The following is a 144,179-nucleotide window of genomic DNA, read 5'->3' as shown; positions in this document are numbered from 1 at the left end:
GCCACCGCCGTTTCATAATCCCTCGAACTGTTGTGGTTCTGTATTTCCACAGAAGTCGAAAATGTTTCACAGTAAGTGAAGGTCGGAGGTGGTGCACCACCAATTATCTTCCTGTGTGAAACACCTACTGAGAAAGAAACATGTTTCAAGTCTAACGGACTTAAAAATAAAGATAAGGATGTTTTATACATTTTTATGCTGCCTTTCTTTTCTGTCAAGTAATTTGCCCAATTATTATTTTACCCTTTACAACCAGCTTCCATTTATCATGTAAATTGTGTAAATAAATGCTAATTATAAAAGTCTAAAGGTTGATAAAATAAACTGCCTAAACTACTGCAATGTTCCTGAGATTAGTCAAAAATGAGCTACATGTGCTGCTTTCACTTTTAAAAGGTCATCCAAGAGGACTGAACATTCACTACATATGGTGACAAACTTTCAAAGTTGATGTGACTGTGTGTCTTCATCACTGTAAATATTTCCAAACTGACTTAATATTCTCACGAGTGAGGGAAAAGTGTAGTAGCTTTCATTTTGTCAAGCTTTTTCATCCAGCAGACAGGCAGTGAGCAGCAACATATGGGGAAGAGGTAGAACGGCGCTGGCCTCTCTGACACATCCAATGGGAATACATTTTTACAGCAGGAATGTTATTAGACAGCTTTAATAGTTTGTGGAGAGAAACACATTGATACTAGGATCATGATTATGACCAGGCTAGCAATTAGCTTGAGGATCAAGTAATACAGATTAGTCCTAAATAGTCCTAAAGTCTGTCACCTGAGGAACACTTCCAGGATTAAAGGATAATGTCCGTGTGAGATCTTGAGAAACTTGAGTTCAAACGTCCTTACACCGACTCCCTGTAGCTCAGAGAACAGACTTTAAAATGATTCTCTTACTTACTAAATCACTGAACAGCTTAGCACCAAATACATTAAAGTTGTGTTGTCTTAACCTTCCAGACACTCAAAGTCTTCTGGCTCTGGTCTGCTCTGCGTCTCAAGAATCAAGACCAAACATTGAGAAGCATGATTCGGTTTTTATGTTCTACTAGTCTGGAAGAAACTTCCAGAAAACGGCAAAACCGCCAAAACACCAAGTTCTTTTTCATCAAGGCTAAAGACCCATTTGTTTAGACTTGCCTTTAATTGATAACTAGAACGTTGTTAGTTTGTCAACTTTTCATTACGTCACTTTATTTTGCCACTGCAATGTGATATATGTTGTCTATTTTATTGTGTTATGTCTTTATCATGTAAAATACTTCGAGTTGCCTTGTTTCGATACAAATAAACTTGATGAACAAGAGTTATCAGTGATAAGCCGTTAAGTGCATGTAATGTTTCTACAGAACAAGTTGTCAAATATTTCCCCCTTGGGGGAGAAAACAGATGAAGCCGAACAATTTCAACCCTGTACAAGCCATCAGTTTGATCAAGTCCTCTCAATCCGTTTCACTTAAGGAGAATAAACTCGTCTTTGTTGTTAAGATCGCCTCCGTTTTTGGCGATAAATGCGGCGAGACCTTCGCGGAAACTGTGAGATTAAAGGGCCTCGCAGGGGCGGCGTGGCTTTCTCCGCTGATGGGAGGGCGTTGAGGAAATAAAAAAAAACGAGGGTAAGATCTCCCTCATCCCTCTTTCAGTCACCAAGCCAGAGAGCCGCTCAGCCGCACCGCGTCAAAGAGAAAGAGTGAAAAAGGATGGGAATTAGAACGAGGAATGATTTAAGGGAGCGAGGCAGCGCTGTGCCCACGGAGGCCTTGTGCCTACCGAGCGTGCCCAATGAGCGGCGGGGACTGAGGCGTGTTGGATCTATAAGCAAAGTATTTATCCTGCCAGAGACCCTGAGAGATTAGCCTCAGCAAAGTTGATTTATATCGACACACGGCCATCCTTTACCTTATGCTACAGATATCCTCTCTCTCTCTACTCCTTCGCTCCCTGCGGATTGTGTCTGTCAGTGGGCCCTGATGCCCAGTTAGCCTCCAGCTATATTTGATCATAGTAACTACTGACTCTGTCACCTCCATTTCTTTTCTGTTCAGATACATTATATACAACGCTGCTGCCGGGACGCGGACGTATAGAAGGGTGGGGGGAAGCGGGGAATCGTACGGTGATGGATTAAAACGGGCCGGATGAATGCGGCATCCTCGGCGTCTGACGAGTCGGTCGTGAGTTTATTCTGCAGTTTGGACAGACTGTCTCTCCGTATAAACAAGGCGGTATGGAACACACCGCAGCGATCGGATTAATCAGATTTTAACCGCGGTTACATAAACCTCAGAAGGCCTACGGTTACATAACGCGTTCTTAGATGTACAGATAAAGGCAGAGGACTTTGTTTGATGTTGGATTTTGAAGAACGATGTTTTTTATTATTGTTATTGTCGGATATGTCTTCGTGTGCTTTCCGTGTTGTACAATGTAGAAACCTTGCAAAAGTATTCGCACCCCCTGAGCTTTTCCAGATTTTGCCTTGTTTACAACCAGCTCATGCACTGCAAAAAAACACAAAAACTTAGCAAATGTTTGCCTAGTTTCAAGTGGAAATATACACTTGAAACAAGGCAAAACTAACTTACAAATAACTTTTCAGCAAGGCAGAAGAGCTCGTTTTGAGTCAATAATTTCTTAAATTTGATTTTAAAAAGTAGCTACTATAGTTCTGCTGGCAAACTATATCACTTATAACATTTTAAAAATGTCTTGGATGAGCATGTAGTGGGCAGTTGCTTGGATTTTGTCATCGACTTTCATGAAAACTGTTAAAAACCGCAACTATCATTACGTTATGCAAGTCTATCACATAAAATTGTTGTAAAATATATTAAAATCTGTGCTTCTCTTTTGATAAAATGCAGAAAAGTTAATGGAGTATGCATATGAATGCTTTTACAAAACACTGGCTGACTGTTATATGAGATTATGGTCTCAGTATAGCACCAATCTCTGCAAATCAGCTTTCTTTTCAAATGTTGACCCCTCGTATTTTTACAAAAGTGACATTTTCATGTTAGTTACAGTTCGACTTCTGTCTAGACATAAGTTTACATAACCTTGGATACTTTCTCTCCAGGCCAGAGAAGAAAAAAGTTGCAGCGATAGAACTTATTATGAAATGACTAGAAAGGAAACAGAGCTATGCATTGTATTAACGATCACTTGTCTGAGACACGCATGTCTGTAGATCATGAACTTCTGTTTCAGAGACTAGCTGGAATAAGCTGCAGTGAATTCAGAAGTGGTTCAGAAATCCGCCACCTGAACTCTGGGAGTGGAGAAAACTTCTCACAGACACTGGAGAGATTCTCCAAGTAAACAATTTCAGGCCACATGTTTTCTGGTTTTATGGAGCTAAGTGACAGGGAGCAAACCTAGCAGATGGATATTTATAGCGACCCCCCACAAATATTTGCACATCTGGTAAAGATGTGTACAAAATCTTTAGAATAAATTGTTGCTATGGAGACTTGGTGACCTCCATGATGCCAATCCTAGCTGCAGTTCTCCGTCAGTGAGCTTTGGATATACATGCATATTTTTGCCATTCTCGCTGTATGTGAAGAGAGAAGAAACTAGAGTGGCACAGTTTAAAGTGTTTTCAACTCCTAGATTATTCTCAGTTACGGCAAGTCTGTTCTTTTTTTTGTAGTAATAGTTTTCTGATGTATGTAAATAAACATTTATCTTCCAAGAATGATGTGCTCTCTTGTCATTCCCATCTTGAGAGCAACCAAATAAATTCAACATGAAGCAACAAGACAAATACCACATTAAAAAGTATGTGCATCTCTTAAATTAGTACAGTTTAAAGGGGAATTTAAATGATTAAAAGCTATAAAGGGATTTGAACATTTGAAATCTGAAACTTTCATGATGGAAATCGATTTACTTTTCAATCTTTCTTCTTGATTGTTTTGTTTTCTTCTCATGTTGCTTCTCTGTTATCTGTTAGCATTTCTTATACTAAAGCTATGAGGAGTGGAAATGGTTTATTCGTAACGAACACATAAGGGTTGGCACGTATACGTTGAATGGCCTCAACTTACACCTTTTTGATTTGTGCAACACTTGTGAATTATTTTTATCTGACTTTATTTGAATTAATTTATTTGATTTGCAGTTGGAATGTTGATTGACAACTTGTGGCTATTTGAGTGTTTTAGATTGAATAAAATGCAACTATAACAATGGATGGAGTCATACATTGTCTAACAAAGAATCTACTGTATCCGACATAAAATAATGTCAAAGATGTCAAGACAAAAACTTAAGATATTGCCACTGTCATCGCATACTACATTATACATTTTATTGTAAATCATCAAATACATCAGTTGCTTTGACTTAAAAAACATTCAGATTTTTCAATCTATTCAACGCAGCCACTTCCGTGTTGCAGCTAAAGCTCTGAATCCACTGAACAAGCACAGCCAGTGCAAGAAGTAAAGCTTCCCCTTCAGCTGATTTACAACCCATTGTCAAGTTTAATGTTATTAACAATGCATTATAGTTGGATTTGGACTAACAGCGAGTGGGATGTGGCCAATCATGTGAGCCTCTATTTGCCCTCACTTGAAGACCCCCACCCTCTCATTGTGGCTGTAATTGGCTGAGCTCAGACAAATACCCTGTGACAGCTTAAAGCAGCAGACAAGTTGGCACATTATGCTAATTATGAGGAGTCATTACATGTTTAAGGAAAATGGCTGGTGGGCTCAGAAGGAGGAAGGAGGACGTCGTCAGAAGCCGTATCAACACATGCTCTGCCCATTAGATGTCCGGTCTGATGATCCCCTCCTTCCCTCGCCTGCCTCTTTAGCTGCATTCAGTTGTCGCCGGCAGCCGAAAGCCCGAAGCTGTCTGCTCTGACCCAGCCTGGAAAACAGGACCTGGCAGCAGCAAACGGTCATGTGACAAAAATACTGACAACCGACACTCTGCACATTGAAACAGGATGTTTTCCGCCGCTATATTATGAGGTTTTCCAGAAATTCAGGGTAAAAGTAAAGAGGTCTCGTCATGTTGGTAGCTAAATGTGGGAAGAATTTTCTCACATCACACGGTCTGGTTTCTGTAAAAATTTACAAAAATGGGTGGTATGTACATAATAAACATTCAATTAATTAATCTCATGGTGAACTGAAGTGAGCTTGATCATTTCCAGTTGGACAACAATGGTTGAAGAATATTGAAAATGTTCAGTGTTTCTCAAAAATCTTGCTGTAATGTTGTGCCACTCAAGAATCCAAAACCTCGTATTGTCACGTCTTTTTGACCTGAATGTTTCGTTACATCTGATTATGGAAAGAAAAGTTTTGACTGGGATTTGAATCAAAAATGCTGTTCTACCTTTTGGATGCCTGTAGGTTGTAGCAACATTGACATGAACTACATCAAAATTCAAATGAAGTTCATGTTTAACAGATGCAGTAATAGATACACACACACACACACACACACACACACACACACATAATATGGGCTCAGCTGTTGTTCAGCTTTCTATGCTATAAAGTTTTAGAATGTGCATAAAGTGAATGGATTCACAACCAATAAAAAAAAGTGTTTAAAAACTTCAGTTTGTGTCTCCAAAACTTGTTTGGATGTGAGGTGCAATCACAGGAGAAAACTCTCAGTTTTGCAAAATCTCTGAGTTATCGTGGACAGGTCTATGTATCCTGTGACAGTGTGAAGGTGTTTTCTGCCCACACAGCCACGCATGCACTCTGGAAATTTTGAAACCACCATAAACAATGAACTAAAGGCATTACACAGTGAATTAATCTGATTGCGAAATGTCTAAATTGGAGTGGAGATGCCTTTTCTTCCATTCCCGTGACACTGAGGGAAATGAGACGGTATCTGAAGTCCCCCTAACCCCCCACAGAGACAACAGGTAAAGTGGGTAATGAGCAACAGACATAGTATTCACACAGACCGCCTCTCATGTTCCCACACAGGCAAAGAGCATTCATCTCTCACTAATCTAACCACAGGGATCCCTCACAGTTATGGCCCCAAATAGCAGGAGCTGTCAATACGGACAAGGTTACTGAACTCGGGGTCATAACAAGCTAGACCCCTACCACCCACCACAACATGCACACTCTGCATCCAAATAAATACAAACAGCACGTTGGCAGCAGAGCGCCCGGCGCGGACCATATATATAATGAATGTGATTTTTTAAAATACTTGAAAAGTTTAGATCGATGTGAATGTTTTATTCTGGGCACGGCAAAAGCATGAATCCTCCCCTAAACTTTTTCACGCTTTGTCGCGTATAAACTCAAAATGTAATGTAATTTATTGGGACTTTATGTGTTAGACCAACAAGAAGAGGTAAATAAGTGGGGCTGGACAATATGGATGAAAAACATATCGTGATATAAGCGTTTCGTATCAGTCGATAGATGATTATTGATTTGATGTTTTCCAACCTATCGACATCCATTGATCTAAGCACACCCTCAGCTTTGGTTGTGCTTTCAGGATCATTTTCCTGACTAAAAGGCTTGAAACTCCCTGCTTCGTCTCTAATCACGTAAAGCCTCTAACAGGTTTCCCTTCAAGGTACTCCAGTGTTTACCTGCATCCATCTTATCACCCAAAACGTTCTTCCCTGTCTCTGCTAAAGACAACAATCTTTCTTTTCCACAATCTTTCTCGGTAGAGATGCTCTTATCAGGTCATGTCCGATGCCAGTTTTTCGCAAGGTTTCAGTCAAACTGCAAACAGGACTTGTTGAGTCTCTCTTTTAACAATGGCATTGTTGTCAAGTGTCTATAAAGACCAGATTTGTATGACTGATAGATGCTCTGTCAGTAGATGGGAGCTCCTCCAGAGTCATCCGGGCTTCTTGGATGCATTTTTGTGTAATGCTCTCGTTGTCCAAGCAGTAGGTTTAGATGGACAGCCACGGCTTCTTGGTTTTATTGTTGTTGGGTTGATGGTTTTCACTTCGCTCCATGAGATGTTCATTGCTTAGAAATATAATTTTAAGCCCAACCATGTGATGGCTGCATGGTGCTGCCTCGCAAGTAAGAAGGTCCAGGGTTTCAATCCTGGCCTGGATGGTAGATGAAGTTCACATTCTCTCCCTTGGCATGTGTGACTTCTGTCTGGTTAACAGAGGTGGACAGATTGATCCAAGATATCAATAATATCGATACCATATCGGCATCAATCTCAGATTGACACTAGTATGGTGAGAATGATACTTTAGTTTCAGATTCTCTCTAAACGTTTTATACTATTTTTGGATGATGTAGTTTCCTAATTCTACCTCAGAAAAGATTTTGTTTTATGAAGGAAAAGACGTACATAAATCTATTTGTTTTTTTTCTATTGTTTCTGTGTATGACATCAATATATTATCAAAGTATTTTGCAGACAAACATTGTCCAAATTCTGTCCAAGGTTTTTACAAAAAAAAAAGAAAGAAAGCAAAAGCCACAAAAACTCCTAAAAATTAAGACGTTTGATGATTTACCAAACTTGAATAAAAAGGTTGATTGCACTGTATTTTATGAAAGGGTATCAAAATGCATGTCATTTTTCATAGGTAAAAAGTATATAATTTTCCTTCCACTTCAGAACTTTGCACTTCTTGTTTTCTCACTTAAAATCCCATGAAAATACAAAAAAGTTCTTTTCCCATCGTATTGTGACTAAATGTGGCAACTTCCAAGCTGCTGCTTCCCAGAGTCTGATACTAATTGAATTTCATCATTCACACTCCAAACTCTGCAGCAGTACAAGTGCTTAATCACTCATTTTTCATAGAAACAAAACTGTTTGGGTGGAATTACCATGGGAATTTCACTGATGAACTCGGTAAGCTCATCTTAAGCAAAAATCGGAATGTACACAGAAAGTGCTTATCAATGTTTTTTCACTCCATAATTGAGATTAAATTAGAGAATAATAAAAAAAAAGCAATAAGAAGAAGAATCATCAAGCCGATAATAGGATTATTGTTGTTTGTTGTGTGTTTGCTATGGATGGCGGATTAAAAAGAAAAACCAGGGTTAAACGCAGGGAAGATTAGCACAGCCTGCGTAGTTATCGCCCTACCGTTTCATAAAATTAGCAAACGCAACACACTGAGAGCTCATTTACATGAGGAGATAACGCTGGCATTGTTGTACGAGTGTTGCCGCTAATTAGAGGTTGTGCGAATACTGTTATGATGAATTAAACCCTTCATCATTAACACTGAGAAAAAAACTCACAAATGATTGGACGGAGGGGGGGATAGCTGAAACGGGGAGCTTGAAAGAGTATTTACAGGGTGTCAACTTGACTGACACTCCCCCGCTAGGAAAAAAAAAAGAAAGGAGTCTTGGGAGGGGCGGCTTTCCTTTTTTAAACATTATCAAAGTCAGTAAAGCCCCAGATTGAAATATTATGGGTTTTAATAAGACTTGTGGGGGTGTGACCTGCCTCGGTGCAATGGGTTGAGAGTGTGTATGTGTGTGTGTCTGCCTTGTGGATTTGGTTGGTATCCGGGTGGAATTACTCATTTGTGCCTCTGTGAGTGATGTGTATGTGCCTTCCTGCTCCGTACTGTATGTGTGTTTGCATTTATCTAAAGTGGTTAATTAAATAGCAGAGTGGAATTGTCATTTAGTTTTAATTACATGCCATAAATGAGGAGAGCAGCCAACTTGCTCGCCTTCTCTCTGTGAACCGGTCCTTCAAAAACATCAGTGAATAAAGCCTAACACACTACTCAGTTCGAAGTTACGCAATCTAACGAAGAGGAGTGGAGAGCAGCGGCAGCGGCGGCGGCGGGTGGGGGTAAAAGAAAAGGGAGATGGTGCTAATTAAAGTCAGCTCTCTGTCAGTTCTGGTGGATAAACACTTCAAGAAGCTTTGCAGATAGATGAGAGATGCCTTTGTGTCAGGGAAATCTCTTACGTGGAAATGTGTTCTGGAAAGGGTGACAATCCCCAGGGAAGACGACGTCTGATAAGGACCTCATCTTAATTTTTTTTTTTTTTTAAAGCCTAAACAGGCCTCATTAAGGACCAATGTCCTATAGATCTGCCCTTCATTTTGTTTCGCATTACACAGAGTGAAATAACAAAACAATGACTGGAAAAAGTAGAATGTAATCACTTGCTTATTGAGGTGGGGATTATTTAAAATGTATTTATATTTGAAGATTTATCATGAAGTAAAAGTTTAGCGCATATTTTTGTGGAGGCTTTTATTTTGTACTTGTTAAAATGCTGGAGGTTTCCAATCCTACTTAACGTACTGTGCCTCACCAAAGTATTCACATAACTTGAACCTTTTTACTTTGGGTTATGGTACAACCACAAACATCAATCCACTTTCTTTTTGAATTTTAAAGCAACATAATGTAATTCTGAATTGGGTGGTACAGTTTTAAAATTTGTATATATAAAAAAATAACATCTGAAAATGTGAAATACATTTGTATTCATTCCCCTTAAGTAGGATTACACAAAATAGATCCTGCAAAGTGGGAGGAGACATAAATATACTCATTACTGTGATGCCCCAAAATAAAACCAACTAATCACTTATCAGAAGTTAAGTGATTAGTTAATAGAATCCACCTGTTTGTTATTTAATCTTTAGTGAATAAATCACATTGTAAAGAACATAGCAGCCTGGAAGAAAGTTATGGACAAGTGGAAAGAGTCTGCCACAACTGCAAACTGACCACACCGAGGAGGGGCAAAGAGATTGTTATGAGAAGCAGCTAGCTCTGGATGAGCTCCAGAGATTCACAGCTCAAGTGGAAGAAAATTCTTCATTTTGCACGTTAATTCTCAACATAAAACACGGTGGTGGCTCATCCCATACGGCTGGTGCAGGGAAAGCATTCAAAGTTAATGGGGAGGTGAATATAAAGCAAGTGTAAAAGAAAATGTTAGATGGGAAGGACTTGACACAGCCTTAAACATCCAGCCAGAGAAACTGTGAAATGATTTAGAACAAAACTTTACAGCCTGGTTAAAGTACAGACCTAAATCCAGGTGAAAATCTGACAAGATTGAAATGAATGTTCACAATCCACAGTGCACAGCAGTTAATTCTCCAAATCCGGTGCCTTTTTCTCAAAGATTTTCATTTAATGCAAACAAATTTTTTTGAGAAAATCAAGAAATGTAAATATCCATGTGTGTTGGTAATGTAACATGCAAATATATTTTAAAAATCATGTTTCGAAAAATTTTATGGGTTGTTGAAGTGTAGAGATCAGCCAAATGAGCATCTCCCCACTGACCAATGTTCATTTTTCAATGAATATCAAACAAATAAAAATAGCCAATAACTGCAAGTTGTTTGTACCATTATAAACATTTTAGGTCTACTTTAACCTAAATAAAAGAAATGTGAGAAAAATACAAGAATTATATATAAAATAGCACTTCTTAATCCTGTCCCTCAAGTTTTGTTCAACCCCATAATAGCATACTAATTCCTCCTTTTTATAAATAATGATTCAGTCCAATTTCCTCTGCACCCTAGAAGTGACATCACTGAAGTCTTTTCCTGCTCATACTGTAAAGAGATTTAAGTGTTACGAAAGTTTCTTACCTATGTTTGGTTATGTTTTTTACCCAAATATCATCATTGTCAAGCTCAACCTTTCAACCCTGTTACGCACATAAATTATATTTATTGTTGTTTGGGAAAAAGTAAAGAATGGTCTTTGAAACACATATTAATTTCTTGTTTTCATCATATCATAATGTTGCTCCATACCCTAGCTGATGTGAACTTATGGCAACTTTTAGCGAAAATCTTCAACTGTAACAAAACCAGTGTTTTTGTTACGGGGTTGAACATTGGACTGTTGTTAAGCTAGCCAGAGTGTTCAGCCCCGTTACAGTCTGGTCAACTTTTACAATGGGTTCAACCACGATACATTGTTGTAATTTTTTTTATAATAACAGCAAATATTAGACTAATAATTGTTAGACTGTTTGCAAAGTATAAAGATAAGAAAAGCCTGATTTCATTTTTATTTTTAAGTGTATTTTCATGATTTATGAAAAGCACTTTTACATCACACTGCCATATTCTACTTATCAGTCTAATTATTATGATTCAGAAACAAATAAAATATACTTACAATTAGTTATTTTAATCAAGGGACAGGTGATCTCAAAGGAACTGGAATAATTAGTTTAATTATGTTATGCAGTTATACTCTGAGAGGAATGAAATAGTCCCGTTACGGGGTTGAATTTGAAGCGACCTCAGCAGCATAGAAATTCGTATTAATGTTTGGTATTTCATGCATAAGGTGGGGAGACATATTTACTTAGAGGTTCAAAGAGTCCTTCAGTAGATGCAGTGTTCAAAAACACAATTTTTTTTGTGGTATATTTTTAAGTAACCATAGACCCCAAAAGGCACCGAATTCAGAGAATCACCCAGTTTCAGTCTTTATATGAGAAAAGCTTGTTGTGACCCACCCTGAAGTGCAGGGAGATAAATATGTTTGAAGTTATGAAATCTTTTGCAAAGTACTATTGAGTGTGAAGATTATAAGAATAGTTATGTCAGCGTTTAAATGTAGTGTAACANTTTTGATAAAATGCAGAAAAGTTAATGGAGTATGCATATGAATGCTTTTACAAAACACTGGCTGACTGTTATATGAGATTATGGTCTCAGTATAGCACCAATCTCTGCAAATCAGCTTTCTTTTCAAATGTTGACCCCTCGTATTTTTACAAAAGTGACATTTTCATGTTAGTTACAGTTCGACTTCTGTCTAGACATAAGTTTACATAACCTTGGATACTTTCTCTCCAGGCCAGAGAAGAAAAAAGTTGCAGCGATAGAACTTATTATGAAATGACTAGAAAGGAAACAGAGCTATGCATTGTATTAACGATCACTTGTCTGAGACACGCATGTCTGTAGATCATGAACTTCTGTTTCAGAGACTAGCTGGAATAAGCTGCAGTGAATTCAGAAGTGGTTCAGAAATCCGCCACCTGAACTCTGGGAGTGGAGAAAACTTCTCACAGACACTGGAGAGATTCTCCAAGTAAACAATTTCAGGCCACATGTTTTCTGGTTTTATGGAGCTAAGTGACAGGGAGCAAACCTAGCAGATGGATATTTATAGCGACCCCCCACAAATATTTGCACATCTGGTAAAGATGTGTACAAAATCTTTAGAATAAATTGTTGCTATGGAGACTTGGTGACCTCCATGATGCCAATCCTAGCTGCAGTTCTCCGTCAGTGAGCTTTGGATATACATGCATATTTTTGCCATTCTCGCTGTATGTGAAGAGAGAAGAAACTAGAGTGGCACAGTTTAAAGTGTTTTCAACTCCTAGATTATTCTCAGTTACGGCAAGTCTGTTCTTTTTTTTGTAGTAATAGTTTTCTGATGTATGTAAATAAACATTTATCTTCCAAGAATGATGTGCTCTCTTGTCATTCCCATCTTGAGAGCAACCAAATAAATTCAACATGAAGCAACAAGACAAATACCACATTAAAAAGTATGTGCATCTCTTAAATTAGTACAGTTTAAAGGGGAATTTAAATGATTAAAAGCTATAAAGGGATTTGAACATTTGAAATCTGAAACTTTCATGATGGAAATCGATTTACTTTTCAATCTTTCTTCTTGATTGTTTTGTTTTCTTCTCATGTTGCTTCTCTGTTATCTGTTAGCATTTCTTATACTAAAGCTATGAGGAGTGGAAATGGTTTATTCGTAACGAACACATAAGGGTTGGCACGTATACGTTGAATGGCCTCAACTTACACCTTTTTGATTTGTGCAACACTTGTGAATTATTTTTATCTGACTTTATTTGAATTAATTTATTTGATTTGCAGTTGGAATGTTGATTGACAACTTGTGGCTATTTGAGTGTTTTAGATTGAATAAAATGCAACTATAACAATGGATGGAGTCATACATTGTCTAACAAAGAATCTACTGTATCCGACATAAAATAATGTCAAAGATGTCAAGACAAAAACTTAAGATATTGCCACTGTCATCGCATACTACATTATACATTTTATTGTAAATCATCAAATACATCAGTTGCTTTGACTTAAAAAACATTCAGATTTTTCAATCTATTCAACGCAGCCACTTCCGTGTTGCAGCTAAAGCTCTGAATCCACTGAACAAGCACAGCCAGTGCAAGAAGTAAAGCTTCCCCTTCAGCTGATTTACAACCCATTGTCAAGTTTAATGTTATTAACAATGCATTATAGTTGGATTTGGACTAACAGCGAGTGGGATGTGGCCAATCATGTGAGCCTCTATTTGCCCTCACTTGAAGACCCCCACCCTCTCATTGTGGCTGTAATTGGCTGAGCTCAGACAAATACCCTGTGACAGCTTAAAGCAGCAGACAAGTTGGCACATTATGCTAATTATGAGGAGTCATTACATGTTTAAGGAAAATGGCTGGTGGGCTCAGAAGGAGGAAGGAGGACGTCGTCAGAAGCCGTATCAACACATGCTCTGCCCATTAGATGTCCGGTCTGATGATCCCCTCCTTCCCTCGCCTGCCTCTTTAGCTGCATTCAGTTGTCGCCGGCAGCCGAAAGCCCGAAGCTGTCTGCTCTGACCCAGCCTGGAAAACAGGACCTGGCAGCAGCAAACGGTCATGTGACAAAAATACTGACAACCGACACTCTGCACATTGAAACAGGATGTTTTCCGCCGCTATATTATGAGGTTTTCCAGAAATTCAGGGTAAAAGTAAAGAGGTCTCGTCATGTTGGTAGCTAAATGTGGGAAGAATTTTCTCACATCACACGGTCTGGTTTCTGTAAAAATTTACAAAAATGGGTGGTATGTACATAATAAACATTCAATTAATTAATCTCATGGTGAACTGAAGTGAGCTTGATCATTTCCAGTTGGACAACAATGGTTGAAGAATATTGAAAATGTTCAGTGTTTCTCAAAAATCTTGCTGTAATGTTGTGCCACTCAAGAATCCAAAACCTCGTATTGTCACGTCTTTTTGACCTGAATGTTTCGTTACATCTGATTATGGAAAGAAAAGTTTTGACTGGGATTTGAATCAAAAATGCTGTTCTACCTTTTGGATGCCTGTAGGTTGTAGCAACATTGACATGAACTACATCAAAATTCAAATGAAGTTCATGTTTAACAGATGCAGTAATAGATACACACACACACACACACACACACACACACACACATAATATGGGCTCAGCTGTTGTTCAGCTTTCTATGCTATAAAGTTTTAGAATGTGCATAAAGTGAATGGATTCACAACCAATAAAAAAAAGTGTTTAAAAACTTCAGTTTGTGTCTCCAAAACTTGTTTGGATGTGAGGTGCAATCACAGGAGAAAACTCTCAGTTTTGCAAAATCTCTGAGTTATCGTGGACAGGTCTATGTATCCTGTGACAGTGTGAAGGTGTTTTCTGCCCACACAGCCACGCATGCACTCTGGAAATTTTGAAACCACCATAAACAATGAACTAAAGGCATTACACAGTGAATTAATCTGATTGCGAAATGTCTAAATTGGAGTGGAGATGCCTTTTCTTCCATTCCCGTGACACTGAGGGAAATGAGACGGTATCTGAAGTCCCCCTAACCCCCCACAGAGACAACAGGTAAAGTGGGTAATGAGCAACAGACATAGTATTCACACAGACCGCCTCTCATGTTCCCACACAGGCAAAGAGCATTCATCTCTCACTAATCTAACCACAGGGATCCCTCACAGTTATGGCCCCAAATAGCAGGAGCTGTCAATACGGACAAGGTTACTGAACTCGGGGTCATAACAAGCTAGACCCCTACCACCCACCACAACATGCACACTCTGCATCCAAATAAATACAAACAGCACGTTGGCAGCAGAGCGCCCGGCGCGGACCATATATATAATGAATGTGATTTTTTAAAATACTTGAAAAGTTTAGATCGATGTGAATGTTTTATTCTGGGCACGGCAAAAGCATGAATCCTCCCCTAAACTTTTTCACGCTTTGTCGCGTATAAACTCAAAATGTAATGTAATTTATTGGGACTTTATGTGTTAGACCAACAAGAAGAGGTAAATAAGTGGGGCTGGACAATATGGATGAAAAACATATCGTGATATAAGCGTTTCGTATCAGTCGATAGATGATTATTGATTTGATGTTTTCCAACCTATCGACATCCATTGATCTAAGCACACCCTCAGCTTTGGTTGTGCTTTCAGGATCATTTTCCTGACTAAAAGGCTTGAAACTCCCTGCTTCGTCTCTAATCACGTAAAGCCTCTAACAGGTTTCCCTTCAAGGTACTCCAGTGTTTACCTGCATCCATCTTATCACCCAAAACGTTCTTCCCTGTCTCTGCTAAAGACAACAATCTTTCTTTTCCACAATCTTTCTCGGTAGAGATGCTCTTATCAGGTCATGTCCGATGCCAGTTTTTCGCAAGGTTTCAGTCAAACTGCAAACAGGACTTGTTGAGTCTCTCTTTTAACAATGGCATTGTTGTCAAGTGTCTATAAAGACCAGATTTGTATGACTGATAGATGCTCTGTCAGTAGATGGGAGCTCCTCCAGAGTCATCCGGGCTTCTTGGATGCATTTTTGTGTAATGCTCTCGTTGTCCAAGCAGTAGGTTTAGATGGACAGCCACGGCTTCTTGGTTTTATTGTTGTTGGGTTGATGGTTTTCACTTCGCTCCATGAGATGTTCATTGCTTAGAAATATAATTTTAAGCCCAACCATGTGATGGCTGCATGGTGCTGCCTCGCAAGTAAGAAGGTCCAGGGTTTCAATCCTGGCCTGGATGGTAGATGAAGTTCACATTCTCTCCCTTGGCATGTGTGACTTCTGTCTGGTTAACAGAGGTGGACAGATTGATCCAAGATATCAATAATATCGATACCATATCGGCATCAATCTCAGATTGACACTAGTATGGTGAGAATGATACTTTAGTTTCAGATTCTCTCTAAACGTTTTATACTATTTTTGGATGATGTAGTTTCCTAATTCTACCTCAGAAAAGATTTTGTTTTATGAAGGAAAAGACGTACATAAATCTATTTGTTTTTTTTCTATTGTTTCTGTGTATGACATCAATATATTATCAAAGTATTTTGCAGACAAACATTGTCCAAATTCTGTCCAAGGTTTTTACAAAAAAAAAAGAAAGAAAGCAAAAGCCACAAAAACTCCTAAAAATTAAGACGTTTGATGATTTACCAAACTTGAATAAAAAGGTTGATTGCACTGTATTTTATGAAAGGGTATCAAAATGCATGTCATTTTTCATAGGTAAAAAGTATATAATTTTCCTTCCACTTCAGAACTTTGCACTTCTTGTTTTCTCACTTAAAATCCCATGAAAATACAAAAAAGTTCTTTTCCCATCGTATTGTGACTAAATGTGGCAACTTCCAAGCTGCTGCTTCCCAGAGTCTGATACTAATTGAATTTCATCATTCACACTCCAAACTCTGCAGCAGTACAAGTGCTTAATCACTCATTTTTCATAGAAACAAAACTGTTTGGGTGGAATTACCATGGGAATTTCACTGATGAACTCGGTAAGCTCATCTTAAGCAAAAATCGGAATGTACACAGAAAGTGCTTATCAATGTTTTTTCACTCCATAATTGAGATTAAATTAGAGAATAATAAAAAAAAAGCAATAAGAAGAAGAATCATCAAGCCGATAATAGGATTATTGTTGTTTGTTGTGTGTTTGCTATGGATGGCGGATTAAAAAGAAAAACCAGGGTTAAACGCAGGGAAGATTAGCACAGCCTGCGTAGTTATCGCCCTACCGTTTCATAAAATTAGCAAACGCAACACACTGAGAGCTCATTTACATGAGGAGATAACGCTGGCATTGTTGTACGAGTGTTGCCGCTAATTAGAGGTTGTGCGAATACTGTTATGATGAATTAAACCCTTCATCATTAACACTGAGAAAAAAACTCACAAATGATTGGACGGAGGGGGGGATAGCTGAAACGGGGAGCTTGAAAGAGTATTTACAGGGTGTCAACTTGACTGACACTCCCCCGCTAGGAAAAAAAAAAGAAAGGAGTCTTGGGAGGGGCGGCTTTCCTTTTTTAAACATTATCAAAGTCAGTAAAGCCCCAGATTGAAATATTATGGGTTTTAATAAGACTTGTGGGGGTGTGACCTGCCTCGGTGCAATGGGTTGAGAGTGTGTATGTGTGTGTGTCTGCCTTGTGGATTTGGTTGGTATCCGGGTGGAATTACTCATTTGTGCCTCTGTGAGTGATGTGTATGTGCCTTCCTGCTCCGTACTGTATGTGTGTTTGCATTTATCTAAAGTGGTTAATTAAATAGCAGAGTGGAATTGTCATTTAGTTTTAATTACATGCCATAAATGAGGAGAGCAGCCAACTTGCTCGCCTTCTCTCTGTGAACCGGTCCTTCAAAAACATCAGTGAATAAAGCCTAACACACTACTCAGTTCGAAGTTACGCAATCTAACGAAGAGGAGTGGAGAGCAGCGGCAGCGGCGGCGGCGGGTGGGGGTAAAAGAAAAGGGAGATGGTGCTAATTAAAGTCAGCTCTCTGTCAGTTCTGGTGGATAAACACTTCAAGAAGCTTTGCAGATAGATGAGAGATGCCTTTGTGTCAGGGAAATCTCTTACGTGGAAATGTGTTCTGGAAAGGGTGACAATCCCCAGGGAAGACGACGTCTGATAAGGACCTCATCTTAATTTTTTTTTTTTTTTAAAGCCTAAACAGGCCTCATTAAGGACCAATGTCCTATAGATCTGCCCTTCATTTTGTTTCGCATTACACAGAGTGAAATAACAAAACAATGACTGGAAAAAGTAGAATGTAATCACTTGCTTATTGAGGTGGGGATTATTTAAAATGTATTTATATTTGAAGATTTATCATGAAGTAAAAGTTTAGCGCATATTTTTGTGGAGGCTTTTATTTTGTACTTGTTAAAATGCTGGAGGTTTCCAATCCTACTTAACGTACTGTGCCTCACCAAAGTATTCACATAACTTGAACCTTTTTACTTTGGGTTATGGTACAACCACAAACATCAATCCACTTTCTTTTTGAATTTTAAAGCAACATAATGTAATTCTGAATTGGGTGGTACAGTTTTAAAATTTGTATATATAAAAAAATAACATCTGAAAATGTGAAATACATTTGTATTCATTCCCCTTAAGTAGGATTACACAAAATAGATCCTGCAAAGTGGGAGGAGACATAAATATACTCATTACTGTGATGCCCCAAAATAAAACCAACTAATCACTTATCAGAAGTTAAGTGATTAGTTAATAGAATCCACCTGTTTGTTATTTAATCTTTAGTGAATAAATCACATTGTAAAGAACATAGCAGCCTGGAAGAAAGTTATGGACAAGTGGAAAGAGTCTGCCACAACTGCAAACTGACCACACCGAGGAGGGGCAAAGAGATTGTTATGAGAAGCAGCTAGCTCTGGATGAGCTCCAGAGATTCACAGCTCAAGTGGAAGAAAATTCTTCATTTTGCACGTTAATTCTCAACATAAAACACGGTGGTGGCTCATCCCATACGGCTGGTGCAGGGAAAGCATTCAAAGTTAATGGGGAGGTGAATATAAAGCAAGTGTAAAAGAAAATGTTAGATGGGAAGGACTTGACACAGCCTTAAACATCCAGCCAGAGAAACTGTGAAATGATTTAGAACAAAACTTTACAGCCCGGTTAAAGTACAGACCTAAATCCAGGTGAAAATCTGACAAGATTGAAATGAATGTTCACAATCCACAGTGCACAGCAGTTGGGTGATTCTCCAAATCCGGTGCCTTTTTCTCAAAGATTTTCATTTAATGCAAACAAAATTTTTTGAGAAAATCAAGAAATGTAAATATCCATGTGTGTTGGTAATGTAACATGCAAATATATTTTAAAAATCATGTTTCGAAAAATGTTATGGGTTGTTGAAGTGTAGAGGTCAGCCAAATGAGCATCTCCCCACTGACCAATGTTCATTTTTCAATGAATATAAAACAAATCAAAATAGCCAATAACTGCAAGTTGTTTGTACCATTATAAACATTTTAGGTCTACTTTAACCTAAATAAAAGAAATGTGAGAAAAATACAAGAATTATATATAAAATAGCACTTCTTAATCCTGTCCCTCAAGTTTTGTTCAACTCCGTAATAGCATACTAATTCCTCCTTTTTATAAATAATGATTCAGTCCAATTTCCTCTGCACCCTAGAAGTGACATCACTGAAGTCTTTTCCTGCTCATACTGTAAAGAGATTTAAGTGTTACGAAAGTTTCTTACCTATGTTTGGTTATGTTTTTTACCCAAATATCATCATTGTCAAGCTCAACCTTTCAACCCTGTTACGCACATAAATTATATTTATTGTTGTTTGGGAAAAAAGTAAAGAATGGTCTTTGAAACACATATTAATTTCTTGTTTTCATCATATCATAATGTTGCTTATGGCAACTTTTAGCAAAAATCTTCAACCGTAACGGGGTTGAACGTTGGACTGTTGTTAAGCTAGCCAGAGTGTTCAGCCCCGTTACAGTCTGGTCAACTTTTACAATGGGTTCAACCACGATACATTGTTGTAATTTTTTTTATAATAACAGCAAATATTAGACTAATAATTGTTAGACTGTTTGCAAAGTATAAAGATAAGAAAAGCCTGATTTCATTTTTATTTTTAAGTGTATTTTCATGATTTATGAAAAGCACTTTTACATCACACTGCCATATTCTACTTATCAGTCTAATTATTATGATTCAGAAACAAATAAAATATACTTACAATTAGTTATTTTAATCAAGGGACAGGTGATCTCAAAGGAACTGGAATAATTAGTTTAATTATGTTATGCAGTTATACTCTGAGAGGAATGAAATAGTCCCGTTACGGGGTTGAATTTGAAGCGACCTCAGCAGCATAGAAATTCGTATTAATGTTTGGTATTTCATGCATAAGGTGGGGAGACATATTTACTTAGAGGTTCAAAGAGTCCTTCAGTAGATGCAGTGTTCAAAAACACAATTTTTTTTGTGGTATATTTTTAAGTAACCATAGACCCCAAAAGGCACCGAATTCAGAGAATCACCCAGTTTCAGTCTTTATATGAGAAAAGCTTGTTGTGACCCACCCTGAAGTGCAGGGAGATAAATATGTTTGAAGTTATGAAATCTTTTGCAAAGTACTATTGAGTGTGAAGATTATAAGAATAGTTATGTCAGCATTTAAATGTAGTGTAACAGATAAAAAGAAAATTCACAAAATTCAAAATAAAATAAAAAAATTAAAACATGTGAAGAAAATGCATCCATACCTGAACTACTGCTTCCAGAGAGGCTGGTTCCTGTCTCCAGCACCCAAATGTGGAAGAAGTGTGGTTCAACCTGGTCAGATTATGCAAAAAAACAAAACAAACAAACAAAAAAATAAATAAACTGGTGAACAGAAATGTCATCAACTGGACAAAAGATACTCTAATGTGTGACATATTTATTAAACTTGGCAGCAGAGCTCAATAGAATTTGCACTCTTGACATAAACCTGCAAGTGTGCCACTGATTTAACGGCATGGACGTCAGAGATACTCCTCAGAAAAGAAAAACTATTGAAAACAATGAAAATTAAAATACACAAAATCATGTTGCTTTTATAAAGGAACTAGCAAGCTGTCTAAATTAAGGGCTCTTAAATTAATTTCAAAAAGTGATCTTACACAGGTCTTACATTTTTTCGTTGCAGGACAAGTTAATCTTTTTTTTTTTATGGAACCGTTCTGTCAGGCAAAAGTCACATACATATCTTCAGTGTGTTCTGTGACACACTGCTAACATATCCTTGCTAGCTACCACACTAGCCAGCTAGCTACCACGCGATAGCTAGCTTGCTAGCTTTTTGAAGAGCTATCGTCATGGGTAAGTGCATTGTTATCACCAGTTGGCTGGATGAAGTTTTTGCATTCCTTTGGGTGCCATGATTGTGCTGAGGTGGAGTTGGACCCAAATGCAGATGAACTAGAGGTAGGGTTGCCGCCCGTCCCCTAAAATACGAATCGTCCCGTATTTGGCTGTTAAATGTTGCGTCCCGTATTGAACCGATACGGGACGCGATTCGTTCCGTATTTCTATAAATGTCCAATAGACACGCCTATCACACACATATCAACATTAAGTGCAACAATAATAACCAAAATAAAACACTGTTGGCGGGAGCTAAAGAACCCGAGAACGCTACGGACCGACGCTGTTGTCACGGTTGCCTAGAAACGGACACTACGCAGCCGCGGTAAGGCGCTATCAACCCGGGTCTTTTTAAAATGTCCTTGACCCGATACTCCACCGTCCTTAGAAGCAAAACATCTCGTAAAGATACATACGTGAGTGGGAATAATGTTTGTGAGGATGAATAAAGACAATTTTAAAAATGTGTCCGTTGTGGCGTAGTGTGATAGACAGGATGGATCAGGAGAGGAAATGTAGACACATTAGAGCCTAAAGAACCAGAAATCAGCATCTCTTCATCCCTCAATCATCTCCTGAGGCTGATATGGTAGAACATTTTATTATCAAGGTTTTTTTTATTGTGCTTTTAATTGGCTATATTGGTTTGATTATTTGCTTATTAATAATATCAGCCAAAATAATACTAATGGTCATTTAAAGAACAAATCATACAAATAGACATCAATATTTCCTACTTTAAAAGATTTGTTAATGCTTTCTGTATGCTTTATTTTTAAATGCTGATATATTTTATGAATTCAGTGTTCAGTGGTCACTTAATTATTATTAATGTACCAGACGCAGACCTGCAGCCCAGGAGCGGTTCTAGATGGGGGCCAATGGAAAGAAATTATACTAAATAAATGCCTTATGTTAATACTCAGCGATGGATTTTTTTTTAACTTTCACAATTTTACCTTAACAATGAATTAAATATTCTAGTGCTGCACTTTTAGCTGCTGCATAGAGATAGGATCACACTTTCCATCTGCCAGGGATCTTCAACCTGGATCTCTGGAGACAGATGTGGCTCTTTGACTCATTTAATATATCAAATGATTAAATATTGCTCTGATTTTTTGTTTGTTTTGTTTGTTTGTTTGTTTCAAAAAACACTAACTAAAATACCAGAATGTTCACATAACTTTTATACTTTTGTCTGTCTGAGGATATATTTTGAATATTAAATCAGGTGTTATGATCAATTACTCAGTACTTGAGTAGTTTACCAAATACCTTTTACACTTGCTTAATTAAGCATGTTTAAGGTATACTACTCTGATTGGAGTACAATTTTGGGGTACTCTGACCGACCTCTATGCATGAACGATTGCTCTATGGATCACTTTTTAAAAACAAAAAACACCGCCATAAAATATTGTCTATCACTGCAGCGGACGTCCCACCCCATGAGAGTAGGGCGACGCGCCGTGGGGAGCGTCCCTTATTTTTATTTCTGAAAGGTGGCAACCCTAACCAGAAGTATTGAGTAGATGATGAAATTTTAATGAAAAATGGTAAAATAAGAACTTACAGCCAGGAGAACACAAACACGCAGGAACACAAGGCGCGAGACATGGAGGAACATAACTGGGTATCATGAGAAACCAGCCAGGAGAGGTGAAGTACTCAGAGCGTGAGTGCTGGAACAAAAGACTGGGGCTGATTAGCTAACAGGTTACAGGTGTGAGGGCAGAGGCTGAGGAGAGAGAGAGAGCAAAATAAATTGGACAGGGGGGAAGGAGAGTACAAACAGGGGAATTAGGAAATTGAATCTAATTGTAGCAAAGACTAACTAAAGGATAGAACTAAAATAAAAAACAAACAAGGCTGATCTTAGAACTAAGAACCCAGAAAAACACAAACTCAGAACAACCCACGATCCTGATATTAGGTCATAAACTTTACTCATAATAGTCTTAAAAAGGATATTAAAATTGAGTTGGTGAATCCCACAGAAACCCTGAACTAGTGACTTACGTCCGTGTTCTGTGCTGTTCTGACTCCTACCCCCTAAATGAACAACATCCTTTAATGTTACCAGACATTTCTTAAACGTCACAAATATCCCTTCACATGTCAACTTAGGTTAATGACAACGTAACCTCTTTCACATTTCCAGGCCCAGTTTGTCTGCACTGGTCTGCTGACGTTATCGTGTTAGTTCCCGGTCAGCAGACGCAGCCACTGCCGCACTTGTTGTACATGTTGCTGGTGAATCGAAATGAGAAGCGGCTGCGGTTCTGAGGGGGCCTCCATGCCTGCGGGCAAAGCTGACCCCACTGTCCTCTTCCGACTGTCTGTGATGCGGCGCAGATCTTGGCTTCGGGCTACAAACATGCCAGGGTGGAATGGATGGATGTGGAAAGAGGGAGGGGAGGCGGAAAAGCTACAAGGGGGCAAGGGCTTAATTTGCCCGTTTTGTCACCAACTTTAAAAAGGGAGATGCTCCAAAGTGGAGCATTATCCGCTGTGCTTAATCCCACTCTGTCATGGCCAACGAGGGGCTAAACGGGGAAAAGGGAGGCAACACGTTGGGGTCGCTGGGAAGGTTTTCCCTGAGGTGTTGGGAATATGTTGACTGGTTTGCTTTGCTGTTTGCATTCTGCACTCAGTAAAAAAAGCAGATCATCCACTCTTCAGTAAAAATGTTGTCTTTTCACATCAGCTTACTCCTTGTTTGTGGGAGGTTAACACCTACCTCCACCAATCAGAAGCCACGAGGCAGGGTTCTCCCTAGATAGGTCCTAGTCATTCTTAGTCATTGGAACTTATTTTATTTGTCATTATCCTCTAATTAAATAGAATTTCTTCAATAGTCCATCAAGTTAAAATAACATTTGTATAATCATGCTGTAACGTTTTAATGTTTCTTGAATATCTGGAAGTTTTAGCCATTTTTAGGGTCTAATTTTACTTGCCATGACTTGATTACTTCTGCCAACTCCCAAAAGATTTACACCACCGCTGTCTGAACTTGATTGCCACATGGCCCAAAATTGTCAAGTTGAAAGTCCTTACAAGTCTTAAAATTGATATACTTTTAAAAATAAAAAAAAAGTTTGAATTATTTTATTGGATTTTATATATATAGATATATATATATATATTTACAGTTAAGACAAAAAATCTTCACACACTTAACATGTTTAGCTTTAAACCGGTCAGTTAAATAAATGATGGTATTTCTAATAGGAGTTGAGACAGGAATCTCTGAAAAAACTAATAAAATACTGTTAAAAATGTATCAATTTTGAAAAAAAAAAAAAAGTTTACATTTGACTGAAATGGCTTGTGGAAAATTAGATGTTATTAATACCTTAATCTCCATAATCAGTGTAAAGATCTTTGACAGAAGAATGACTGACCAACCTTTTACTCGTTTTCACTGATATTTTGATCTTTGTTGAACTCTGAAGTCTTTGGTATTGAAAAAGTAAAAATGAATTTTCATTCATGGCAGCCATATTAGATTTTGAGGATGTGGTTAGTGAGAAATTCTGACATCTGGGGGCTTGTCCGGTCAAAATGTTCAATATGGAACTTGTAAAGTCCATTATTATGTCAGTTTCCTATCCTTCTGACTTCTATCAACTGTGAACATTATTCTGGGTTTTTTTATGTAAATATATAACTATAACACTCATATCCATGTGGCAGTGAGAGAGAATCTAAAGGTATTTTGGTGAAGGGCTGCGCTCTCTTTCTTTCTTTTTGGTGAGTGTGTGTTTTGGAAATTCAGCACATTTCTCTTTGAGTGACAGCCAGCAGTATTTTTCAAGGCTTTCCTTCCTCGTGAAGCCCGGGCAACAAACTGCACATCACAAGCCGGCCAAGATGGCATCCATCTCACAGCCCTGCCACTGATCTCGCAGCTATCGGCTGCCAATCAGACTCATCATGTAGCTGCCTTCTGCTTCCTGACAGCAACCGGGTCCAAAAAAGTTAACTCTTACTCCGCCAGTCTGGACACACACACACAAAAAAAGTGCTTCTCTTTCTCTTTGGTCAGATTTTATTTGCGGGAAGCAAGATTGAACCGCAGCAAGCGATCACTCTCCAGGACGCTTCTCAGCCTCCTCACTGTCACCAGGACAGCCATGCAGCTGTTTTTCTTTCCCTCTCTTGTCTCTCCTCTTAGCAGCCAGGCCGGGCTTATCATCTCACTTTGCATACACAACGCCGCGCTAAATGATTTGTGCGAATATGCAGGAGTGAACATTTCCAACTTAATTGGGAATATTGAATAGCAGATAATTAGATATTTGATGTGACACGTGGCGTCTAATGGGCTTGATGCAGTGGTCTCATGTTGTTCCCATAGAGAGAGGGATTTCTGATGTGTTGTCAGGCCCCGGTGTAAAAATAACTGAAGTGACAGAAATGACTTGGTTGTCAGTGTTGTCGAGGCTGGTGCGGATTTTCACAGCCATGGGTCCCCTCCCCGCCGCCCCGTGCACGCGCGTGACGAGTGCGTGTCCGCAGCAGCCTGTGCGCCCGCGTGCGCTTGTATACACGCGTGTTATTTGTGCACCGCAATGTTGTGGGTGACAGTGCTGATCGCTGTGTGATGACAGCCTATCATTGTCGCTGTGCAAGAGTGAGAGTGGCAGGGGGGCCTTTTTGGCATGTGTTTTCTCCACGCCTTCATCTGTGTCTATGGCACTCTGAGCTTGGCTTAACAAAGGAGAGGGTGGGGAGGTGAGGTGGAGAAGGGTGTGGGTGGGCGAAGGTGAGGAGGGTGGTGTGGTGGTGTGCTGGCTGTCAGAGGCTGGGTGGGGCTATAGCCGTGGAGAAAATGTGATGGCAGCGCAGTCACATGGTCTCGCCTCCATATAGGCATCGGGAACAGGAAGCAGAATGCAGATTCAGTGGAAACTTACCGGTGTAAGTAATCAGTGTGGGTATTACTGAAAAATAAATCTGGGGCTTTTAATGACACTTGAGCCGCTCTTTTTTTTCTCAGTCTGGAATAGAATTTAGATCGGGCCTAAAAAAAAAAAAAAAACTCAATCCAGGCTGATCCGATAATCATTGTTCATGAGCCTGATCCGACCTGACTGACGGACTTTAGTTATGGGCTGAATTACCTCCTTAAAGTGCAATTAAGTCCTACAAACACCTGGCTATGAGTCAAAGATGCGTCTAGACATTGCAAGATGGTCGTTCCTAGGGGCTGGAGTGGGAGGCCCCTAATTGGACCAAGTCAGGTTTGTTTTCTTTAGCACATTCCAGCAACAAGGACATTCAAAATGCTTTACAGCATAAAAACAAAACATAGTAACCAATTGTGAAACAAGCAATAAACGTGACGTTTTGTCCAATGCCATCATCGAAATCGTCAAGCAAATGTATATCACATATATCAGTGTTCCAGATATTATGAGTCACAGGCGACACTAAACAGGTGAGGTTTGTAGCCTTGATTTAAAGGAGCTCAGTGTTTCAGCATCTTTGCAATTTCCTGGTAGTTTGTTCCATTGATAAGTTGTAAAAAAAAAAAAAAAGAAAGGAAAATAATAATAATCCAGAAGCTTTTTGTAGACATCAACAAGCTCCTGGCATGTTTCTGGCTGGATATTTAACCACTCTTATAAAAAATGGTTGAGTCAATTGAAATTGCTGGTTGGTTTTCAGGTACAGGGCTGACCTTTCAGATTTTTGTGTAAAATTCCACAGGGGTAAGATTGTGGAAGTTGCAGAAGTTTAATGCTAACCTGCGTTATCCAATGGAAAAATTAGCTTCAGTGAGTACATCATGATCATCTCAGCATTCTTTATTATTTCATTTGCTCTGTGCAATGCATGACTACCAATGGTAGCTAAACAGTCCCTTGCCATGATGCTACCACCACTATGCTTGACAGTTGGTACAGTCCTGAACCAGTTTTGATCTGTGTCTGGGATCATTGTTCTGTTGGGACTTTGTCCAGTTTTCAACAACATGACTCAAAATGTAAATATTTAAACCTATGTGGATAAAAAAAAAATGTAAGAAGCTGAGACCTGAGAAAACAATTCTTGCAAAAAAAATCTTATGTTTTTATAATAATTTTATCTTGAAGAAAGAAAAAAACATTATGGCATTATGACACTTAAGCCTGTGATGAGTTTGCAATTACACAATTAGCCATAATCATGCAACAGTAAGCTGCATTCCTGTAGGTTTGGTTAATTTTAGATCTAATCTTTTCAGTCTCTCTGGTTGTTCATTTGTGTTCAGCACAGCAATAAAAAAAAAAAAGGAAAAAATAAACCCTTCAAACCTCTCATTGTCAACAAGTGCCGTGAAGCAGCAGTCATTTCTCTCTCTCGTCAGGAATTAGATATGGGGAAGGCCTTTTATATATAAAAAAAATAAAAAATACTTGCCTTGAGCCATTTTTCACAAAACGTTTTAAGGAAACGTATCACATGATTTTGTGTCAGAGAAAAGCTCTGTAGGGCTGCTCTGGAAGCACTGTCAAAAAGCTCCTTTCTTCTTAGTGTTATTACTGTGCTCAGAACATATGGAGAAAATAAACCAAAGCAGCATTCATTCTCCTAAACCAACCACTGCAGGAGCAAGAAAAAAAAAAAAAACTCCCAGTGAGATTGACTTTGGGATACTTTGCAACCGGTCCAATTCATTGCACATACAGTGCATGCAATGGGAACAATGAGAAGGGTAAAATTATCTTGGTGAAGTGACAAGGAAGTGACAGGCTGTCCATTAACTCAACACCCAACTGCAGCTTCCTACCTTAGTACTGCTATGGTGGTCATTAACTGGGGTGACTGCCAATCTGTATTCTCCACACCAAAGCTTTCACTCATCCCTTCTTCAGGAGAAGCAATGGGGAATTTTAGGTGTAAATCATAAACACAAACTGCATTCTAAGATTAGATGGCCCGAATGCAATTTTTTTATACATATATATTTATATTTATATAGAGGGAATAAAAATGTGTTGTCTGATTTTATGTTTGCTTCTTTTTTCATCAGTACGTATTATTGTCTCTTGATTTGTTCCACATTTTGCCAAGTTACATTTAGACAGTAGAGTATTAAATAATTTCAAAGAATTTATTAAAATACAACAATATTATTAATATTAGTATTATTATTTGTTTACCAAATAAATGCTTGAAAACAGAGGTACATATTTGTGATTTATGTAGCGTTGGTGTTTTTATGGTTTGGGTATTTTGTATGTTTCTCTCAGCTATGCACATCTACACAAGCTGAGACTTCCTTTTTTTTTTGTCCATTCATCTTTACGAAACGGCCTCAAGCTCAGTCAGATTGGATGCAGAGCGTGAAGGAATATCAGTTTATCAACCTGATTTAAATCCAAACTTTGACTAGGTCATTTATAATTTGTAGAAATTTTAAGTTCTGTGATGTTTTTTTTTTAAACCTAACAAAACTTTAACCGTCTCCTCAACTTTCTCTCTGAGAAGTTGTTAGCAAAAAAGAGAGAAAAAAACTGATTTATTTTTTGTTTCTTTGTGTAGAAATGTCACATGATATCTAAATGTAAAATGATGAAGTTTGCAGTCGTCACATGATGATCGAAGGTTTTACTGCAAAGGACTGTATGAATGTGGACGAAATGTATTCTAATACCTGGTTCACTATTTCATTCAGCCTGAACGCCCCACCGAATCTGTATACGGAGCCAAAAAGAATACATTTGCTTTTTTTATATTCTCTCTTTTATTCCGTTGACATGTAAAAACATGTAAAAACTTGAATGAATAATGGTAATAAGGATCACAAGGGAGCAGTAATTGAGGTGGGTGTGGGCCATGTGGGAACACAGCCTCCATTAGAAAAAGAGAAGAAGAAAAACAACCCATGGTTGAACATTAATGACAGAGGATGAATGTACAATAGATACCCTCTAAATTCCAAATCCTGCGGCAGCAGTCGTTTAATGGCGTTCCCACGAACAGCCGTCTGACTTTTAAAGAACACTAAACTCCTTCAGTAAATAATTTCTTTGTTGGACCCCCAGAAATATAAAATCCCCTCACTAAAGTGGGAATTATTTATGTGGCCTCACATCTGATCTCAGAGGGATATTAGGGAAGACATTTTGATTAGTTGCGGAGAGGGGGTGAATTAAGGCCCGGAAAAGATCAGATGGTGTTTGTTTGCAGTTGTGCAAGTTTCTGTGTTAACTTCTTGGTTTTTGTCTATTTTGGTGTTCAATGTTTATGGAGTCATCACAAGAAAACAGCCGTCCCTTTATCAACTGGAGAGCAAACTGGAACAATAGTTAAGATAGAGTTTGCAGCGTCAACATGAGTTTCCTCAAAGGGAATTTTTTTGAATTTAAGTGCAATTCAAGCTGGTAAGTGTGTAAAAAAAAAAAAAGAAGCTTTTATTGCTGGAGCCTATTATCACACTTTTTCTTTATTTTTTTTGGTCACATTCAACTTTTAATAAATTACTCTTTTTTTTAGTTAGAAAGGGAGAAGAAATTTTTCTTTACAAAATCTCAGCCAAAACAGTTAGAGGCACGGCTCAACAATTAAAGGAAACTAAAAGCATTGGGCAAATCATTTTTATGTTATTATCTTTTAGAAGTTGACCAGCCAGTCTGGGAACTTTTAATTAGCATTTGTACTTGTTTGTTTTCCTGAATTTTAGATCTGGACCAAGTGCTTCCTTTCTTCACGCTTCAAAAAAGTGAAGGTGAGAAAACAATGATATTCAACTAAGGCAACAGAAAATGTCCGTTTTGCTAAATATTTCATGTTAGTGAAGATGAAATCAATATTCTATAAACCAAATGAGATGCAAACATCTGCACAGAAAAATCTCCTTACATCTAAAGTCTGAAGCAAAGAGTTTAAAGAGCAACTTTTTCTGCAATCAATCCTCCACGGTGGTTTTCACCATTAAGTAAAGTGGGGGATCTGTGGTGCTGTGGGCCAGGTCCTCTTTCAAAAGCTTTGGGGAAACTATTAGAGAGCATAAAATAATGAAATCTGAAGATCTCCCACAGAAAACTGTAGAGTATATTTCAGTTTCACATAAGCTGGTTTTATAACTTTTTACATTTTCTTTTAGGGCTGCAAATAAATGTGGATGTGACGACATATTGGACTAGTAAAACGTCTTTTAATAAAGGTATAAGAAGCATGATCCTGTCATAAAATAAACATCACTATATATCCTCATATGTTGGCAAAGCATCTCTCTCCTGTACATCAGTTTCTGTAAATGCTGATTTGACAGCCTGTCTCCACATTTCCACTCTCAGAACCTAACAGCCACATCCCCCGTTTGCAGTAAAGGAGAAATACAATCCCTCCCTTTTAAATTATTTATTTCTGTTGTCTAAGGCCTAAATGAAATGTCTGTGTCAGCTCTGTCGCAGCAGCCTGGTTAAAACTACCAGACTGGTTGGTGGATTCGAGGTACCGGTTCTGACCTTTCTCACCCTGCACTGGACCCTCCGTCCACAAACAAAACCCATGAAGACGGGAGACGAGAGGCTGGAAAATTGTATATATTTTTAAAATTTTATTTTCAGGAAACAAAGTTTTTTTTAATTTTTTTTTACTTGTTTTGTTTTGTTGGTTTTGGTGATTATTTTCAATCCAATCTACACCGATTAGGATCATTAGAATACAGATAAAATGAATCTCTGTTTGTGTGCTGTTTACAAATGGAATTAAATCCAAAGATTATTAATAATGATGATGTAGAGGCCCACTTCGCCTCTACATCATTATGATAATGTACCACATGTCTGTGAATTACCGCTTTATAAGTAGATGAACTGAATTCACACTCAGGCAGCTGGAATCAAACCTACAACCTTCCAAGTTGCATCATTATTATTCTGTCACTTGATTAACTAATGACTATTAAACATTAATGATGTCACATTCAAACGCTTCTCGCCTTTTCAGAATAGATGAACTGATAAAATATGTGCAAGTTTTTTTGTTGTTGTTGTTTTTGCTTTTCTGTCACACAATAACAATTATTTCCCAGAAATTTCCAGTGAAAACTTTCTAAAAACCCGTCAAATGTTGTGAACATGTTCAGAAAAGAAGCCCGTCGGGGTGGAAACCCGCCCAGTCTGGCAACACCGTCCACGAGTGTCTTCAAACCGCTAAAAGATCCAAAATACTCCTGTTTTTTGTGACCGGAATAATTTGGTTTACTCTTATCAAAATGTACTCAAGTGAAGTCTGGATTTTATTTATTTATTTATTTATTTTTGGATGCCCATTTCCATGTACGGTGGGGTAATTTTGAAATCTCTTTCCCAATTGGTTGAATCCGAAACCCAACAGATTTACTCACAATTTTTTCATTTTTCATGTTTACACATCCGTCCTTGCATTCTTTACTCAAGTGAAATCTGAGGTTCACAGCAACAGAGCAGCAGACTGAAACTCATATTTTCCATCAGACACCAGCACCAACATGGTAATATAACCGGACAGGTGACCTACGGCGGGGGGGGGGCATGGGGGGCTCCGGGCCCCCCCCCCCGCCTGCCGCACAATGAGGACTTGTCCAGGAAAAAAGAAGGAGAAAAATAAAAGGCCTCGAGGGCCTGTACTGTACATCACAGTCACGTCTAATCTGGTTACCATGGCAACAACAGGGATTAGGAAGTGTGATAAGGGAGGGGCCTTCTAAAAGACTAGTCATATGCATAATTCATGTAAACGAACCTCAGTGGGGACGGTGGATGAAGATGGGGGTGCGGGGGGTGTTTGAGGAGAAGTTGATGAGAACATTCAGAGGACACACACCTCACTACTGTTCACCAGTCACCATGAGGTTTACTCGCAAGTTAGTTAAACACGCTCATCTTCTAATTAGATAGTTCAGGATCTCACAGAGAGCTTTGGTTTCTTTCCCCCGTTGGCGTCTCACACCTGGCGAAGTCCATCTGGGCGGAAAGCTCCCAACAGTTCCTGATGTCGCAGGACGGCAAACTCAGCCTTTTACGTCTTTTGTCTTTCATTTCATGTTTGTCTGTTTAACATCCTTGAAGGGAATCATCTCGCCGCATCTCGGTCGTGTGCCGCTGTAGGAGAACTGTGCATCTGCTGTCATTGGTGGCCTTGCTAACTAGCTTTAGCATTGATAGCAGGTGTGTCTCACCTGTTGGGCCGCGGGCCGACACACGCACCCCTTTTTATCCGATTACATGACTACAGTTACAGTCAGGTGTGTTACCCATGTGTTACCCACATCCTCCCCCTGGCTCTCTACTACGCTGCACCTGGGTTCCCACCACAGGGCCTGCTATCAATGCTAAAGCTAGTTAGCATTGCCACCGATGAGAGCAGATACACAGTTTTCCTACAGTGGTAAGTTGTTTCTCTGCCGTGAGCACATTCAGGAATGTGTACATGGGGTTGATTGACATCGCTAAGATCATCCTTCTGGCTCTGATTGGCTGTTTTGAACCGGCAGCGGTACATTTCTGCAGGCGGTAACAGTCTGCAGAAAGTGAAGGACCCTGATTGGTTTTTCCACATATTATCTGTCTCACACTGTCGCCACAAAGTGACGGTTTAAACAAATATGTAAAAAATAAAACTTAAAATAAAATAAACCATATTTTTGTTAAAGTTTCAAACTGCAGCTTTAGCTTGATGAGCTGTAGCATCGGTGGCGCCCAGGAAACACTCGCGTCCAACAGAACGGCGCAGGGTCAGCTCAACTGTATTAGTCATTTTCACTCATGAACAGATGTCTTAAGGGGCGAGATTATTGCTGCGATTTCAAGATGGCTCAATGTGCATGTCAGCAAAGCGTGAAGTGATGCGGGGGGGAGAAGGGAGGGGGGTCTGCGTGTTTATGTGATAGAGAGATAGAGACAGTCTGGCTGTCTGCATTAGTGAATTTGAATGCACTTGTTTATGTATATGTTGCTTCTCAGTGGACATGACAAACGTGTCGCCCCTTCAGTGTGTGCTACACCAAGATGCTACTTCAACCCCCCCCACCACCACCACCATCCTAACCCCTCCGTCGTCCCTTGAAAACAACACACCTCTTCGCCCTCGCTCTCCTGCCCTGATACCCCGCACCCCTCCAACACTCCCAACCCCACCTGCATAATAACCGCCCCTTCTGTCTTCCCCTGCCAGAGAGCGCCCATGTCCAAACCAAACACAACAGATCAACAACTCGACATGCAGATCGTGTCACGGGATAAATTATGCGCGGCGTGTCAGCTTCATACGTGGGCTCTCGGGTGGCTGTCCGTGACATGTGTCAGGGTGCCCCTGCATCTCCGCCGCGCGACGCTAATGACGGGATGCCGGGTTAGCCCTCCACCCCAGCTTTTTTGCATGCCCCTACAACCCCAACCCCTCTCTCAGCCCCCTACTACCTCCCCCGCCCCCACAACCCGTCATCCGCAGTAAGACAGTGTGTCACCTCCAAGAAGGGCAGAAGATTGGAATGAAAAAAAAGAAGAAGAAGAAAAAAAATGCTGGTTTAAAAAAAAAAATGTAAAGAGGGACAACAGTGTTTTTGGTTCTTTATGTGTGAATCTGGGATGGATGGCCATTGAGGGCCTTTTTGGGAATTTTGAAAATAAGAGATTTTGACTTTCTACTTTGTCATGTCAATCATTATTTTTGCTTTCTAAACTTAATTTCCCTTAAAATTATTATATATTTTTTTAAAGTTATTTTTATTTTTTATTTTTCTTCTTTCCTTTAAACTAACCAGCGACATGCAACAGCAACAAAACAATTCTAGTCACGAGCATGAATGTATATTTTGGGGATTTTCTGTCATCAACTGACATAAAGTATCAGGTAATGGTGCTTTGTCATGTCAAGCATTATTTGCACATTCAAAACTTAATTTCGCTTTAAATGAAGTTTAACTTCTGTATTATTATTATTATTATTATTATTATTATTATTATTATTAAACAAATCATAAACGTATGTATATTTGAGGATCTTATGTTATATATTAACACAAAGTATTAGGTAATGGTTCAGTGGAAGAAAAAATTTATAATAAAAATCCCTAACATCCATCAACCTGTTGTAAACATTTACAGATTATATATATATAGTTACTATAAGCTCAGCTATACTGGATGGAAAGTTTCTATGATCATCGGTTTTCAAGCATTGCCACTGATTCTTTATTGATCGGATCACGATCCAACCTCCCATCAACCCTGATCAGCATGACGTGACGATGCCCCCATGTTTCACACATAGTGATATGCCTTTTATAAATGGCCCAAAAGTTTCACTTTTGCCGTCTTCCGACCAGAACTCCTTTTTCCATGTGTTGTGGGACCCAAATGAATCTGCAAAGAAGGCAAAGAACATGTAGATGCCACATTTTTTTTAAACCACGGATCGATTTTGTTTCTACCTTACAGCGGTGTGCTGCTTTCTGTTAGCCTATCACATAAAATCCCAATGAAATAAGCTGAAATTCGTTGCTGTATCGTGATGAGATGATGTTCAAGACATATCGATACGTTCTCATGTTACTTTAGCAAGTTTAAGCAAGACCTTTCTTTTTTCTTTTTTTTTTTTTTAGATTTTTCCGGTATTCCTCACCTTCCTGTGTCCTCTTCCTACCCAAGACAGAGCATTTTTTATTTATGCCCTCTTTTTTTTTTTTTTTTTTGTGGTAGTCTTTGTATGCAAATCCTGTCTGACTTGTCTGAATTATGTGTGTCTGTCCGGGAGCTTTGGTGATTTGGAGTGACTGAGGATTGCACACACGGTGATTGCATCCACTGGGCCCACTCTGAGCCTTGAATAAGTAATTGAGATGTCAGGATGTGTTCTCATATTCTCACAACAAAACTGTACGAAAACATGCACCGTTGAAGGTCATTTGAATAATTCCTTAATGGAAGGCAGGCCTTGTTTTTTTCCCCCCCCCCCTCTTTTTTTTTCGGGATGCATGAAAAAGCAAATGTCAATGATCAAAATCGAGCAGCATCATATCTCACGGAGGCAGCACTGATTCCTGGAGCACTTCTTCCTCCATCCCTCTCTCTTTTTCTCTCTCTCCTTCTCTCTCATTCTCTCTGAAAAGATAGATAAGGGATAAGTGTCTTTGTACATATCAAACGCAGCACAAGCCACTATTTCTCAAGGGTCTTTTTGAAACACAAATTGGTTTTGAGACATTTTCTGCGTTGACCTCTTTGATTCGAAATAGGAAATGACAGGAACATGGTAGTTGTTCTCTTACACAAAAGAAAAAAAAAATCCCTGAGAGGTCAATGATTAAATCATGCAGACACACATACATCTACAGACAGCATTTGGGGTTGGGGGGGAAATATATCATTAATCTTTCATGTGTGGATTATTATTGTGGCTATAGGCATGTCCCCAGGTGAGCAGACAAATAGAGATGGATTTAGCTGCAATACAGGAAAGATCTGCGAAGAAGATCATATACAGGAAGTCGGCACAAGAAAACTACAAGTAAATATAACATAATGTCAAGACTTCATAGATAGATAGATAGATAGATAGATAGATAGATAGATATCTCCTCAAATGTTAAAATGAAGCATAACATAGCATACTGCAGTGATATTAGTGCCATATATATATTCATTTATTGACATTTTGATTTTGATTAATGGAGTTTAGCAAAAATACAGAATAGTAAACCCTTCAATGTAGTAAAAGCAATAATTAGGAAATTACTACGCTTGGAAACATAACATTTACAAGTGTTTTTATGTCATATTTACATGTACATGTAAGAATTAAATCGAGAACAGTTTTCAATAACTCATCAGGCAGGATATTTTTACCGTGTTGCTCTTTGTAAAGCGATAACCAGAATAACCGGCTGATATCGGACATTTAATCTCCTCCGTTAGCCAACCTGCAGTCTGCTGCCTTACAGACGTGCCGGTAATAGCTCGCCATTTGTAGTTTTAATGATATGAATGGTTAGTGACACTGTTTCAGTCACTACAACATTTTTTTTTCAACCATAAATATTTCCAAACGCTCAAATTTGTCTTTCTTGTAAGAGAATGTGTGTCTTGTTTCAGCAAGCTGACAGGCAGGATGCAGCAGCAGGCTAGAGGATTTTAAAGTTTTTAAAGGGTCTGAAGTTTGGAAGTGTTTCAAGTAAAGAGATGGTAAATAGGGATTTGGACACTTAACAAAGTTTCTTTTGGACTGTGTCATTTCACACCATTAGTGTTAATGATGACCCAGAAAAAACATTTAAGATCTCCAAATATTTTGATACTTATCAAGCCAAACGCTTCACCTCTAAATGTTTGAAGGAACATTAAGACTAGCATCTTTTCTCATATCTGATACCAAGCTCTGTATCTCTGAGTCTCAATGTGTTGATTTTATGCAGCTGATGTTATTGTTCTGCTAGTTTAAACTGTGGGGAAAAAAGTTTATAAAATCTCAATTAAAACGTTAAAAGCAGAATTCAGCTAATAAATTGAATTAATTTTATTCTACTGACTTTATAGAACTTCATTATTTGGACTTCAAATCCAATAAGTGCTTCTTTTTATGTTTTCATCCTGCTGACCGTTTTGTACTTTAATACCTTAAGTCCTTTTTTTCTTTTACACTTTTGTTGCCTTAACTAAATGGCAAACATGGCTGTTATAAAATGCGCTAAAATTGCTTTTGATTTTTTTTAAATTTGGTATTAAATTAACTATTTGTTAATAGATGAATAAAATAGGCTTTTCTATTTTCATTGGGGAAAAAAACAACCCTCAACTGTCACTTAAAATTTAATGAGGCAGCTTTTCATTTTATTTGACTAATATTTTACATTTATATTTAAGTAAAATTTGCTGTACTTTTACTTGCGCACATCACTTTTGTTGTCTGAAGAGCCGTAGAGACTTTATTACTTTCTCTTATATCTTATTAAAGGCATTTTGAGCCTATTCATTTTTCACTTAACGCGCTCTTTGCAAACACTTTCTTGGAGTGTTTCTCTTTAAGAAACAAACATTTACACGCCAACAAACAGGTTTGGACAATCCCCTCATCCTCCTTCCCCAAAAAAGAAAGAATAATGACAGGGCAAGGACAGAATGGATAGGTATCCTATCTTGTTTTGTAAAACCACATCCCTCATCCGCCAGGATGGAAGAAACATTTCATTCCCCTATGCTTTGTCCGGACTTGTGATGGATGAAGGGCCTGGCGACACACACCTGCAGATCGCACCCGGCACCACATCATAACTAAAGCCTCGGCAGACTGAGATGATCTCCTACATCCGTTAGCCTGCCGCTGTCAAACACCAACCCTCTCTAAAGACAACTCTGTCACATCAGCCGTCCCACAGCAAGATGAACCCACCTTGATGAAAGACTGCTGCGTGTCTATCAAAAAGAGAGAGAAAAAGTGAGAGAGAGAGGCAGAGAGGGGGGCGGGGGGAAGTACAAATACACCATGGTTGACACCAGCTGGGGTGCTGCTGTCTGAGGATCACAGTGTGCTGCCTGGAACAATGTGGCATGGCTCTGATGAATAGGAAGAATATGTTTAATAAAATAAAAGTGTTCTTGTGGAAGTAAAAAAGTGCACTGGGAGCCACGGATCTCACTCTAATCAAAGCTACGCTATGAGCAACATAAAGCTAACGACGAATTCCACCGCAGATCCCAGACAGACGTTACTTTATTTTGACAGTGTAAAACCGGAGTAATAACAGAATGAACAGCAGATCGGGACGCCCACAATTGTGTTTTTGTCGTCGCGTCGCCTCAAAATTACACAGCAGTTCTGTGGAGCCGTGAGGAGAAGCGCACAGACTCAAATTTGAAAGACTTTCCTTGCTGGAATTGAACATTGAACATATAAATAAAGAAGATTTTTTTATATATATATTATGAACAAATAACTGCTGAGTCATTCGTTTCATCCAAATTCCGTGTTTACTCTGTGGGACCAGAAGTAAGCTAGCTTTAGCCAAAGGGTTAAGAGAAGAGACCGAAAGGAACCTCGTTATTTTTCCTTAAGAAAGTTCTGCCTGCATCCAGTTAGTAAACTCATCCCTCTTATCAGACGTTTTCCCTTCATGGTTTAAAAAGCTAACAATCTGGACACACTTTTGCTATATGCGTATGATACTTTTGCTAACACAATTTAATTACTACAACCCAATCTGACAGATTTTTTTGAAAAGGCTAAAAAAAAAAAAGTCTGCCAATAGTGCCACTGCTCTCACATGTATCCACCACTGCTCCAGAATCAATTAAATTAAATACAGGAATAATGACCTGATGATAACATTACTTATCACTACACTATGCTATGCAGATTGTTTACTCACCTCAAGATGCTGGATACTTGAAAGTGGAACTGAATTGCTGTCAGATTAATGTGGTTGGCAATTATCAGATCATAATATCACTCAAACACAGTCGTCTTGTGCTTTAATACGAAGAAATATAATTTTTTTTTTAATAAAACAGCAGTTTTTGGAGTGCTATAAACTTACTTAAGATTTAAAATAAAAAACAGACTGAAAAAGTCCAAACATGGCTGCTGATACCTTCTGAAAGGCAATCTCCACAATGAGGCATTTTATCAGGAGCGAAACAGATTCCTACGACTTTGGTTTCTGATCCGGAATAAAGGCTCGGTTTGTGTTGACTCTCTGTCAGACGCTGTTTGTTTAGTCTGAGGTTCTCTGGGATGGGTATTAAGCCATACGTCGAAGCTGCACCGCAAACTTCCAAGCGTCACAGACACGAATGTGAGCTTTCGTCTTTCTGCTTGACAACGATTTCCAGGCCGTTATCACATAGCTACAAGCCATGAACAACAACCAAAAACACACACACCCCATAACTAAAGACCTTCTAGGGAAAGGTACAGGTGTGTTTCTCCCCCCTAAGCACTCATCCCTTTTTGAGGTAATACCACACCTTTAAAGAGGGACCTCAGAGAGGAGATCAAACATCACAAGATAAATACGCCCTCTCATTTTTATTTTTTAGCCCTACTCCTCTGTGAGCCCCAGTTGTAAGGTGACACCTCTCCATCACAGCCTCCAACAGATTAACACCTGTTCTCGGCGTAATGAAGTGAATCAGAGTGCACGAATTAACATCCAAGCCCCAACATAACCCGGCTTCTTCCTTCGACAGAAGCAACTTATGGAGGCTGTGGCCCCCACCACCATCCCAGGTGATTTTTGCTATTCCGTTTGTGCCCTCTGCCTCCACCTCCCGCCCCTGTCTGCTGTACATAATGGTCCCAGCCCAGGGAGGAAGCAGGCATTTACTTATACAAAACCTAGAGGAAATCCCTACCAATCCTCAGGGCTCACGTTCACCGGCGCCCAAAACACAAAGGCTATGCAAATCTGCCCAGCCTGCGTTTATCTACCCTCGGTTTCCGCTTGCACCACGGGAACCAGCATTGTGCCTTGCGTGGCGATTATCGCATGTAATTTACATAGAATACGCGCAGGAAACAGCGCGCTGATCTTTAACAATGCAGGGGGAGGAAGAAAGAAAAAAAAAAGGGGGGGGAGCCTCTATCGGCTCAGGAGCTATCTGACGGCGCAGCAAAATTACAGGTTTTAGCTGTGGGGTATTAAATCTACAAGGTGTCTGCTGTTCAGGGTACACTACCCCCCTCTCTTGCCCCCAAAATGTTGCTTGTTTATCTGCCTTGTTTGTTTTATAACCCGAGTCGGGCGGCCCCTCCGTTCCAGGGAAGGCTGCGTCTTCAGCCGGGCTAATCTGCCCCTCTGCCTGTGTTTCCTTTGTCACCGAAGCCGTGTATCAACACAGCGAGGTGCCGCCAGATTTGAGGAGGTGTTTGGTGCCGCACAAAGACTCTCATGCTAATATGCGTGAGTGCGCGCGCGCGTGCGACTGACATGAGACCGTATTGTGATCGCGAGGAATGGCAGTCATAACACTGCAGCATGGCTTCCTCCGTACAAAGGCCGGCACTGTACGTTCTCTGTCAGGAACTTGAGACATGAGGGCGAGATGAGAGATCAAATTCCTGATGTGGACGCTTCACCTGCAGGGCCGCCGGAGGAACAGGGAAGACTGGCTGCCTGTGCCGCACTCTGGCCGGGGGAGCAAATAGAGGTCACCGTGCATACCTTCAGCTTCAAACAGCAGCTGAATGTTAAAGGCCCTGGTGTGGATTTAATCCCTTCAGCATTTTTTTTTAATAATAATATTGTGTGTGTGTGTGTGTGTTTGGTGGGGAAACATAATAAAGCTCATAACCAAACAAAAAGACTGAATGTAAAACAGATTCCAGATTTCGCTTTCTGCAGACGTTTCTTTATGTTTGCATAGTTTCTCTCCCAATGAGGTGGAATGGATTGATCTTAATCTGGGAATTCTGAGGAAATTTTCAAAGGAGCTTTCTTCCCCCCATAACTCAGATATTTGTCTCGGATTATTGATGATGCAAAATGCGGTATGAAATTGCACAGAGACAAAGCTCTTGGCACCCAAGGTAGCGACGTGGACCAAGGTTTAAATTAAATGTCGCTTGTTACGGTTGTGTAATTGGACACTGAAAATGTTTTCAGTGAGTGGCTTTTGTCGGTTGGACTTGTTGACCTTGAGCAGCTTTTGTTGTTGTTGGTTTGTTTGTTTGTTTTAAGGACTATTACACATAAAAGATGGTTCCTTGATAGAGATAGCAGTTTTGAATCCAACTGAAAATGTAGGCGGTACAAAATCATCCCAGTTTATGCATTTACATCTGTATTCAGCTTTATCTGATTTTCCTTAAACTTTTAATGCATTTAATGAATAAAAACTAAATAAAATCCAATCATAAACCAGATCCAAGCAAGGGGGAATTGTCAGGTTGTGGTCACTCACACATTAAGTTGTAAGTTTTCAGCTCTTTTGACACAAACTTGTGGTGTTTCTTAAAAGCTGCTTGGCATTTAACTTGAAGTGTTTGCAGAAGCAGACAAATGTGTTATTTACCTAAAAAGCCTCTCATAAACATATAGATATGGTAAAATTGACACATATGTTGTTATTCAGACACATATTAACCTCAGTCCAGAACACCTTAAGAGAAGAAGTGAAATTCTGGAGAGATTATGCAAAGATCCTTCTGTATGTACGCTTTTACATTGTGACATTTTGCATAATCACTACTTGCAAAAGAAGCAATTGTTCAAACACTGATTTAGCTAAAAACATGTCCCTCCCCCCCCATTAGATAAATGCATTTATTGGATGAACCAAGCTGGATTTTTCTTCTTTTTTATTTCTAATGAGACTATGCTAAAAAAAAAGAAAAAAGAACACTTTAATGTCCTTAACAGGGGTGCTAATGACTCCGTCTGTATTTGTTGAGATCTTCTTTAATAATAACATCCTTATTGGTAAGTCTGTCGTAGGCAGACACCCCATCTGATCCTATTCTAAGAAGAAATGCAAAAGTACACAGCTTTCATTAATACAACACTGATTCATTCAGAATGGCCCTCTGAAAGTCAGTCACAAGCCTAGCATGGGTTTCAGGGAGTACAATAGGCCCCCTTACAGGCTTATCATCCTCGTCACTTTTATCATCATAATCATTGGCGGTATGATGCAGCTCCGTCATCAGTTAGAAGTATGACACTAACGACTTCCCTCTCTTCTTTATTTATTTATTTTTATTCTTGCCAAAAAAAAGAAAAGAAAAAAAAAATCTGGCTAAAAGTTAAAAGTGGCAGAAAACGGGAGGGGGTCCATTTTAAACGGCACCTCTGCAATGCCCGTGTTTAGAATAACCAAGAAAAGAAATCCGGTTACACTGGGTTAGCATTTGACATGGATGTGAATGCTTTAATTTGCCCGAGAGCAAATATCTACAAAGCTGAGATTTATTTCAACACCGCTACCAAAAGAACACACAACCACAAATATCTGACTGTTAACAACTGCTTTGGGGTTTATTTTACAACTGAGAAAGAAAAGGAAACAAACTAACCGGTGCTAAAAAGTTTGTTTTCTTTTTTTTTTTTTCCTTTTTCTTTTTTACAATATTGTCAATAAAACATTGAAATGTATAGTCATTGTGCATCGCTTATTTATTTTTCCACACCATTTCATGCATCAAATTGGATGCAAGTATAATTAAAATCATTTCTGTAAACCGAGCCAAAGTAGCTTAATTTGTATTTTTCTTTAAAAAATGACATTTTGTAGCTCTACAGCATATATTTATGTACACCATCTGTTTTTATGCTATTTTTTTAATCATTTTTCTATATAAAATGACAATATAAAAGTTAGAGAATGCACACACCTTAAGATACAAAGAAAGTGGAGCCTTTTTAAATGGTATAAGATATGTCTCATGGAGCACTGACATTTCACTGGTGGTCATTTACATGTAACGGACTGTTCTCTTTACAGCTGAAGAAAGCGACACAATTTAGAAAGAGAAACTCGTAACAAACCATACAACTGGAAAATTGCTATAAAGTGATGCTTCACAGCAAGGAAAGTTTCTTTTTTTTTTCAAGAGCAAACTTGCATACCGATGGCTGTTCACTTTCACCGATTGACTTGTAACCAAGAAGCAGCATTTTAATTTTCCAAATGATCTTTTTTTTTTTCTTTAAATACACCAACAGATTTATGAGCAGGCTATTCAATATTAAAAAAAAGTGGAGAAAAAAAAGAATAATAATAACAAGGGAGAGGAGTTGGGAAGGTGGGAATGATAATCCTCGGATCTTTCCAAATCAAATTTTAAGAAATGCGAGATATTTGAAAACATGTCCTCTTCACAAATTGAACTGTCTAAGGTGCTACTGTACTTCAGTCTTTCAGGGTACATCCTCCTTTCATTCTTTTGGCGTACACATTTAATTGTTCCTCTTCTTGATATCAAGTTTTACATAGTCCTGACTTCCACCAATTTTATGCCACTTTCGCCATCGAAGCAGTAGTTATATTTTTGCCATGAACAGATTCAAATCTCATGTTTAACCTTGTTTCACTAAAATACATGCACAGGTCAGACAAATAGCATATAAATATTTTACAAAATAAGTGTAAAAAAGCTTGGCAAAACAAAACAAAACAAATAAAACAACATTGAAAGAAATGGTCCAGTCAGGCAGTCGTCAACTAAAAATAGTAAGACTGATTTTTTTTTTTTCGTTTTTTTTTTTTTTTTTTTTTTCTTCTGGCGGCTCAGTTCGGCCCAGTGCAGTAACTGTGAACAATGTCATTTTAGTGCAATGAAATTCTAGTCAGTTCCACAGCTGTCAGTCTTTTCCCTCAGCAGCTCACGGATTTGCTTGATTAAACTTTTTCCATTTTGTCGAGCTTCTCCAGTTTCTCCAGAGCAGTGACAAACACCAGGTGGTCCTCTGGAGACTTGCCATGGGTCTTGCTGAGGTGCAGTTTGACTGCGTGTTTGCTGACGAATGTCCGATTGCAAAGTCTGCACTGGTACACAGAGCCCGTGTCGTCCTCCGGTGTGGTCAAGGCTGACAGTGGGCTGCCGAATGTCATTTTGTCTGTGATCACCTTTGAGGCAGCCTGCTGCTCCCGTAGGTGCTCCGCTGACAGTTTGGACAGGTCCTTCAGGCTAAAGCCCAGGTGAGATTCCAGGTGGCTGATGTAGGAGGAGGGAGTCCTGAACTGAGAGGCACAGTCACCACAGAGGAACACGGGCTGGCATGAGTCCATGTTCTTGAGAAACTTGGTGCCCCCAGTCCGTCTCAGCTGATACTTCACGTTTGCCAGCCAGTGAGATATGGTGGTCATCGAGAGCCCTGTGAATTTGCAGATGTGGACCCTTTCCTGAGGGCCCAGGTCGGTCATTGCATAACGGCCCTCTGGGGTCTCCCTCAGGCTAGAGGCGAACTGTGCTTGCAAGATGAGAAGATGCTGAGGATTCCAATTGGACTGCCTCCCTTTCCTCTTCTGTACCGGTGAGAGGTCCTCCAGGGCATCCTCGAATGCACTGCCATCGGCATCAGACTTCTCTGAGATGGAGGAGGGAGTTGACGATTTGGGCGTCAGTCGTCCTGTGAGGTTCTTCACCATATCCGAAATGTCCATTAGAGCATTCTCTCTCAGAGGAGAGGAGACAGATTCAGGGAGGGAGATAAGAGGCTTGTTGCCGTTTACGCTATTGTTGGTCAACAACACGCTGTTGCTGTTGGTATTGGTACTGCTATTAGTGGTGGCCTTATTTTTGCTCAGGTCTATGGGCTGGTCGTTACTTTCATACAGCTGAAAGTGGTTAACGGGCTCAGTCGCCTTGCTTTGAGGAGTTGGGGTAAAAGCTGGTTTGTCCATCATGCTGTTACTGATTTTGTAAAGCATGGACAACGGATCCGCTGCTGGACTCACAGGTTTAGAAGCCTTTCCCAGGTGCGTGTTCATGATTGACTGGAGTGCACTCAGAGGGTTGATAAAAGGACTTTCAGGTGAGTGGTCCGTGATGATGCCAAGACTGTTCCCATTTGTTACTGGAGACTGGGATGCCTCTGAGCCATTTTTTGAAGTGTTGCTGTGGCCGTCCAACAGACTCTCTTTGGGCTCCTTCTTACAAATAAGCTCAGAGTCTACACTACCTGGGCTGATACTTCTCAGGCCGGACAGTTTACCTACAGAAAGGTCGTTTGGGGACGGTAATTGCTCTCTCTGCTCTCTCAGTGCAGGAGAGGGCGATTTCACTAATGACGGTGGCCTACAACGCTCTAGACTGACCAGCTTTTCCTCTTTTTCTTTCTTCACTGTGGCAGTTTTTCCTGTCACTTTCTCAACAAGCTCCTCCATGGCAGTGACGTTGCTCCTGAGGAGAGTCGGGGAGGAAGGGCTACGAGGGGAGTGGATGACGGAGTTGGAGTCACTCACAAGACTTCGTAGCCCACTATTAAACATTGGCTGCATCTGAACGCTCTGGACGGTTGGGGGAAGAACAGTAGCTGAACTTTTAATTGCACCTTGCAGCTGGTAGGCAGCATGAATGCTAGGATAGCCACCCCAGGTGGGAGTGCCCGTCTGGGCCTTGCTGATGGCACTGGATACAGTGTTTTCGAGAGACTTTAGTATATCTAAACCCTCTTTAGGCGTTTCCTCCAGATCTTCTTCTCTAAGGTATTTATAAGATGTAGTATCAGTTTCTGATTTCTCACTTGCGTCATCTTTCTCCTCCTTGATTTTTTTCTCAATAGGCTCACATCCTTCAAGTTTTTCATCCTCTAACACCTCCCTTTTATCCTCGGAGCCAGAGGAGAGGGCAGGGGATACTGGTTGGGATTTTACAGTACTGGGAACAGGGAGTCTGGTGGTGGTTGGTGGTAGTGGGATTGACTGAATCTTCTCTTCCACCACTGGATCAAAGACCAACTGTTTGCCCTTCTTAGATGCAGAGTTTGTAACCTTCAAAAAGTGACCTGTAACCATCATGTGGGCAGTCAGCTGTTGCAGTGTGTCATGTGAACTCCCACACTCCATGCATTTAAGGATCTGCGCTTTGCGAGCCTCAAACTGCCACGTGTAGCTGGCACCATTTTGGTAGCCATAGCGGTTGTTCGGCGTCACATAGGGGTTAGCGGTAGCTTTCGAATCTTTGCCCATATCCCCAAGAGACACAGAGCCACCGCCACCACTACCAGCATGGATGGAGTCTGGGGAGCATGGAGAGACTATAACATCTTGAATAGCACGTTTTTTAGCTGAAGTTGGCACCAGCTTAGTAGCCAGGGCTGGCACGGGTTCTTTGAGAGGCACTTTCTGGTAATGCTTGGTCTTGATCATGTGTACGCTGAGATCTTGTAGGGACTCAAACGAGTGGCCGCAGTACATACACTTCAGTACTTTCTGAGCATCCTCCTTCCCCTCCATTTCCATCAAGGATCGCTTACGTGGTTTGGACCAGCGCTTGCCCTGGTCCTCCTCTTTGTCCTTGTTGTCATCGCGATAGTGGCCCGTCTCATTCATGTGAACTGTCAATCCCACTAGTGTGTCATAAGCGGCGCTGCAGTCTTTGCAGCGAAACTTGCTTGCACCAGTAAAAACAGAGCCGTAGAGCTTGTTGTTCTGCCGGTAGAGCTGCACTGTGCTGAAGAGACTAGGCTCAGGTAAAAGGTGGTATGGGGTCTGCTGAAGAGTTTTGGCGAGCGCTGCCTGGTGCCAGTCATAGGCTACACCACTTCCGTTGCTGGCTCCACCGGCACTGCTTCCACTGCTGCTTGTCGCGCTGTGGCTGCTTGCGGAGCTAGTTGTCATACCATTGGTGTTGGCACTCGCGTTGCCTGTGTGGTTGACAGTGTTGGTGGAGCTTCTACCGTTGTGGTGACTGTTGGCCATGTTCACCACACTGCTCTTGTTTGTGGTTGTAGTCGGTGAGACAGAGACAGCAGAGACAGGCTCTGGAGTCGTGTGGGCAGTGTTGACACTGCCGGCTGCAGCAGGCTTTGATTTCATGATGTCCATTGTGATGCTAGACCAAGAGGCATCTGAGATGAGGTTTGCATAGACGGCTTTCATCTGTGCCAGGCTGTCCTGGAAAGACAGGCCGTTGTTGGGACGGTAGGGCGGAGCAGAGCCTTCCCTCTCCTGACCATCCCTGGAAGAGGTGCTCTTGATATCTGCAAGTCTGTCGCTAGCGTCACTGAGTGGAGACCCATATCCGGCATCCGGGTTAGTACCATTGCTAAGTGGAGAGTCTCTGTAGCTAGGTGGCTGGCCTCCATCCGCATCCTCCTCTTCGTCATTGCACAGGAACTCCGTGTCCTGTCCGTCTAAAGAGAGGCCATCATCCTGCAGGTGCTCTTCCTCGTCATGACTGGTTGCCTTAAGCTCATCCTCGGGCATGTATGCTGTAATGCAGAAAAGAGAAAGAGGGGGAAAAAAAAGAGGTCAGCTCGGTGAAATTAAAAATTAACGCCACACTAACAGGACCACTGACAAAATAACAAGGAATGAATAGTCAATGATGGAAATGCAGGCTTTTATTCTCTTCCAGAGTGTCTGTGTGTGTGTGTGTGTGTGTGTGACTGTATGCATGCGTGAGCTTGTGTGTATTTTACACACATGTGGCTCTGAGAGGCAGTGGTGAAAAAAGCCTCCAAGGGAAAAATAAATCGCTGAGCTTCTGACAGTTGTCCTTTTCCTTCTCGGCTATCTATTCTTCCACACGTGTCTCATGTTCCCCAGGAAATCACTGGCTGTTTGGCCTTGTTAGCCCAGCTGCATGCTCGCATGCTCAACTCCTCTTCCCCCCTCTCTTTCTCTCTTCTCCAATGTTTTTACTTCATTTTATTCATCAGGCTTCATAAAGTCCACGTCTTCACACACTTAAGTTCCATCAGAAACTCGTACCTGAAATTAGTAAAATTCTACTTTGGAGATAGTCTAGCTTTTTGTAATTCACAAATTTTGAGTTGATTTTCATAGATGTATGAAGAAATGAGTTAGAAAATGTTCCACTTTATCTTCCCTGACCCGAAGCTCGTTGTTTTTATTGACCTATAAATGCACTACACTGTCCAGAGACAGGATGCACAGTCTCTGGTGTGGAGACTCGCACTTTTACTTTTTACCGAAAACAGTAGAAGTTAAATGTGTATGAAACCATTTGAAAGACAGCTATTTCTAATTCATACACTCATTCACAATTCATCTTGATTTAAACAGGGGTTGAGACATCACTAGATAACATAATGGCTACATGCATTGCACCAAAGTTGTTCTGTTTTATTATTTTGAGTTTTCAGCTTTCAACTAACATGTTACTGTCCTGTAACATGCTTGCAGCCCTTTGGTTAAACACCCCTTAACCGCTGTCCAGTGTCTTGTTGACTTACATGCAAGTGTTTTGAGGGTGACAGTTAAAGGCTCTAAATTCATGAAGGAATACAGCTAATTATGCTAGCTCCCCAATATATTATGCAATTTAGTGATAGAGAATGTTTCGTTTTGTAATTTCATTGCAAATTTTCTCTGACACACAAATGGTTAGCCTACCCTTTACCACAACCAGACCTGGAATTAGCTAAAATCTGTATCCGCAGGTTAACGTTTTACAAAAAAACTGGTGAAGGAAAACAAGTTTGGATTTGTAAATCTAAGCTTGAACACTGAAGTCAAACTCCTTGTTTGCACACACAATCTTGGTCTCTAAAGCTAATCCTGAATGCAGAATACCTGCATGTCGTCAAGCTTTGCGGTTGTAAAGTGAATGAACAACCTTCCTCTGGGTGGAAGCTGTTACTATGGGAAAGAGACTCAAAACTAGTTATTTTTAGAACGAGCGAGGAGTTTAAAAATGAAGTGAGACGAAGCACAAAAAAGTAAGAATGAACGTTCTGACATCTTACTCAGCAGATGACAAGAAGGCTAAGAGCAAAACAACAAACTTGTCCTGTTTTATCCTTTTAAGTCTTCAAAATGTCTTAAGAGTCGAATGAGTCTCCTACATCTGAGTTAAGGTAGGATACACATCTCTGACTAAGAGTCGTGAATACTAATCAGGCAAACCGTAGATGTTAAAAGATAGCTCAAAATGTAAATTCCGTAACCGGAAATCGGCCACAAAACCCGTCCCTGGAAAAGACGTGTGCATCCACATGCTTGTGGTAGTTAGCTAAGCATCTGTAAGCTACAGAGCAAGAAAGCGAGCGAGTAAGGAAGGGATAAGTGAATGAAAAGATGTGGGGAAGAAAGGAAAAGTAAGCAGGAGAAGGTGGTGGAGGGAAGGGCTGTAGAAGGGAGAAAAAAAAACATAGGGAGAGGAGTAAGTGAGTGAAGCAGGGAGACAGGAAAGACAGCCCCCTAGCTTCTTCCTTTATCTCCTTCCTGCATGGTGAGATGTGCGTCCTAGATGCCAGTATCAGTCTCTCCTGATGAAACAGATGTGCTGTCAACTTCAAACGGCACGCTAACCTGTCACATCATAATCTAAGTGGACATAATACCTGATATATATACACTGGCACCATTTACTGCTGCCTGAGAGGAGATGGGTGGAGGAAGGGGTGGGGGAAGGTGAGCAGCTGCACCATCAACTGTGACTGCATGATGATGATGATGCGCATGTGTGTGTGTGTGTGTGTGTGTGTGTGTATGTGTGCGCGCGTGCACGCCTTTGTAAATGGGAGTTTGTCCGCACGTTTACCTTCCCGTGCATATCTGTGTATGCACTTTTTACACTTCATACGTTTGCTTGTAGAGCGCGAACCCAGCAGCCACCAGCCATAATGTTGCCTATAAGTCTGAGTTCGCCGGGTACCCACTGATACATCCCTCCCCCAAATGAGCAACATACTCCCCTAACGCCTGACAAGATTTCTGTGAAATGAGAGCACTACAGGAGAACCTGGCTGCGCTTCAATCCAACTGACAGACTGAGACCGAGACAGTTTCTAAAACTCCTGAAAATCCCTAACACAGCAGATTAGCATTATGTGCTGTTCTCCCTACAACACATCTGCAGAGCGTCTTCTGTTCCAGCACCTCTCCTCTCCCATAACATGTTGCCAGAGAAGCGGGCTATCAATACGCATCAGCCATTTAAAACAAAAAAAAAAACAAAGAAAAAAAACAAAACACAAACGCATCCTGGAGAATGGCTGTCCGCTCTTCACCAGCTCGGCGGCACAGTGCAAACATGCGATAGGAATTACCTACGTGAGCAACTCATGTCTGCTGTAGCCAAAAAGAAATAATTTAAAAAAAAGAGAAGCTAAACCCCAATATTTGGCAGTGTTTAACACACACAGAGAGCAGGTTGAGAGGCGGCGGATCAGAAATATCCCTGGGTGAGTGACAAAAAAACCCAGAATGCGCCAGGGAGGGGCTTGCAGCGATGAGCAGGTCACCAGGGAACCCTTTGACGATCCCTGTCAATCAATTCCTGTCCTGCCATGTTGTCATGGAAACAACAAAGAGAGGAGATATCAAAAGCATGCAGACAAAAGACTGGCAGCAACCGACATCTGTAAGAATCACAGGCAGCAAAGTGGGCGGCTTTGCACGCCACCAGCGAGCGATATTAGTGATGAAATGTGGTTAGCGTGAGCCTGATCGCTTAATCTGCATCTGTTCGGACGGGACGATGAAACACGGCACGTGATGAAGAGAGAATATCAAAAGCTGCACATCAGCTCAATCACCGCAACTTGGAAGATGCATGCTTCTGACTGGCGAGCAGATTAGGCTTCTCACTTCCTCCACCTCCCATGCCCTCTTGTTTGGTTCTGGGCGCACATAGGCACAGCGAGCATCGGCAGCGACGAGGACGGGGCTCAAGGAAGGGGCACGGGGCTGGCAGGGGCCGTCCCTGGTGGTTTGGTTTGCAGAGTGGGTGATGCCTGTGAGCAGGGCCATCTGCACAAGCGCCAAAGCGCCTGTCACTTTTGCTCGGGGACACGCCGCCGTCAAGTAGACAGGCGGCAGTGCGGCCAGGACGGCACGGCGTAATCGCTGTCAGAAGCGGCAGCGATCAAGGCCGCCACCAGCCAAGCCAGATCAGAACCATCACACTCCCAGAAAATACATAAACATGTTACCACCCCTCTCTCACTGATCTATTACTAATGCTGTATTGACAAAGAGGAACACAATAAGACACAAAATTATTTTGTAGCCGAGTTTCTTGCACAGGTGCTCACAGCCCTTGGTGTTTTTTCACGTCACGGGAAAAGACGTCTACCTCAGGGGCCTCCAACCCTGGTCCTCAAGATCTGCTGCACTGCAGATTTTAGATGCAACCCTGCTCCAACACAGCTGAATCAGTTAATAGCTTGTTAGAAAGTCTTTGCCAAACTTGCTGGTATGCTGACAAGGTAATTCAATCGTTTGATTCAGCTGCGTCTAAACCTTGCAGAACAGTAGATCTCGAGGACCAATGTTGGAGACCTGCGGTCTACATCCAAAACAAAGGTCATTACCCTAAACAGACTAAACGTTCCTATGTACTTCATTCAAAGGTGAGCAGTGGATGAAGGGTAATGTGGTTTTGGCATGTTTGTTTTTGCACACAGCTTTCATACAATGGCACAGACCACCTAGGAGACACCCTGCCCTCCACCTTGCTTCAGTATAAGTCACGCCACCAACCCACCAGATTTTCCATTCCCTCCCTATGTCCTCTGTTCAGACAACCTTCTCTGAGCACAACGATGATGAAATTTCAATCCTGGGTTTTTTTAGCCATTTGACTAGTTATTTAGTGAAAAAGAGAAATCGCACAAATGGCTCACTGTGTCAAACAAACATTCATCAAGATTACTCATGTCTGGTCTGGATACAAAAACCGGATAGTGGAAGTTGACTAGTTCAAGAGAAATATAAACTTTGCTGACCGTGCGCATTTCTAGAAAAAACCACACAAAATAGCAAACTTCTGACCAATCACACAACACTTAGCACGTAGGTCTGTGGAAATAGTTTGACTCAGGCCTGATGTCGAATAAAGTGACAATTTTCATCACTTGAAAATTGATGAATTTTCCATTTCGACACTTCAGATGAAGTGTGTGGGAGCTTTAACAACATGGTGGAGGCTGCATGGTGCGGTGACGACACTTTTCTTCAGCAGGGACAGTGAAGCTGATCAGAGTTGATGGGCAGATTGAAGCAGGTAAATAGAAGGCAATTCTAGCAGACAGAACAACCCTAAACATCCAGCTGGAGCTGCAAAGGAACGGTTCATAGCAGAGAAAACTCCTGTGTTACTGTGACCCAGTCAAATACCAGTTGAGAATCTGTGGGTGGGGGAAAAAAAAAACTGAAAACGGATGTTGCAAACATACAACATCTTCCTTCCACTTCACAATTACGCTCTACTTTGTGTTGGTCTATTACATAAAATCTGAATAAAACACAAAGCTTTTTGAAAAATGTCATATGCTGAATATGCTATAGAGATGTCTTAAAATAGCCTACCGCACAATAACACTGACTTGCACTTGCAAAGGTTTCTATGTCTCCAGCTACAAAGAATAACACAGATACGCCCATTACCTTGGATAAGAACTTTTAAAAGAATCCATGTATGTGTTTGCACCCTGTCCTTATTATTATATAAATGAAAGTGTTCCAGAAGGACTACTTCAGTGGAGGTGTATAATTGTAAAGTGCAATGTTGTTTTTACAAATAGAAACAAGCTTCTTACTGCTATTCAGACATTTGCAGCATTGCCACACGTTCTCAGCTGGATACAATCATGCTCCATTCCACTGTAGCTTTGGCTGTATCTTTCGGTTTGTTGTTTTACTAGAAGGGGAACCTCCACCCCAGTCTCAAGTCTTCTGCTTTACAGCTTTTTTTCCCCCAGAACTGCCTTGTCTTTATCTTCGTTCGTCTTCCTAGCAACTCTGACCAGGTTCCCTGTCTCTGCAGAAGAAAAGCATCCCAATCCGAGATGCTGCCACCACCATGTTGCCCCGTTGGCAGGATGATAGTTTTCCACCAAAAACGATAGCGGCAAAGAAACATTCTTTTTCCATACTGGAATTTAACCATCAGATTTTTAATGGCTGAAAAGTCTGAAAAAAAAAAAACTCTTTTCTTCTACTCTGCAATAACAGGCAACTTTATCAACATGCAGGTTTGTGGTTGTGAGACGAAACATGGAAAGGTTCAATGAGCACCAACGTCTTCGCCGGTTTGTTTTTGACGACGCTGAACGGCCTAGAATCCCAACCGACGCTGAACCTCGCACTGGAACACGATCCAGTTCGGGTCATGTCTGCAACACTCCTACTCGCGCGCCGTAACTCATCGGATGTCTTGATTTTTGTAAACACTCCGAATGAAACAGAACCAGCAGACACGTCAGCCTCTTGGCAAGAAACATATCACTCCTTTTCAAAACTTTGCTATTCTCCCCATCCTCTTTGGCTTTATTTTTTTCTCTGTTGCCTTCTCCCTTTTCTTTGCTGAGAGTCTGCTGGTTGTTAAATCAATATAACTCTCTGTCAGGCCCGAGGAGCTTCACCATTTGGCCGCTGTCAAAGCCAAACAAACCAGATAAGAAAGGCAGAAAGGCGATGAGACGGGAGAGGGAGGGAGAGATAGGGGATGAAACGATTCGGCTTCCCCCCACTCCTCCACCGCCGGGGCCCCGTTTCCCCGACGTTCCCCCCGCCCCCCTCCTTCTATTTATTTACACACATTTCTTTATTTATTTGATGTGGGTTCGGGAAGAGGGGGCAATCACTGCAGTCATTTGCGGCACTAATGTCCAATCACGCACCCCTTCACTCATGTGATTTAGGCAGTGCAGGAGTGGGTCCGTGGCAGGGGATAGTGGGGTAGGTGGTGGGTACAGGTTGGGGAGGGCCGGGGCCGTTTAGGCCGGGCCCCTAATAGGAAACTGGCAGTCTTATTCCTTCCCCAGATTCTGTTTGTCACCCCGCTCTCCATTACGTGCCTCTCAGCCCTGATGGCTTCGGACAGGAGCTGATCAAAAAGCCATTGCTTGACCTACACGCCGTGGCAGAACGCGGCCCGCGCCCGTCGCAGGCACGGGGCGAGATGAGGCGAAGGTGGGAGGAGGAGGAGGAAGAGGAGGAGGGTGTATGTCAGCGCATGGTGCAGAGCAGAGAGGGGGGCTGAGGGAGGAAGAGGGGGGGCGCGGGGCGGGCTGATAGCTCTCGGGCCGGGACAAGAGGGCTGTAAATAAAATGACATTATTATTTCCTCTGTCCCGTCATGTAGAAAAGCCAATTATGGTAATGCCGCTGCCGGCGTGTCAGAGGGAATGCTGGGATGTGCTTCCCGTGAAGCGGCTAACATGAGAGCAATGCCCCTGATCAGGAACGCGGGCCCCATCCTGACAAGAGACAGAGCAGATAGGAGGAAGAGAAAGAAATAAGGCGAGAGAGAGAGTGTGAGAGAGGGAGAGAGAAAGAGATATGAATCAAACTGCAAAAAATCTGCGTGTGGGCCTTGTTTTCCCGAACGGATAAATATTGAGCTATCTGCAGCAGAGAAGCTGTTTAGTCTGATGATCCAGAACTGAAGGAGAGCAGGAGTTTCATCCCAGTCAGAATGCAAATGGAGATGCATTGATCCGATTGTAATGTCTGTACCGATCCTGATATTGACAAAAATTGTGGATATTGAGTATTGATGACAATGTGCCCAAAGGGGCACATCTATACAGTCTATTTCTATACTTTGTGCTGTGAGTGACGTCATAATTTATTGTTTATTTTGCATCATATTTAGAAATCCTAATCAGACTTTCTGAACCGCTTGAAAAATTTCTTGCAGTTTATTGTTTACATGTTTGACCAAAGCACTAAACTTATTGTTTATGTCAGTTTCATTATCTTTATTGTTTATTTTACTGACATTGCACTGACTGAACAAATAGAAGTTGTTTTTACATGTTAGACCAAGCTTGTGAAGTTATTGGTATATTTAAGTGTGTTGTACTGCTGCAGAGTTAAATAAATAAATGTGTATTTCGGTACAGTTACCTCTGTGTTTAAAAAGACGACAATTCAGCAATGTTTTTCTGTATCGGATCGGTATCAGCCGATACAAAACCTCAGATATCTGTATCAATACCAGCAGTGAAAAAAAATGGATGAGTGCATCCCTACCACATTTTAAAAAAGAAAAAAGAAAACAAAAGTTCATAAGATATCAACAAGTACCAACAAAGTTCATAAGGAAGGATTCCATCCAGACCTCATTATGTTTAGCTGCTAAAAAACCCGCAAAAGTTCACAACTTACACTCTGTGTCCGATTTGGACGGGATGGATTATGCAAAGATGACGGTGAGCGATCGAAGGTGATCGTTTACTTTCCCAGCTAATTCGTTCTCAATCTCATCCGAAGGCTTCTCCCTGCCTAAAATTCCTCGTGTGCTTGATAGGAGAGCTCTCCTTAAAATAATTCCTCAGCTACCTTCCTCCTTTTCACTAGCCCCTCCCTCCCCTCCTCTGTTCAGCCTCACTCATACGCCCACATGGGCCCCTCCCAAGCGGAATAATGGGAGCATATGGCCTAGGCAGCACCTACAGGGCCTTAAATAACTACTGCAGCATTCCAGCTCGCTGTACCAATTTATCTCCCCGCCCCTCCCCGCCGTTTCACAAAAAAAAAAAACACCCCTAGCTCGAGTTTGAGCTGGGGCAGACGGCGGCGGATGGGACACGTTGCTCCTCAGACACACAGCTGCTATTATAGACTGATGCAAAGAGTGGTGTGAAAGTGAATAAGTGCTGTGCAAACAGGATTAGTGTGGAAATGCTATTTTATTGGCAGATATTCCGCGAGCTAACCGCCGGCTTTCCTGGTAATCGTTCGCACTGGTGGCTCTATGCAAACGCTTCAAGTCATGTTGAGTTACACTTGGCCTGTGGCATTATGGAAAATCATGCTGCGGATGCTTCCGACAGCAGACTGTGTGTTTTCGCCTCGCGAGCAGGTAGGGTGACGAGGCGGTGGCTGCAGCCTCTAGAAGGTTGCTCCAAATCTGGAGCGGCAAATTCAACTCAACGTCAAGGGTAGAAGTTGGCATTGCTTAAACTTCACAAATGTCCCAGAAAGGTTTCAGGTTCAGACTCTTTTTTAGCAATATTCACACAAACCTCAGTGCATTTTGTTGGGATACTATATGGTAGGTCAACAAGAAGCATAAATGTGAAGAGGGAGAAAAAGGACACATTCAATCTGAAAAGTGTGGCATACATTTGCATTCAGCCCTATCGAGTCGACACTTTGGACAAGAACCCTTTTTGCCATTATTCCAGCTTTACGCATCTAAATAATGTTTCACAAAAAGCTCAGGCAGGTTTTCTAACAAGCGTCCTTCCAGGAATGTCTTGTATTTAGCTCAGCATGATTCTGCCACCACCTTGTTTCATGGTGGCGTTCATGGTATCGGTACACGGCCTATGCTTGAATAGTGGTTTATCCAATCCAGAGGATCAGTCATACACCCATTCACGCATAGATTTTCTGGACAAGACTAACAGACTGCCATACAATCAAAACCACCTGACCCTCTGACAACCAGGCTAGGCGTCTTGCCCAGTGACACAACTGAGACAGACAGACGACAAACATCTACCTCTTGAGTTACTGATGCCTCATCAGATTTTAGTCTTCCTGTCACTTTAGGTGGACTACCGTGTCTTGGCAGGTTTGAAAATTGAGCCATATGCTATTCGAAGTAGAATAATGGCTTGAGCATTATTTTACATAATGTTCAAAGCATCTTGTCGAAGTTTAAGTATCTATAAGACGCCTAAACTTCTCTAAACAGCCAACCTGTTTGCTGTTTGCCTCCAATGCACCGCCGAGGCTCACACAGAACAGCTGGATATAATGACACATGATTTCATTTTGGGGTTTTGGAATAAAGTTGCCAAATACAAATGCATGCCACACTTTTGAGGTTTTCATTCGTACAAAATTCGAAAAATCTAAGCTTCAGGTTCACATTGTTGTACTCCAGTCATACTGAATAAATTAGGATGTACTTTCTGATGAGGCTCATTTGTCAGATGAGAAGTGCCTTTTGGAAAATAACCCTTCAGCTGGAATTAAACAGAATTTTTTTTATTGGTCTAATGTCACATTCTAATTTTAAATGTCATGTTTGCAATACTTTAAGCAGAAAATCCATCAACTACACACACCAGACTATGTGCAGTTCATCAATATAATGTGTTTTCAACTAGAGATAAAGTTCCTGAAATAATGGACTTTTCAATAATGTTCTAATTCACTGAATGGGTCCATCAGTAAGACACACAGAAGTTTGATTAGGATGCGACACGTCTGGCAGAAAGCACATTTTGAAATCTTGTGTCAGACATCTGTTGCTCAACCAGAACAAGGTCGGTCCGGGTCACGCACTCGTGTAAACACGTCAATATGTCCGAAGACTCGCGATTCGGTGACCTTTAGAAAAATGACGCGGGGATGAATGGCAGAGTATAGACGGGAGCATTTGTCTACATGATCGCGTCCGGACAGGTGCGAGAGCCATTAAGTCAAAGGCCTGACCTGAATGTGTGTGTCAGAAAGAGAGAGAAAGAGAGAGAGAGTGTGTGTGTGTGTGTGTGTGAGTGACTAAAAGGTGCTGCTGTTTTATTTATAGAGTGAGCACTATTTATACCCAACTCAAAGATCAGTTCAGAGAAGCTGCTCGTGGGCCAGAGCCAAGATCACTCTCCATTACCGAGCACGCGCAACAACCCACACAAACACACACACACACACTAACGCGCTCACACACTCTCCTATAGCCCCCGTATGTGAGCTGCAGCCTCCGCGTCCAGCGCGGCGCGGTATGCACAGTGTAAGCATGTGTTAATGGGTGGAGGGGCTTACTGACTGAGAGTGCCTTCATGGAGTACAGCAGGCTTTAACATGTTCAGGGATCAATAGAGTGAACCAGCGCCCAATCGATTGCAATTCATCTGTCTCTCTTTATTTATTTATTTTTTCATATTTCACTCTCACGCACTGCACACTGAGCTGCAGCTGTCCTGCGGGGCAATACATAAATAAACGGACACGCATTTGCATACATAAGGGTGCGCGAGCACGACCATGCAACACACGAACACACACACACCTGAAAAGGGACGCCTCCTCTGCGTATAAGAAAAAAAGTTCAATAAACCCGTACGGAATTTATTTATTTTTATTGAGCATATCACCTTATCCTGGTCCTCTCTGCATAACAAGGCCCGTATAATTAAACCATAAATTTCAGCGCGCTCCTTTAATTACCACAGACAATGTCAGGAGGCAGCAGAGTAAACAAATGGCTTTGAAGTGAGCAAGGGGAAAAAAAAAAACGCTTCGACACAGCAACGAAGAAGCTGCTCATTTTTGGTTGGAATGTTGTTGCACTTGAAAAGGATGAAATGTTCAAAAGGGTGTGCGTGCACGAGAAGGTGGGGGGGGGTTGGAAGAGAAGGGAAAGGGAAAAGGGGGGACTGTATAGTTTTTCCTCCTTTAGCTTTATCTAAGAATGCTTTTGAGGGATGCGGTTTTACCTCGGAGTGAAGGGAGGGAAATAATCAGCATATCAGCGCAGGCGTGACAATGTGAAAATATTTATACGTGGATGGGAGTTGAGTGCACTTCTAATAAATATGTGTGAGTGTGCACCGGTTTTTTTTTTCTTCTATTTTTTTTCTTCTCCTGAACACGCAGAACCCGTGTTTGTGTTTGCATGTAATTTACATCGACTCTTGTCCCACTTGAACGCGACTGCAGATGCCTTGTGAAGTGTTTGTCTTATTTAATATATGTGAACAAAAAAAAGTGTGTGTGTGTGTGTGTGTGTGCGTGTGTGTGTGTGTGTGTGTGCGTGCGTTTGTGCATTGTTTGTGCGTGTGTACGTTTTAGGTCAAAGTCAACACACGGGCCCGCTTCTCAGCAGCTTAGCTAATTACACGAGAGCCCCGAAGGCCACTTAGAACAGGTTAGCTAATTAACAAACAGGCTGATTGCAGATTAATTGAGAGGTGTTCTTAATCTTCACCCCTAACTGCAATGACAAATGCTAACTGGCGCTAATTAGGCTGGTATGGGGAGCAGAGAGTGGAGGTTGTATTTACAGTTGCTGTGGCTCATATGGACGCGTTCGGTTCCCTCCCTCAGATCTGCTGACAGGTTAAGCAAATAAAACCTCCGTAAACAGACAGGCTAAAAAAAAAAAAGAGTTGAGGCACATATTCAGGACAAAGGCGTTGGGATTTTATTTGATAAAGTTTGCTTTACTCAACCCTAACCCTTGGAATTTGTTGTACATATCTTTGGTGTTGGCATACATTAAACTCATGAGACATTACATTAGGTTCATGTCAACAACACGAGAGAAGAGTTTAGCAACATTTTGGGGAAAAACCATGAGCTCCACATACTTTGCTGCAAAAAAAGTCCAGGTTTTATTCATCCAAAGATTGCTTTTTGATGCACTCTAAATGCTTATGTTTTTTGTTTTTACAAATAAAACGCATACTTTAAAAAAACAACAACCCAAAACTGTGTTTTTAATGAGTCTATGGTCAGACTAGAATGGTTCACTCCAGGTGTGATTTAAAACGACAGGTAGTCATGATATCAAATCTTACTGGACGATAAATTGTCCCACAAATTATTGTGAGAAATGTAATATTAACCAGTAATATGATAAAAATGGCATTATATTGCAAGTTCAATCTCTCTACTTGTAGTGAATTAAATTTTATGCTCCATATTGGAACTGGAAGACGTTAAAATTTCAAAGTAAAGCACAACAACCAAAAACAAGAAATAAAAAGGAAACAAAAACAACACACAACCTTACATAAATTATGACATCACTCTAAACAAAACTGCCATAATAATAAAGGAAACCATCGAGCACATTTTAATTTATCAAGCGATTAATTGAGTTACTGCTAGCTGCGACATGCTTAGCGAGAGGATCAAACGTAATCCAGATGAAAACGTTGAAATAGCTTTTTAGCTTAAGCTGCAAAGAAGACGCCACATTTATAGTTGTTAGCTGCTAGCTTACGGATTCTTCCTAACCTGTCAGTCACTCTGTCAAAATTTCAGTTTTCTACTGAAAATCCCAAAATGCCAAACACTTTTTAAGAATGGTGAAGGATCCCTCAATTCTTCTATAACTGTAGTCTCCCACCAGCAGGCGTTAGCAAGCTAATTCTGTCAAAACAAGTCAAGATTTACTTTCCTTCTTCCTTTAGGATGAGAGTGTCCAACATAAATACGACACAATAACAGCTTTAACCTCCTTCACCAGATGATGTCACACGATGACAGCAACTAGACTTGACTTGATGGAAAGTGCAGGGCCATTTCAATACAATAAGGTCTTGTTACGGCTCTAGTAAATGTGTTATTTATTGTTGTTGATCTCACCTCTCTTTCACATCTGGAAACCCTCAACCAGGTTACCTGTGACAATTTCCTGCTCTTCTTTGAAACTTCCTGTCTGATTGCCAGTAAAAGCGCACCGCTGCAAGGACATAATATTTGCAGCTGACCTTTCGGTGTGTCCTACTTGTATGTGTGTGTGTGTGTGTGTGTGTGGGAGCTGATGTCTAATGGTTTTTGTATAACACGAAACATGAGACGGTGTCAACACAATGGGTTACCGCCGGATTACAATGGCACAGTGAAGAGGGAGCGGGCCCCCTCGGCAGGGATTTGAACCAGCACCCATCTGTGGTCGATCAGCTGCCGTAGGAAATGCGGCTTGCTCTTCCACACACATGCACACACACACAACGAGAGAAACCAAATCTTGCAATTTTCACTGCTGTGAAAACTACTCCCCCCAGGTTCGACTTCTTCCAACTTCCATATGGCCGGATGAATTTATCATCCAGCTCCTCTGTCTATCACCACACCTGTGTCTTTTAAGCCCCCCCATCCCACCTCCGCCTACCCACCCCAAAAAGAACATACACTCAGACTCCACCTGGCCCCTTTCAACCTCTGACCCCGCCCTCGCCAAAGTCTGCCTCCTTCTGATAATCCTTACCTCCATTGACTAACAGTTCTGTGTTGCTCCTACCACCTGTGCTTTTAAATCCCCGCATCAAGGCAAACACACACTCGCACGCCGCCAATAAATACACTCCACCCTGTGCACACGTCCCTGCTCAGGTCGCAGGAAACACACATAAACACACATAAACACACACACACGCACACATGCACCGTCCCCAACGAGACAACAGCAAGCAGCAGCTGCTTCCATCTCCTAGCAACAGCAAGCCTGATAGATGACCCTACGATGGATAATTACCGTAAATCACCGCAGCTCACATACTAAAGGCAAGAGAGGGCCGAGAGAGCGTTAAAAAACAAGGTGAGAGAGAGAGAGAGAGTAAAGACAGGGGGGAAAAAAAAGATCAGAACTGGAGGGCTGGGACTTGTCATGTGTGCACTAATGCACTTTGATGAGCTGAAATTCAGCTGTCTTTTAAAGCTCACAGATGCTAAGTGTTGACTGCACAAATGCACATATTACCGCATGCTTACGTATGTGCAATTCGTTTCACCCTGAAACTACAGGCCATGCTTGGAAACAGATGTGCATGTATTTTCTTTTTTTTTTTTTTTTTTTTTTTTTACAAATAATTCAAATCTAAGACATATAGAAAAGAAAATGGGAAGATCCTGTGGAACACATCTAAAACATCACAATGCAGAATCACACTCAACACTCCCCACAGGTATTGGTCTCTCTGGAAAAATCTCTGCAGTAACATCTAAAAATAAAATATTTTATCGGAGTAGCAGAATTTCACACTTAAAAAGCCAGAAAACCTAAATCAAACCTTTAATTTCAGCACCTTTACAATAGTTTCAACTCTAATAAACCCTATGCATAAATTAAGTCAATCACCAAACTGCGGCAGGAATCTGCCGCTGTATATGTGGGATATAAATGTAACATGACAGTCATATTTAACAGTCAGAGGAACACACCATTCAGGTAATGTAGATGTGTGTTGATCTTCATAAGTCGGGAGATGGTTTTAAGAAAATACAAATGGTCCTCAGCTGTTTCTAGAGAATTAGGATCAAAATGTTTAAAGCAACCGAAACTGAGACAAACATGGCGGGATAGGAAGATAAGTTTATCTCACCATCACCACCCACAACGAGGACACTGAGGAGCCTGGTTAGGAATAAATCTCCACAGCTCACTGTTAAGAGAACTGCAGCATTTATTGGGGGGAGGGGGGCATTATGCCACTGCACTGAGGGCTAATCTATTTTGAGACTTTATATTCGTCTTTAGTAGGGTTTGTAATAGTTCTGGATGGTGCTGCATCAAGGGATTCAGCCACAAGGTTGTTAACCAGTTCAGCAGGCCTTTACGACTGATATATAGGAACATACTTCAATGAGATGGTGGAGAGTTGCCCAAAACTCAGTTTGTCAAAAAGTTTCTCATTTTGATGAGACTAAGCTCATAAATATTGAAATAAGTTTTCATGAATTGCCATAATGATCTGGAGGAAGCGTAACCAATATTATCAAAAATAATACTGTGAAAATGTTTATTGTTTCATGAGCAAATTTTTTATGTGCTGAATGTTAAAAACGCTATGAAATTATCCTTTGTTTCTGCAGCAAAAGGGACAAAGCACACTCCAATTTTAGCATAGTTAGCAGCTAACAGCTATGTCCCTGTATTAATGTAGTTTTTAATTAATCACATGTATTTTATCTGTCACATTCCTGTTTTAAATTCCCCACTGATTAATCAAAGTGCCAGATGTCAAAATTTTGGGTGGAGACGAAGCTATATGAAGCAAACTGCAATTTCAGCGAAGCTAGAGCTAACAGTAAGCGGGGATTGTACTCTCACAGTTTTTGGTTATTATTTGTATTTTTCTTTGTAAAATACTGCAAAGTCAATGAACAACTACAAAGTGTTAGCGGATAACAGTTAGCTAGCCACAGTATTCCACAATGCTAACAGTTCACCAATACTCAAAATGCCTCGCATCGAAATCAATTTTTATTGTTTATGGGGAAGCTTTATGTGTTGTCGTTTCAAATGAGAAACATAGACTTCTGAAAAAACAAATCTTAAACAAGTTTTAGGTCTCTGTATTAACCCTTCAATGCTAGGAACTGAATTATTCATGAACGTGAGAAGATGTGTCCTGCTGCTATTTAAAAAAATGCGTTGCCCGCTTGGTAGGGGGGTTTTGACGACAGCGTTCTATAAGTTCTGCCAGCAAAGCAGCAACACGTCAAGCTCCCTCCAGAAGTTTCAAGTAATCACGCCCCAAAGAAAGTTTACCCCGACAAACTCAATATATGCACATGCAGCTGCTCTAATAACTTCATCTTCATTTTCAGCTCTCCCACACACGCAATCTGTCCCAGTCCTTCCCTTCTTTCTTTTAAGCCCCCCCTCCTCTCTTCGTCTTCCCACCCCCTGCTCTCCCTCCCTCTGAGAGTCCTGGCTGCTGCAGACATTTGATCTGGCTGCCTTGTGATAGATTGACAGGTAATGAGGAGGTTGAAGGGGCGTTGGAGACAGGAGCAGGTGTTCTGCACAGTCTTTTTGGCCAGCGCTAAGCTGCCATGTCCTTCACTGCCGTACCGCACCACTCCGCTTCCTCTCTCGCTCATTCTTTCCCGTCTTCTTCTTCTCCTCCTCCATCCTTCTCCTCCCCTTCCCCCCCACCCTTTTCTTCCTGAGAGAAGAGGACTAAGCAATCCATCACTGGGTGACACGGTCAGACATAGTCTGTCTTTATATGGGGAAAAACGCATCGGCCGTGGAAATAAATAGAGAAACATCAAGTCCCATGTTGGCAGCAGCAAACTGTGCCTCGGACGGATCAGTCAAACCCCGTCTAGGACAGGAAGAGACTGATTTGGCACATGCTACATATAAGAAGACAGATATGGGCTTCTCGGGTGCCTAAGTGACAGCTAACATTACTTCTATAATGTTGAAATATTTACTGTTCTTCTTCTAGGATCAGTTTCATCCGCTGGATTGTTTCAAAAGTACCCTTGAAAGGGAAAACAATGAAATCTCCACATTCAGACAGTCAGGGAACTCTTCCTAACCGTGCACACTTAGCAGCTGTCAAAATGACATTATATTAGAAGTGGGCCGACTTACAGCCTTAACAGTATGTGGTATATCTTTGCAGCCTTATGTGAGTCACTCTGTATTTTGACCCGCTCGGTCCTGCTGACGCAGCAAAGCGAGGGCTTCGGGCCGTACATCAGAACAAACGAAGGAGAGAGGTGAAGACGAGAGAGGACTGTGATGAGTAGGTGGAAGGGGCAGAAATCTCAGGGGGGGGCAGCTGAAGTTAGAACAAGGAGGAGACACAGTGGAGATCGATATTTTGAAAGTTACTTCAAGGTGTTAATATTGTTTTCTAGACATTTGAGGTGGTTTTGGTCGGATTCCTCAAGTTTAATCTCAAGTAATTCTAGGAGGGAAACAGCAAAACACACTGGAAGAAAGGAGGAGTTTGTACCTTAGGACTTAAAATTTTAATTTTTGCTCAAGTAGGAAACCCTTCAAAAAATCCTGATTTGGCTTCAGTTGGGTTGAGGTCTCTATTTTTAACCCAAACGACTGTCCTCTGTTGTAAGAAACTTCTTTGTTTGCTTTCTGTGTGGCAAATTCCCAACACAGGTCTAAGATGCACAAAGGAAAGAAAAGCACTGAAGAGTTTCCGTCACATCTCCCCCACTGTCCGAGGTACTTTTTGTGAAATGCCACAGGAGGCACAGGTGTGACTACAATTTCCTCCAACTAAATGTAAAACCAAAGCAGCTCCGCAATGCCTGTCTCTCCCAGCAGTTGCTGTGCACTGATGGCCATCTGGGTGAGAGAAAGGTAGAGATCTTTTCCTTTGCATGTAAGAAATAAAGCTCAAGGTATCAGAAATTTCTGGTCATAAAATACACGGACAGTTATGTGGGAATCTCCTCATCACCTGCAGTGTAGAAACGAAGCCCTACGGTTGGGTGACTAGCAGGCTTGCCTGCTAGTCACCCAACTCCAGGCTTTACTAAGTAGACAGTCGAACTAAACATGCAGCCATCGGGATTTGGAGATCGAGGCATATTTACAAGAGAGTAGCTGTGGTCAAACAGGGTTTTGTTATTATCTTCAACAAACAAAATTGTAATGGAGTTGACATTTTAAATTGGCCAAAGTGTCTTCTTTTACTGAGCAGTATGGTTAGCTTTACAAACCGTAGAGACAACAGTGTCTGACTGTAGAACATAGACTCTTTCCAAAAGATTACCAACGTCTATAAATCCAGCACTAACGTGACCCCCCCAATTCATGATATTACAAAAGGTTAAAGATTCAAGGTGAATCTCAAGCCCAATCTTTGGCCAAGTTTAGTTTAAGGTGGAACCTTTGTTATAATCATGAGGGTGACAAGGCAAGACTTACTCATGGGAGAAACAGGGATTCAGACTATACATCCAGTCTTCCAGCTCACTGCACAGATTTATAGAAGATGTTCCCCTTTTAAATCTGTGCACCAAGAGGAAACCCTCAGGCTAAAACAGGAAGCATCTACACAGACTTTAAAACAGTCCTGATGGGAATCAACGGTACTACACTTCAAATAATCACAGGGAAGTTATCCAAACCACCCGTCTGGCTTTACCTGGACAGTCTTGCAGACGTTGGAGTTATTTAACTAAACACTTGGAAAATAAAGTGTAGAAATAAAGAGGACGCCACCAAGCTTAAATTTAGCCTTTCCCAATTGTCACCCAACTCAAAGAGAACCTGTTTCCCAACATCAAGGAAAGAGAAAAAGTCATTGACGTGCAATCACATTCAAACGCGTTCGCCTGTCAGTTTATAACTCTCCTGCTCACACACACACGCAAAGACAAACTCGCCGCACAAGCAGACCAAACGGCGTCCAACACACACACACACACACACACACACACACACAAAAAAAAATCGACACCCACACGTATACACACTTTTTAAGCCCTCGGCTGGCATCAGCTGTCACACAACCTGTCTCGGAGAACTAAGCGGAGACAGACGCTGTCAACTTAGAGTGCCTCAAATGCCCACATCCAGCCAGGCAGAGGAGAAATCAAGCCCGTCTCCCAGTATAATTTGCGTTAATCCTTCGCAGAAGATAGTGAAGTCTATGGCATATCTGCCTAATAGCATCAGTCACTGGCAGGTTCTAATCTCATATTTAGACCTATTTCCATCACGGACTGACGACAAAAGCACCAGCACAAAGTATGATTACCTTCTCTTTTTTTTTCTTTTTTATGTTTCTGCATGACTTGACTCCTGATAATAGTGTTGGTGATGGGGAGGGGGAACTTTGAAAAGCCCAAACTTTAAGGCTCTTTTCTTAGTCCTGCAAGAAGAAAGTCATTTCAGGCGATTACAGGAGACAGGTGGACACAAGCTGTATCAAGGAAGTAAAAAAGTGGATGTAAAGTGAGTGAAATCCTTTCAGTTCCAAGCTTGCACCCTCTCACTCACACACACATACACACACACCTACACACACACACACACACACACGCATCCATAGCCCCTTCACACACTCAAATGCAGACACTCCTTTTCAAAGCGTTTTACAACCAGTGGTGTTTGTCCTGCTCTGCTGGCTGCTTCACCACGTGCATTTGAATGCCGACTGGAGTGCATCCCTCTCTTTCAGACAGCGCCATAAAAGACGACATACACAATAAGGGGGCTCTTTTCAGACGAGTGGGGCTGCCTGGGGGCAGGGAAGCACCTCCGAAAAACCGCCACAGCGCCTCAACTCTCGAGTCACAATGAGGTGCTAAGCCTTGACGAACAATGACAGATTATTTATAAGGATGACAAACAAGAACTGAAACAAACTATACAAAGTGCCAGAATGAAAAGTACTTTAGCTGCAGCTTTCCCTGAAGAGAGAGAGAGAGAGAGAGAGAGAGAGAGAGAGAGAGAGAGAGAGAGAGAGAGCGGCGTGTTGACCGTACGGCTGGCTGTGCGTTTTGTCTGCAAATGCGGCCGCACAGAAGGAGGCAGACGCGTACAAAAAAAAAGAAAAAAAAAAGAGGAAGGACGGGGAGGTAGCGCAAGGATCCTAATGAAGCCGTAAATCCGAGACCGGTGAGTAGAGAGATCGCATCAGCGGAGACCAATGCAGACAGACACACTCACACACCGATGAGAATGTATATATAATTAACAGCAAGATGCAGAAACATTACCAACAATAAAGGCAAAACTATGTGTCACCTAAAAAAAAGGAGCGAGTCATTTTGTCGCTTTGTAGTTTTGGTCGCTTGGTAACTTAAGGAGACGGGTCCGTCATGGATGTTTTGTTCAGTCTGCCAGTCAGCTCTTACCCAGCGGCAAGATATTGTTGCAACCAAATTTAGCATAAAGGGTTTTATATATATATATATATATATATATATATATACACTTCTTCATTTTCAGTCGGATTCAGAACTTTCACATCTATCTATGCAATTCTGTTAAGAAGAAACGAACAGGTCCAATTCAGAATCGACAGTTCTGACCTTAAGGGAAACTGGAAATCAGAACGGACTAGAAAAAGCCCGATCGGAAACTGGGTGGAGTCAAAAGCTTTCAGAAAATACTACAAACTTCATTCAGATCACAGATGAGATTTGAGCATTTTTATGACTATTTATGCTCATTATTCCCAAAAATAAAACTATAAAGGCCCCAAAAGGAAGTACTAATTGTGGAAGGGCCCCTTGAAACTCACGTGCATTCACATAGAATCCATCAGCCCCCCCCCACCCCACTTCCCCTCCTCATCAATGGGCTTAGGGTCTCACTTCCCTGCTCATTGGTGCTCATCTGAATAATATCTACTGTGATGAATGGCACCATAACTCTGATACCCACAATCAATCTCTGCTTTAAAGAAGCATCCATCTCCTAAAATGCTGAATTGGTTGAAGATGCTGGTGGTGGGGGAGATGTTCAGGTTCTCTCTTGGTTTGGGTGGGCGGTAGGGCAATTGATGGCCTAAAGGTGCTGACAGAGGAAAGGCCATCATATGAAGGCTTTTCAGCGATTGAGTTATATCTGTCAGCTCATATTTAGCTGCATACCTGAATATGGGTTATGAAGACAGATTAAAAATAAAATAAAAACAGGTTTTCCTCTTTTGCTTTCTACTTTTCCGCTTACCCACTCAGAACGAGACAAAAATCACACAGACGATCGGAAATAAAGCGAGGAGCGGAGAAAAGGATGAATATGTTGAGCCAAAACAAAGATTCTATCCACATTTATGCAGATGATTTTAGGTGACTGCTCATCCAACCCGAATTGAGTCATGAAATCAACTTGCGTCTGAATGCTGGTTACCGAGCGAAGACCTAAAACCTGTCACAGTGCGAGTGAAAACACCTTTCACAGCACGCAAAGAGGAACAGTGGGGGGAAGGGAGGAAGTGTTTAAAGAGTGAACTGTCCGCGACCTGTTTGAAGGGTCGCTCCTCGGTGACGCGGCCGCTGAATATTCCCCTTAATGATCGACCACGTCTTTTAACCCCCACAGACAAAGCAAAGGAGCGTCACACTGTCAGTAGGGCTCCTTCCCACCCCCCACCTCTTCTTCTTCGTCTTCTTCTGCTTTCTCACCTCTCATTCACTTTCCCCGTCTCCCCTTCTCTACCTCGGTCTGCGCCGTGTTAGATTTTGAATAATTAAAAGGAGAATTCCACCCAGAGAGAGCTCCTCTGCTTTTCTTGAGGCTGTCTGGTCTGCCAGGACGAGGCTGTCTGCACCGCAAAACGATATGCTTTCTGTTTAGAGATGAATAAACGTTTGTAATTGCCATCACGAGTCAGCATAAAAAGGGGGGACGAATTCCTGCAAGTTGCATCTCGATGGTTTGTATCGGAAGCCCCCCCACCCCGACTGTTCAAGCTGCATTGATTTTTCTTCTTCTTAACCTTTAGAAATGTCCCTGCATTCAATACTGAAAGTCGCTGCAAGATGTTTGTGGCAATAATCCTGATAAAAGCTGTACAACTTGTGATTTATTTAAAATCTAATTATAATAGCTTGAGTTAGCTGTACTATTGCATATTCATGATTTTGATTTCACATTTGATGCCAAAAGTGCAAAGATAAGTTTACATTTCTGACTTATGTTTTAATGTAGAGATTGCTTCCTGCTGACTCTTCTTCTGCTAAAGTTACTTATGTGTAGCAGTAGTGGGGTCCTCAACAGTGACCCCTTCTGTTCAGGCGAATTATTGCAGTATGTGTAACGCACAGGTGCAAACAGTCACTCCACTATTTTGGTGTAACAAGCGGCTTAAGCTTTCAAATGTGCAGCTCTTTTTTAGTCAAGTGAAAAGACTTTAATGTATTACTTAGTGAAAAAACATCAAACAAACTCTAACCAAAATAGTTCAGCAGCTGCCAAGAAACTGAAAAAAAATTAATAAATAAGAAAGAAGCACAAGCTAAACCCCCCAAAAATGTCAACATGAGGCAGCTTCTAAATTCTGGAAATGTTAAGGCAATGGATGAATGAAGGTCAAGCAAAAAGAAGAAGAAGCCGAAGCAAACACTGCAGTTTCAACATCTTCAACATTCAGGAGAAATGTACGTGGGAGAGGATGAATAAAAACACAAGAACATACGACTGCGATTTGAAGAATTTCTTTTCAGTGTAAAAATCATCCGATGTCAGGTTTCACAAGTCTACTTGAGTTTAGAAATGATGACAATTAAATGCAGTTCAAACCCAATAAAACCAGCACAAGATCCCTTTAGTTGAATGCTAGCAGAAAGCTCTAAGCTAACAACAAACTTTTCCACTGTTAGCAGCTCGGGTTAGCCAGTCATGGTAGTCATACTGCTTAAGTCATCTCTTGTCAATCATTCTGCCACCATTTCAATTTTTAACTCGGTTCTCAAAATGCTCCCATAGAAGCATTTTGAACGTTGCACAGACTTTGTGCTAGCTAGCCTGACTACTTCTTGATTACCCGACTCTGTCAGCATGGCACCAAATCAACAGAAGCCTCCTTTTTTCCTTCGAAAAAAAGAATCTCAAACTTACACAATGTGACAAGATTAAAGCGCACGCCTTTCTATCTCGTACTCACGATGGTTGTTTAAACTTGCGTCACGAGACAAAGACAAACGCTAACAGCAGCTTAACAAGGGAGTCTTTACTTTGACAACAAATACGGTGCTTTTTTCCTATTGTTCCACAAAATCTTATCACATCCCTATAGGTTAACAAAGTCAGCCTGTAGAGGTGTTGATTCTGCAAACTTACTGTCACCTTCTGAACTTTCTGTTCAAAGCAATTATCTAGTTATTTATTGCACTCTGCTATGTGTTGCAAGTTCAGTGAAAAGAAAAAAGGTGTATGTTGTGACATTCATTATGCCATGTGAGCGTGGTTAAAAATTAATCAGAAAGCATCACAAGCCCGTCTAGACAGATGACAAAACAGTATGTATGCTTTGAGTAATGCTTAAAATCATTTAAAAAAAATAAAATAAAACAAATAACACCCATACCTGGTGACAACATTCACAAAGAAACTTCCCGTGAAGGAAGAAGCAACATTAGAGAGAACAGAAACGACAACGAGGCCTATTAACAAACAAAGGGGGAGCTCATGGCGGTGAAGGGCATACAGGTAGGTTAAGTCATTCATTCAGGATGTGGCCAGAATGGAGTCTGCCCCAGCTGAGGCCGGGTGTGGGGGTGGATGAAGGCCCGGGATAAAAGGTGAGCCGATGATGGATGAGAGGAAGTCAGGTTTGGAGTCTGTGCGCTGAGGTAAGACGTCGGCAAAAAAGAAGAAGAAGAAGAAGAAGAAGAAGAAGAAGAAGAAGAAGAAGAAGAAGAAGGGGGGAGGAAAGAAAAAGCTGGTAGACAGACATGCCACGACTGGACTGACGCTGCTTTATATTGTAGGTGGCACATTGTATACAAAATGCATTCCTCTGCTCATCGACGTAATGGGCTGTTAAATCAGGGGCTGCGGTATCTAACACACCATGAAAGCTGTAGCCTCTCAGAGGGGGGAAAAAAAAAACTCTTGTAACTTTGTTCTAAGTTGCAGTGTGTAACTCTTGGCTGATGGATGCAAACGGTGATTCTTTTAAACAGTCTGAAACCACAACTGAAACAGCCAGAGCGTTAAGATCAATGCTTCGGTATGCAGCCATGTAAAAGTATCAACTATTTGTCATGTTAAAAACCACAAATTTCAATATATATTTAGGGGGAAATTTATGTGCTAGACAAACACAAAGCAGCTCTTAATTTTGGAGTAGAAAGAAGTGAATCACAGTCTTTTCTTAGCGTAACTTGTGTTTGTATTCAGCTCCATTCACTGCAATTACTTTTAGAAGTCAACTAGTTAGTAAATAGAGTACATTTCTGTGAAATTTAATCTCTGTATGAGTCCAGCTGTTCTTTGAAAGTCTCAGGTTTAGCTGAGAAAAACACAGAATCGTGAAAACAAGGCCTGAAAACCTGGACACCAACCTCCACTGCCAAGGAGAGCATTAAGAAGAGAAGTAGTCAAGAGGCCCTTGGTAACTTTTGGAACAGATATAAAAATCTTGTTGCCAAAACAACAAGTAGTAGCAGCAACAAGAAAGCAAAATAAGGAGTTCCGTTTTCCACAAAGCATGTGGGAAGAAGACGTTCCGGTCAGAACTTTTTGGCCTACATGACTTATAACTGTGCAAATTACATGGTGGCCCAAGCTGGTCAGAGATGGAGTTAACAACAGGGAGGAAAATCCTGGATCACAGAAGACTTGAGCCTGAGGTGGAGGTTCACCTTTTAGCAGAAGAATAAACCTAAGCATTCAAACTAGAGCTGCGATACAACGGCTTAGAGAAAAGCACATACATGTGTTAGGATGTCAACGTCCAGACATAAAATAAAAACCTATAGCAAGACTTGAACATTGAACTTCACGGATGCCAACCAATCTGATTGATGTTGAGCTGTTTTGCAAGGAAAATATGAATCTCTAGGTGTGCAGACCTGGTGGAGACAGGTGGTCCAAAACACCGGCTGAGGACAGATGATGCATGCCAGACTTCAAAAAAACATTTTTTTTTACCCAATCGCTACCATTTGTCCGTGACATATGCAATGCTTCAGTTTGACGCTATGAAGCTTACCAAAAGCTGCCTGCGCTGTAAACAACCAATCTCCACTGAAGGGAAAGAAGAGCCCAGCTGAATGAGATGGCTGCTGGTGCTAATTTAACATTTGGAAATGTGGCCAACATGGACTGAACAGATTCATTTACTTCCTCTGCTGGAATTGTTAAAACTACAGGCAGATTACAATTCCAAAACAGCGCAGAAAATCAACATCATTCACAACCTCTTCTGTTCGCTGGTTGGCCCGGTAGAAATTTTACCAGAGGAATCCACTTCAACGGGAAAAAGCCCAGACTGAGCTGTGAAGCGAGATTAGAACTGGGAGGAATAGCGTAGGAAGGCGATGGCCAGGCTACAATTATGCACTAATGTGCTTTGATCTGTCATAAAACACCAGCAAAATGCACCGAAACACTTTTTTTTTTGTTACAAATCTAACAAACGTTTAGGAATTTTAAGGGGTATAATTACTTTTGCAACCCACTGTAATTGCTTTTATGTTTAACGGCTTCAGAAAGATATTTAGTGCATCAGGTCGAGGTGTTTATGAGCGCTCGCTTAACCAAACGAAGATCCTCTTCCTGTCTCTTTTTCTCTGCCTCAAAGTTGAGCAGAGTTTGGCTCTAAGGTGCAGCCCAGCTCTGAACTCAGTGGGGGTAACCCTGCATACACACAGAGACACAGCTGCTGTGAAGACAGCAAACATTACAGGGCCCTTCTCTTTTTGTTTTTTTCAGCACCAGGCGAAGTGAGTGGGTGGGTGGTGATGTCGAGGGGGGTGAATGAGGAGGAGAGTGAACAGTGGGGGCGGGCTGAAGGAGTGGAGATGAGGGGAGGGAAGGAGGAAGGGAGGGTTGAGTGTTGGAATGAACTCTCTCAGGCTTTGTGGTGCACGTTTCCCAAGGCCCCCGCCTGGCCCCTTTGATAAATGACACATGTCATTCTGTCAGCTTGTGACACTGCAGCTGGGAGGCCCGGTGATATATGGCTCTGCTGAAAAAGGAAATCAACTTTTTTCCCCTTCTCCCTCTCCCTCTCTCCTTCGGATTCTGTCCCCCTTCTTTCTTCTCCCCTCCCTCCATTCCCTCGGCCCGGGCTGAGTGCACGGCCTTTTTATATATAAGGATTTAGGTTTCCTCTGGTCCACTGAGCCCCCCTCTACACACACACACACACACAGACACACACACACAAAACGACAGACGAGCTCGCACGTAGACAGGTTGCGGCTGGTTTGTTCCCTCTTGCATGCACGCACACACACAGTCGCCGTGACGCAGCCATTATGATCGCGTTCAAAGCCATAACCTGAGGAAAAGAGGGCAGCGCCACATAGGAGGTGGATCCAGGATTTATGGCAAAAAGCCGAGGAAGTAAACAAAGAGCACACTTTTTAATAGGCAAAAGGGAGGAGGGCGGAGGGAGTGTGGAGAGATTCCGGTTGGGCAGGATGGCTGGTGTCTCCCACTGGGTCATCTGTCATCCATGTGTCTGACTGGAATAGGGGAAGCACACACACACACAGAGCTCTGGAAATGTTGAGCGTACACGCCCACAGACACACACTCGCGCTCCCACAGGAACTGGGATGGACTGAGAAAAGTATGCCACACACACAGCTAAACGAGCAGATACGGGATATGTACGTGAGCGGATAAATATTCACACACTCGAGAGGAACTTTTCAGAGCAAAATGCCTCCACTATCAATCTTAGAGCGATGAAAGAGAGAGAGAGAGAGAGAGAGAGGGAGAGAGAAAAAGAAAGCAACACAAAGACACAGTGAGATTTTATTTCACAGGGGCAAATGAATCTAGCCAATGAGCTGCTCCCGTGAGGCCTGCCCTAACCCTCCCTTTCCTGGCAGATTAGCCTATCACGGCATCCTATTGACCTCTTCCACTCCGTGCACCGCCTACGCTACGGGTGAGCCAACATAAAGAAAATCTTTCCCTTTCTCTTTTTTTTTCTTCCTCCCTTCTTGCTTACACACTTTCTTACTCTCAATAATCACATCCTGATTCTTCTTCTTCCTCTTCTTCGCCTGCCCTCCCTTCATCTGTATCCCTTTCACTTTTCACCACTCCTCCCACCCTCTTGTTTCGCCCTCAACGGCTGACCTGTTATCAGCACACAGGAGCTTTAACGGTCAAAAGAAGAAAAGAAAAGGAAAAGAAAGAAGGAAAGAAAAGGAAACACGAAGGACGGATGGCATCCACCAAACCAACTGACCTAACATTTTGGAGATTAAATATTTCCGTCATTTTCTGCTCAAGGTGGTCAGGTGGGAGAGAGAGAGAGAGAGAGAGAGAGAGGGAAAAATAAAATCATGACAGTCCCATTGGCATAAAATTACAGCAATGAGGAGCAGGATTCATGCCATTCAGCAGCTTGCATACACAGGGTAATGAGTAAGAGTTCACCATGTGTTGCTATGGGGACCAGGGCTACTTTTACTGAAGGGGTGCAAAAGAGACAGAGACACAGAAAAGACAGGGAGGAGAGCACTAGGAAGGATACAGAACAGAGAGGCAGAAGAAGTTTGTGATCTGACAGAGGAGGAGTTACCAGTAGCTAGTAACATGGGGGTGTAGATGACGAAACGTGACAGAGAGAACAAAGTGTCTTTTAAAGAATCTGTAATCAGTGTACAATATTAGTCTTTTTTTACTAGCCTGTGTCATTTTTTTAGAGGTCCCAAATGCCAAAAAGATGAAAAATGTATGCGAAAACGCTCCGTTTTTGTGTTTTCCCAAACTGAATAAAGCGTTCAGGAATTCAAAACTGTATTTAGACAGTCACTTTAGTGTGGAATTTGCAAATTCAAGTTAAATGTCTCAGATACTGAACTAAAGATGATCATATGCAATCCAGACTCATTGAAAACTGGGAAACAACCTTTAGCTTGACAATAACTGGCAGCTAAGATGTAGATGCTAACTTTAGCATTGTCAGCGCATAACGATTAGCCACTCTATCCTCACCGTCCTTACAACTCGGTTATGACTTGTTTCTTAATTTTGCCAGCAATTCTTTTTTCTTCAGAATTCCCAAGGTTGCTCTGTTGCGTTGCCGCTCACGACGAGCAATGCAACGGGGCAACTCAAGAACTTCTTCTTGTCTTAAAACACTTACGCCGCAAGAACTGACCAAGAAATTTGGTGCTTGGTTGTGCTTGTTCTCGACACATCAGCTGGACAGAGCGCTTTTCTCCCTTGGCATCAGAGAACTGTTCTGTGATTGGTCAGAAATTTTCAAATGGGTTTGGTCACACACACACACAAAAAAAAGGAGTAATGTTTTTATTCTCACTTTACCTTGGAAAGGTTTTCCCAGGAGTTCTGTCCTTGAGTTTGTTGTGAAGTATAAAACGTCCTGCCACCAAAGATTTTTCTCAGTTTTTCCAGAGTATATACAGCCATTTACTTCAAAATAAAGAGTCCCAGATTTAAAGCATCCTTCATATCCTGCCATAGCATAACCTTACTTCACCATTCAAATCAAATTAAAAGTTTGTATTTCATTTGTTTTGAACTACAGATTACCAAATGTGATCCAAATTTACTGAAAACGATCAAACAGCCAATCATGTAAGAATCAGAAGAACTGGTCTAAAAACGATGATCATTTATTGCCTTTAGCAACATAGAGGAGCAACTCAAGAACTACTTCCTTTCTCACTTCAAAATAAGAGTAGTTAAATACAAAACATAACACGTGTCATAATAAAAGCCTAAACTTTCATGCAGATAACGACTTCACAAGACGGGTACTACTCAGACAAGAGACATTGGGGTACCACATGACACCTACGTTAGAACGCGTTTAAGGAAGAGCCACACTGTGGTACTTTCTGTGAAAATGAAGGAGAAAAACTACACTGATTTGTGGCATGAAAACTGTTGAGTTACCAGCACGCGGCATCAGAAACCTCCCAGCTGTGAAACACAGGCGTTATTTCTTAATTTTATATATATTTTTTTTTAGGATTGTCTGAACAGGAATTTCACCGGAATTCTGCGGCAGGGCAGAGAAACAACAAAAGAGAGCAAACAAGGACCAGCGTAGACCAGACTGTGGCCACCTGGGGGTCACGACCTGCCCACGACCTCGTCAGACGAGTGCGCCGGCTGGAGGGTGCATGCAGGAGAGGCAGGGAGGGACAGGGGACCGCTGGCGGTGGGGGTCTCTCTCTGCTGCAGGGTGGACACATTTATAAATGCCAGAGGGCCTTCACTGTGCTGTCACCAGCACTGGTGTAACAACTTTGTGTATGTGTGTGTTTGAGAGTGTCTGTGTATATGGCCTGGGATGAGTGTTGGGGGCGGCGGGGTCTGGGTGGGATGAACCGGCTCTGGTCGGAGCCCCCTCTCCCTCCCTCGTTAACAAGCTGCCTCTGTAACCCACAGGATATTGCTGTACACATGTAAACAACAAACAGAGAGCGAACCCGCAGCGCCGCCGCCGGAGGAGCATTCCTACCTCTGATGTCCTTCAAGCGCAAATAGTGAAGTCACTGTGGCCATTTTGTTTTTGTTTAGTCTTTCCCCCACAGCCCCCTCCCCCGCATTTTTGTTTTTTTTCGGTGTAAAAAAAGTTTGACTTGAGTGGTTTGATTTTGCTACGTTTAATCACAGCTGGAGCAGAGGAGGAAGGAGGAAATGAAGGAAGCGATATAACAGAAGGGGCAGTGTGTGGCAGGCTGGATCCGCTGTTTGTACGGGCCGATTTTTTTTTTCTTTTTTTTTTTTGGCGGAGAGTAGCCAAGGTCAGCTGATAAACACTACATTCACGAGCCAGGATTGCAGGCTGGTGGACATTCTGAAAGCCACCACACACCCCCCACACACACACCCACACACACACACAAATACCCCAAGCCCCATTCAGCCAGTCAGAACCCGGCATTCGCCTCAATTAATCACTGGAATTGTTACACCATGGTAATACAGAAAACAATCTCCATGATCACACGCACAAACAAAATTTCAAATTGCTATCATCCATCTCACCTGCCCCTGTTAAAAGCAGAGGAGTGGGTGGTGGTGGTGGTGGGGAGGCAGAGGGGGTGGATGATGGCTGAACCATTCGTTGGCCTCCCTCTCCTCCACCCGCTCTGTTTCTGTTCTCCAGACCCAGCCGGCGAGTTGATGGTGAAAAATTAACGGCAGGCGGCCAAACAAGTAAAGGCACCGGGGCGAAGGGAAGTGGGGTGAGGTGGGGTGAGTGGAGGAGGTGGCGGAGGGGGGGGATCAATGTGCGGCATCCGTGGCAGGAGCAGCTATGTAAAACACTCGCCTTAAGTCGGCTGCATCCGGTTAATATTTAATCCCTCCATCCATCTCCACAAAGAGCGTTTCCCTTTTTGCTTTAGCTGCCGTTTACTTTGATTACACAAAACGGTTCGGAGGGGGGTTGGCTGGGGTGGGGCGGGGGCAGATAAAAGAACACGGTGAGGTGATTTGCATGGGGATGGGGGAAAAAAAAAATATTCTCAGGTTTGATAATCGCTCGGAGCAGCATAATGCTGGAGTGAGACTGAATGGAGGCAGGCCTGAGGAAGGAATGAAATAAAAAGAGGAGAAAAAGAGGTGGGGAGGGGAGAGAAGGTGAGAGAAAAGGCCGAGAGAGATGATAGTTTGGTCATGATGAAAACGACCATAGCTACAGGAAAAAATAGAGAGAGAGAGAAATCTCTCAGAGGGTTTTCCTTATTTAAAACAAGTGATATGCAAATAAAGCAGGAGAAGCAGGAAAAAGAAAACACACACACACACACACACACACACACACACACACACAAAACAGTGATATTATCTTTCCTGGTTATTTTTTTTGGCAAATGATTTCTAGGGAGGAAAAAAAAAATCCAAAAGTCTAACTCCCAAGTGAACATGCAAATCCATCTGTGTGTTCCTGGGGAGCTTTTTTTTTTTTTTTTTTTTTAAACTCGCTCACTCTCGTGTTGCTTTTTAAGCGTTGCTGTTTTTGCTTCCTCCTTCAGCCGATTGAAGCCTTCCCCGTGTTTACTCTGCGGCAGCACTGAAAACTGCATTCATTACAGAGTCTGAGCAATAACTACAGAGTCAACGGCATGACACATCACCATAGAATCAGTAAACATGATGGTGAATTCCATACTGTATGTAGAAAATATAGGCTCTCCCTCTGTATTCCTCATGCCTGCAGGAATCAATGTCCCGCTGACTTACCCATTTCCGTTAAAGCTTTCCAATCAAAGAAAAAAAGTTCAACTGCATACTAAAGACCCTCATAAACCGAGACAAGTGGGTAGGCAGATGCCAAATAAATTAGCGTTTCACTTTCTTGCAGTAAAACCGTGAGACGGTCGAGTAGAGATTCACCGATTACTCGACCAGACGTCAGAGTAAGAAAGATTTCCCGTTTGATTGACGCTCAACAGATCAAATGCGGAAAAACCTACCGTAAACCAAACCTACCATAAACCACTGCACGTACTTTAACTCACTATCGGATTAAAAATATTTGCATCTTTCAAAGAACCTGTGGTGCATTTTCTCCTCTTTTAAGGGTTACAAAGTTAGACCATAATAGGTGTCGCAGAGAAAAGGCTTGATTGAAGCATCTTTGCTGTTGATACTCAAGCGCACATTTGTCAAAGTGAGCCATCAAGATGTGCAAAAAGTTTGCAAAAGCATGTCCATCAACTCGTTCGATGAAAGCCAGTGAACAGAGGGAGAACCAACAACTCAAAGTACCGTCTGCAGTAAGTCTGCAGACGGTACTTTGCAAGGCAAGTGCAGCACATATCATGCACGAAATGGATCCAAACACTCATACAAACACAACCAGAGATGAAATGAGGCTTGTTAACCTGCCAGATCTGAGAGCTGGACGATTTATATTCAAAATAGCTGGTGTAAGGCAAGGTACTGCTTCTTGAGGCACCATTTCTGTCTATTTGGGTTGCAAAGCAAGAAGCATTTAGGAAGCAGTAATACCAGCACGCTGGTCGTCAACAGATGTACAATAATCGTGATCCTGGGTGCTACCATTGATCAAGAGATGGGGAAACGGAGGATCTGACTGTTATTTCTCTCACAAGTCGACAGCTGGACCTAGGAAGGGGGGTGGGGTGGCGTACTAGAGGGACGGAGGGACGTGTGAGTGAGTCCGGAGGGGCGCTCAGCGGGCCAGGCAGTAATTCTTAATTGACACCTGTCAGGATAATGGTGGCAGTCGCAGCTGTTGTGGGAGAATTTGTCCGTCGTCCCGTTCATCTGTCAGCTTAAATATCCTTCCTAAAAGCCTCACCCCAGCACTCCTCTTTCCCACTCAAAAACAAAAACACCACAACACCAGCGACCAAGATCGTCATTTAGCCGGTACTCCCGAGCACCTTGACATCAAGAAAACCCGATTTTACTCATCGCTTAGCGTTACCAAAACATTGCTTGGATAATCTGTTATTTGCAGGGAAAAGCAGCTTAAAACTCAAAAGACCGCCCAGCGGAAACCCCCTCTCCATCTCGCCTTGACTTCTGCCTGATGAGACGCAGGAGGGAACGGGAAGTTTTTTGCCGTAAACGAAATGCTCAAAAGTAAAGTTTCTCTTTGGTTCCAAGAGAAGAGAAAGGCGCATGAGAGGCGGGAAAGCGCGAAAGAAAGAGGAGAGGGAGCGCTACGAAACGGGAGACACGTGAAAGAGATGGAGAGGCAGAGATGTGAGGAGGATCCAGAGAAGAAGAAGAAGAAGAAGTGGGGGAAGGGAGGGGTACACTGGGGTTTGGGTGTCCCTGGATAGGGCTTTGGTTCTTCTGTAGAGGGCCTCGTCTCGTTTGTCTTGTTTGTTTATTTGTTAGCATCAAAGGGCTGCCTCTCACTCCCCCTGCTAACTGATGTAATGAGTGGGTAAGCTACATGTTTTTTTTTGTTGTTGTTTTTTTTTTTCTGGGGTTTTTTCAAGCGCCGAGGAACTCAAATACTTATTAGACAAAATATTCTGTAATTGCTCATCTTTTATTGATAGTAGTAACATGTTAAATTTGGCTCTGGCAAACTCTCTCGTAGCCTCTTGAGGAGGCACGGCGCTGATCAAGAAAGCAAATTTACCCACAGCTAATGTAATACTTTACTTAAGAAAATTTGAGATATCAATTTTTGAGCCTTAAATGTTGCATGACTAGTTCTCTCGAACATTTCCCCTCTTATCTTCCTCATGTCTCCAACTATGTGCCAGACGAGGAAGGAAAGAAAAAAAAAAAAAACATATCAACAGTTTTCTATTAATGAGCTCTTAAGTCTTACATCCCCGCTGTGGACCCTTAACAAAATGTAATTACTCAGCACAACACCACTATTACATCGTAATTAAGCACACTTCGCAGAGAGCTGATAACAGTGACAGGAAGCAATTTATCAAAGCTTTTATTTTTTCGTTCCTTATCGGAATTTCTCAAAAAAAAAAAAAAGTTCAGAGAAGAGTTTGTTTCTGCTGCTGCAATATTTTTAAAAAAACGGGAAGAGGGGAAAAAATACTTTATTTGGGTGGAAATTGTTTTTCTATGGCAGTCAGCAGTAAGACTGCTTGTCAGCCCCAGTCCCAGAGGGCTGCTTTCTATCTGTTTCAGACTTGATTTTCTCAGACTTGGATTTCTTTTCTTTTTTTTTCCTTTTCAGATCCCATGACTTGCTGCTGTTTTTATGTGCTGCAAGGCAGGCAACAAAGCACATCTGGCTGCTTTAATGATATGATTTCCCATCATACTAAGCCACCTCCATTATGACCTCCCACAGAGACATGCTGGCTGCACTTAAGCATTAGGTATAGGTGTGTGTCTGTGAATGTGTGAGTGTCTGACGGTGTTTATGGTTCACAGTGCGCATGTGTGTTTTAAAGTGCGGCGAGGGGCAACAGACTGCGAGTGGTGGCGGGAGCGTGCCCCACCCCGCCGGGGGAAAGGATTTTAGTCAGAACACCCCGAAAAAGAATTGTAAAGAAATATAAAAAAAGAAAAAGACAAAATCTGGCGTTAAGATGTAACAGTGAAAACTAACGTGAATGGAGAAACCTCAAGATTAGCTGTTTTTCCCGTTTGATTATTTATCTATGCTGACTTTAGGTTAGAATACCAAAGCAAGCCTTAGAGTTAAGCACGGGCCGATTACCGACAAAATAAAATTTGTGAAAAATCACAAACATTTTTCAACGTGCCATCCTTCGAGGAGGAAGCGCAAGAGTTTTCTGCCCGTCTCTGTAGGTTTCCAGTTGTGTCATCCCCCATTTTTGGATGATGAATTGAAAAGTGCTCTGAGGTTTAAAAGCTTGGGACGGGTGAAGATAGCAACAAAACTGCATCTTTGACTCCCCCCCCTTTTTTTTTTTTGAATCTACAGGATCAGCTGCCTCACAGAAAACTGTGATAAAATGTCACATTATATGACATTTTATCTGCAACAATTGGGATTGGAAGGACTAAAGAACAATGCATCATTTAAGTATAATTACACATAAACAGGGTGATCTTTGTGGCAATAAAGGCCACACATTTGCTATAAATGCAGCCTTTGAGACAGATCTGAAAGCTGATCACCGTTCACCAAGGCAGTGTTCTTGAAAATGATTCCTTCGCTAGTAATGGCGCTGCATGCAACAGCCTTAATTTAGTGGTTTGCTAACAAGAAGAGCTCTGACAAACGTTAACTGAAGTGGCGTACGCCTGTTATCAACTAAAAGCGAGGTTCTAGAAAGTTAGCTTCGATTTTTCCATTACGCCATTCTTAAAGTTCAAAATCCTGCTAACGAGGTGTCAGCGTGGGGTTTTCCTCGAACTGGAGGAGCAGTAACCGGCAGGGTGACGCCCCTTCCCCATGGTCAGCTGGTCGAAAGGAGGCGACAACGGAACCAGATTTGGTGGAAAAGAATCTGTCGCTTGTCACTTATGCTAACATCCGACAAGACGCGAGCTACATATCTGTAAAGCAGCGGAATGCAGGCTTGTGGTCTTTAAACATCAAGGTAACAATGAGTGTATTATATTAGGACTTTAATAAGCACTATGTTATATTATTTATGCAGGTGTAAAAACAATTTGCTTCAAATAAAATCTCTGTGTAAGTGCTGTGATACTGTGATATTTTTACTCAAGGTTGACACACAGCCATGATCTCATTCTAGTCCATGGCTTGCAAAGGCACATGTGGTTACTTGAGGCATTAAAAAGGAGCAAGCTGAGCATGTTTGACCTCCGACCCCCCAGAATCCCAGATGTAAATTTAAACTATCGTTTTCAGAGGCCGGTGCAAGAGCAAAAAAAAAAAAAAAAAAAAAAAAGCTATTGACCAGGTCAGCTGAAGCCCACCTGCTAAGTACAGCGCCGCAAGCTCTCGCTGTGCCAAACACACACACACACACACACACTCACACTCACGAACTCAGAGGGTGTGTGGAACACACCGGAAGCGTACAAACCGAACAGGCAGCGGGGGGATCAATAGGTGGTCCCAGTTTTTTCAAGGCTTTTGATTGGAAATGGCTAAAAATATGCTAGACGAGAGAAAACCCTGACCGTTCCAGCTCTTTTTCCTGGTCCAATGAGGCAATGGCGGCGGTGGTTGGAGGCAGGAGGGGGGAGGGTGGGGATGAGAAGCGAAGGCTGGCCGTGCTAAAGAGGATGACTAAGTTGGTGTGGTCGCCGCTGCGCTCGTTTGAGTTATTCATTCCAGGAAAACTGACACCGGTCAGCACTGAGGCACACACACTCATGGTCCCGGCTGTTTCTGCTTCTTTCACAGACACACACACACGCACACGCACACGCACTTTTCCTCTCTTTTCTTTTTTTTGGCAAAGCTCAAACACCAACAGTTGACTCAGACACTGTGAAGCCTTTGAAATTGTAAGTCCCTCCAGATTCCTTTTCAGATTTTTGCAGGAAGTAGTTGGTCAAATAAAAAAAAAAAACTAAACAAAAACAGGTATTTAGAGCAATTAAATCAGAAAGGTGGTGTGTGTGTGTGTGTGTGTGTGTGTGTGTGTGTAGGGTGGGTGGGCATAAATCTCTACCTGCTGATTATTTTGAGGGGAGGACTATCACATAACAGCGTCGTCAACCGGGAGCACAAAGGTCACCGTGTAATCTGATCCGCCCCGAACATGCAAAATCATTAATCCCTGGGCACTGCGATTCTCCGGGTCGGAATAAACCGGAGGCCTTCAGTGAGCTGGCTGGAGAGAAGGAGCTCGTGTGTGTGTGTGTGTGTTCAGCTGAAGTACATGGAAACTGTTTTGATTTACAAGCAACACATGTGAAAAACGTAAAAAGCTCCCCCACAGGATGTCTAGAACGTTAAGAAAAAAAAACATAAAACACGACTCTCAGGACCGCTTCGGCGAGTTGATACACCAAGAGGCCTGAACCGTGTCATTGACAAATAACAATAATATCAATAAATATGGAAAACGTCCACGATGGCGACTTAGAGGAACATTTCGGCGGGGATTTTTTTTTTTGTGGAAATGGTCACGGCGTTTAAAGAAAGAAAAAAGCAAAATCGTATCTAACGTGCAAACAGAAAAAAGGGCTGGTACATGTCGGAGCAGGTCCAGGTTCTCTTATTACGACCTTATGGGGACGGTGGGAGTAAAAGACGGGTGGGGGGGCACGCCGAGGTCATTAATTGGCATTGTCTCCTGACGTGATTAGTCAGGTAGCAAAGTCCATTTGTCACCTGCACTGGTAAATTGAGTCGGTGCTGCACTAGGGGCTACGGGGACTGTATAATATCAACTTGATTACATCAAGGCAGCTGCGGACTTGACACCTTACTGAATTTGTCAGCATTAATCGTTAGGACCTGTCACAAATCCATCAGCTCCGCAGATAATTAGGGCTCTCTCTAATGAAGCCAACAGGAAGCAACCTTACATCCACCAACACCCACGCCCCCCCCACACACACACACACAGATCCCCCTACTTCCCTCCGTCTCAGCGGCACCACAAGCACCCCTTATCCACCCTTTCCAAGCTGAACACACACACACACACACACACACACACACTTCTCTGTCTTATAATTAACCAGCGTGTTTCAAAAGACGAAGCAGTGACTATCTGATCTGAGCCGATCCGAGAACCGCCTCGGATGAAAGGCAGAGCCACTCCTTTTTCCGTCCTCCGCTCGTCCCTCGTCTTCGCCGCCTCGAAAACAAAGTGGTTCGCCGGGGAAGGAGGGAAGAAGGAAGGGGAGGGAGGGAAGGACGGCCGCAAGGTGTCACGCTGAGCAGGAGGACGACACTTCCGGGATCGGAGGGTCACGGAAGTAACGGAACGCGTTCGGTAAAAACCCTGCGACAGGATCCGGCTCTGCCCCGGCGAAAACGAAAGGGCCCACATGTTCGTTTGTTTCGCCTCCCTTTAACTCCAAAGCGTTGAGACAGAGACCCTGAATATTTTGAAAAGTTTTGTAAAAAAAATATAGATTTCTTCAAAAAAAAAAAAAGTGATGCAAATTTCTTATTTGATATGTAGCAAAAAATTATATTCGAGTTGCAGAGAAAACGCAAAAAATATAGTGTAGTAAATGTATCTACTCATAAAAGTTTGAGCAACTTGACAGTAAAACGTTATAAAATCTTTTCTGTATGTAAATACCAACATAATATGANGGAATTGTTAAAACTACAGGCAGATTACAATTCTAAAACAGCGCAGAAAATCAACATCATTCACAACCTCTTCTGTTCGCTGGTTGGCCCGGTAGAAATTTTACCAGAGGAATCCACTTCAACGGGAAAAAGCCCAGACTGAGCTGTGAAGCGAGATTAGAACTGGGAGGAATAGCGTAGGAAGGCGATGGCCAGGCTACAATTATGCACTAATGTGCTTTGATCTGTCATAAAACACCAGCAAAATGCACCGAAACACTTTTTTTTTTGTTACAAATCTAACAAACGTTTAGGAATTTTAAGGGGTATAATTACTTTTGCAACCCACTGAAATTGCTTTTATGTTTAACGGCTTCAGAAAGATATTTAGTGCATCAGGTCGAGGTGTTTATGAGCGCTCGCTTAACCAAACGAAGATCCTCTTCCTGTCTCTTTTTCTCTGCCTCAAAGTTGAGCAGAGTTTGGCTCTAAGGTGCAGCCCAGCTCTGAACTCAGTGGGGGTAACCCTGCATACACACAGAGACACAGCTGCTGTGAAGACAGCAAACATTACAGGGCCCTTCTCTTTTTGTTTTTTTCAGCACCAGGCGAAGTGAGTGGGTGGGTGGTGATGTCGAGGGGGGTGAATGAGGAGGAGAGTGAACAGTGGGGGCGGGCTGAAGGAGTGGAGATGAGGGGAGGGAAGGAGGAAGGGAGGGTTGAGTGTTGGAATGAACTCTCTCAGGCTTTGTGGTGCACGTTTCCCAAGGCCCCCGCCTGGCCCCTTTGATAAATGACACATGTCATTCTGTCAGCTTGTGACACTGCAGCTGGGAGGCCCGGTGATATATGGCTCTGCTGAAAAAGGAAATCAACTTTTTTCCCCTTCTCCCTCTCCCTCTCTCCTTCGGATTCTGTCCCCCTTCTTTCTTCTCCCCTCCCTCCATTCCCTCGGCCCGGGCTGAGTGCACGGCCTTTTTATATATAAGGATTTAGGTTTCCTCTGGTCCACTGAGCCCCCCTCTACACACACACACACACACAGACACACACACACAAAACGACAGACGAGCTCGCACGTAGACAGGTTGCGGCTGGTTTGTTCCCTCTTGCATGCACGCACACACACAGTCGCCGTGACGCAGCCATTATGATCGCGTTCAAAGCCATAACCTGAGGAAAAGAGGGCAGCGCCACATAGGAGGTGGATCCAGGATTTATGGCAAAAAGCCGAGGAAGTAAACAAAGAGCACACTTTTTAATAGGCAAAAGGGAGGAGGGCGGAGGGAGTGTGGAGAGATTCCGGTTGGGCAGGATGGCTGGTGTCTCCCACTGGGTCATCTGTCATCCATGTGTCTGACTGGAATAGGGGAAGCACACACACACACAGAGCTCTGGAAATGTTGAGCGTACACGCCCACAGACACACACTCGCGCTCCCACAGGAACTGGGATGGACTGAGAAAAGTATGCCACACACACAGCTAAACGAGCAGATACGGGATATGTACGTGAGCGGATAAATATTCACACACTCGAGAGGAACTTTTCAGAGCAAAATGCCTCCACTATCAATCTTAGAGCGATGAAAGAGAGAGAGAGAGAGAGAGAGAGGGAGAGAGAAAAAGAAAGCAACACAAAGACACAGTGAGATTTTATTTCACAGGGGCAAATGAATCTAGCCAATGAGCTGCTCCCGTGAGGCCTGCCCTAACCCTCCCTTTCCTGGCAGATTAGCCTATCACGGCATCCTATTGACCTCTTCCACTCCGTGCACCGCCTACGCTACGGGTGAGCCAACATAAAGAAAATCTTTCCCTTTCTCTTTTTTTTTCTTCCTCCCTTCTTGCTTACACACTTTCTTACTCTCAATAATCACATCCTGATTCTTCTTCTTCCTCTTCTTCGCCTGCCCTCCCTTCATCTGTATCCCTTTCACTTTTCACCACTCCTCCCACCCTCTTGTTTCGCCCTCAACGGCTGACCTGTTATCAGCACACAGGAGCTTTAACGGTCAAAAGAAGAAAAGAAAAGGAAAAGAAAGAAGGAAAGAAAAGGAAACACGAAGGACGGATGGCATCCACCAAACCAACTGACCTAACATTTTGGAGATTAAATATTTCCGTCATTTTCTGCTCAAGGTGGTCAGGTGGGAGAGAGAGAGAGAGAGAGAGAGAGAGGGAAAAATAAAATCATGACAGTCCCATTGGCATAAAATTACAGCAATGAGGAGCAGGATTCATGCCATTCAGCAGCTTGCATACACAGGGTAATGAGTAAGAGTTCACCATGTGTTGCTATGGGGACCAGGGCTACTTTTACTGAAGGGGTGCAAAAGAGACAGAGACACAGAAAAGACAGGGAGGAGAGCACTAGGAAGGATACAGAACAGAGAGGCAGAAGAAGTTTGTGATCTGACAGAGGAGGAGTTACCAGTAGCTAGTAACATGGGGGTGTAGATGACGAAACGTGACAGAGAGAACAAAGTGTCTTTTAAAGAATCTGTAATCAGTGTACAATATTAGTCTTTTTTTACTAGCCTGTGTCATTTTTTTAGAGGTCCCAAATGCCAAAAAGATGAAAAATGTATGCGAAAACGCTCCGTTTTTGTGTTTTCCCAAACTGAATAAAGCGTTCAGGAATTCAAAACTGTATTTAGACAGTCACTTTAGTGTGGAATTTGCAAATTCAAGTTAAATGTCTCAGATACTGAACTAAAGATGATCATATGCAATCCAGACTCATTGAAAACTGGGAAACAACCTTTAGCTTGACAATAACTGGCAGCTAAGATGTAGATGCTAACTTTAGCATTGTCAGCGCATAACGATTAGCCACTCTATCCTCACCGTCCTTACAACTCGGTTATGACTTGTTTCTTAATTTTGCCAGCAATTCTTTTTTCTTCAGAATTCCCAAGGTTGCTCTGTTGCGTTGCCGCTCACGACGAGCAATGCAACGGGGCAACTCAAGAACTTCTTCTTGTCTTAAAACACTTACGCCGCAAGAACTGACCAAGAAATTTGGTGCTTGGTTGTGCTTGTTCTCGACACATCAGCTGGACAGAGCGCTTTTCTCCCTTGGCATCAGAGAACTGTTCTGTGATTGGTCAGAAATTTTCAAATGGGTTTGGTCACACACACACACAAAAAAAAGGAGTAATGTTTTTATTCTCACTTTACCTTGGAAAGGTTTTCCCAGGAGTTCTGTCCTTGAGTTTGTTGTGAAGTATAAAACGTCCTGCCACCAAAGATTTTTCTCAGTTTTTCCAGAGTATATACAGCCATTTACTTCAAAATAAAGAGTCCCAGATTTAAAGCATCCTTCATATCCTGCCATAGCATAACCTTACTTCACCATTCAAATCAAATTAAAAGTTTGTATTTCATTTGTTTTGAACTACAGATTACCAAATGTGATCCAAATTTACTGAAAACGATCAAACAGCCAATCATGTAAGAATCAGAAGAACTGGTCTAAAAACGATGATCATTTATTGCCTTTAGCAACATAGAGGAGCAACTCAAGAACTACTTCCTTTCTCACTTCAAAATAAGAGTAGTTAAATACAAAACATAACACGTGTCATAATAAAAGCCTAAACTTTCATGCAGATAACGACTTCACAAGACGGGTACTACTCAGACAAGAGACATTGGGGTACCACATGACACCTACGTTAGAACGCGTTTAAGGAAGAGCCACACTGTGGTACTTTCTGTGAAAATGAAGGAGAAAAACTACACTGATTTGTGGCATGAAAACTGTTGAGTTACCAGCACGCGGCATCAGAAACCTCCCAGCTGTGAAACACAGGCGTTATTTCTTAATTTTATATATATTTTTTTTTAGGATTGTCTGAACAGGAATTTCACCGGAATTCTGCGGCAGGGCAGAGAAACAACAAAAGAGAGCAAACAAGGACCAGCGTAGACCAGACTGTGGCCACCTGGGGGTCACGACCTGCCCACGACCTCGTCAGACGAGTGCGCCGGCTGGAGGGTGCATGCAGGAGAGGCAGGGAGGGACAGGGGACCGCTGGCGGTGGGGGTCTCTCTCTGCTGCAGGGTGGACACATTTATAAATGCCAGAGGGCCTTCACTGTGCTGTCACCAGCACTGGTGTAACAACTTTGTGTATGTGTGTGTTTGAGAGTGTCTGTGTATATGGCCTGGGATGAGTGTTGGGGGCGGCGGGGTCTGGGTGGGATGAACCGGCTCTGGTCGGAGCCCCCTCTCCCTCCCTCGTTAACAAGCTGCCTCTGTAACCCACAGGATATTGCTGTACACATGTAAACAACAAACAGAGAGCGAACCCGCAGCGCCGCCGCCGGAGGAGCATTCCTACCTCTGATGTCCTTCAAGCGCAAATAGTGAAGTCACTGTGGCCATTTTGTTTTTGTTTAGTCTTTCCCCCACAGCCCCCTCCCCCGCATTTTTGTTTTTTTTCGGTGTAAAAAAAGTTTGACTTGAGTGGTTTGATTTTGCTACGTTTAATCACAGCTGGAGCAGAGGAGGAAGGAGGAAATGAAGGAAGCGATATAACAGAAGGGGCAGTGTGTGGCAGGCTGGATCCGCTGTTTGTACGGGCCGATTTTTTTTTTCTTTTTTTTTTTTGGCGGAGAGTAGCCAAGGTCAGCTGATAAACACTACATTCACGAGCCAGGATTGCAGGCTGGTGGACATTCTGAAAGCCACCACACACCCCCCACACACACACCCACACACACACACAAATACCCCAAGCCCCATTCAGCCAGTCAGAACCCGGCATTCGCCTCAATTAATCACTGGAATTGTTACACCATGGTAATACAGAAAACAATCTCCATGATCACACGCACAAACAAAATTTCAAATTGCTATCATCCATCTCACCTGCCCCTGTTAAAAGCAGAGGAGTGGGTGGTGGTGGTGGTGGGGAGGCAGAGGGGGTGGATGATGGCTGAACCATTCGTTGGCCTCCCTCTCCTCCACCCGCTCTGTTTCTGTTCTCCAGACCCAGCCGGCGAGTTGATGGTGAAAAATTAACGGCAGGCGGCCAAACAAGTAAAGGCACCGGGGCGAAGGGAAGTGGGGTGAGGTGGGGTGAGTGGAGGAGGTGGCGGAGGGGGGGGATCAATGTGCGGCATCCGTGGCAGGAGCAGCTATGTAAAACACTCGCCTTAAGTCGGCTGCATCCGGTTAATATTTAATCCCTCCATCCATCTCCACAAAGAGCGTTTCCCTTTTTGCTTTAGCTGCCGTTTACTTTGATTACACAAAACGGTTCGGAGGGGGGTTGGCTGGGGTGGGGCGGGGGCAGATAAAAGAACACGGTGAGGTGATTTGCATGGGGATGGGGGAAAAAAAAAATATTCTCAGGTTTGATAATCGCTCGGAGCAGCATAATGCTGGAGTGAGACTGAATGGAGGCAGGCCTGAGGAAGGAATGAAATAAAAAGAGGAGAAAAAGAGGTGGGGAGGGGAGAGAAGGTGAGAGAAAAGGCCGAGAGAGATGATAGTTTGGTCATGATGAAAACGACCATAGCTACAGGAAAAAATAGAGAGAGAGAGAAATCTCTCAGAGGGTTTTCCTTATTTAAAACAAGTGATATGCAAATAAAGCAGGAGAAGCAGGAAAAAGAAAACACACACACACACACACACACACACACACACACACACAAAACAGTGATATTATCTTTCCTGGTTATTTTTTTTGGCAAATGATTTCTAGGGAGGAAAAAAAAAATCCAAAAGTCTAACTCCCAAGTGAACATGCAAATCCATCTGTGTGTTCCTGGGGAGCTTTTTTTTTTTTTTTTTTTTTAAACTCGCTCACTCTCGTGTTGCTTTTTAAGCGTTGCTGTTTTTGCTTCCTCCTTCAGCCGATTGAAGCCTTCCCCGTGTTTACTCTGCGGCAGCACTGAAAACTGCATTCATTACAGAGTCTGAGCAATAACTACAGAGTCAACGGCATGACACATCACCATAGAATCAGTAAACATGATGGTGAATTCCATACTGTATGTAGAAAATATAGGCTCTCCCTCTGTATTCCTCATGCCTGCAGGAATCAATGTCCCGCTGACTTACCCATTTCCGTTAAAGCTTTCCAATCAAAGAAAAAAAGTTCAACTGCATACTAAAGACCCTCATAAACCGAGACAAGTGGGTAGGCAGATGCCAAATAAATTAGCGTTTCACTTTCTTGCAGTAAAACCGTGAGACGGTCGAGTAGAGATTCACCGATTACTCGACCAGACGTCAGAGTAAGAAAGATTTCCCGTTTGATTGACGCTCAACAGATCAAATGCGGAAAAACCTACCGTAAACCAAACCTACCATAAACCACTGCACGTACTTTAACTCACTATCGGATTAAAAATATTTGCATCTTTCAAAGAACCTGTGGTGCATTTTCTCCTCTTTTAAGGGTTACAAAGTTAGACCATAATAGGTGTCGCAGAGAAAAGGCTTGATTGAAGCATCTTTGCTGTTGATACTCAAGCGCACATTTGTCAAAGTGAGCCATCAAGATGTGCAAAAAGTTTGCAAAAGCATGTCCATCAACTCGTTCGATGAAAGCCAGTGAACAGAGGGAGAACCAACAACTCAAAGTACCGTCTGCAGTAAGTCTGCAGACGGTACTTTGCAAGGCAAGTGCAGCACATATCATGCACGAAATGGATCCAAACACTCATACAAACACAACCAGAGATGAAATGAGGCTTGTTAACCTGCCAGATCTGAGAGCTGGACGATTTATATTCAAAATAGCTGGTGTAAGGCAAGGTACTGCTTCTTGAGGCACCATTTCTGTCTATTTGGGTTGCAAAGCAAGAAGCATTTAGGAAGCAGTAATACCAGCACGCTGGTCGTCAACAGATGTACAATAATCGTGATCCTGGGTGCTACCATTGATCAAGAGATGGGGAAACGGAGGATCTGACTGTTATTTCTCTCACAAGTCGACAGCTGGACCTAGGAAGGGGGGTGGGGTGGCGTACTAGAGGGACGGAGGGACGTGTGAGTGAGTCCGGAGGGGCGCTCAGCGGGCCAGGCAGTAATTCTTAATTGACACCTGTCAGGATAATGGTGGCAGTCGCAGCTGTTGTGGGAGAATTTGTCCGTCGTCCCGTTCATCTGTCAGCTTAAATATCCTTCCTAAAAGCCTCACCCCAGCACTCCTCTTTCCCACTCAAAAACAAAAACACCACAACACCAGCGACCAAGATCGTCATTTAGCCGGTACTCCCGAGCACCTTGACATCAAGAAAACCCGATTTTACTCATCGCTTAGCGTTACCAAAACATTGCTTGGATAATCTGTTATTTGCAGGGAAAAGCAGCTTAAAACTCAAAAGACCGCCCAGCGGAAACCCCCTCTCCATCTCGCCTTGACTTCTGCCTGATGAGACGCAGGAGGGAACGGGAAGTTTTTTGCCGTAAACGAAATGCTCAAAAGTAAAGTTTCTCTTTGGTTCCAAGAGAAGAGAAAGGCGCATGAGAGGCGGGAAAGCGCGAAAGAAAGAGGAGAGGGAGCGCTACGAAACGGGAGACACGTGAAAGAGATGGAGAGGCAGAGATGTGAGGAGGATCCAGAGAAGAAGAAGAAGAAGAAGTGGGGGAAGGGAGGGGTACACTGGGGTTTGGGTGTCCCTGGATAGGGCTTTGGTTCTTCTGTAGAGGGCCTCGTCTCGTTTGTCTTGTTTGTTTATTTGTTAGCATCAAAGGGCTGCCTCTCACTCCCCCTGCTAACTGATGTAATGAGTGGGTAAGCTACATGTTTTTTTTTGTTGTTGTTTTTTTTTTTCTGGGGTTTTTTCAAGCGCCGAGGAACTCAAATACTTATTAGACAAAATATTCTGTAATTGCTCATCTTTTATTGATAGTAGTAACATGTTAAATTTGGCTCTGGCAAACTCTCTCGTAGCCTCTTGAGGAGGCACGGCGCTGATCAAGAAAGCAAATTTACCCACAGCTAATGTAATACTTTACTTAAGAAAATTTGAGATATCAATTTTTGAGCCTTAAATGTTGCATGACTAGTTCTCTCGAACATTTCCCCTCTTATCTTCCTCATGTCTCCAACTATGTGCCAGACGAGGAAGGAAAGAAAAAAAAAAAAAACATATCAACAGTTTTCTATTAATGAGCTCTTAAGTCTTACATCCCCGCTGTGGACCCTTAACAAAATGTAATTACTCAGCACAACACCACTATTACATCGTAATTAAGCACACTTCGCAGAGAGCTGATAACAGTGACAGGAAGCAATTTATCAAAGCTTTTATTTTTTCGTTCCTTATCGGAATTTCTCAAAAAAAAAAAAAAGTTCAGAGAAGAGTTTGTTTCTGCTGCTGCAATATTTTTAAAAAAACGGGAAGAGGGGAAAAAATACTTTATTTGGGTGGAAATTGTTTTTCTATGGCAGTCAGCAGTAAGACTGCTTGTCAGCCCCAGTCCCAGAGGGCTGCTTTCTATCTGTTTCAGACTTGATTTTCTCAGACTTGGATTTCTTTTCTTTTTTTTTCCTTTTCAGATCCCATGACTTGCTGCTGTTTTTATGTGCTGCAAGGCAGGCAACAAAGCACATCTGGCTGCTTTAATGATATGATTTCCCATCATACTAAGCCACCTCCATTATGACCTCCCACAGAGACATGCTGGCTGCACTTAAGCATTAGGTATAGGTGTGTGTCTGTGAATGTGTGAGTGTCTGACGGTGTTTATGGTTCACAGTGCGCATGTGTGTTTTAAAGTGCGGCGAGGGGCAACAGACTGCGAGTGGTGGCGGGAGCGTGCCCCACCCCGCCGGGGGAAAGGATTTTAGTCAGAACACCCCGAAAAAGAATTGTAAAGAAATATAAAAAAAGAAAAAGACAAAATCTGGCGTTAAGATGTAACAGTGAAAACTAACGTGAATGGAGAAACCTCAAGATTAGCTGTTTTTCCCGTTTGATTATTTATCTATGCTGACTTTAGGTTAGAATACCAAAGCAAGCCTTAGAGTTAAGCACGGGCCGATTACCGACAAAATAAAATTTGTGAAAAATCACAAACATTTTTCAACGTGCCATCCTTCGAGGAGGAAGCGCAAGAGTTTTCTGCCCGTCTCTGTAGGTTTCCAGTTGTGTCATCCCCCATTTTTGGATGATGAATTGAAAAGTGCTCTGAGGTTTAAAAGCTTGGGACGGGTGAAGATAGCAACAAAACTGCATCTTTGACTCCCCCCCCTTTTTTTTTTTTGAATCTACAGGATCAGCTGCCTCACAGAAAACTGTGATAAAATGTCACATTATATGACATTTTATCTGCAACAATTGGGATTGGAAGGACTAAAGAACAATGCATCATTTAAGTATAATTACACATAAACAGGGTGATCTTTGTGGCAATAAAGGCCACACATTTGCTATAAATGCAGCCTTTGAGACAGATCTGAAAGCTGATCACCGTTCACCAAGGCAGTGTTCTTGAAAATGATTCCTTCGCTAGTAATGGCGCTGCATGCAACAGCCTTAATTTAGTGGTTTGCTAACAAGAAGAGCTCTGACAAACGTTAACTGAAGTGGCGTACGCCTGTTATCAACTAAAAGCGAGGTTCTAGAAAGTTAGCTTCGATTTTTCCATTACGCCATTCTTAAAGTTCAAAATCCTGCTAACGAGGTGTCAGCGTGGGGTTTTCCTCGAACTGGAGGAGCAGTAACCGGCAGGGTGACGCCCCTTCCCCATGGTCAGCTGGTCGAAAGGAGGCGACAACGGAACCAGATTTGGTGGAAAAGAATCTGTCGCTTGTCACTTATGCTAACATCCGACAAGACGCGAGCTACATATCTGTAAAGCAGCGGAATGCAGGCTTGTGGTCTTTAAACATCAAGGTAACAATGAGTGTATTATATTAGGACTTTAATAAGCACTATGTTATATTATTTATGCAGGTGTAAAAACAATTTGCTTCAAATAAAATCTCTGTGTAAGTGCTGTGATACTGTGATATTTTTACTCAAGGTTGACACACAGCCATGATCTCATTCTAGTCCATGGCTTGCAAAGGCACATGTGGTTACTTGAGGCATTAAAAAGGAGCAAGCTGAGCATGTTTGACCTCCGACCCCCCAGAATCCCAGATGTAAATTTAAACTATCGTTTTCAGAGGCCGGTGCAAGAGCAAAAAAAAAAAAAAAAAAAAAAAAGCTATTGACCAGGTCAGCTGAAGCCCACCTGCTAAGTACAGCGCCGCAAGCTCTCGCTGTGCCAAACACACACACACACACACACACTCACACTCACGAACTCAGAGGGTGTGTGGAACACACCGGAAGCGTACAAACCGAACAGGCAGCGGGGGGATCAATAGGTGGTCCCAGTTTTTTCAAGGCTTTTGATTGGAAATGGCTAAAAATATGCTAGACGAGAGAAAACCCTGACCGTTCCAGCTCTTTTTCCTGGTCCAATGAGGCAATGGCGGCGGTGGTTGGAGGCAGGAGGGGGGAGGGTGGGGATGAGAAGCGAAGGCTGGCCGTGCTAAAGAGGATGACTAAGTTGGTGTGGTCGCCGCTGCGCTCGTTTGAGTTATTCATTCCAGGAAAACTGACACCGGTCAGCACTGAGGCACACACACTCATGGTCCCGGCTGTTTCTGCTTCTTTCACAGACACACACACACGCACACGCACACGCACTTTTCCTCTCTTTTCTTTTTTTTGGCAAAGCTCAAACACCAACAGTTGACTCAGACACTGTGAAGCCTTTGAAATTGTAAGTCCCTCCAGATTCCTTTTCAGATTTTTGCAGGAAGTAGTTGGTCAAATAAAAAAAAAAAACTAAACAAAAACAGGTATTTAGAGCAATTAAATCAGAAAGGTGGTGTGTGTGTGTGTGTGTGTGTGTGTGTGTGTGTAGGGTGGGTGGGCATAAATCTCTACCTGCTGATTATTTTGAGGGGAGGACTATCACATAACAGCGTCGTCAACCGGGAGCACAAAGGTCACCGTGTAATCTGATCCGCCCCGAACATGCAAAATCATTAATCCCTGGGCACTGCGATTCTCCGGGTCGGAATAAACCGGAGGCCTTCAGTGAGCTGGCTGGAGAGAGGGAGCTCATGTGTGTGTGTGTGTGTGTGTGTGTGTGTGTGTGTGTTCAGCTGAAGTACATGGAAACTGTTTTGATTTACAAGCAACACATGTGAAAAACGTAAAAAGCTCCCCCACAGGATGTCTAGAACGTTAAGAAAAAAAAACATAAAACACGACTCTCAGGACCGCTTCGGCGAGTTGATACACCAAGAGGCCTGAACCGTGTCATTGACAAATAACAATAATATCAATAAATATGGAAAACGTCCACGATGGCGACTTAGAGGAACATTTCGGCGGGGATTTTTTTTTTTGTGGAAATGGTCACGGCGTTTAAAGAAAGAAAAAAGCAAAATCGTATCTAACGTGCAAACAGAAAAAAGGGCTGGTACATGTCGGAGCAGGTCCAGGTTCTCTTATTACGACCTTATGGGGACGGTGGGAGTAAAAGACGGGTGGGGGGGCACGCCGAGGTCATTAATTGGCATTGTCTCCTGACGTGATTAGTCAGGTAGCAAAGTCCATTTGTCACCTGCACTGGTAAATTGAGTCGGTGCTGCACTAGGGGCTACGGGGACTGTATAATATCAACTTGATTACATCAAGGCAGCTGCGGACTTGACACCTTACTGAATTTGTCAGCATTAATCGTTAGGACCTGTCACAAATCCATCAGCTCCGCAGATAATTAGGGCTCTCTCTAATGAAGCCAACAGGAAGCAACCTTACATCCACCAACACCCACGCCCCCCCCACACACACACACACAGATCCCCCTACTTCCCTCCGTCTCAGCGGCACCACAAGCACCCCTTATCCACCCTTTCCAAGCTGAACACACACACACACACACACACACACACACTTCTCTGTCTTATAATTAACCAGCGTGTTTCAAAAGACGAAGCAGTGACTATCTGATCTGAGCCGATCCGAGAACCGCCTCGGATGAAAGGCAGAGCCACTCCTTTTTCCGTCCTCCGCTCGTCCCTCGTCTTCGCCGCCTCGAAAACAAAGTGGTTCGCCGGGGAAGGAGGGAAGAAGGAAGGGGAGGGAGGGAAGGACGGCCGCAAGGTGTCACGCTGAGCAGGAGGACGACACTTCCGGGATCGGAGGGTCACGGAAGTAACGGAACGCGTTCGGTAAAAACCCTGCGACAGGATCCGGCTCTGCCCCGGCGAAAACGAAAGGGCCCACATGTTCGTTTGTTTCGCCTCCCTTTAACTCCAAAGCGTTGAGACAGAGACCCTGAATATTTTGAAAAGTTTTGTAAAAAAAATATAGATTTCTTCAAAAAAAAAAAAAGTGATGCAAATTTCTTATTTGATATGTAGCAAAAAATTATATTCGAGTTGCAGAGAAAACGCAAAAAATATAGTGTAGTAAATGTATCTACTCATAAAAGTTTGAGCAACTTGACAGTAAAACGTTATAAAATCTTTTCTGTATGTAAATACCAACATAATATGATTTATGTGGGTGTGGAATTAATAGTAATCTGCCCCAAAACTCTTTTTTTGTTTGTTTCTTTTTTAAAATCATGTGACGTCTGATTTTCGCCACCGATAGCAGTTTGAGATGTGGCACACAAGGAGGAAGCTACAGGTCAGTGGCAGCTCCCAGTAGAGCATTAGGCCAGACTACAGTGTGTGAGTGTGAGTGTGAGTGTGTGTGTGTGTGTGTGTGAGTGTGTGAAGTACAAGTGGAAGTCCTATCTGGACTTTCATTTTCCTGGGAGAACGGAGGAAGACCCTCCGTTTGATCAACCGTCACGAGCCGTGATGTTTGCGGCTCCCGGCGGACGCTTAGCTGGATGGGTGGCGTTTATGTGTGCGTTTTCGATGTGAGGAAAAGAAGGGGGCGGGGAGGTCACGGCGGTGTCGCGTCACGCATGCTTCCCTCTTCATAACGCTCGAAAACCACGCGCGGAAAAGCACAGCGAGCCCTGGAAGTGGAAATCCGAATCCCCCGGCTTCCCAGTGTGGCCCAGCGATTCCAGGAAGACTGTTCAGTCGGAGAATCGTCTCCATCTCACAGTCCCTCTCCTCCTCTTCCTCCTCCTCCTCCTCAACATCATCACAATGATAAAACCCGCTGAGTTCAAAGTCCTCGGCGGCCGGGCCTCCCGTTCGACCTGCTCTGCACGTCATATTAAAAAAAAAAAAAAAAAAAAATCTCTTTAAAATTCTGTAACTGTCTTTTGTTCGCTGCAGTTGTTAATGCCTAACTTCAAAGGCTCAGCCTCATTAGCACAGAGGTAGAAAAGCCCCTGTCACTCATTTACATTTGTTTAAAGGCTGCAGAGGGGGGTGGGAGGGTGATGGTTGGTGGTGGTAGGGGGGGATTCAGATCCAAATCCAAACTAGTACATGTCAACCTTGTGGGGTCCTTTTTCCCAATAACTGCTTCTATCAGCTGGTCACTTTGCTAAACATCACAGCATACGGGTATATCTGCTCTAGCTGGGAGCGTGGGATTAATCCGGAAGAGAAATTTCTTATTTGTGTCTGGAAAGAAACAAAAAAAAAAAAGAAGTGCATACACCCTACTGCAAAATGGGCTGGCCAACCACAGGAGAGAAAGACTGATTCCACTTAGAAGCACCAACACAACGCCACAGGAGATCTTTCCTACCTGTGGCCATCAAAGTGCAGAACCACCATCACAACAGACGCCAATATAATTTTTTTATTTTTGTACACACGTGCCAACTTCAGATTCATCTAATGCTGTGTTTACTGAGATCAGATGGGTGCACCTCATTTTGCACTGATTTATACTGACTCTTTCCAAATTGTGGGTTTTCTACTGTTTTTCTATTTTAATATTTTTTTTTGTTTTTGTCGCCGAAATTACAAATATTCACATAAACAGAGTGACTGCAGCAAAATGATTTCACTCTGTGGTTTAGTTATTAGTCCTACACTTTCACATGCACATCAAAATAAACAAGCGGATGCTTCTAGCCCTGTTTTTTATACTAAATTCCCAACTTTTATAAGATTGTTTTGGCCTAAATAAAAAAAAATACATGCAATAATAGTAATAATAATAATAATAATAATAATAAAACAGACGGTCTTCACGTGTGTCTGATCGGCCAACGCTGCAGCCTTCATGGAGGGGATTTACTGATGTTTATCGGGGATGAACAGATCAAAGAGTGCCACATGACAGGCGATCAATCACGCATCAAATCAAGGATGGCAATCTTCTAATAAAACCGAAAAAAAGAGAGAGAGAGAGAGAGACAGAGAGAGAGGGGAAAAACCGACTCTCTGTGTCAATTATTCATCATTACTCACTCACTCTCAAAACCTCTAAACTCCCCTCCCCGCTTTTATCCTCACAACAACATACCATTTAGTTTATCTCACTATTCTTAAAAGTTTCCAGGGGGGGGGTGAAAAAGGTGGCCGGATCTGTGCGTCTTTTGCGCAGTTTGGGTCACTTTATCCAAACTAATGTGAGTCACGGGTGACAAGACGGACGGATTAGAAATGTGTTTCTTTTTTTTTTTTTTTTTTTTCAACAACTAATAACCTACTAAAACGTGGAAACAAAAATGAAATGTGACTTGTTTCAGAAAGAAGAAAGGTTTAGAAGGGAAGGAGCGGGCTGTACCTGCTGATCGCCGCGGCTCTTGCTGCTTTCTCCTCGGCATAGTGACCGTCACCTTCCACGGAGCTTCTCATGCAGGAATATTTATTTAATTTATGTATTAAAAAAAAAAAGGACGAGTCAAAGTCTGATCAGATTTGAGGAATCATCCCTTTTCTGAGGCTCAAGAAAAAAAAAGAAAAAAAAGCACCAGGCTTCTCGTTTCTCTGCTGGATGTGGATGATGGCTGGGGGTCGGCTTCAGCGAAACTGAGGGTTCGGCCAGCTCCCGAAACCTCCGTGTCCATCAAATATCATCTTCCTTCATTTCTCTCATTGGCCGGCAATAAAAATAAAAAATAAAATAAAAAAAAAAATCAGACAATTACAGTGTTAATAATAATAAAGAAAAAATAAAGCATAAAAAAAATTAAGTTTTCAGTTCACTCCTTTTTTTGTGTGTGGAAAAAATAAATCCCCCTATAATAATCTCTAGTCCCGGTTGATGGGGTGGGGGGGAGAGATAGTTTGCTGCGCCTTTTTACGCACGCCAAACTACATATATTTAGATATAAAAGGGTGATTTCACCAAACAAATAAGGTCCGATGTGAGGGAGCAGTCTCCACTCCTGCTCCCGTTTCCTTCTTTTCTTTACCCAGACACCTAAAAAGAAAGGAAGAAAACAGACAGAGAGCAAGGCGTTAAGATGGGTTCATGTCAACCCCGTCCCCTGCACACCACCTCAGCCCGGATCCAGCGTCAGCCGTCCGGCGGAGACTTTTCCCTTCCCCTCCTCTCCTCTCCCATTTGAGAGAAAAAGAAGAAGAAGGAAAAAGAGAAACAGGGGAACAATAAACTGAGACATGCACTCTCGTACTTACGGTTTTAAGAGTGGTGCGAATAATTTCCACGCCTCATCTCGGTCAGAGTCGGTGTGGTTTTTCTTTATTTTAAGGATCTCAGCTTCATGCGGTGAAGAGGCGCATCCGAGCTTCGCCCCCCCACCCCCAAAATATATATAAAAAAGAAAACACTCGGATCAGATCAGATCTGATCAGATCACATCGACAGGAGCGAAAAAACGTCTGCGTCTTTTAGAAAGAAGAAGAAGGAGAAGAAGGAGAAGAAGAAGAAGAAGAAGAAAGAAACTCCAGGGGACTGATCCGAGGTCGCTCTCCCGAAAGGAGAGGAGGTGGGAAAAAATGGGGGAAACGCGGTGGATCTGGAAGCTGTTTCAGACAGTCTCAACTGATAGACAGACGCATCGAGTGGCTTTTCCTGCTACAGTTTTTACTCCTCCCCTCTCCGCAAGCGTCACCCCTGACAGAGGAGCCTACCTGTCAATCTTTTTAATTGTCTTGTTTTCTCTCTCTCTTTCTCTCTCGTTTTCTCCCTCTCTCTCTCTCTTCCTCCCTCTCTCTCTCTCCTCTTGCTTTAAAAATACTAAACCTCCGTTTTAGAGACAAATGGAAGTCTTTTGGAACCCAAACTTACATCCAGGCAGGGCTGCGTCCAGAAAGTTTGGAAAAGGGGACAGCGAGAATGGTGGAGGCACCCGAAAAAAAAAAGAGCTTTATTGTGCTGCTGCTGCAAATAATAATAATAATTATTATATATATATATATATATATATATATATATATATATATATGTTGCACCTTATTCAAAGTTATCTCATAAAACCATAGAAGCAAACGTACACAGCAACACTGTCTAGAGGGGGGGGGGTGAACAACAGGCTTGGGGCACTACTGGAGATTCATGGAAGTGTTCTCATCTTGTCCTGCCAGCTGTGTTATCACCTGACTTATGCTATAAGCTGTGCTTTTTCTTCTTCTTAAAATGTTCTAAGAAAATTTGGATGATTAAATTCTTTAGTATCTGCAGGGGTGGCAGTGGGAAGTTTTGATAAGGTAAGGTGGGTGAGATGGAACCCCTAAAAATCTAAAACAATAATACAATTTAGATAACATTGTGCTGTGATAACTGCAAGAATAAATATGTTACAACTATTTCTAACATGTCTTTTCCTAGTTTAAATTAATATTTAGAAAAATTACTATGCATGAAAGACGGTCTGGCCAACGACTGCCAGATAATTTCTAAGGGTTTTTTAGGCATTGCCAGTGCCAAACAGTATCCAATATGGAGGCTATAAAACACTAAGAAAGTTGGAGAAATGAATCAACTATTAGAAGTTCTAATGTTTTGCACTATAGTTAATATAAATAATATTTAGTTGTTAAAGTTTTTAAAAATCTTTAAATTTTATGGGAGAAATATGAGATTTGCGCTAGCTCCAAAATTCTTGTCACAAAATGTTCCAGGGATTGAGGAAGCATGTGCTATCAAAACATCTGATTTTTGCTATAGTTAAAAACATAACTAAAGTGTATTGGGTTTTATTTAAAAGTGTAGCTAACCCCTAAATCAACCTTTTATTTCCCAGCACTGTCAAAATAAGTTATTTAGGGTTCTATCTTTTTACTACTGTGCAAATGTTGACATTTTCATGTTTAATTCTGCATTATTTTTGTCTAAAACCGTCTCAGGAGTGGTCTCCTGAGGTCAGACAGCAGCTAAAAAGTTGAATTCTACCATTTGTTTAAAACGGTGCTTATGCTAGCTCTTGATGCTTATTCTCGACAAAGAAGAGTTGCAGCTGAATTGCAAAGCGTTGTCCATAAAAGTCTTTAACACAGAAAAAGTCACTAGATTTGTCACTTGTTGGTCTTTGATTAAAAAGTCACTAGAGGTGTCTGGACCGTCACAAAATGGTGATAAAATGTATAAATTAGCATCAGTGCTAACTGCACTTACCCTCGACCTTGCCCCTCAGTCTCATTTGGCTCCGCCCACTTTCTGGAATTTTTCAAAATTTGTCGGGACAAGGTATATGCTTTCACATGGGAGGGTGGTTACACTTTAATATTTGTCGTAACATATTGATAGCACTCCTGAAATGTCATTGTTGCTTCTTCTTACACATTCCACCCTCATTTTGCCACCCCTTACAAAAGTCGGGCAGACTTCCAAGACAGGGAGAGAGAGAGAGAGAGAGAGAGAGAGAGAGAGAGCGAGAGAGAGAACAACAACCCCGTTGCTTCCAGAAAAGATCAGATGACAACAGATGATAGCGAAATGAAAACATGCAAATTCCACGAATCGCCAGTGAGAAAGCTCTGGTTACAGGTGTACCCACACAAACTGACAGGCAAAACTGGAGGGCGTTTGCAAATTACATATTCTTTTATTATTATTTTAGATGTTACAATTAATTTGTGGATGATGTGTGTGCGGAGGGGATACGTTGGGATTTGTGTGAATTGATCCGTTTCACCTTTGCATGTACTAGGAAGTGAATGCTGTGTGTGTCCGGGAAAGGGGAGGGGACTCCGACAAGTCAGGGGCGCTGCTGTGCCTCTTCCCCACTGAGCTGCGGCGGTGCTGCGTTTTAATCCCAATAAAACACACGCACACACACACATACACATTCAGAGCGTGGTTTTGGCTGTAGATACTGCGTAGCAAAAGCGCGGCGTGGTTTATTTATTTTTACTCGTTGAAACGCGTTTGTTGCGGCTCAGCCCGGCCTGATCTGATCTGCGCGCGCCGCGCAATGCGCAGAGGGGCAAGAAAAAAAAGCCTGTAGCGCAGGCTAATGGCAGTGGGGCTTATTACTGGCAAGTTTGCTCCGTGAACTTTGCCACAATTCGGAGCCATGGCCAGCCCGTCGCCGCCGCGGCTGCTATTGCTACTAGGGAGGAGAGCAGCCGGGTCGCTCGTCGGCCGGGCTCCCGCTGCACGCGCCACCGACGCGCTTTCCGGAGTTCGCCCGACGGTTCCGAGGCGCTTCATCATCGACACGTCCTACTCGGCGCACTTCATGGATTTCAAAGGCTCCTCCATACCGAGCAGCATGAAGAAGCTGGTCGTCACCAAGCTCAGTCAGGATTTCAGAGAGGCCGTCAGCGTGCGGACCGTCGCCGTTCCGACGCCCGGAGACGCAGAGCTCCTCGTCCGGAATCGGTGAGTTGTTGCCGGGGGGGAGGTGGGGTATGGAGTGAGGCGGTGGGGTGGGCTGAGGGGTTCCGGGGGAGATGACCGATACGGTGTCTGATCTATCACTGTTATTGTTGGGGGGAAGTTACAGAAAGCTCTCCGCTTACCTCAAATCCGGCGACCGCGATCATCATCAGCACTATCATCATCACGAGATGGCAAAAAAAAAAAAAAAAGAAAAAAAAAAGAGAAAAACACAGTTACTCCAAGTTCCGCCCTCCCTGCATTTGTCTATCAATCCATCTCTCCCTCTCGGTCTCTCTCTCTCTGTCCTCCTGTCTCCCTACGTCACCAACCTGCACACACAGAAAGTCGGTGGGGGGGCTCAGACTGCCATCAGGAGATGATGGAGAAGGAGATGCGGTGTTACGTGGCGCTGGAGCTGCAGCATCATGTCTCCCTTTCAGAGCAGCAGCAGTGTGTTTGGGTGGAATCAGGCACATGTTTCCTCACAAACCAGCACCGATTGCACCTGAATGCACAAGCAGCATTAAACTAAGCATTTGCCTACTATAATGTAGGAATAAAAACATACTTTATAATGCTTGATTTTCTGTATTTTTCCTCTGTTTTTTTTATTTACTACCCCACTACCGACTGTACGGACAGTCTGATGAGGTTTATGTTTATTATTCTATTCTCTCTCCATAAAAAGTCTTTTTTCCCCTCATTAGGCTAAACATAAACGAGTGTGAAATGTTCTGCATTAGAACCTGGTTAGCTTGTGAGCAGAGATGCACTGATCAGGTTTTTCCTGCCTTTATTTTTGACCCATTCCAACCTCTTTTATTCTGAAGATTATAAGGACAAAATTGCTGTTGCTTCCTTGATGTCGATGGAAGTTTTGAATTCAACAGATGTAGGAATTGAAAGCTCCAGATTTGTGAATCAACAAGGGGAAATAGGCTGATTCCAGTCTTACGCCGATTGATCGGTGCAGCTTGTGAGGTAGAAATTGTATAAAATTTGAAGCAGGTGATGAATTTTTAGAGGGAGAGCTTTCATCGTTTTCATAGATTGCCTCTGACTGGAGCTGGAGAATCAGCTAAAGCTGCAAGAGAGTTGTAATAATTTTATCTTGAATATCAAAGCCAGTGCAGCGGGATGTTTTTAATCTGCAGCGATCTCTACAGAGTGTGTGTTCGAATTGTCTTCGATCTGTGCACACCATGTGGTGGAGTACAAACCTAAAACAAAGATATGAGCAAGAAAGAGAAAGGTGATATTAGATTATGAATAAAGTTACACATACCCCTCAAGTACTCTTTTTACTTCTTAATTTTTCTTTGTTTTTAAAGCTCCGTTTATGGATTTTTTTTTTCCCTGTAAGACATTTAAGCAGTAAATGTGACAACTTCTGATAAAACTGAAGTGCATTTCTCATTCAGAGGCACTTCTCTGTGTAAAAACAATACTGTCACACTGTTCTGGTTTCTGTGCACAATGCAGAAAGATTGGGACACAGTTCTCAGAGATCAGATAACGGTTGTAATTTATTTAATTTTTTTTCATTTTTATTCATTATAAGCATGAGACAAATCATGTTTGCCCATCAAACAGACCAAGCAAGTCTGTCTCAGACTGAGCTACAACAGATTTTTAGCTAACCAGTAAATCAGCCAAAAAGAGACATGTTTTGAATCATATCTCTTTAGCCTGTTTCATTTAGAACCACAATCGCAATCAAGTGCCATGAAATCCCATTTGTGTCTTAAAGCCGTAAAAAATAAAAATAAAAATAAATTAAAAAATGGAATTGCACAAAATACAAATCAGCAAATCAGACCTTAAAGTAAAATTAAGAGGTGACATTGCCTTGCAAAAAGCATCATTGCATCTGTATTCCTTAGGATTTGATTTTGCCCCCAAAAACACACATTTATACCGAAACTGTCCCTAAAAGACATCTTTACAGAGTTCATTCAGTCTTTTTTCTGATGACATGTTATATCTGATATGTGACAGTATTATTAGTTTTATTGTAATATATAAAATATATTTTTTTAAAAAGTTAAGTTTTTAGTGCATCTAAACATCTAGCTTTGGTTGCCTCACACATTTTAGGTGTGAGATTCTGTGGGTGCCATTACCTTTGATAAAAACGCCACAGTTTCACTTTATCAACAGCAGCAAAGAATAAAACTAAAAATCTGTTTGAAAACGTGCAATACCACAATAAAAGTGATTTGTGCTCGTCTTTTACTAGTTCCTACACCACGACTGTGGTCTTTTGCAAGTGAAAATGTTTCCGAACATATCTCACAAATACACTAGTCTACTTGACAGCCGTCTGACTACCAGTGTGCAGCAGTAGGTGGAGGAGGGGCAGCACTGTCTTCCTCCATGCTCCATTACGGCCTGGGGCATCTCATTCAAAAATCCTAGAAATGGCTTGACAGAAATTTTGCGGTTTTAAAACCGTAATTTTAATGTGTAAATGATCAGTGTACCTTAAATGTCTTAACACTTTTCTTTTTGTGTTTTTGTTTCTGTCAGCAAACCTCTACATCAACGCTATCACGTTTGCCACAAAAAGAAACAATTTTCAAGCACAGTATCTTGCTGAATGCAGTTGAATTTTCCACACAATTTCAAAAGCTGCAGGCTTAACAGATTCAGGCTTCATTTCCAAAATAATCTGTATATTTATATCAATGAGAACTTAAAAAGCTTCAGTATTTTCTATCTGTGTAAATCCAAATAATTGTTCCTCTTTAATAAAACCACATTATGTCTGTGAGGCAGCTGATCCCACAGATGTTAAAAAAAAAGGAGTCGAATGAAGGCGTTTTGTTATATCATCTTTACCCATCTATAAACCACAGGAGCATTATCTACAAGCTCAAAGTACACGTGTGACATGCACAGTAATGAGGCCCAGCATGCGCCGCCGCTCTAAAAGACAGTAAATGATTTATTTATACATTCCTTTTCTCCCAGATTTGTTCCCAGCGTCGCTACAAAAAGTAAGATGAAAACCGCCGCCTTTTCGTGTTGAGGCATAAAGCGACTGTCTTCTGATTGAACAAAAAAACCAACAAAATAAAAATAAAAACAGTTTCAGTTGTGTTGCGGGTGTCTCTGAAGACAATAAATTATGACATCATTTAATGTGTTTTATGATATGAGCCTGGTCCTGTCGGTACAGGACTGCTCTTTTCTAGGGGGAAAAAACCAGAGGTATTGCCAAAACAAACCTGAGTGTTTTGCCCAACAGAACAAGACTCGAGTCTTAACCTTCGTGCAGAATTTCAGGAATTATATCCCTACATTTATGATCCCATGAGGCATTTTAGGTCAAGCTTTTAACTTGCCACACCAGGCTGCAGCTGTCTTTTTCTCCCACCTTTTACACAATAAACCTTTGCATCTCTGTGTTTCAGCTTTGTGGGAATCAACGCCTCTGATATCAACTACTCTGCAGGCCGCTATGACCCTTCGGTGAAGCCCCCCTTTGACGCCGGCTTTGAGGGAATCGGCGAGGTCGTAGGCCTTGGCCTCAGCGCCAGCTCCAGTTACACCGTCGGGGACACGGTGGCCTACTTCGGCAGCGGCGCGTTTGCGGAGTACACGGTAGTCCCAGCCAAGGAGAGCATACCCGTTCCCTCGGCGAAGCCGGAGTTCCTCACCCTGCTGGTGAGTGGCGCCACAGCCTACATCGCCCTGAAGCGCCTCGGCGACCTGGCTAAGGGTGAGACCGTCCTGGTCACAGCGGCTGCTGGAGGAACGGGACAGTTCGCCGTGCAGTTCGCCAAACGGGCCGGCTGCCACGTGATTGGGACGTGTTCGTCTGACGAGAAAGCAGGCTTCCTCAAATCCATCGGCTGCGACAAGCCAATCAACTATGCCAAGAAAGACCTCGCCAAGACGCTGAGGAAGGAGTACCCGCAGGGCGTAGACGTGGTGTACGAGTCCGTGGGGGGAAGCGTCCTGGAGCTCGCTGTGAACAGCTTGGCCACTAAGGGCAGACTGATAGTGATCGGCTTCATTTCGGGCTACCAGACCGCGTCGGGCATCCCACCTTTCAAGGGAGGGACGCTGCCAGTCAAGCTGCTCCAGAAGTCGGCCAGTGTCCGGGGGTTCTTCCTACCCCACTTCCTCGGGGACTACAAGGAGGCCCTGACCAGCATGATGCAGATGTTTGCCAAAGGGGAGCTGGTGTGTGAGGTGGATTGTGGGGATATGACGCAGGAGGGCAGATTTGTGGGGCTGGAATCAGTTTTCAGGGCAGTGGACTACATGTATGCTGGGAAAAACCTGGGCAAGGTTGTGGTAGAGGTGGCACCTCCAAATGTTGGAGATAGCAAGCTGTGATTTACCTTATTGATGCACTAAAATCAAATCAATCTGAATAACTTTATGTGGCCTCAAAACTTAGATTCTATTTTCGTAAGATATTTGATAAAGCTCAATAAAGAATGATTAATAAACAGATATTAAGCATTTAAAAAGTTTTTTTTTTCCTGATTGTAAGATTTGAACAGTGTTCACTCTAAATTCCTGTATAATTTTGTATCTCAAGCTTACAGCTGTGTAAAAAGACAACCTCTTTTTTCATAGATATTAAATCAGACAAAATGTTACACAGTCAGATTTACCAAAATTACATAGAGATATACATCTGGATATTTTGAAGAAACATTCCTTGTGTGACATAGCAGAAAAGTCTAAAAAAAAAGAAAACTCAACCAAGATAAAAGGAATAGAAGTGTGGACCTCCACAGGATGTTCTGTCCTTGGGTGATGATGTCCAGATGCCTGAAAGTCCTATATTAATTTATTGAAACAATTCTGCACGAGCATAATCCACAGGAATGTCCAGTCATACCACCAGAAAGGAGATGGGTCCTGTGCCTCAGAGATAAACATATTTTTGGTTTAAAATAAACATGTTAACCCAAAAAACAATACCTAAAGACCTTAAGAAGATGCTGGTTGAAAGGTGGTGAGTCCTGTACCAACACAGTGTGAAACTCCAGCTCTGCAATTGTCCTCAGAGACAAAGACCTTAACTTTACCGACATACATATTTTCACATTTTGAAGAAAGTGGGATCTTGCCTGAGAAAGTTGTCCTGATTGTGGAGTATACCGGGTGGCATCTTGTGTGGGGGTTTTGCAACAGGAGGGACTGGTGCACTTCATAAATTAGATTATATCATTTGGAAATAATTTTATATGGGTCAAATGGGACCCATTTGAAATGGGTCTTTCAAATGGAAAAGGACCCCAACTATACATCTAAACAATCTAAAAAAAAAAGGAAAAAAAAAACCATCTCAAGAACAACCAGGTCAATATTTTTTGAATGCCAGCGAGGCGGCCTACTAACCGGACTTCGCTCACTGGTTCTGTCAAGAGAAATTGGTCAAAACGATTGCAAGAAGATTGTGGAAGGAAATCCAAAATATTTAACTGAAGTCATACAGTCTTAAAGGCAAATACTAAAGAAATAAAAGCTGAATTTGAGAAAATTTAAATTAAACATTCTTGCATTTAGCCAACAGAAATAATTTTGCTAATCCCAGGTGAACTAAAACTTGAAAAGTTGAGTCAAGAGTTCAAGTCAGGCAGTGAGAATTGTCTTTTTCTGCACTGTATCCAGTTTCACCTGTAACTTTTTGAAACAAGGTCCTGAAACAAAAACCCTCACGTTCAACCTCTCGAAATATTTTCATGTTTTCTGTTATTGTGCCTCACCTTCCTTCTGCTCCACGTCACCCACCCTCCCCCACAGTCCTACCTCTGGAATTATTTTATACCTGCTCCCATAATGCGCTTGCTTTTAGCACTCCCAACTACTTTATCTGCCATAAATATTTTATGATGGACTTCACAGTTTTTGTAATGGTGGGAGAGAGAGGGGAGGGGGGGCTTGGCGTTAGTGCGAGCTTGTCAAAAGCAAGTGCCGCTCCAGGTGCGCTCGGCATTTCATTGCCATGTTTGTGGCTGACAGAAACGGCGTTCACACAATCAATCTTTTCATTCACATGCCCCTGAAGCCGCTTGTAATAACAGCAAAAAAAATAAAAAGGATAAATTAGTCCAGCTAAGCAGTAGTTGGACTAGAAAATGTCATTATTTTCTCCCTCAAACTGAGTGGGGGAAAAAAAAAAATCACTTAAGGTGAATGTTTTAGAAAATGCCCCCTGACACATTTTGTTTTATTTCTTTATCATTATTTTTTTTTTTTTTTTTTTTTTTTGGGGGAAAAAACCAAAACAAAACAAAGGCGCACAAAATTACTTATCAAGGTTATTCGCACGCCGTTGATCACGAAACAACGGTCCATTTCACTCAAACCAAAGCTTTCAAACGTCTCATCTGATTGGACTTTTTTAAAGCTATGTAGTGACATTAGTCTTCGAATGTCAGAACAGTCTGTTTCGTGTTAATGTGTTCCGCCGAAAAACAAACACCTGCTCTTTCTTGGCAGGAAGGCCCTGTCGTCTTCATGCTCTATGATCCCGTTATTTCCTCATCCAGGTGGCTGCTCAAAAATACAACTCAGTGTGAAACGCGTTACAGGTGTGACCCCAGCATGCAAAAGCTGCCACTTTCAAAGAGACAGAACAGGAGAAAACAAAATGCTGCAGCACACTAGGACAGAGCCATTTTGGTTTGGAAAAAGTCAAAACACGGTTGAAATGGACCGTCCAGAATTTCCACAGTGTATAACCCATAAAAGCTTTCCAGTAGTTAATACCTTACCTGCGGTAGAAAACACTCTTGATGTCTTCATTGAGCTGTAAAGTGATGGTGTAAATCCAGATGAGTTGGTCCTGGATGTTGAAGCCAAAGGCTAGTCAGAGAAAGGCCCAGGTTAAAATTTCTGGTATGAACAGCAAATGTCTTCTATGTAAATAACTAATGCAAGCCACTTTTTTTTAATGGAAATTGTTTTAGGATATTTGTTTTTGCGTCCCCTTTGAATCAGCTGTTAGCACGATGGCGTTTATTCAACGGTAGGAGGAATTGCGCCACTGCTGATATCGCTACGAGAAAACACGTTTTGAGACAGACCGTGTAAAGTGTTTCAATTCAGAACAATTGAATTATTTTCCCAATTAAAATATAAGGCTTTATTTTAATCATTATAACCCTCCATAGCTTTTTGTGTACTTTTATATGAAAGAATTACGTACTGTGACTGAAAATGCTTCACGTGTTATGCAATTGTTTCACTGGGGATGATCAATGATGAATCCTCCAACCTCATTTTGCCGTGCAAACAATCACTGGCTTCTATATAACTAATAGACCAAGATAACACCAAAGTAAATGGTTAGCACGATATAACTACACTAAGCTGAAACAAAAATGTCAATGAAATAGCTGTTGCTGAGGTATTTTAATATGTTGAAATCAGATGGATGATAGATGTTACAGATTTTTGAATTGATTTATTTTTCTATTCTATGCCAACATCAAAACACTTTACATGCTCTATTAGTACGTTCCACATAGGAAGATCATTGGTGGTGCGCTACCTTCCACCTTTACTTTCCATGTAAATAATAATCAGTGTGACGACATTTTACAGACTCATACAGCAGCAATAAATGGCTGGGATGTCTTTGAAGCTGGAGTTGGTTCATTATGGAAAATATGAGGAAAGTGCTTTTGCTTATTTTGTCCTTTTTTTTTTTAGAACATCCTGCAAACATTCGCCTTCAGAAACACCTCAAATTAGAATACTTTTTTTTTTTTTGCCATAAGATACTGGTTCTTTCTACTATAGAACAAACCAGGCTTCAAGCAACTTTTGGGACTAAAATTATAATTAAACTGCAGCCTTAAGACTATAATTAAATGGAAGCACTGGGAATCACTCTGACTGCGCACAACAGGTTCCCTCTGCAACACCCCTGTTTGTTCAGGTGTTAGAACACAAAAGCAAGCTCCTACACGCCAGCCGCTCCGAGAGGTGACAGAGGTGACGATGCGCGCAGATGTTTGGACGAGTCCAGCCCGCATCCGAGAGCCGGACTGCAAAGGAGAGAAGAGGAGGAGGAGGAGGCCAAGTTCTGCGTCTTCCACAATTAACAGGAGAGGCCTCGTCTCGGCGTCCTCCGGGGGCCTACCTGTACCTCCGCTGATTAGTGAGCAGTCACAGCCCCAATTAGAGAACACACAGCAACCTGAAGAGACAACACTCTTTATTTAATTGGATTGTGTTGCTGCGTTCGGCTGCTAACTGGCATCACACCGAATCAGCGTGGAGCCGCCGAGCGTAAACAAGACATTAAAGATAGAGAGGGGCCTTCTGAAGGTGTTGCTGCAGACTGCGACAGTGGAACAGGTGGAGAGATCTATGCCTATTATATGCAAATATGAATCGTTTCAAGATAGCGAGCAGGCTGTAAAGCTTAGTTCAATCTACTGCACTTAAATGTGTGTGTGTGGTGCGTGGGGGGAAAAAAAAGGAATTTGCATTAGTCCCAATAAAGATATGTTCAGATTTACTTTTATAGGGGAAGAAAAGTTGTGAACCGTAAGTTAAAAAAAAAGTGGAATTTTAAGATTTACACCTTTGCTACACTTTTACTGTGAAATGTTCTCAATATCTTGCAGCATTACACATTCTTCGAACCTTTTAACATTTTGTCATATTACAACCAAAACCTCAACAGATATGATACATATATATGTAAATATATGTATATTTTTATCAGGGTTTCAGGGGATTACATGATATAAAATATTTGTGAAGTGAAAGGATAAAAAGAGATTTTCACAGTTCCTCCATTTAAATATTTGAATAGCCTTTACTCTGACACATTAAAATAAATTCAGTGCATGAGTTTTGCTAAACAAAAAGCATGAAGACGACTGGAAAAAAAAAACAGGTGACAAGTCAACAGAGAGACTTAAATGAAAGGCTGTGAGAACATGCACATTACACATTAACCTGAACTCACATGGGACATGGTGGTAGCAGTATGATGCTGCGGGAAAGCTTTTCTTCCTATCTGATCGGCAGCATAAATTCTCAAGGTCAATCTGCAAAAAAGAATGTGACAAAAATGTCAGTTTGCAAAACTGATGATGTACCAAAAAGATGTGCAGCCATAATTTCAGCAAAAATGTGGTTCTATGTATCCATGTATGCCACACTGTTCAGGTTTTTTTCTTAAATGTTAAAAGCATGTAGTTTCCTTTCATGTGAAAAATTTTCACAACTTTTTACTTAAAATCCCAATAAGACAAACGTTTGTGTATTCTGATATGACAAACAGGGAAATAATCGAAGGGGTGTGAACAGTTTGGCATTCAACTTTGGGTGTTGGCATCTCTTTGTGTCGTTCGGTGAGCCCAGAGTTCAACTAGTGAAACCATAACATGAATATGTTTATGTAACTGGAGTGACGTTAGTCATCTTTTCCTGGTTCTCAAATTATCAGTCCTGAGTAACTGCTGTATTTTTTCTTATTCAAGTTGCAGGGAAGTTTTTGAAAGATTCCCCCTTTTTTTCCTTTTTATTCCCACATTCTCCCCCCACCCTTCGCTTTTATATGTGTCACCTAACAAAGACATCACCCCGTAGTGTGGCACGGTAGTCTACCTCCCAGGCGCCTCAGGGACACCGGCTTGCTGCCTGGTGCTGCCAGCATCCAGACAGTCCAGTTTCTTTCCCTCTGCAAGTCAGTCAAGACCCCTCTCAGCTCTCCAACTCCCCGAGCCCCCATCACTCCTACCCCTGCCTAATTACCAAACCTAAAACCCCACTCAACTAATTAGCCACAGCAGACCCAGGAGCTGTGAGTAAAGGTAAAGAGATGGCTTCATTCAGGACGGTGTATGTGCGCGTGTGTGTAAAAAGAAGAAAGGGAGCAGAATATTCATGCCTCCTTTTGCAAGCACATCTCTACATCCAATTAAAGTCATTTATTAAACTGTTTTTTTTTTTTGTTGTTTTTTGTTTTTTTAACAAAACTTGAAACGCGTGACAGAACGAGACAGGAAACGTGTTTGTTTGCGGCCGCACGCGCACGACTGCGCCGCACGCAAACATCCCCCGCGTGTCTCGGTGCGTCCTGGCAGTCTGTCGTCTCTTCTGTCCGTCAGCGGTTCGAGAGCTCAGTGGGACATAAATTACAATATGCGGCGTGCGCCACTTGTGTGAGTCTCAATGAAGGGGGAGGAATAACTTTCTTAATCAAGTTCCCCTGATTAATTGTAATAAAGGTGTCATCTGTAAATGTGTCCTCCTGATTGAGTAATTCGGGGCTGGAGACGGTGGGCCCGTCCCCGGTGATTGGGGAGGGTTGGACAAAGCCGGGTGGAGGAGGAGGAGGAGGAGGAGGAGGTTTGTGGAGACACAAATAGCTCCTGGGCACAGTGGCAGCCTTCGCACAACTGACAGTTATGAAATACAATTATCAGTGTGATCTGCTTAAGAATTCATAAGCAGCTTTACCGGCCAGTAAAGACGTTCGCAAAGAGACAGCAAGGAATGGTGGGAGGGTGGAGGGGGTGGGGGGATTGTGGGCCTCACTGATTAAATGAGGTTTTTATTTTGTCCAACAGATTGCTCACATTATGCTACAAAGCTGTAAAAGTAAAACTTCCTCTGTTAAATATCTGTTTTATTTCACATCGTCCTAAGAACATTGAACTCATGCAACTCGAGAGGCCGGCCTTCTATGTGTAATACAGTGCAGATTTACTTCTGTGTCTGCTTTTTCTGGCGCACACAAGCTTTAGATCATCAGGCATGTGTTTATGTCAACCACAGGTCTTGAATCAATGTAAAAAGCAGCTTTGAAATAGTAACTTCATTACATTTTTGAAAACAAAAGCTGTCCAAACCAACATGGCCCTATGTGTTAAAAAGTGTTGGATTCTTTAAAATCTTTTTTTTAAAAACTAACTGCACTTTTTTAAGCCGAGTTCAGTTTCACTAGGCCTATGCTACACTGATTGCTGCAACATTTGAAGAAATCAAGAAATCACGTAAATACGCGTTGCATGTGTACAAGGGAAAACGGAGACTTGGGATCTCACACATCGGAGTCTGTGACAAATAATGTCTCAAAATATCCACATACCTGCTTTGACACGATTCCCAATCAATATCGTCTTGTGTTTGAATATCTATACATTCTAATACGCTACTTAAAAGTAGCTACCTCTATCAATCTGTCCACACAAATAAACCTCCTGGCGCCATGTTAAATTCCTAACAGGAAGTCTCAGTTGTTTTTGAAGGATTCTGATTGGTTGACATAGGTTTTAGCTTTGCGCTACACTGCCCCCTATGGGTTTGGCATGTTTAAAACAACGCTCAGGGGTGGATTTGTGCGGGTTCCTGTGGACGAAAACTTTTCTGAAAATAACATGTGTACAATATTATTTTAAACAATGTAATGGAGATATTCGTTTTATAAAGACACGGCTACATGTGTACAAGTTCTTAATAAAAGTGAAATTTAAAATGTAAAAAAAACAACACCTAAACAAATGTGGTAAGAAATAACATTTTACCTTTGAATATGTTGAATCCGAGATAAAAACATTTCAACTTGACAGAAAAATCATATTCCGTGTCATTTATCATCTCTCTGTCGGTTGTCTCGGACTTTGGGACATTATTTGGACTTTTGAAGGGGGATCCCTCAGTGCATCTGTGCGGATGTAGATACATATTCAGGTGAAAGGCAAGGGCACCACTCACCAGCTCAGGATTAATGACAGCATTGTCACCATGCTTACCAAGGCTGCCTTCAATTGGCTGGATAAGGAAGAAGAAAAATGGCGGAAAGAACAGAGGAGGAAATATGAGCGTCCCGTCGGCAGGATGACGGACAGGTCCTCAGTCCGGTTCCCTCAGGCCCCCTTCTGTCCTCATTCTTTACCGGCCCCAGCTTGCTACAGAGGCAGTGTCTCTGCGGCCAAGGACACGGGGGTGTCAGCAGCGTGTCTGGGTAACATCGTTCATCAGGCCGCATCGGTAATGGGGAGCTCTCTGTGACAGTGGTCATCAGGACACAAAAGCAAAAGGGCCCATAAACATAACATGACAGATGGCCGGGAGGACGTCTTCGGACAGGGAGGGAGGGATGAAAAGCAAGAGGTAAAGTGAGATAGAGAGAGGGGGACTGCGGCGGACAGAGAGATCTCAGCCGGGATTGTTAAAGTCTTTGGGAAAAGTCTTAAGCACCGGGTGGTTTATGGAGGTACGTGTTCAATGTCAGCTGAGAGTGAAAAGAGAGAGGACAGGGAAAAACAGGAAGATTGCTAGGGAATTCCTCTGTGGCTGATGTCCAAAAAAAGAGAAAGAAAAGTCCTAGAAGACTAAAGTCAGCGAAAATAGCATAATTAAATCAGTTGAACTGGAAAGATGAATGCAAATGATTTTTTTTTTCATATTCCAGTGAAAATATATTCAGCCATGCATGTCTTCTCCAAAAGAAACACTAGGCCTTGTTAAAAACAAGACTTAACTGGTTCAAATTATACATGATCCGTTGTCTTTCTTAAGCAAAGTTTTCATTTCCAGCTCTCCTAATTTCTTCATTTTCCTGCATCCCTGTTTGTTAACTACCTTTCATCAGCGACTGTGGCCAATTAGTGCAGTTAAACCTTTTAACCTTCAGCATCCTGCTGCACAGTTAAACTGAAGATCCAACATGAAAGATCCACTCGCCTAAACAGAGTTAGGATAGAACAGACACACAGCCTTGCAAATGTGTTCATACTCTCAGAAAACACTTTGTTTCATTACAGTCTCAAACTTTTATGCATTTTATTGAGGTTTTACAAAATGGACTAACGTACAACATTTGTTTGTGACATGCGTTTACATTTAGCCCTCTGAGTCAATACTTATAGAACGAGTTACAAGTCTTTTGGAGTGTGTCTCTACCAAACAGGTTTTCTTACAGAACTGCCTTGAATTTAGGACTAAACAGTGAAACTGCAGAAAGACGCTCCTAGGTTTGATATTTGTGTGTTCTTTGACCTGCGTGTATTGTGTTGGTCTGTGACCTGTCCGGATTATGTTGTACCTTTTTCACTCTGTTGCCATTTATTATTCCTAGTAGGAGCCCAAAAGGCAGCCAAACAGATGACTTAGGAGTAATAGGGGTATCTTCTATTTCAACTTCATCAGATGAAGTCATGACGACCGCAACTGTCTAAAGCTTGCGAGACAGCAGTCACCTCAGCAAGAAACACTGTGAAGCTTCAATGTCGCAAGATCTTGTTATACCATATTTGTTTGTGATTGTAACATGACAACATGCCTAAAAGTTCAAATATGAAGATTAGGGCAAAGGAGGACATTTAGATCTGCGTCACCAACAGAAAATGTCTTTATTCCCACTTCCAATATCTCAACAGACTTGCACACGACGTCGAAAGAAATGCTAAAAATAAAACACCTCTGTAAAAGTTAGTTCATAATTGTGGAAGTGACAGCAATGACAGAAAGTGCGAAACAGGTTGTGTGAAAAAGTAGAGGTGAGGGTGTCGGGGGTTGTCGCAGAGTCAACTGCAGAACCTGTTGGAGGTCCCTGCAGAGAGGAGACGATTGTCGTGTTGGCAACGCCTTTATCGCCTCAGGATGTATGCGCCGTCTTTCGCATGTTTACAGGAACGTCTTCTCCCCAAACGAGAGCCATCCTGCTCAAAACATGGGAAAACGCAGCTCCGTGGCCTCCGCAGGTTCGGCCTCCCTCCGTCTCTCTTTGTTTTGTGGAAACAGACCAGCCCATCCATTAATCGTCAGCCATCCATCCCTGCGCACCTGTATATAAAAGGGAAATTAGAATATCCATCACTTGAGCAAAACGTCGACATGATTGATGGGTTAGTCACAGGATCCCTCCATCCCCCCACACACACACACACACACTCAAGTGTGTGTTTCGGGAGTGAGAAGTGAACATTATCTAGTGCCATGATCAGATTTAGTCCACGCATTTCCATCCGGGAGAGCTTTCTGAGTGGATGAGGCGAGCTGGCAGAAGGCTTGTGGAAATCTAATATCATAAGGCTTTTTTGGTTTGTTAGACTTGTTATTCGCAGAGTGGGCTGGTGACACTTCTGATATAACAGCGTAAGACAATGTAACGAGGCAGAATCTCATTTTGTTGAAGCGCTTCCGTCAAACTGTGGTCTGAAGGATGATGGGGAAAATCTGTGCAACCAGGTTTTGAGTGGGGTGTGCTAAGACTAAAATACCAACCGTTTTTGAAGAAAAGTCTTAGATAAATAACAGGAAACATCCCTGGAGAAGGCGACATTAATGCCAGAAAGCGCAGAATGCTCATTTGCTGTTTATGAAGGGAAACCATATTTAAACTAAACAGAATAAATATATGCTAAAGAATTAAGCTTGAGATAAAGACTAATGACTGATCCATCTTTATACACCCATCAGACATAATCACACAGGAAGTGAATAACACTGATTATCTCCCAATCATGCCACCTGTTAGTGGGTGGGATATGTTAGGCAGTAAAAGAAAAACTGTCTTAAAGTGAATCTGTTAGAATCTACAACAAAAAATTTGGCAAACATGAAAATCTGAGTGATTTTCATGTTTGATTTTCTTTTGGCAAGAACCAAATCGTAATGGTCTGACGTCTGGGTCAATGTTCAGTGACAAATCCAGTCCAATAGGTGAGTTAGAATAGCTCAGATTGATGACGTTAAAGCCAGTTCTGATCCTAAGGTCTTAGTATACAAAGTACATAAAGTACACATTAGATGCAGCTCTGTAAAACCCACCAAAAATTACAAGAAATTTTCCTTTGGCCAAGCTCAAAGTTGGAGCTAGAACTTTGGGTGAGGAAATACAAAGAACTAGTAGTAAGCAATCACAGACACTGCTCAGCGCTGGAGCAGGTTGGGTGGAACATGGACTTTGACACTTACCAGAGGAATGTTGTTCAGGCCACATTCAGCAGGATGCCAGAAAGCAAAACAGGATTATTTAAATAAAAAATGACAAAACACAAATTTGCAAGTGATTTGACTTTTCAAACGTTTTTTTTTAGGGTTCGGGATTAGCTTGAAGAGCACAACAGAGCCTGTCTTACGTTTCATATTCCCCATATTTCAGTCCAGTAGAGCATCTTCTGTGAGACGGACAGATTTACACCTTAGAGGCTCCAACTTCCAGAAAGTAAAGTGTCTCCTGCCTATATCTTTGTACCAGATATCACTGCATACCTTCAGGACTCTGGTGGAGTCCATCCCTCCACATGAAAATAGGATCAACACATTTTAAGCAGGTGGCCATAATGCTATATTTGAAAGGTGTGCATCTACAGTAGAGGCACTGGTGTCTGCCCTCCACTGTCCATTTGTTTGCCTGTTTGCGTGTGTGTGTGTGTGTGTGTGTGTGTGTGTGTGCTTTGATGGGCTGGAGACAGGAGCCCTATCGCTGCAGGATGGAGAAAGGTGAACAGGAAACAGAAGGTGCCCATGGAGGAGGTATGTGACATCTGTCAGATCCAGTGTGGGTGTGGGGATTCAACGCGCCCCCCTCCCCCTTCCGCCTGGCCGAGGGTCACGCATCGCACCGCAGTCGCTGAAGTTGTCACGACACCATGACACTTCCTTGGCAGTGGTGGCCAGACAGCCTCAGACGGCGAAGACACACACGTGTTTTTTTTTTTGTTTTTTTTTGAGTAAATTTGTCTTAAGGTAGCAGGGGGAGGGGGGGTGCACTGTTTGTTCTCTCTCCAAACAGAAACGTCTTGCTTATTCTTGTTTCTATTTTTCTTCTCCCCCCCTTCTCCTTTCCACGTCAGGGTCTCTTGGACAGCGGAAGGTCAGGTGACATGGCAAGGTCGAGAAACAAACAAACAAACAAACAAACAGAAGGAATTAAAACGGAGAGAAAACAGACCAGATGAAATGTGGCGGCGTGTTTTTTAAGCGCGGCGAAGCTGATGGCTTGTAGCAGCCATTACTCTCTGTGGTGTCCTCTGCCCCCCATTGGTCGCAACAACACCTCCTGGCACGGCTGCCACTGTCACATCAGCTCATATTTCCGCTTAACTACATGGACAATGAGGGCCATTTCACACCGGGATCGGTTCAGCGCTTCGTGCTCTTCAGGCAGCAGCGTCTGTTCAAGGTGGGAAAGGTCATTCGCAGTAGATTTAATAAAAAATGCGTTTTCCTAAGCCAGCGTGAGCTCAAATTAGATTTAGTCATTTGTTTTGTCTTTGTGGAGGCGAAAACAAAGAAAATACCGCAAAAATTGTTGAAATCATTTTTACTATTGTCTGATTCCAGACCCCATGACCAACAGCCACACAGCTTTTTTTTTTTTTTTTAAATGAAATGACAATTTAGGTTTGATTGTCTAATCAGGCTGATTGAAGCGATGCCCCCCCTCCCCCTTCTCTGTAAATAGAAGTGGTCTGGTAACCCTTTTAACACACATCCAGTGACAATCCCCTGTCAGACACCAGTCATTGTTTCAGTTTACACACACAAACTGGCTGATTGAGACAAATTTGATGGTGATGTTGGGAATCATTTCAAAACTGACACCACAGGAGAAATCACAGTCCCAATAATAATGTCTTGTGAACATTTAAGTTGCTGTACTTCCTTCACCCTTAAGTCGCTCGACTATTTTTCTTTGTCAACATCATCTAGGTCATATTTGGAACTAAACTGGCTCAACCGTCAGGAGTGTTGTTGGCAATCCAATAGTTTTCACTTAAGTTGAGCCTTGGTCTTTTCCCACATCGATTCTGACCAAGTTGACCAACTTCCCTTCACTAGAGGTTGATTTTAAGCATCAGATCGATGAAATTTGGACACAATTTGGAGTTCCAAGAGGAGAAAGATCAGACCTGTTAAAATTAGCTTAAAATGAAAAATATTGGCTGATGTGTGGAACATACTTGAAAAGAAGCCCTGGAACAGAAAAGACAGTCAGCTTAAGTCAACTCCACCAAATAAGTCAAGAAAAGTTGTCAAAGCCACAAATTTATTGTTAATTACAAAAAGTGGTTGAGAAGCAACTTGGGAAAGAATATCTGACGAAATAATAGCCGGTCAATTTTTTATGAAATTTGTATTTCATTGGAAGTGCCATAGCATGAAATGAAATACAACAAAATAATAAATTTAACAGCAGCGCCGTTGGAAAATGTGACTAGGAAGATTTATTCAGACCTTATTAAAGTGTATTTATCCGTCTGTATGCATAATTGTAAACCTGTGTGGACTAAAGAAAATTCCTTAAAAGATAAATTGCAATAATAAAAAAGCTAAGTGTTTAAGTTAATATTAGCCATTTGTGATCAAAGACAGACATCCACTGTTTAATTCACCAGTACTGGGTGTCCCACAGCATGATGCTCCCATCACCTTGCTAGACTGTTCATACATCGTTCACTGGTTTGAAAGTAAATCAGTACAGAATGAACAGAAATTGAAAAATAAAACCTTAATTCAAACTTGTGTATCCAACTCTTGCTTTTAAATTTAACTGAAGATGCATTTTGTTTAATTCAACTAACCGATAATATAAATCATAGCTCAAATGACTCAAAGAGATTTCGTGACATTTATGACCATTTATCTGCGTATGCGAACTTCTGACAGGAACCTGTGCACCCACCAGCGGGTGATGTAGCTGTTTGAATTATAAAACTCACAAGAAACAGCTTAAACACTGCCAACTCACGCAGATTTGAACAGGTTCAATCCAGACTGCTGCAGTGGAAACCTGGGCCTAAACATCTTAGATCTGTATGCAGAGTGTGCCTTTAAAAAAACATGTTTCTTTTGTTTATTCTTTGCATTGTCTTTTCCTCTCTGTGTGGAGTTTTGACATTGGAGATGACAGGTGTCTGTGGAGTGGAGGAGAAGGAGGAGGAGGAGGAAGAAAAAGGAAGAGATGCCGGGTAAGAAAAAAAAAATAAAAAAAACAATCTTTGACTGCCTGTGGGTGAAGGCAGACTCCTCTAGGCAAGGCGGCCTTCAGCGTTTAGCTGGGGGCGCAGTATCAAAATCACAGCCACTGCTGTACCCCTAAGGCGCTAATCTCAACCAGTTACCGTCAAGTGCAGCTTCTTCTTTATGTAATCCTTCATTCTCACCCCCCACACCCTCCGACCGCCTCTCCCTCTACTCCTTACGTCTCCGCCGTTCCTCCGTTTTTAACCAGACCCAATCCACATAGGTGAGAGGATAAATGACAGGTCGGGAAGCTGCAGAGGAAGCAGGGCATCTTGAATCCAGCATCGCGTCTCTCTCTCTTTCTTTCTGTCGCTGCTCGCGACAAATCCAAACTGTACAGCTGTAGATGAATCAGTTTTCTCCTGGAATTGTAAAACCGTAATTAGCAGGGTTTTCTTGTGTTTACCCGCGACAAAACCCACCAGATGCCGAGGAGACCTCCGCCGTCACTCAAGTCGGCTCGATGGAGGAGGGTAGTTGTTGTTTGATCGCTGGATGACTGCTAATTTAATAAGTGTTAACTATGGCACAGCCAAGCGAAGGAAAAGAGGGGAGGAAAAAAAATGACGGAGAACTTAAAAGTAAAAAAAAAAGTAAAATAAAGCATAGAGATCAAACAATGACATGTTCAACTGTGCGCATAATACGCAGCTTATTTAAGCACGCCATGCTGTTTGTCAATTATTTAAAAACCACAGGAAATTCAGTCCAGGAAATCTCATAAAGTGTAAATAACATTCCTTTTTTTATTTTAATTTTTTTTTCTGTAGCTTAATTGAAATTACTTGATGCTGTTTAGGAATAACAGAGTTTCACAGAACCAATAAGGATCATGAAGGGATCTTTGCTAAAGGGCTGAACTAAACTTATTTTCAAGCAAATCTGAATAAATCACACATGAAGACTGAAGACTACACTCGTGTAAAACATCACACATGTTCATAAGCAATTTTTTTTAATCACACAGAAAACTGGCTGGGCAATAAAAATGGTGTAAGCCCTCGGCATGACACTACCACCTCTATGCTTCATCGTGGGGATGATATGCAGACCAGGAACATAAAACCGCAGATGCAGCACATGGATAATTGTGTGCCGCTTGTATTTCACTACCGACTGTTTTGTGGGAGTATTTTCTGCTTTTATAAAAACATTAGTTTCATCTTTTATGAGTTGTGCTTTGTGGGCTCAGCTAAACCAATTGAAATGTGACAGAGGCTTTAGGTAGAGGATTACCGCTGCTTAATTTTGATCTAAAAAGGCACAATGTTTTCATTTAACCAGTCTGCTATTAAGGCCAGATTTTGACATGCAATACTTCATGCACCCGAGCTCTGGATGTTTGCAGCTCCTCCAGAGTCTGTGCAGTCCGTTTCTTCACTAATGTTCTATTACAAAGGCAATTGGTTGGACTGGATCTTTTTTTTGTACCATCAGATGAGCGTGAATGTAAATGCATGCCACATTTTTCGGTTATTACTTTTATTATTCTTATTATTATAAGGAGAAGAATTAGCAATATGTTCTTAATAATAAAATAAAATTATTCTTTTGACGGGCTTCTGTGGCGCGTTTAATAAGCACATAATACATGTAGCATAAAGAAACTAATGATAATGCTCGACATAAAGTTGCATTAATCTGTTATAGTCTAAATAGAGGAGAACGTGAGGTGCTGGCGTTCATTAGACTAACAAGCACAACTCATTGCACAGTAAATGCCTTCCCAGCCTGCTTTGCTTCTGTCAATCGCACATCCCAGATGATTTGCACTCGACTCACCCTGCGGTTACAACAAGCGACAAAACTGAGCAGGAAAATGTTAAAAGCAAAAAAATTGTGAGAAGTTACACCACCTACTCAAATTGTGGTCTAAAAATTACAGCAGTAAAATCTTAATTAAAATAAAATGTCAGGTTTAGTACAAGCTTGGGCCTATAACTAAAGTTTCATTAGCTGGGTCGGACCGGGCTTGGACACGACGTCTACAGGCTTGGGTCGGGTCAGGCTGCAACTTTTGGGCGCAATCAAAACTCTACATTTACGTCAACATTTCCATCGTTTCTTCTTGGCAGCCAAACACCAACAAAAAGTAAATGTGCCGCTGCTGAAGACCGGAGCAAAGACGTCTGACAGCCGATTGCAAAGAGCGGGCTAAGCATGCAGACACAGAGACAGTGGCCTCAGGCATTTCTTACTTGGCCTTACTAGCTGGATGGCATGCCTTGACGTTATTTAGATACACTCTCACACGCGCGCGCACACAAAGCAGACGAACACACCCACGAGAAGTCTTGATGCAGACTGTAGGTGAAGGCCGGTATATGTCTGTCTTGTCTCGTGAGCGAGCGGGCCAGAGATGGAGGCAGGGCAGACAGATCGGAGGGATGGAGGGGAAGAGAGGAAATGGAGGGATTAGATGAAACCTTTCAGTGCGTGTCATCATCTCTGACATTCTGTAGGGCTTGACCTTAACAGAGCAGCATTGTGTCAGAAACAGGGTCTCATCACAGCAACCCCTTCTCCCCCCTCCCCACATACACACACACAAGCTTCAGAGATCCCGACACCAGCACCCAACATATATTCCCCGGCATAAACACTTTGGAGCGGACGCACAAATACACCGGGAATAAAGCAGATAAGTGAGGTATTAAAACTCAACTGGGTGAGCAACCGATTCATCTAGTGCCTCGCAAAAGTATTTATATCTCTTGAAGTTTTTCCACCTTTTGTTGTTTTTTCCCCCCACAAATTTAAACATATTCTTTTGAAGTTTATGTGACAGATGACAACAAAATGGCAGATTGTTAATTGTGCAGTGGGAAGCAATAGATTATTTTGGTGTGAGGAAGTTTTTCTTTTTCATGATTAGGGCTTGACCCTCGCCGGGTCATTGCCTTCTCACGCAATTCACTTGATTCTCATCAGCGATCCATCTGGAGTTCGATTCCCCCCCGATTGAATTTTGTCCAGGCCAATCAGTGAACAGAAAGAGGAGTTGTGAATGATGACGTTGATTTTCTGCGCAGTTTTAGAACCGTAGTCTGTCTGTGTTGTAGTTTTTGCAATGGCAGCGAAGGAAGTGAAGGGAGGAATTCAGTCTGCGTTGGGCACGCTTCCAAATGTTGAGCTGTTAAAGTCGGAATAACATGATGGGTTTTATCACTGGCAAAGGTGTTGCGACCCTCTTCTGTGTGGGATTGTTTGCAGCACACAGAAGCTCTGATAAGCATCATCAAGCTGGCGCGTTATTTATGTCACAGCCAAATATTGGCGACTGGTAGAAATCAGATCAAATTGTGTAAAACTTCAACAGAGTCCTCGTTTCCGGTAAGCAATCATTTCTCAGGGTCCAGATCCTCTGTATGAAACAAAGCGGAGAACAAGAGACTGGTTTTTACCAGGGTAGCTCCAGGCTGAGTAAACTGTACTAATCCCTGAACATACCAAATTATTTTGGACAATTTCCTGTTCCCAACTTTGTGAGGACAGTTTGAGGATGGCTACTTAATATTTTAAAATGACTGTGCTCTAGTACACAAAGAAAGGATGAATATATGAATGAATATATGGAAGAACCTGTCTGACCTGCAAAGAGTCCTAACCCCAACTTAGTCAGAGCGCAGGTCTTGTCCAACATCAGTGGCTGACCTCACAAATGCACTTATGGAAGAATAGACAATGCTTACATTAAACACACGCCTGTTGAAAGCCTTTCTGGAAAGTTGACGCCGTTATAGTCTCCAAAGATAGGCTGACCTCCACTTCTTTTTAGGCACAGTGTAGACAGTAAATGGAGGAGCCAAAGCCCAAATAATTACATAATAGTCTGTCAGAAACCCTGGAGAACTACTGATCAAGACCGCTTCTAAAGAGGAACTCTGGTTGTTTTGGAAGCATTAATATAAAAGACCCTGGAAGTGTATTAAAACCCTTAAGAGGCAAAAGTGTGACACTTCCTACATCTTCCACATATGACAGAAATAGCTCATATGGCAAAAATTTACTTAGCGCCAGCCTATAAAACATAAAACCCCATCTTTCAGTCCTGCCCACCTATAAAGAGAGCGTCGTTACTACGCCTCGCACAGGTACCGTGCTTTATCTCCTCCTCCTTCCCGTTGGACGGCGTCCATATTCTGAGGACAGATTTAGAGTTTGCCGTAGGGCTGCTATTATGAAAATAGGGTTGACCTTTGGAGGACCACGGATGGTTTAAAGCAGGCTTGTTCCTCAACAGCGCTGTGTGGACTGCCCACTCCTCTCAGTCCTATTAACATATGCCAGTCTCTCTAAATGTTCTCAGTCACTTTATTAAAAAATTTAAGTGCAACAGTATAATTTTTATGGCGCCTATAAAGGCAGTGGTGCAGCTCATATTCATTCTTTCATGAACAGTGAACTTTCAGAGAGAACCTCACTGGGTTACATAATTAAAACCACTCCACACACATCTATTTATCTATCCATCTATCTGGACGCCAGTGTTTGTCGGTATGTGTATTTTTGTGTTAGTCTGCAGAATCAGGAGCACCAGTTGCAACATGTTTGTGACCCCATCATGCTATCTGTTCTAATGATGCACAGGCCTCCATCAAAGTAGGGACCCCCTGCTGCTCGTCGGGGGCTCCTGGGCACAGGCGCAGTTGCTCAGACTTGATTTTTATTTTTTTTTATTTTTCTTTTCCCCACCATCTAACTGCTTGAGGCAGCACACGGTAATGAGAAGCAAAATTTGAAGAAAAATCAAAACAAAACAACATACCCCGACCTCCTCTCCATCTTAGACTGACATCCAAGTCTGTGTTCAATCAGCTAGTTCTTTTCTTTTCTTTTCTTTTCTTTTTTTCCCTCCCCGTCTGCATCAAAAACAAAGATTGTTTTAATAGAGCAGTTCAGACACACTGGGCAGCTTTGTTCGGTGCAGCAGTATTTGTCTTCCTCACATTCACACACACAGGGAGGGAAGGATTAGCGTACGGCGCACGCGGGCGCGTATGGATTGATATGTTTCAGTTTACTGGGCCGACGCGAGGCGCAGGGCAAACCCATCGATTTTTTACCAATATGGGTTTGTGTTGATCCTCGGGCCACATTCATTTTCATCGCTCAGAGACAGGGATGGAAAGCAGAGGTGTGTCATGCTTGTTTTGTCCGTTTCTATGGCAACTGGGATCACTGGAATCAGGAGAGGTCATGCTGCTGGTGAGACGGGGAATGTGCCTCCGCAGAAATCGGCGTCACGCGAAACTTGCTTTCCTTTGCTCTGTCTGGGTCTCAGTTTGTCCATCACCTCTTCTGTGTTAGACAGGCCCTGCTGCCGCTTTCCAACGCATTATCACCAACTTTACCAGCCTTTTCAATCCAGTTCAAGTTTATTTGCATAGCACGTTACAGCCACAAGGCAGTTCAAAGTGCTTTACATCCTAAAAACACCAGTCACCAATTGTGAAACAAATAGTAAACATATTTTGTCAGCAGCATTCTGGATCAGATGTGTCTGATTTTTTTTTTTTTTTTTTAGGCAGACCTATGAAGAAATCAACGTGACTAAAGATGAGCATGAATGAGTTTCTCTAGATCTTGTTGATGCATTAGTCTTTAATCCTGAAAATATTCTTCAGGTGATATAAGGATGACTTTGTAATTACCTCTGTGTGTCCCTGCAGGCTCAGGTCTGGGCGTTTCGTTCAAAATTTAAACACCTGACTGGATTTTCATGCGTAGGATTGTTCAGCAGCTTTATGACCAGCCTGCATCCTTCATTCTTTCATTCCTCCTGATAAATTAAGAGTTTGTTACGCTGATTGCAGATCTTTTGCCACTGTGCGTTAGGAAGTGAGTGTGTTTCCTGGCTCCTCATTCGGGTTGGCTCGGGGCTGTTAGGCAGCTGATTCTGGGAGAGGCGTGAGGTAGAGGAAAGGATAGCTGCCAACTGACTCTCCATAGGTGATAATTGGCTGCTGATGCAACATCAAAACCCTCATAATTCATGTCTGTCCATGTAGCTGTGTGTGTGCGTGTGTGTGTGTGAGCGTCAAAAAACATCTAAAGTTTTGTGATATAATCCACTGAGGCTACAGGAATATGTGGAGAAATGACTGGTTATTAAAAACAAGCCCCATGTTAGACAAAAGTGTATCGGCTAGTTATGGTTCAGTTATTTGCTTCCTTAAGTCGCCATTTCTTGATGAATAGTTGGTGGTGAAAGACTTGTTTGTTTCACGTACCAAAAGTGCACCAAACCTTGGTACTACGGTAAAATCAGTCTTGATTTATTAAGGTGAATCATGCAGTTAGGACTCCATATTGAGATATTCGCCTGTTTGAAAAGCATGTAGGCAATTAGCTTTTCTGTCTAAATTACAGACAGGAGAAAAGAAAAAAAAAACAAAAACATAAGCACTTTACAATTTTATCTACCTCTCCACTCCAGTGACAGATTTTAGTACGATCTTGCTTTTGGATCAGAATGGAGAAGTAAAACCTACCTAGAATCACTTCTACATTAACGCAAAGGAACTTGACTAATTATCTGACTTTTAATACCTGGAGACATCTAGAAGAGAGAGTAGCAAAAGCAGACTTAATCCAATTTAGATTAAATCTAAAGTCAAAATATAAAACATTTATTTTAAATATTATATGTACAAGCAGTGGGAGAAACTGGATTTTGTGACAAGTTACGGCTGTTACCAGTTTAAAACCCTGAAATGACTTTTATGAGAGATTACGTTCACAGACACTAAAAGCAGAAGTTCAAACCTCATTTAATTCACATGTAAATGAAGATGAACTGGTTTTACTCAGAAATTGTGTGTGAAAACTGTTAAAACACTGCGGTCCTCAACATGAGTGCAACAATCATAGCTGTTGTATAATTTAAAGTTGAAGAATATTAACTATGGAGAAGTTCAAACAACTTCAAACTTCTTTTTTCTAAGAACGGTGGTTGTTAAAGATTTACAACTTTCACCACTAAACCTTAGTCCAGCATTAACCAAACAGAGAGGACGACAAAATGCCAAAGTTACTTCAGAACAGGTGAGACCAGCTTTTTTTCCCCCATAACGTTCCTCATGTGACCCTGCCTTCAGCGGCCATTGGCTTATAGGTGGCGTCCAATCTGGACAGGTCATGAACCCATCACAGGGCAAAGTGGAGACCAACATTAAACACAGACACTGAAACTTAAAGAGACCAATAAACCTAACACATACAGGAAGAGGAATCCAGAGTACCTGCAGATGATGCAAACATGAAACCGTTATTTAAAAAATGTAGCACACTTCTGTTTGTTTCTCTAAGAGCAGTCTTGATATCAGGCCAATACTAAAGATAATATTGTTATGCAGTACACCATTTTTCCTCTTTTGGACAAAGTTTGTTAAAATTTGGCTAACCAGTCCAGACCCAAGATTACTTCAGGGTTGGTGATCTAAACGCTCAGTGAGAATTTTAGATATTCTCAACATCCGTAAGAATTTCCTCATAAGTTTTTTTTTTTTTCCCCGGAGGGAAACAATCAAATGGCAAACAATTTCATTGATTTAGAAGAATTTTATTGTCATTGTCAGAAAGAAAACAAAATAGAAAATAATTAGTTGAATTAGATCTTGGTTTAATGTGGATTTTCATCTACATAGAGGTATAACTATAAACTCATACACTGCTGACGATTAAAAAAAAAAAAAAAGAAAGACAATAGCAAGTTCATCACCTGTGTCTTTTCTGGACCAAAAAACCAACGGCTCTGTCCGGGTGTCTTTCCATCGTTTTTTTTTTTTTTTTTAAATTTATTTCCTTTTATTTCCCAGTGATCCGGTGACTGCTAACAGTAGGACGCCAGGCTTCCTCTCCAGGCTTTGTTCTCGGTGACTCTCCCATGGTAGCTTTCATTTGACTCCCAGTGTGAGTCCCGTGTTAATTAGGTAAATGAATACGTGTGTACAAACGGGGCCACCCTGCTCTAATAGCGACTGCGGCACAGTCACAACAAAAAGGGCCCCACCAGCTCAGGGTAAGTTTGCGATTAAAGGGAAGGGCTGTATGGTGAGGTGTAACAAACCGGCGTACAGCATGCTTTGAAGCTTATTTATGGTGCTTTATCTAATCCCTGCCACCCGTTGCTATAAAGGAGTTATGGATGTATTATTCATGATAATGTATGGTGGTGGCTCTTTTATGCAGACTCACAACAATTTATTTCTTTTTAGACTGATGTGAAGCGGATAATGGCAAAAAAATTTGTATGTTTTTGACATCAGGTTTTAGTGAGGCATCTCTGTCTTTGATTTTTGGGTTTCTAAACCCTCCGGCTCCGAGTTTCCTTGGCAAAACATCTGACTAAAATAGCAGTTTTATTCTCCTCACCGGAGATCCTCCTTGGTTCAGATGGTAAAGTTTGAACTCAGTCCAAGTTGGGTTCCCGTAAGAAACAAATCTAAAGACAAATATGTTGAAAATGATTAACGCTCCACCTGCAAAGGCTTTTGCTGTTTTGTTTAAATTTATATGTGCAGGTGTTGAAATTATGATTGTATATTTTTTTTATTGTTAAAGAATCTATTCCGCTTTATGATCAAATGACACATTCTTTAAAAAAAAGTAGGAGTGTGACTGCAAAGATTATTCATTTAATTTAGCTAGAATCTACCGCATTCAATAACATGGAGAGGTAACGACTGGTGTTTACGGTGGTGCCAAGTTTAAAAAACTGAGCGTAGCCACAAATAGCAAATTTCAATAAAAGGTATCAAACTGATTGTTGTGGGTTCAGGCACTGTATTGTAGATAAGGCTAGATTTACATTATACTGCTGCAATACATCCCCCCTGTATTCGTGGGGGTTGAACCGGAATTACAGCCATCCATAAATAGCTAAAGAGCATCGATAGCATCTGCCTATTTTAATAGATCAAACACCAAATATAGCCCAATATCCATTAATATATACAGTGGAAACCATCTTAGTTCTGCTGCAGAAGCTAATACAGTCTTCCTTACTTCAGTTCTTGGGTGTACAGCCAATCGGTACCAAGGAAAATAAATGCCAAGTGCCAGCCAATAACATGTCGAGCAGGATGGCGCCTACGCCAGTCTGTCAGAAAAATCGACAAAAAGCTACTACATGAATCAAAAATAAATATTAATAATGCCTTTCTATAGTTTGATGTGTTTAATGATAAGCATAGGAAGCCAAATGGGCTATCTAAACAAAGTAACAGAAAACATGTAATCTGGTAATTCTGTTAATCAATTTAAAGGGCCAGCATAATGAACAAATTCAGATCAGAGAACTGCAAGATCCATTTAGACATTTGCTCAAACCTGTATGGGAAAGCCTGATAATCTGGCCAACTCCAAAAAGATGGGGATGAAACAAAAACAAGGAAAATGGTTTACAATAGAATCCATCCCAGTAATTTCTTGTCCTTCAATCTCATCCATCCATCCATCCATCCATCCATCCATCGACTTACTTTCCTCTCCACACTCAAATCATCAATCTTGTTTGTCACAGTTCCAGTTTAGTTTTTAACTATTTATCTAGCACCAAATATGAGCAGGTTCAGGTGAGTAACCATTTTCCTAAAGGTATTTCCTGATTAATAAAACAAGCACACCTCTGCCTTTGTCGACAGTCTGTTCTCTTGTCTTTCCTGTTTTGAAGAACAGGAAATAGCTATAAAGTCTTTTTTTTTCTGTAGACAATCAAGTTGAATCCAATTTCTAACGCATAAACAACTAGGAACCTTACATCTTTGTCATGTTTTAATTTAGGCAACAGGATTTAATTTTTCAGACATCACCAAAAATTATATACCTAGTAATTTGAACGCGAATTGAATTAAAAAAAAAAAAGTGTCCTACAGAGAATAACAATATGGTATGAAATCTCTTTTCAACTCAGCCTAATGACAGGATAGAGTAGAAGTGCTACAGGATGGATAACTCAAAGTCGAACAATCACGTTTGCAAAATAAAAGCCTGTCATTAATTCAAAAGCAGTTAATAATGGATGAGGGAAGAAACCTCTGAAAGCTATTTACAGTTTGAGGAGGCAGACATATGAATAGATGACCCTTCCCTCTCTCGCAGTGACAGTCGAGGTTTACTTTACAAAACTGTTGGCAGCAGCAGATCTTCCTGTAGCAGACAGACAGAGCTGCTGTCACTCAGCAAGGAGCTGTCACCCTGCGAGTGTGTATGTGTGCGTGTCAATATGACAGGTCTGAATTAATGAGAGGTATGTGTCAAGGGGAGAGAGAGACATTGAGGAGTAAAGAGGGCAAAGATGGCGGCTGAGTGGTAGCTACTGCAGCGTGTGTGTGTGTGTGTAGAGACGGCACTTAAAATGATAATTTCATTGTTTCCCGCATGCTGATTTCAGGTGAAGTCCTAATCAGATGAATCTTTAAAGTTACCATCCCTGACAGTTTCATGTTAAAGCCAAACCTGAAAGTCTATACTGCTGAGGGGAGCATGGCAGGAGCTGGTATGTAGTCTATATCTCAGATTTGCTGTTGAAGTAGTCACTGTCTCGCACTTTCTGTCGGGAACAAAACTTGAGTCATACGTAGTGTCACATATACTTCAGCTTGGACTACAGAGGAAACTACCTTGAATAATGTACCGAGGACCAAAGAGAGTCGAGTTGACAGCGACGCAAGAAGCAATGGGAGACTGATGCTAAATTCAACTTCAGCATCTTAACATGATCACAATGTCAAAGATTTCTTCTTGATGGAAGGCATGGCTACAGAAAGTAGGTATGTCCATATTCTAATATAAAACAGAACTCTACCATGTCCAAGTAACAGGGCAGACAGCCTACTTGACTCTACTTCTGAGGAAGTCGCCATCTGGTAGTGCTGCGTAACATAAGGTTCTACAACTTGATCAAATTGTACAATTGGACTTCGGATGATTTCTCTGGGTTTTAACCGATTGTAGCTCGAAGTCGCAGGAAGCATGACAAAGGACCGCTGGGATGCCGTACACAACTTAGATTTGATGATGATGAAGTCACTAGCTGCATTTCCAGTACAAACGTACAAAGACTTCGTACGTTTGCTGATGTCGTAAAAAACTATTTCCCAATTGTGATGTTTCCGTTAAATAAGGAATGTGAGTGAAATCACATATGAATAAGCTCGTTCACGCAATAAGTTATTAAAAATTATGGAGCTGACATGTAAACATGCGAGTCTGCCGTCTTTTTCAGGGACTGAAAAGACAAGCCTCTTATACCTGTTAGTGACTAGATATGTTGGGGAAATTTTAGTCGCTGATTTTATTGAAGAGCTATGGATTTAACACTTTAGAATTACTAGTATAACTTTTGATGAACTTTGCCATGTAGTGAGACCTCTGGTTGAGCCAGTCCCTAAAAATAAGCACTTTAATGTTGTACACAAACTGACGTGACTTGTGCAATGTGGGAAAAAAAAGAAGTTTCCATTGCAGTTTTGCAAAATACATCAATTTCGATTAAAAACCCCCCAGATTTTAAAATTTGTTCACTTCCATTAAGTGGATTCATCAGTGGATCAAAGGAAACGTAGGCACACAGAAAATGTTGTCAATTACATCTGAAACCAGACATTTACATACACTGAATAAGAAGACGTACATGTTTTTTTTCTCACCGTCTGAAGTTAAATCTGATCAAACTTCTCCTGTTTTTATTCAGTTACAATTACTCTAATTATTTCTATTGGTACATGCTAGTGAAAAAAAAAGCAGAGGATCAATCAGTTTAATGCAGAATCATCCTAAAATCATGACAAATGTGGAACTTTAAATATGTCACCAAAAGGCTCTTTACTCTGTTGAGCTGTCTCCATCACTAGTATTGTATCGTCAGCGAATCTTTTTGTTAGCATCTTACTGTAGACAAGCATTAAGTTAAAAAATACCCACCATCACCATTGTGGTGCTGTATGTTAATGCCTGGTGCTTTCTTTTCTAAACAGCATGTCAAATATCATACCTTGCTCCTGGATGGATGAGACGCTCCACAGAAAGAAAAAAAAAAGATGCATGCTGGCGATTCAGATGAGTAAACCTCAGTTTGTGTGTGTGTGTGTGTGTGTGTGTGCGTGTGTGTGTGTGCGCGCACGTGCGTTTCTGTGTGCCAGTTTCCCCTCCTGACTGAAGGAGAAAAACAGCCAGGGAGAGTCTATCAGCGTGGCACCCTGCTCCAGAACATTCTTGATGAAGCAAAGGTTGTCTTCATTAGGTGCATTAATATTCATGACGAATGGTAATTTTGACACAGAAAAGGTCTCAGTAACCTTTTCTCGTGCATTTTTTCCCTTCTCAAGGAAATTACAGTCCGGCAATGACTTAATTAATGCTTGGTTTCCTCGCCAAGTCGTTTGAGGGCCTGTCACTTTGAGGTTGGGGTATCTGTCTCACTCCGACAGCGATTGAGAGAGAGAGAGAGAGATGGAGAGAGAAAGGCAGAAGTAGATGGAAAGGAGTGCAGGATTTCAAAGAGATATAAAAGGGACATCAGTTGATTTTCCCACATCTTTTTTATTTCCAACAGCAAACCTTAGTCACCAGTTTTCTTCATTTGCCCCATCTTTATCCTCTCTCTTTCTCTCTGTATCCTACTTGTTCTACTCGGTGCGTTTTGCTGTGTTGGTATATAGAGGATGTCACCCTCAAGGCTCCGCAGCCCTCACATTTCAGCCAGGAGATCATGAGATGTGACAAGGATGTGACTTTTCACTTTCCTCTCTTTATCATCCCGGGGACCGTCGTTGTACAGCAAGGCTTTAATGGTACACTCTGGTGCCATTGATGCCTCCGCAGAGCGGGAGTCGTCACGGGAACAAAAACCAATCTGAGTCAAAAATTTAGGCCACTGAAGAGTGCCTCTACAGGTGCAAAAAATATACCGGGGTGTTCTTTACGTTTTGCTACTCTACGGCCACAAATTGCAATGTGTTTAATTGGGATTTTATGTGGTGGCCAAACACAAAGTTAGGTGGAAGGAAAGGTACACATAATTTCTAAACTTAAAAGAAAAGAAAACCAGAAAAGTGTGCAAGTGTACCATGCATTTGGAACTAGCTCCCATCATCTAAAAATATATTTTTTTAAAATGCCACAACTGCAAACCTACCAAGTCATGGCCCTCCTCGTAATCTGACAAGCTGGGCAAGGAGGGCATTAATCAGAGAAGAAGTCAAGAAGCTCATGGTAACTTTGGAGGAACTGTAGAGATGACCCAGCTCAGGTGAAAGAACCTGTGAACATAAATGCTTATAGTCAAAGGTTTGTTTTAGTAAACACTGGAAAGAAGAAAACCATTGTTGAAGAAAATATTGAGGTAGTTAAATGTAAAGTTTACCATGAACCATAGACGGGACACAACAAACGTATCAGAAGGTGTTAAGGTTGGATCACTATCTGAAAAGCTCATGTTTTTAAAGACTAAAAATGGACATAAACCTGAACACACCAGCATATTACATATTTGCCCTCTGACAAGGTGACACTTGCACTATGGGCGGGGCCCTTTAAAGTTAATGTCTCACTAATAAACAATTACTGGTCAAAAGTAGAAGACTGAAAAACTGGTTAGTATACTGACTAACCAGTTTTCACCTTTTACTGCTTACTTATCATTTCTATTCATGGTGGTGCCTCCAATAATGAAAAATCTGAGGTACTTTATTTTAAACTCACTAAAAATAATGCATTTCAGCTTTTAGACCTTAATATCTATATTAATAAAATTAAGAAACAACTCAGAGTTGAACATAAAAAGCAACAATGGACTCTTTGCACCTCAGCTTCCGCGTTCGGGGAAAAGCGGCTCGATTGTTTCCGATCTATTGAAAATGGCATTTTACACTAGGTGCTTACAGGGCTTGGCTGAGGTTTGTACATCGATCCGAAGCCCCAACAAGTAAGCTGGAGAAAGGTTTTAGATGTTCGCCTCGTTATACATTCACTGATACGAAGGTGAGTTTTACTTAAACTTTGTGGCTAACATTAACGTTAGCTTATGCTAGTAGGCAATATTCTCGGACATTGTTCTTGTAAAAATGTGCTATTTAAATATCTAAACATTCTAACGGACAATGTTTTTACCTAATTTTCAAGTATATTGTGTGTGTTTATTGTCGTTAGTGTCAGAGACTAATGGGGGAGGTTACGGTTCGGGCTTTTTACTTCCGAAGCCTGACGAAGCTCAACAAGCCTCATAGCTTAACAGTAGCGCAGCTCTGGTGTCAGAGATCTGGTTCAGCTGTTCAGGTTCAAAGTTACTGCTTTTAGAAAATATGACCGTGTTATGTCTGTGTTATTTCGTTTGATTACCTTTGCATGTTTCTTGTGAAGAGCTCAAATAGGACGGTATTTACAGCAGTGTGTACAGGCGGATCAGTTGCTCGGCTGTCTGGCTCTGGTCTGCTCTCTTGTTCCCATACATTCGCTCTTTCAGGCTGAATACAGAAGTGATTGCATGGAAATAACTCAGGGAGGCTCCTTTATTTACCATCCGTCTCCCCCGGTAGTTCTAGGCTGATCCGGAGTGAAGTGAAGGCTGCAAACTTTGCTGTGCAGCATTAGCTTTAACTGGTAGCGACAAATATTTACAAGCCACCATCTTAATTCAGAATCGCTTGAAAATAAATGAAAACTTAAAAGCCCATTATATATGGAAGACAACAGTGTTCATAGTATTGTTTTTTCTGCGTCTGAAATACGACTTTGTCTTTTCTAGCTGTCATGGTAACTCAAAGTGGAAACAAGTGAGCCGTATTGGCTCATGCAGATGTGAAGTCAACACCGTACGTACAAAGAGCCCATTGGACGGTGCTTCACATCACCGGCGAGAAGTCAAAACTCGACCATTCAATCCACAGCAAAAGAGTCCAGATGATTTCTTTCGGCCCACTGTGCGATAAAAGGCTCTGTTTAGCTTCATACATCTGGCTAAGGCTAATGTACTCTATATAGTTATCAATAGCTCGCAGAAAATGCTACTAACTCGCGATTAGTATTATGCACTTCCAACATTTCATTTATACATTTACATCAAGTACTCACTCATCCGTCGACTCTGCATCCATATGTATTTTATTGCCATTTCCCGTCAGCTTAGCTCTTTCAGCTTCCTTCTAGCTCAGCATGGCAGGCTAATATAACCTTTCACCTGTCTCACTTGGTCCCGCCCTCACACATATGATTGGACAATCGTTTTACATCAACAAATGAAATAAGAGGAAATACGACATGGACAACATATTTTGTTGTGAAAAGAACACATATTTTAGACATATGTTTCAAACAAACTTACGGTAAATAAACAGTATTTCTACCCAAAACCTTTGGTGACTTAAAGTATTTTTAAAAACTATTTATGAACAAACTAACTAGTACATGAAATAGATTTCATTGTGCTTTTAACCAAAGTTACAGCACTTTTATTTGTTTCTGTGTATATTTTTAACACATTTTCACTTCCTAATTCTAGTAATACTATTTAGGTATATTTTAGTCTCATTAGTCTGAAATTAATATTTTAGACATGGCTAGATCTTATGTGTATTAGAGTTTGATTGTGTATTCAAACATCCCCAAATGAGCCAGACTTTATAGGCAAAAAAAAACTAGAGATTGATTAAAGCGGACTAAACAGGGCTGGTATGAATGGACAGTGAAATTGGACATGTTGCAAAAAAAAGGGAACTTTTTCTGGTAGCTGGTAAAGACATATCCTAAAAGACTTGCAGCTGTAATTCAATTAAAAGACGGTTCTATAAAGAATTCACTCAGTGTAGTAGGATACATATACATACAAGAAAAAAGAAAGCAATTTATTCGCGTTTTCCTTCCACTTCACAATTATTTCCTACTTTGTGTTGGTTGGTCACAAAAAATCAGTAATAAAGTTAAGTTTCTGCTGTAACATGAAAAAGTTTAGGGGTTGTAAATACAAGACACTGCACATACAAGATTACAAGAGCGCATTTTAACTATTTTTTTTTAGTTTGATCTTTTGTTTCTATAGAATTAAAATAAAACTCTGAAGACAATAGAATAACATTTCTAAATATGATATTCGACCCCTCAAGTTTGTCCAAAACAAAGAAGTCATAAAAAAAGTCATAAAAAATGATTATTTTTTTACTACTTTTTTACGTTGTATATGACTACCATTAGCTCAGTGTTGTTGGTTTTTTTTCGTAAGCAACTACTACCCCATGTACCCGTATTATGTGGGAGTGTATTGCATTTTAAATGCTTTATTGTGTTTAACCATATAGGAGCACATTTTTATGAGATTGTGGCCAATTGCTGTGCTATCCATCAGAGGTAACGCTATTGGTTCCCGCACAGACATGAACACAAAGATCAAAACACATAGCAACCTCAAACACTCAATCCTTCCCATTTTCCCTCACGACGGTAACGTAAGGCCGCATTTCCTTTATCATGTCCCATAAAAATAGTAATTTGCCAGAGCCCCTTGTAGCACAATATGGTAGGCAGTGTGTTTTCCTGATAATGTAGAGATGACAGATAGGTCCATACTGTGGGGTTTCACTTCACTCCACCACTGTAATAAATTGCAGAGAGACGGGAGGAGAGAGAAGGATGGAGCACGAAGAGAGAAAGATAGGGCAACAGATAAAGACTCCTCCGACATCTCTTTTCTCCAGCCAGTGGATGGCTGCACTGTGGGCAGTGATTATACGCTATGAAAATGTAGGATTAATTAGGCCGGCAAGGGAAGGCAACCCTGTCTCATTACTGGCACACTATCCCCCCCTCACACTTCTCCAAGATATCACCGCTAACACGGCCGTCGCACCAATGCCAGTAGACAAAGTTCTCTCTTTTCTGCCCATCGTCCTTATTATCTTATTTAAGGCCACTTAAGAAGGGCCCCAAAGGTGGGCGATGTCGTGGATTCTCTTTCACCGTATACGCCACCTTAATCAGAGTCTCTCCTTTGCACTCGCTTAAGATTATGTAAAAAAAAAAAAAAAAAGTCTGTTTCAGAGATGAACAAGTTATTTCTCTTTTTTTCCAGTTTAATGCTACATGTGTGACTGGGTGGAGCGAGGACCACAATGGTAGCTTTTTCATTTTGTCACAGGAATAATTAGTCTATGGAGACTTTGCCCCTCATGGAGTCCGTCCTTGGATCTTCGTGCGCCGTCCGTTTTCATAGACGTGTCACGCTTCTGGATCCTCCTCTCTTGAACAGCTGGGATTGTCCGTCATGCAGGCATAATCTTTGCTGTCTGTTGTTTACTTTTCTCAAAAAGAATCATATGAAAGGCAGTTGACATCAAACTCGTTTGGGTAAATCAACATTTTACAGGGAATGGCTTTTTTTGTAGCGCAGGATCAACTGATTGTAATATCTGGTTATATCTCATCAAAGTAAAGTCTGTCCTGCACAGCTTAAATTGAGGTTGTCCTAAAGTTATTGCTAAAATCTTATTTCGTATCCATCTCATGAACCTAATAGGGTGAGTTGTTGTTTGTACATTCTTCCCGTGAAAAATGCGAGTTTTCCTCTGATTCTTTCATAATCCTGAAGCATTCACTTTTGGCTACGCAATCATTATAAATTAGATTTATGTTATTATTGCTAAAACTCATTGATTTTCAATTATCTATACCTTGCCAATTCTACAATGGCAGTTCACACATTCCCAATGTGACAGGAAGTAAGACTTCTGTTTTTTTGATGGCAAAAAAAGAAGGACTTCAGCGATTTGAAGTATTCACCCATCCTGTGATGAAGACGCAGGATGGGTTGTTGTGGAGATGCAGATGCACTTCCACTGCTTATGGGGAAGCCCTACAAGCCGAGCTGGCCTAGCGAGAATGCAGTGTGTTCAAAGGCTGGTAGAGTCGTCAGGCTTGCATGCCTCAAAGCTGACCTGCAGGAAGCGACTCCATCACACAAGCTGTCAGATAAATATCTTCAATATATGTAGAGTATCTGATTTAAAACCCAACACATTAATAAACGTTGAGACTACCGCCATCTATTTGTAAATAGAAAAGTTGGTTAGCTTGGAGACTGAACTGGTTAGCTGGGTCAGCAAGGTGCAGCTCAGAAGGCAGATTGCTAACCAAGGAATTTCAAAGATTTCTCAAACGATCCCGCCTGCTCTGTTGTCCTGAAGAGACGTGACAATGTTCTGAGATTTCCAAAATGACCATAAAATACAGAAAATGTTAACTTCTTAAGGTTTTTACCCACAGAAAACAAGCAAGTGAACCCTTCTTAACCTTAAATATAATTTAAAAGTGAAAGCAAATTTAGCCTTTTTTTGCTCATTTGTTTTCTTCGTCAATCCCGTAAGCAAGAGTTGGCTGATATACCATCTCCTTATCTAGATTTAGAATTCTATTAAAAACAAAAACAGGCTGCATTATGAAACAATGAAGCCCTTTTAACGCGTGTCTCTTTGTTTCACAAGGCAATTGCAGGGGTTCAGAGCTAAAGAACAAAACATAACGAGGCTGGGGGCGGCCCACTATACCGTAAGAGCCTCACTGCCGATTGTAACATGTTGCCAAGCCATACATAACGAAACCTAATTAGATTGTTGAGTCAATCAGCATCCCACAGGTGCATAACATGGCTGCAGAGAACAACAAACCTGTCTAATTGCCCTGAACATGATTACACCTCTCACCAGGACTGTGCTTGTTTTTGCCTTTGACAGCAAGGTGTCACATGTGCCAGCGGTGACACGCAAACCGTCTGGACCTTCAGCCGTTCAAAGGGAGACTGTCTGTTCCCCTTGCGACAAAGAGAGCTGTGAAGCTGGGAAGTGAAACAGCTTCTATGGCTGTACGTTCATCTAAACGCTGCCGATTGTGGCGGGTTCACCTTCGTCGAACGTAATTACACAGGGCGCGCCACGATAACGCCTACTGTCGCTCCTCATTTACAGAGCCTGCTGGAACTGCACTCAATTAAGTAATAAAACATCGCCTCGACTAATATGTTTTATCGCACACAATTTTCAGGAGGGCGCATCCATCATTTACTTCAGTTGCTCTTTTAAATTGGCAAGAGAGTTGTTTGAGAGTTATTATTTTTGCTGAAATCCAGATGTGTTGATGTGGGATTATTCAGCTGAACGCATGTTTTACTTCGGTTTGGTGAGAAAGCTCCTTTATTGCCATAATGACTGACTTTCAAACAATAATCTTCTACGTATTTTAACTGACTGCGGGTGCTTCAAACAAGATAAGTGGTTATCAGTCAATTATTTTTTCTCAAATAATAAAGAAACTAGTATGACCAACAGACATACATGATAGTCTATGAAGGAGTAGGTATGTGGTAGATATAGAGAGTAATGATACGGTCATAAACTACCTTTGAAAAGTATTCACAACCTCCACCCAAGTCTTGAATTTTGTTCCCAGTATTGCCTTGTACTTAGCTTCAACAATTTTCCTTTCAACTCTGTAAAGTATCCTAGCTTCTGCTTTGAAAAACATCCCCACCAGGGTGTGTTCATGGTAATGTACACTGCTGCTGCCACAGATAGCATGTAGGCCAAGATGTTTATTGTGTTCTTCTCTCGGATTACAACTCCAGGCTGCATGGTGGCTCAGATGATGGCATTGATGCCTTGCAACAAGAAGGTCCTGGACTCTCAGCCGGGGTCTTTCTGCGTGGAGTTTGACAGTTCACCCCTTGAGTTCTCCCTGCATACTTCACTTTCTTTCTAAAGTGTGTTGCTGTTCATTTTATTGTCTGATTGTTATCCTGTAGTAGATTACTGTCCTGTTGAGGGTGTTCCATGTTTCTTGCTACTTAGGAGATACAGTTAGGTGACAGGTTTTTTTCACCTATGTTTTGAATCTCCGCATCGTCTCCAAAACATGTCTTCATGTCTTGCCCCTTCTTGTAAGTTCAGGTCTCAGAAGTTTTACAGTTGCTTCGTACTCGTTCCACTTTCCTACGATAGATTAGTCATTCAAATTTCTCCACAGTTTTATCCTTGGCCTGTTTGCTGCGAGGAATAATAATACATTTTGAGTAATGTTAACAAATAATGTATTATTTATACTTAAATTGAATTATACTCAGGTGGACTTTGTACAAAGTAGGTGATTTCAGAGGGTATTTGCTCAAAGTAAAGGAAGCATATCAGAGTAAGGGAACAGAGATACATGTGCGCCCCTCACTTTTCCGATTTAAGTGAAAACATATTTTCCATCCACCTCAAAGTTTTGCTCTGCTTTCTGCTAGTGCATCGCTTAAAGTCTCACTAAATACACATAATGCTTGTATATTTGTTAAAAAGGGGTATTAACACTTTTGCAAAGCACTATGTAACTGTGTGTCTTCACAATGTAGAGGAAGTTTCTATATCTTTGTTGCCTGACTGTCAGCAAACAGTCATATATACTTGTTTATTATCATTATTATTATTATTATTATTTTTTATTTATTTATTTATTTATTTTAAGAAATAAATACTGTGATTGATTGAAGGATTTATAGTCTGATGCAAATATTGCCTGATCCCCACATGCCAGCTGGAAAGCTCAGTCAGTTGTGTTTTTGCTACCAGAGTTTAAAAAGTAATGGCACTGTGATGGAGGTTTGGAGCTGACCGGCAGTCAGAATATTGAAGTTGACCCTGAGGCGGTTAGCGAACTCCCTGACAGCCACCTCCATCCAGTGCACAGGATGTTCTGTAGTTTCTCTGTAGCTCTGCTGTAGGTGCTCTGCTCACTGTTTTCCCACCATGAGCTCTCCAGGGCCCTCACTCCCACCGTCCTCTTTTGCCTGAAGTGATGACTGAGGCCACCATCGCAGATCGTTGCCACACCTAGCTGAGGCAAGAGGCTCTTCTGTTGACTCAGGTAACATTTCAGACGTATTTCCATTAGGCAGCTGAGGGACTGAGAGGGAGCACGGCTTTTGAAGGCACAAAGCAGGCATGGGTCCTATAAAGAAGAGGTTTCAGTGTCTGCATGCACAACCCAGGTTCTTGTATTCCTAATAGCATTAAACTATTGACCTGTAGAAGGAAAATGGTTTTCAAATGTTTTACGAATTAAACTTTGCAGAATTTTGTCTTTGGTAAAAGACGACAATTTTTCCCGCTAGCATTAGACTCGAGTGTTTGTTTTGGTTGTGTTTACCCAGAATGCCCTGCTGTATAGTCCGGTTCTCTGATCCACTTGCATTCACATAAGTATTTAAACTGCTCTAGAGTTCACATCAACCGAACAAGACCTAGGTTTTTAGGTGGACCATAGTTAGCTTTTTTTTTTTTTTTGGTTCAATTACTCATTCACACCTCCCCAAACGAACTGGGCCTTTAAGCTGTAGTTTAATCAAACTGAACTAAACAGGGCTGATGTGAATGCAACCTATATTTATAAACTAACTTAATCTAACTGAGATATTAGCATTGGCCTGATATACATTTGGGGTGAGTATATCTGAACTGGATTGGAGTAAAGTCAACAAATGATGTGTAACTAAGTTTAAGCTCAAAATAGTTTTACTGAGATTGGATTAATTAGTAGGCCAGGTATACTTTCACTACTATTGGACCATTTTCTTTTTGTTAAAAAAAAAAAAATCTTAATTTAACCAAACCACTGGATCACCGCTAACTATGTGAGTTGAATAGTGCTAAACTTTCTGCCTCTCACAGCTAAGTGGTGCGTTCTAAGCTGTTAGGACATGCAGGCGGCCACATCACCCAGCACCATCAGGGAGACGTGTGATCGGAGCTAAATCAATCCGGTTGCATGACAGCAGGCCGCAACAGTCATACAGAGCTATCTTCAGCGACAAGAAGAACACTGAGTCCTGCAGCAGATGGCCTGGCCCCCACAGATCTCAACTTCATCGGGACCATCTATATTTACATACGCAGACAGGAGCAGCTGAGACTGCCACCGCCAATACCCGTGTGATTGGTATTTTCAGAAACAAACGTTACCGTAAAGGATCATTATGTGATATTTAGTCTGATTCTGACTTCTGTTGCCTTTATGACTTTGAAATAGATGATACTTGTGTGTTTTCTAATGTGTGCTGTCGAGATACGAGCATTCGAGAGCAATATTTCTTCTGAATAAGTCCAACGCCTGCCACACAGAATTCAGTGAAATGCGTGATATGTGGAGGTGTTCGCTGGCTTGCTTTCATCCTGCGGGGTAAAAGAAGGAATGCATGTCAAAGATCACCCACAGCCTCTTGCTTTCATTCAATTTAAGGCCCAGTGTTAAGTCCTGAGAACACAATGACCGCTTTTGTGCGCCACGAGTTCGTGTTTTTATTCTATTCAGCCGTTCGTGAGAAATGTGACACATTTTAGACGTGACCATGCTGATGTCAGCAGTACATCGTCGTTGCACTTGTCGGTACCCAGTCACTCCCGATAAAGACAGTACATCACAGGTGTTTAGAGAAGTTTGAGAACAGAGGAAGCATGTTGAGTGTTTTTCATATGGGACAGTATGTACAAAGTGACTCGGTTTTCTTGCAATGAGAAATTGATTTTAAGTATTTTATTTTAAAATACTGTATGACAAAAAGAAGAAAATAAAACATTAAACATGTCCTATTTTTGGCTTTGCACACATCAGTGTAAATGTTGAGCATCGCTTTTGTCACATCAACACAGATTCACATATTGTGCCTCCACAGAACTGGAATTGAATCTAAGTTTGTGTTTATAAATCTTAATTTGACTTTGTCTTGTAGGTCCTTGCAAAATTGTTCATACCATTGGAAGTTTTAAGTGTTTGTAACATCCTGACCACTGCTCAGTTGTATTTCGCTGGGATTAGATTATCAAACGTGAAGTAGGATGGGCGTGTAAACGTGGAAGAAAACGACAAAGGCTGTCAATGTTTTATACATATACTAATTTGCAAAATGAGGCATGAATATGTATTCATCTCTTTTGCTGCACTTCCATAGATTAAATGTCTTTTAACGTATGTATTTGACATCACACATTTTTTTGCCCAATTTTCTCTGCAAATTAGCTCAAGCTCAGTCAGATTGATTGGAAAAGCATCTACGAAGATTCATTTTTCAATCTGCCTCTAACAGGTTTTCTTCAAGGATTACAAATCCGAAACGGAGCGGATGGCGAGGTTCAAACCGAATTCTATTGTTCAACTCTTTCGTGTCGTTTTGTGCTTTTAGCTGTCTCATTTCAACTAAATGCATGGGTGC

The 144,179-nt window shown here is 41.8% G+C and overlaps 2 protein-coding genes and 4 long non-coding RNA genes across 12 annotated transcripts in view; 3 read left to right on the top strand and 3 right to left on the bottom strand.

Annotated features, from left to right (window-relative positions):
- Window positions 1-22,654, bottom strand: part of LOC103143084 (uncharacterized) — a 132,490-nt gene extending 109,836 nt beyond the window's left edge. For 2 of the 3 annotated variants that reach the window (XR_001663254.1, XR_001663250.1), the window contains exon 1: window positions 20,354-20,777. This is a non-coding gene — a long non-coding RNA (uncharacterized LOC103143084). Of the gene's footprint in view, window positions 1-20,353; window positions 20,778-22,572 lie in introns of those variants that run through there. The other variant, XR_476752.2, reaches the window with a different exon arrangement.
- A 19,270-nt stretch (window positions 22,655-41,924) lies between these two features.
- Window positions 41,925-103,538, bottom strand: tshz1 (teashirt zinc finger homeobox 1). 5 transcript variants are annotated; one of them, XM_016675835.1, is made up of 4 exons: window positions 103,312-103,538; window positions 103,123-103,154; window positions 98,978-99,616; window positions 41,925-46,848 (listed from the first exon to the last, which is right to left on the bottom strand). In XM_016675835.1, the coding sequence occupies exons 3-4, from the start codon at window positions 99,015-99,017 to the stop codon at window positions 43,313-43,315; spliced, it is 3,576 nt and encodes a 1,191-aa protein (XP_016531321.1). In that variant the 5' UTR covers window positions 99,018-99,616; window positions 103,123-103,154; window positions 103,312-103,538; the 3' UTR covers window positions 41,925-43,312. The 5 variants fall into 5 exon arrangements, with proteins under 5 accessions (XP_016531321.1, XP_016531273.1, XP_007559018.1 ...); XM_016675787.1 differs by having other exon boundaries at window positions 103,123-103,538; XM_007558956.2 differs by lacking the exons at window positions 103,123-103,154; window positions 103,312-103,538 and adding an exon at window positions 99,835-100,473.
- Window positions 77,481-79,892, top strand: LOC107837233 (uncharacterized). The gene is made up of 2 exons (XR_001663245.1): window positions 77,481-78,394; window positions 78,434-79,892. It is a non-coding gene; the product is annotated as an uncharacterized LOC107837233 (long non-coding RNA).
- Window positions 84,653-92,387, top strand: LOC107837224 (uncharacterized). Its single transcript, XR_001663236.1, has 2 exons — window positions 84,653-90,889; window positions 90,929-92,387. It is a non-coding gene; the product is annotated as an uncharacterized LOC107837224 (long non-coding RNA).
- Window positions 101,228-109,041, top strand: LOC103143008 (zinc-binding alcohol dehydrogenase domain-containing protein 2). Its single transcript, XM_007559406.2, has 2 exons — window positions 101,228-102,982; window positions 106,399-109,041. Exons 1-2 carry the CDS (start codon window positions 102,675-102,677, stop codon window positions 107,327-107,329), a joined length of 1,239 nt encoding a protein of 412 aa, XP_007559468.1. The 5' UTR covers window positions 101,228-102,674; the 3' UTR covers window positions 107,330-109,041.
- An 863-nt stretch (window positions 109,042-109,904) lies between these two features.
- On the bottom strand, window positions 109,905-114,407 carry LOC107832908 (uncharacterized). Its single transcript, XR_001663230.1, has 2 exons — window positions 114,066-114,407; window positions 109,905-112,017 (listed from the first exon to the last, which is right to left on the bottom strand). It is a non-coding gene; the product is annotated as an uncharacterized LOC107832908 (long non-coding RNA).
- Window positions 114,408-144,179: the final 29,772 nt, after the last annotated feature.

Source organism: Poecilia formosa, unplaced genomic scaffold (genome assembly GCF_000485575.1).
Source record: "Poecilia formosa unplaced genomic scaffold, Poecilia_formosa-5.1.2 Scaffold0, whole genome shotgun sequence".
Lineage (NCBI taxonomy): Eukaryota > Metazoa > Chordata > Actinopteri > Cyprinodontiformes > Poeciliidae > Poecilia > Poecilia formosa.
Note: the sequence above shows the minus strand (reverse complement) of the source record. Positions and strands in the feature narration are given on the sequence as shown.

Coding starts and splice junctions, on each gene's coding strand:
- tshz1 (XM_016675684.1), bottom strand. CDS start 50,356: ATGGCCCTGCTCACAGGCATCACCCACTCTGCAAACCAAACCACCAGG. Junction 46,849..50,142: donor CATGCATCTTCCAAGTTGCG/GTGATTGAGCTG, acceptor TCTGCATTACAG/CATACATGCCCGAGGATGAG.
- LOC103143008 (XM_007559406.2), top strand. CDS start 102,675: ATGGCCAGCCCGTCGCCGCCGCGGCTGCTATTGCTACTAGGGAGGAGA. Junction 102,983..106,398: donor GAGCTCCTCGTCCGGAATCG/GTGAGTTGTTGC, acceptor TCTGTGTTTCAG/CTTTGTGGGAATCAACGCCT.